Source organism: Papaver somniferum, chromosome 6 (genome assembly GCF_003573695.1).
Source record: "Papaver somniferum cultivar HN1 chromosome 6, ASM357369v1, whole genome shotgun sequence".
NCBI lineage: Eukaryota > Viridiplantae > Streptophyta > Magnoliopsida > Ranunculales > Papaveraceae > Papaver > Papaver somniferum.
The window spans coordinates 126905992-127050170 of NC_039363.1; the positions used below are offsets into that span (position 1 = coordinate 126905992).

At 36.7% G+C, this 144179-nt stretch overlaps 8 protein-coding genes and 1 long non-coding RNA gene across 14 annotated transcripts; 3 read left to right on the forward strand and 6 right to left on the reverse strand.

The window, feature by feature from the left end:
- Window positions 1–47669: 47669 nt before the first annotated feature.
- On the reverse strand, window positions 47670–48480 carry LOC113286154. The gene has a single exon (XM_026534849.1). The coding sequence runs from the start codon at window positions 48310–48312 to the stop codon at window positions 48058–48060; it is 255 nt and encodes an 84-aa protein (XP_026390634.1). The 5' UTR covers window positions 48313–48480; the 3' UTR covers window positions 47670–48057.
- Window positions 48481–49163: 683 nt separating this feature from the next.
- LOC113289209 (suppressor of RPS4-RLD 1-like) lies at window positions 49164–57992 on the reverse strand. The gene is made up of 23 exons (XM_026538407.1): window positions 57828–57992; window positions 57590–57699; window positions 56531–57180; window positions 56000–56044; window positions 55785–55886; window positions 55625–55705; window positions 55248–55314; window positions 54995–55095; window positions 54755–54862; window positions 53781–53851; window positions 53565–53621; window positions 53168–53276; window positions 53008–53088; window positions 52790–52876; window positions 51924–52130; window positions 51503–51834; window positions 51214–51300; window positions 51037–51136; window positions 50708–50799; window positions 50548–50586; window positions 50377–50467; window positions 49869–49966; window positions 49164–49731 (listed from the first exon to the last, which is right to left on the reverse strand). Exons 1-23 carry the CDS (start codon window positions 57950–57952, stop codon window positions 49446–49448), a joined length of 3126 nt encoding a protein of 1041 aa, XP_026394192.1. The 5' UTR covers window positions 57953–57992; the 3' UTR covers window positions 49164–49445.
- A 2653-nt stretch (window positions 57993–60645) lies between these two features.
- Window positions 60646–62527, forward strand: LOC113286155. The gene is made up of 4 exons (XR_003329139.1): window positions 60646–60998; window positions 61173–61259; window positions 61716–61797; window positions 62016–62527. It is a non-coding gene; the product is annotated as an uncharacterized LOC113286155 (long non-coding RNA).
- A 4749-nt stretch (window positions 62528–67276) lies between these two features.
- LOC113286156 lies at window positions 67277–70140 on the reverse strand. 4 transcript variants are annotated; one of them, XM_026534853.1, is made up of 7 exons: window positions 70008–70140; window positions 69105–69320; window positions 68285–68613; window positions 68138–68189; window positions 67941–68026; window positions 67647–67755; window positions 67277–67507 (listed from the first exon to the last, which is right to left on the reverse strand). In XM_026534853.1, the coding sequence occupies exons 3-7, from the start codon at window positions 68414–68416 to the stop codon at window positions 67494–67496; spliced, it is 393 nt and encodes a 130-aa protein (XP_026390638.1). In that variant the 5' UTR covers window positions 68417–68613; window positions 69105–69320; window positions 70008–70140; the 3' UTR covers window positions 67277–67493. The 4 variants fall into 4 exon arrangements, 3 of the variants coding, with proteins under 3 accessions (XP_026390638.1, XP_026390637.1, XP_026390636.1); XM_026534852.1 differs by having other exon boundaries at window positions 69869–70078; XM_026534851.1 differs by having other exon boundaries at window positions 69753–70078.
- A 1656-nt stretch (window positions 70141–71796) lies between these two features.
- On the forward strand, window positions 71797–72387 carry LOC113289212 (protein RESPONSE TO LOW SULFUR 3-like). The gene has a single exon (XM_026538411.1). It carries the CDS (start codon window positions 71899–71901, stop codon window positions 72211–72213), a length of 315 nt encoding a protein of 104 aa, XP_026394196.1. The 5' UTR covers window positions 71797–71898; the 3' UTR covers window positions 72214–72387.
- A 19-nt stretch (window positions 72388–72406) lies between these two features.
- On the reverse strand, window positions 72407–78390 carry LOC113289211 (zinc finger SWIM domain-containing protein 7). 2 transcript variants are annotated; one of them, XM_026538409.1, is made up of 10 exons: window positions 77884–78330; window positions 77678–77788; window positions 77485–77592; window positions 77223–77342; window positions 76468–76616; window positions 75463–75520; window positions 75065–75133; window positions 74893–74988; window positions 72962–73102; window positions 72407–72825 (listed from the first exon to the last, which is right to left on the reverse strand). In XM_026538409.1, exons 5-10 carry the CDS (start codon window positions 76614–76616, stop codon window positions 72736–72738), a joined length of 603 nt encoding a protein of 200 aa, XP_026394194.1. In that variant the 5' UTR covers window positions 77223–77342; window positions 77485–77592; window positions 77678–77788; window positions 77884–78330; the 3' UTR covers window positions 72407–72735. The 2 variants fall into 2 exon arrangements, with proteins under 2 accessions (XP_026394194.1, XP_026394195.1); XM_026538410.1 differs by lacking the exons at window positions 72407–72825; window positions 72962–73102; window positions 74893–74988; window positions 75065–75133; window positions 75463–75520 and having other exon boundaries at window positions 76479–76616; window positions 77678–77783; window positions 77884–78390.
- Window positions 78391–78519: 129 nt separating this feature from the next.
- Window positions 78520–80825, reverse strand: LOC113289210. Its single transcript, XM_026538408.1, has 3 exons — window positions 80047–80825; window positions 79186–79551; window positions 78520–79083 (listed from the first exon to the last, which is right to left on the reverse strand). The coding sequence occupies exons 1-3, from the start codon at window positions 80507–80509 to the stop codon at window positions 78719–78721; spliced, it is 1194 nt and encodes a 397-aa protein (XP_026394193.1). The 5' UTR covers window positions 80510–80825; the 3' UTR covers window positions 78520–78718.
- A 48834-nt stretch (window positions 80826–129659) lies between these two features.
- LOC113289213 (probable esterase D14L) lies at window positions 129660–130721 on the reverse strand. The gene is made up of 2 exons (XM_026538412.1): window positions 130293–130721; window positions 129660–130193 (listed from the first exon to the last, which is right to left on the reverse strand). Exons 1-2 carry the CDS (start codon window positions 130658–130660, stop codon window positions 129749–129751), a joined length of 813 nt encoding a protein of 270 aa, XP_026394197.1. The 5' UTR covers window positions 130661–130721; the 3' UTR covers window positions 129660–129748.
- Window positions 130722–138853: 8132 nt separating this feature from the next.
- On the forward strand, window positions 138854–139624 carry LOC113289214. Of its 2 annotated transcripts, none has more exons than XM_026538413.1 (2): window positions 138854–139205; window positions 139351–139624. In XM_026538413.1, exons 1-2 carry the CDS (start codon window positions 138915–138917, stop codon window positions 139561–139563), a joined length of 504 nt encoding a protein of 167 aa, XP_026394198.1. In that variant the 5' UTR covers window positions 138854–138914; the 3' UTR covers window positions 139564–139624. The 2 variants fall into 2 exon arrangements, with proteins under 2 accessions (XP_026394198.1, XP_026394199.1); XM_026538414.1 differs by having other exon boundaries at window positions 139377–139624.
- The last annotated feature ends 4555 nt before the right edge of the window (window positions 139625–144179 follow it).

The following is a 144179-nucleotide window of genomic DNA, read 5'->3' on the forward strand; positions in this document are numbered from 1 at the left end:
AACCCATGATTGTGATTGAATGCTGGTTTTGTCAATCACATAGTTCTTGAAAGGCAGATGAACCAATTCTGAACTTGTTTGGAAGTGTGGAAAATCGGTTTCAAGGTTGTAAGTGTGAAAGAGAACTTACAAAGTTAATATGTCGACAAACTTTGAACACGTGATGTGAATGTTTATTTCTTTAATTTTTCAAAGATATTCCTTAACGGCTAAGGAAAGAGAATCCCAGGATCGAAACATAAGTAAGTTAAGAATATTTTAATTAAGGTTATTAATTTCATTTTGTAGGGAAATTACAGAATTAGTAATGTGCATTTACTAATTAGATTTTCCGAGAGATTTCGATCATTATTTTTGGACAGAGCATTTCCAGGAATTATGAAAACCGAATTTGTGCTTTAATGAATATCTTGAGAATATTTTCGGTTTTGGAAATTCCTTGGTGTCCAAACTTCCTTGTCTATAAATACACGAAGTTTTCTTTTCTAGCAACTAATCCTTCGTAACAACAAATTTGCTCTTTTGTTGTTGTTACTGGTGTAGCCACCTATTCGGAGAGAAGAGTAACCTAATTAGTCGAAATCTCTTATGGCCGCTCAGTTTAAAGTCTTCTTTGGGATTGAGAATCTCTAGCGCGACCCGTTGGTGGGAAACTAGATAATTGCGGTTTATCTTTTGTTTTCCATTGATTTGATTGACTAACGATGGTTGAAATATGATTGCACCTAGTTTGTTTATTCTTGAGAATCTTCTCTTATGATATAAGATTCACTCAAACTAGTTCAGAGTTTCGACAGGGATGTTTAGACTGTTGTTGGTTCTAAAGACGATTTTGTGATAATCCATTGTTAACAGACTCCGTTTTATGCGTGATTAATCACAAGAGATTCAAGTGATTGTGTGCAGGTTTTTATTAAAGATTTATGAATATTTGAAGACAAAGAAGATATTGAAGATCTGACTTGGGCTTTATAATCTTTGGTGTGCACAATACTTGTTTCGGTAAAATATGATCCAAATAATAATCGGTTTATCCTTGTGGTAGATTGTATTGATTAATTGAGTAGATCGGCATCAACACGGTTCTTCGGATTAAAGGTGTTGTTGGCTTAATCTTAATCGATTACCTTTGGGTGATTGAACATAATATAGATCTAAGGACCTGATGAAGGAGTTTATGTTGAGATAAACGGAAGTGACTTTGTCCGACTCATATCACTTGGTTGAATAGAGTTGATACCAAACATATTTGTTGTTCCTTTACTGTTTAAAATACGAACCAAAGGAATTGTTCCAAGTACGTGACTTATTTATAAGTTGGAGGCGTGGGAATACAGACGGAACTAGGTGAACTATAGGTTTAGTTACTTGGTCTCAACTATACGAAGTTAATGTAATTTTGTGGAGCGGCTTAATCCTGAGAGTATTCAATTCTGGACTAGGTCCCGGGGTTTTTCTGCATTTGCGGTTTCCTCGTTAACAAAATCTTGCTATGTCATTTACTTTTATTTTCCGCATTATAATTGTTTTATTATAATTAAAATAAATTACACAAACGTTAATTCATATTTACTTGATAAGCAATCCTATTGTGTTTGGTTAAGTATGAACCTTTTTATCAATTAAACATACTTCATTGTTGTATTGTCTCGATCTCGTATCCATAGAATATCACACGAAGTGTGAACCGATTAGTTGTATTGTCTCGACTCAGTCTATAGACAATCACTTTCGGAGAAAGGACTTATAGGTAGGAAAAGTTTTAGCTTGAGGTATATTTAGGTACCCTCGCCTTTTCAATTGGTATCAGAGCAGGCAAACACCAAAAGATCTAACAATATGTGTTTGGTGCAATCCAACCTATAAGAATGAATCCAAAGGATGATTCAGTTAACGAAAGACAAGATAATGAGAGTATGATCTCAAGGAAAACCAATGGAAATTGGTCTCGAAAGTCTTTTCGAAAATTAAAGAAAAAGTGTATGACTAATAATTTGATTACGAATCAGGTTCCTGATCAAAAAGGGGTGAGTTCGAAACTCAAGAAACATGGTTTGGACTCATCTCCAATTCATTGTGAGAAATCTTCTGAAAAGAGATTCAATTCACTTGTTATCCCGAGTTCTGAATTTGCTAAAATGATGGAAAGATTTTTCAAACATATTGAAAAAAATTCAGAAAAAGGTAAATCCATTGATAGTCAAGATAATGTCCTAAAACTTATTATTCAAATGAATGTAAGAATATATGAAGGAAAACGATAAACACTTAGTCTTCAAAATAATCTGATAGATTATGAGGAACAAAAAATGGATTTATGCAATGAAGTTCATCAACTGACTATAGAGTGTGAAAATCTTACTCATTCGCTGGAACACTCACAGATAAGGAATAAGGTCCTTATTGAGAAACTTTTTACTGAAACATGTCAAGAGGTATATCTGAACAAGCGTTTAGAAAAACAGTTCCAACAAGGGATGAAAACCTTAAGAGGACATATAGAACGTCTTGAACAAAAGACGTTAACAAACTGTCGACTGACAGATCTAGACAAAACGGGTTCAAGTTCAAGGAACATACCATCCTGGGCACAAGATGTGATTAAGGACATTGTATCTCGTAATTCCCTTAACAAAAAGGATGGGTTCAGAACCCACGAAGAAGAACATGATTGTGTTCAAAATGGAGAAAGATCTCCTCCTGAAGCGTATGATGAGGATTATCCTCATCCCAGTGCTTAACCGCATTGGAGTGTGCATCCTTACCTTGCCCGATCCTCGGATGTAAGGAAGCACACATACCCGGGCAACTGGTATCCAACTAATATCTATTATTCAACATAGAGAGATTACACAATCTACCTTAAGGATTTGTTATTCATCTTTATGTGTAGAAAGGTTGTCTTACAACAACTTGTGTAAAAAGGATAAGCTAGTATCTATTGATACCGATTTTGGAGATAATCTCTTTGAAAAATATTGTGTTGCTGTAACACATTGGATGCGAAAATCTTTTTTCAAATCTTGTCAGAACTATTTATTTAATGCTGATATCTATGTTTGGAATGTATTAAAGGTATTCCTCGTATTAGTACTCAAAGTGTCAGAGAACTTATACAAAAGGATGTAATCTCAAACCAGATCTCAAGCACATCTTCTAAAAGCCTTGAGTGGAATGACTTCTAAGGAAAATTTACATCTTGATAATGCCTTCAAGAAATCTGGTTGTGAAAACATCGATAATGAAAAAGACGATATGACTCATCTTCTTGTCCAAAACAGTTTGGATGCTAAGGTTGATATTATCAATCTTCGACAAGTCCTCCTCAGTACCATCGAAACTCATCATAGACAGACAGCATTACTAAGAACTGTTATCCGTAACCAAAGGAATCTGATTAAACTTGGAATCGGTAATAGGGAGTATGCTAGGAATATTAATCGAAAGGTTAATGTTTTAGCCTGTGAACATAACCAAGGTACTGTGTGCAGAATCCGAGATATCAGTCGAGATGCTGTTGATGAAGATCCTGAAAAATTTGAGGAAATTGAGGATGACCTTTAAAAAAAAAAAAACTCATGTCAGAAGGTCATTACAGATTAAGTGATTTGCTGTAATACGTAATCTAGAATAATAGACATCAATTTTTTATTTCATTCATTGATTGTATTGGTCTATTATGAATAAAACTATTATAAATAAAATTATTTGATTAGTAATTTTTCTTGTGATAGTTTTCGGTTTACATAGGCTGTGCTTAATTGCTTTTATCTTATTGCTATGTATGTTTATGGGATGTTTGATTTCGGTTTTACTACCTTAATATTCGATCTCATATATTGTGAACCCTTATGATTTGGGTGACTTTTTGATTTAGTGGGATTAAGTCTTATCCCTAGTAGGTAGGCTTTATCAAAGGATCACGAGGGGTTCTGTTAGAAACAATATGTGAAAAAGTCACAATATGTTGAATCGGTTTTGGTTTAACATAAAAGCATATGTGTTTCGACGGTTTTCAACTTTTGCTTGCAATTGTTAAAACCGGTTTTCAACCTGTCTCTGGTAAAGGTTGAGGTGTGTTGTTATTCTTTTGTTTATGCATAAGGATGACAACGTGGTGATATTTCGATATCGGTTCTCCCTGGATGAAGATGCTATCATACTGGAGAAGTGGATGCGAAATTTGAGGTAACAATCTTGTTAGTTAATTGTTTTCCTGTTTAAGAAAATCTGAGTTTATATTATATATATTTGTTGCTTTTGCTTAATAAAATTTCGGTTCAATTGATATTTATTCCATGATGTGTGTGTGGATGTGTGTTTCAATTGGTTCCGGTAAAGAAAAACTATTGTTAACTTGCTTTATTGTGTGGTATCAATTGTTCAGGCTTACAAAATTTCGGTACAATTGATGTGTGTGTGATTCAATTGGTTCCGGTTAAGAAAAACCATTGTTATCTTGCTTTTGTATGGTGTCAATTGTTCAGGCTTACAAAATTACGGTGCAATTGCGGTGCCTTTAATGTCCATGTTGTTTCAATTGCTTCCGGTTGAGGTGAATAATTATGCAAGTTGATTTATTTTGGTTTGTATGAATTATTTATGGCTTAACTAAATAATTTATGTACGGGATGAGTTGTTTAGTCCAATTCGATTCCAGATAAGAAACTAAGTTAATTCTGATCTTAGTTTGTCTTATCAAAGTGAGGTTTCGGTTATTCAAGTCTAATCGAATTCTTAAACAAGGAATGCTAGTTAACTAACCTAGTACTTGTCTTGTCTAAAATTGAAAGGTCTAAGTTTACAGATAATTAGAACCTGATGAGAAAAATGGAGTTTATCTTTATTTTGGTCTTATCGAATTAAGCGGTTGTTTTTGAACAATCGGTTTAGCAAAGGGACTAATGTGCTTAGTTGTTTTTGGTTTGCTAAACTAAATTGGAAAAATCATTTCGGAAAATTGTTTCCTTGGTAACATATCAAAATAAGACTACTTGTAGTTTCGGTTTTGATATTGGTTATCAGAACGTGATGTGTGGAACCCTCGTGCCCAACTCTATAGGTTTGCAAGTCTATTTTTTTTAAATTTGTAAGATTCTTTTCGTGTTGTCCTTTATTTATTTTTTCGTTTCTTTGTCATTTTTGTGACAAAAAGGGGGAGAAATATGTGGAGTAAACAGGTGATGCTGGCATTGATTTTATATTGATTGGCATCGCTAGGGAAAAGAACATTGGTGCTTGAATGTTTTACCTAAAGAAAGAGTGAAAGCACAGACTAAGGGGGAGTAACATGTCATATAAATTGGTATAACAAAGACGTGCGGATTGAATATCTATCTATCTTCCTTAGGGGGAGTATTAACTTTGTTATTATAATGCCGTTGTTGCATTTTCAAGGATTGAATGTAAGCAGTTTTACTTTGTTGTTGAATCGGGAATCAAGCGGATTGTAATGAATTATTGTAATTTGTTTATCCATATGATGTAAGAGTTTTGTCACTAAAATTGACAAAGGGGGAGATTGTTAAAGCATTGCTCGGTTGAACCCACCAAGCGTTGGTATGTCAAGTTTGGTTGTCATATTTTAGTGAATCAAAACTCATGTTAAGAGTCGCTTGATTATGTACTAGAGTCAACTTCGTATAGGTTAGATTGAAAGTATTAGGATATGAGACATTACAAGTATTGCGAAGTCTTGAAGATGTGAAGAAGCAAGGAGCTACAACGACAACAATCATCCTTCCACTTGAGGTAGTGATATTTGACTTAAACTGTTTCATTCCCTAACGTATCTTTCAAGTCGTGCATATTGAAAACATAACTACGAAGCATATGAGAAGTCTAGATAGACATAGTATTAAGGAATACAATACGAGGTTTATTGCTTAACCATTAAACTTTGTAGATAAGACATCGCCACAATCATTTGAATGCTATTGTGATTATGTATGGGTATGAGGTGAGGATTTCATCTTAGGGAACAATGTTTACATACGATATAGGAAGTAAGTTCATAAACTTGTTTGTGGACCGAAAAGGAAATTACCAGGTGTTATTGGTTTTGGTATTCATTGCATATCTTATGAACAACCAATATGTGTGATAGAATATAACCTCTCACAAATTGTTGTGTTCTTGGTAGAACTATTCACAAAGGCCTGACTTATGTATTGGTATAACTTTTATTAGTAAAACCGATCTTATGTAATCACCTGTGGTATGATCGGATTTTGTATTTCTGACCAATTAAAAGGAAAGGGGGAACCGATCCTTGTAAGGGGTGCAGTACATCAAAGGGAACCGATCCTTGTATGGGGTGCAACAAGGTTTATAGAAGAAAGGGGAACCAATCATATGGACATGTGCAACACGTTTTTAGGCAAAGGGGAACCGATCCTATGGACATGTGCAACACATATAAGTTAGATACCATATATATGTGGGGAACCGATCCAAGTACCTAGTCAACCGGATTTTTGGAAAGCTAGTGTGACTATGCACAATACTCACATGGAGGTAGAACCGAAACTTGTTTTGGTAGAACCGTAAACCCATGATTGCGATTGACTGCTGGTTTGATCAATCACATATTTCTTGAAAGTCAGATGAACCAATTCTGAACTTGTTTGGAAGTTTGGAAAATCTGTTTCAAGGTTGTAAGTGTGAAAGATAACTTACAAAGTTAAGATGTCGACAAACTTTGAACACGTGTTGTAAACGTTTATTTCTTTAATTGTTCAAAGATATTCCTTAACGGCTAAGGGAAGAGAATCCCAGGATCGAAACATAAGTAAGTTAAGAATCTTTTAATTAAGGTTATTAATTTCATTTTGTAGGGAACTTACAGAATTAGTAATGTGCATTTACTAATTAGATTTTCCGAGAGATTTCGATCGTTATTTTTGGACGGAGCATTTCCAGGAATTATGAAAACCGAATTTGTTCTTTAATAAATATCTTGAGGATATTTTCGGTTTTGTAAATTCCTTGGTTTCCAAACTTCCTTGTCTATATATACACGAAGTTTGCCTTTCTAGCAAACTAATCCTTCGTAACAACAAATTTACTCTTTGGTTGTTGTTACTGGTGTAGCCGCCTATTCGGAGAGGGGAGTAACCTAATTAGGCGAAATCTCTTACGACCTCTCAGTTTAAACTCTTCTTTGGGATTGAGAAGCTCTAGCGCGACCCGTTGGTGGGAAACTAGATAATTGTGGTTTATCTTTTGTTTTCGATTGATTTGATTGACTAACGGTGGTTGAAATCTGATTGCACCTAGTTTGTTTATTCTTGAGAATCTTCTCTTCTTATATAAGATTCATTCAAACTAGTTCAGAGTTTCGACAGGGATCTTTAGACTGTTGTTAGTTCTAAAGACGATCTTGTGATAATCCATTGTTAACAGACTCCATTCTATGCGTGATTGATCACAAGAGATTCAAGTGATTTTGTGCAGGTTTTTATTGAAGATTTAAGAAGATTTGAAGACAAAGAAGATATTGAAGATCCGACTTGGGTTTTATAATCTTTGGTGTGCACAATACTTGTTTCTGTAAAAGAAGATCCAATTAATAATCGGTTTATCCTTGTGGTAGATTGGATTGATTAATTGAGTAGATCGGCATCAACACGGTTCTTCAGATTCAAGGTGTTGTTGGCTTAATCTTAATCGATTACCTTTGGGTGATTGAACATAAGATAGATTTAAGGACCTGACGAAGGAGTTTATGTTGAGATAAACGGAAGAGCCTTTGTCCGACTCATATCACTTGGTTGAATAGAGTTGATACCAAACAGATTTGTTTTCCTTTACTGTTTGGAATACGAACCAAAGAAATTGTTCCAAGTACGTGACTTATTTATAAGTTGGAGGTGTGGGAATACAAAAGGAACTAGGTAGGAAAAGCAATCCAATTTACTTGATAAGCAATCCTATTGTATTTGGTTAAGTCCGAACCTTTGTATCAAGTAAACATACTTCGTTGTTTTATTGTCTCGATCTCGTATCCATAGACGATCACACTAAGTGTGAACCGATTAGTTGTATTGTCTCGACTCAGTCCATAGACAATCACTTTCGGAGAAAGGACTTATAGGTAGGAAAAGTTTTAGCTTGAGGTATATTTGGGTACCCTCTCCTTTTTAATATATATCACTCCCCCTTTGTCAATACTTTATCTCGACATGAAAATCACTTCCCCTTGCATAATGATCCATAAAGCATATGTATTTATAGTATGAAACTACACATTAATTCTCCTTTTTTTTTCAATACAAATTGGCAAAGGTAAAAAAACTAGTGGGATCCTCATGAAGTTTTCATAGATATACTTCTTGACCAAAAGAGAATAACATACCAACTTATTTAGATGCAATCATAAAGCCGAAGCTAAATGCATTCATCAAGGAGTTTATTAACATACAAGATAACTCCTACAATATTCCACAGCCGGACTCCCCACAAAGATATGACGATTAATTACAAGTTCAAAAAGAACTCTCCCCCATAAAATGTCATTCTCAAAAGAACAACAAGAGCGACCTTACATTTACGAGAAAAGAAAGATTTCTTTGGACATAATCAAATCACATGAGGACATTAATTTGTATCCAAAAATCACAACTGAATTAGCCACAAAAATGATCAATTCAATTGGCCATGCTCGACATAAGAAAACTTACAGAACAACACAATATATACACAAAGACGTGGATCAGGAAAGGATCAATACTGCGGAATAAACAAAGATTCATTCTATTTTTCATCACTATTTGCACAATGACATATAATAGACTTAATCTTTGTAAACAAAAGTTCATCCTATCTTTCATCAATATTTGCATAAAGACATAATAGGCTTAACTTTTGTTTGTCAAAAGTTCATTCTATCCTTTATCAATACTTTCATACCGACATATAATAGAGATAACTTTTGAACAAATATGGGATAGTCAAGGTTCACGGACGTAAACAACATATCCCATAAAAATTTGCAATATATGAAACCATAAAGATTAATACTGCAAACATCATCTTCCAAATAACTTAGAATTTAAATAAATAAATCTAAAAACATAGAAGATGAAAACGTTGGCAGTAGCTATGTGTACTCACAATAATGGCTATTCCAAACCCTAGTTATCCTTCATAAAAACAAAAGAATAAAATTCTCATAAGAAGTTTCCTAGACAAAATAAAAAACAACTCTAAAAACCAAAGAATAAATCATAAGCGATAATCAGAGTTCAGGTACGGAGGCTTCACGGGTTCCAAGACCTTCAAGCTTGTAACAGACGGAATTAACCGCATCTTCAGACACAACATTGAGACGATCCTTAAGTCGTGTCTTCATTAGAGTAAGGTCGGAGTTGACCTTTATCAATCCAGTTCTTAACACATCTAGTTCTTTCAGAGTATTAACAAGCAGCAACTTTGCATCATTAAACTGATTGATAAAGTTTTGAACAACTTCATTAGAAATCTCTTCATCACCCTTAATATCTAAGAAGTTATTAGGAGATTGAGAAGACGTGTCATCAACTTCCACGAGAGTTCCTTTCTCCTCCTCTTTGAGTGTGAGCCCAAAACCCTTATCAAGAAAGCCTCTTGGAAAATTACAAGTTCCTGAAGGAGATGCCATTATTGACTGAAAAAGTAGCATGGAGTATGCGTACTTTTCGAAATAAGGGTTTGGTATTTAAATGGTTTCACAGAAACCCAGAGGTTAGGGTTTCGAAAGTCGGTCTGTGACATGTAACAAGGATACCCGTATGAACACAAAGTTGGCTCATTATTCATAAATGACTCAAGAAGGGAAAGACTCAATTAAGAAGACCATTCAACGATAATGTTTGCCTATGTGAAAAATCTCACAGATCTTAGCTCAATAAAATTTGCATTCTTACAGGAGAACAATTTTAGAGCAAGAGTAGCAATTTTGACACAACAAAAGTTTTAAGATTAAGAAAACAACGATTTGTCCAAAGAAAACACAAATACTTATGCAGAAATTTTTGTGAATGATTATCCAACTAAGAAAGATAAGAAAATAACATAGAAAATCAGAAAACATTTTTCCATCAAGTATACCTGAATAAATCTCACTCTGGCAGGATTTTTCTTGAGAGTGAGGTTTCAACCTTGTGATTAATTAGCACAGTATGGGCCTTGAGCTCATCAAATGAACGTTGTTTTCTGTTAAACCTCTTTATCCTGATGTTTGGAGGAAAACCAATATGATGTGAAAAGTTATTATAAAACTTACTATCATCAAAATACGACGCATAGAATGGTTTCTTAACTAAAGGATTTTGTGCAGAGGGAATTGACAGCCTGTTGATGATTTCTTTATAACCTTCTATTATCATTTTTAGGTTGTCTTCTAGATCTCCCTTTTTGCTTCCTTCTTCTGGTACCTTTATCACATCATTATCTTCCTTTTTGATTGAAGAAGATCCATGAGTTCTTCTTGAACGAATTGGTTTAGGGAGACTGTTTCGCGTTTGAACATTTGAGAAACACATCGAACTAATTTTCCTGGTAAGATACACAGGGTGAGTACTAAAACCAATTGGTTCCGACATACGAATGTCAGATACACCTTTGAGAATCAAATCTAAGGTGTGTTGAAGATGAACAAAATAATTGTCATTCAACCTAGAATTCCCCTTCTGTTCAACATGTCCTCTTGAATCACAAAAGAGACATACTTTCTGATCACCGAAGTGATTAGAGGAAACAGTCTCAATACCATCGTTGGGAGACTTTTTCCATCCATGTGATGTGAATATTCCTTGATCATAGGAAGATACAGGTGAAAAGGCGGGGTCTAACAACACCACCCAATATTTCTCTTAGCAATCTGTCTGGACTAACTCCAATATACTTTGCTAGAGAATCAACTAGACAGTCAGACTCAATCTAGATTAAAGTATATCGAGTAGTTAATATCTCTCTCTCTTGATTTGATCTTTACTCAAGCTAATAACAATCAGCGAGTCTTTATCAAATACAAGGAATAACTTGGATGGTACCAAAGACCAATATCCAAGGATCAATCAATTTAAATCAACAACCAAAGGTTGGATATTCTAATTGATGATCTACAACGCACAACCTGTATTATTTCAATTATAAAGATAAACAATATAATGCGGAAATAGAAATAACACAGACACCAGAATTTTGTTAACGTGGAAACGGCAAATGCAGAAAAACCCCGGGACCTAGTCCAGATTGAACACACACTGTATTAAGCCGCTACAGACACTACCCTACTCCAAGCTAACTTCGGACTGGACTGTAGTTAAACCCCAATCAGACTCCCACTGATACAAGGTACAATTGTACTCCCTACGCCTCTGATCCCAGCAGGATACTACGCACTTGATTCCCTTAGCTGATCTCACCCACGACTAAGAGTTGCTACGAAACAAAGTCGAAAACTTGAAAATAAACAAATCTGTCTCACACAGACAAGTCTATCAAAGGATCAATCTGTCTCCCACAAATAAACCCTAAAAGGTTTTGTTTCGTCTTTTGATAATAATCATGGTGAACAGGAACCAATTGATAATCCGGTCTTATATTCCCGAAGAACATCCTAGAGTTATCAAATCACCTCACAACAATCTTAATCGTATGGTAGCGAAACAAGATGTTGCGGAATCATAAACAATGAGAAAAATATGTTTGTGATTACTTTTTATATCTTGCCTATCGGAGATATCAATCTCAAGCCAATCAATCTGATTGTACTCGTACGATAAAAGATGCAAGATCAGATCACACAACTATGATAAAAGTAGTATCGGTCTGGCTTCACAATCCCAATGAAGTCTTTAAGTCGTTAACCTGGTTTCAGAAGAAGAAAACCAAAGGTCAAAGGAGAACCGACTCTAGTATGCAAACTAGTATCACACGTGAGGTGTGGGGATTAGTTTTGCACAGATACTAGAGTTCCCCTTATATAGTCTTTTAAATCAGGGTTTGCAATTAAGTTACCTTGGTAACAAAGCAATCAATATCCACCGTTAGATGAAACCTGATTTAGATTCAAGCTAATATTTCTCAACTGTTAGATCGAAAATTTAGCTTGTTACACACACTTGAAAATGCACGCTTCTAGGTTTGTTAGCCGTACCCAAACGTTTGCACTTGTTGGTTCAACAATAGTTAACCAAATGGTTAGCCATATGAGCATTCCATATCAACCACGTTCTTCTGCACCATAACTAGTTCAAATGATTTCAAATGAACTAGTTAGAGAGTTGTTCAATTGCAAGGAAATCCCATGTACTACACAAGACACAATTGAAGCAAAGATGATTTGATTCACTCGAATCGGTTCATGAAATTTTATAGCCACGGTTTTCAAACTGCATTCCTTAACCTTTTTAAGTTTAAGTTCAGAAATCATCTTCAGATATATAACTTTCTCAAGTTCGACGACTAGGTTCGCGGACTTAAGTTACCGGGCAGAGTTTACAAACTCCAGCAGAAATTCTCGGGTCTGAGAACTTCGCCAGTTCGCGGACTGAGTTCGCAGACTTAGTTTCACGCAAGTAGTTTTTCAACTCCAGCAGAAATTCTCGGGTTTGAGAACTTCGGAAGTTCGCGGACTTGGCTCACGCAATTCTTTCGGTTCTCTTGATCAACAAAGTTCGCAAACTTTGGTTCCAGGAATAGGACTTATACATAAATGTGTTTCCACAATAATGCTTATGTCCACCATTGGTTATGTAATCTAAACTCTCATTTCAATCATTGAAACATTCTTAGAGGACGTTATATAGTTGTTACACCATTTCTCGTCAAAGAAATTTTCAAATGATTGAAACATATCATGACTTTCGTCACATGGTAAAGATAAACTTGGTTAAAGCGAAAAGCATACCAACTCATATTTCGAGATATAGATAGGCGAGGTATACTCGGATCGAAATACCAAATGTGTATAATCAAAGTCTATATATATATAGCATACGACTTCTTGTCTCAAAGAGTAGGAGATAGAGTAGATATACTTTTGAGTGATAGATAAGTTCAAGTCTTCACATACCTTTTTGTCGAGAAGTTCCACCGGTTCCTTGAGTAGTTCTTCTACTTGTATGATGAATCGCCATGAAGTCCTTGAGCTCAACTACACTTTCTATCCTAGTCCGAGACTTAGTTATAATAGACTAGAAATCAAGACTTATAGTTTTTATTACTAACATTGACAAACATGATTGAGATAGCAACGCATGCGAGTTCGACCGAGCAATGCTTTAACAACAGGCACATCTTTTTGCTTCTGGAACAGAAATTTTTATAGTTCTATCAGAAGCAGTTGGTATTGTGGACTCTTTGGAACATTCTTGAATAGAGAGTTTACACAAAATAAGTTCAGTTTCCAAAGCATCCTTTTTGAGTTTCCCCTCATGCAGGATCTTTAGGAGAGAGTCACGCTCATTTACCATACCAACAAGGACATTGACTTTGTGTTTCAACCGATTGGCATCATCATCCTAGATTCTAACAAGTTTTAGAATCACTGCACTCTCCTTGGCTGCATTTCTTTCAACTTCAGAGTCAGACTCGTTGGTAACGTAGTCAGGGTAACACTTATCAATGTCTGTTTGTTTCATTGGAACGCTGGGTTCACCTATATTCTAGATTGACAAATCTTTCTCTTTGATAGATTTCATAGAAACATAGCTTTTATTTCTGGCGATGTGTTATCATAGATAACACTTCTGTCCATATCAGATCCTACAAACACAGACTTCTAAGGTCTTTAATTTATTTGCCTGCTCTGATACCAATTGAAAATGCATGGGTATAACAACCACACCCAATAATTCGTTTGGCAATCTGAGAGGACTTACTCCAAAATATACTTTAAAGAGAATCAACTAGACAGTCAGACTCAATCTTTAGAAAAAGTATATACAAGAGTTTATATCTCTAACTCTCAATTCAATCTGCAATCAACAAATAGAAATTTGCGAGACCGATTGAATATAAGAGGAGTAAGTTTAACGGTACCAAAGACCAATTTTCAAGGATCAATCAATTTCAATCAACAACCAAATGTTGGATTTCCCAATTGATCGATTCAACGCACAACCTGTGATATTTCAATTACATAACAAAATATAATACGGAAAAGAAATAACACAGACACCAGAATTTTGTTAACGAGGAAAACCGCAAATGCAGAAAAACCCCGGGACCTAGTCCAGTTTGAACACCACACTGTATTAAGCCGCTACAGATACTAGCCTACTACCAATGAACTTAGGACTGGATTGTAGTTGAATCCTAATCAATCTCACACTGATTCAAGGTACAGTTGCGTTCCTTACGTCTCTGATCCCAGCAGGATACTACGCACTTGATTCCCTTAGCTGACCTCACCAACAACCAAGAGTTGCTACGACCCAAAGTCGAAGACTTGATAAACAAATCTGTCTCACACAGAAAAGTCTATAGGATTGAATAAATCTGTCTCCCACCGAAATACCCAAGAGTTTTTGTTCCGTTTTTTTGATAAATCAAGGTGAACAAGAACCAATTGATAAACCTGACTTATATTCCCGAAGAACATCCTAGTATTATTAATCACCTCACGATAATCTAAATCGTATGATGGTGAAACTAGATATTGTGGAATCACAAACGATGAGACGAAGATGTTTGTGATCACGTTTTATCTTGCCTATCGGAGAAATTAATCTCGAGCAAATCTTAGAGAAGATAGCACTCAAATGATAGAATCGAGAAAGATCAGAACACACAACTACAAGAAAAATAGTTGGGTCTGGCTTCACAATCCCAATGAAGTCTTTCTAGTCGTTAACCAACAAGGTTTAGGAAAACCTAAGGTTAAAGGAGAACCGACTCTAGCTTATGCAACTAGTAACATACAAAAGTGTGGGGATTAGGTTTCCCAGTTGCTAGTGTTCTCCTTTATATAGTTTCTAAATCAGGGTTTGCAATCTAAGTTACCTGGTAACAAAGCATTCAATATTCACCGTTAGATGAAAAACCTGATTCAACCAAGCTAATATCTTTCAACCGTTAGATCGAACTTAGCTTGTTACACACAAATGAAATGTACCCTCATTTAGGTTTATGAACCGTACCCAAACGTGTATACTCATGTTGGCTCAACAATGGTCAACCGAAGTTAGCCATATGATAAATCTCATATCAACCATATTCAACTTATCCATAACTAGTTGAAATGACTCAAACGAAACTAGTTAAAGAGTTGTTCAATTTTTATATTCTCATAGAAGTATGCAAGAACACAATCGAAACAAAATCAGTTTGATTCACTTGAATCGATCATGAAAATTATAGCCACCGTTTTCAAAGGTTGCATTCCTTATGGTTTAAATGTTTAAGTTCATGAACTGATCGATTTGATAAAGTAACCAGCTTAAGTATGCATACGGGTATGCGTACTTAAGCAACCGGATTTGAGTTTGTTTTAGTTTCCAAACTCAGCAGAAATTTTCGGTTCGAAAACTTCCGCCACTATGCGTACCCGTACGCATACTTAAAGTGACTAGTTAAGAGTTTGTCAAAACCAAACTCAGCAGAAATTTTCGGTTGGAAAACTTCCACCAGTATGCGTACTGGTACGCATACTTAACCTACCTCCTTCACCAATTTCGTATACACACATATGCGTACACTTGGCTCCCGGTTTATGGATTTATACACTAATGTGCGAACACACTATATTTGCTTATATCCAAAGATGGTTACATAATCAACTCTTCATTTCAATCATTGAAACTTTCTTAGAGGACGTTATATAGTTGTTGTTCACAAACTATTTTTCGTCAAAGCAATTTTCAAGTTCTTGAAATTATCATAATGAAACATTCCAAGACAACACCAAATGATTGTATCACACAAACCATGTAAGATGTAACTCGACAATTTTCATATGATCTTATTCGGACTTTCGTCACGAATGTAAGATGAATTCGGCCGAAGCGAAAGCTTGCCAACACATATTCCGAGAAATATATAAGCGAGATAAACTCTGCTCGAAATCTCAAATGTGTATAATAGAAAACTATATCGTAACACGACTTATGTCTCAATATAAGAAATATAGTAGAAATAGACTTTCCAAGTGATAGATAAGTTTCAGTCTCCACATACCTTTTGTCGATAAAGTTCCACAAGATCCGCTTAGTAGTTCTTCGTCTTCAAGAGATGAACGCCGTGAAGTCTAAAGCTCAACTAAACAATCTATGTCCTAGTCTGAGACATCTAAATAGGCTAGAAATCAGGACTCATAGTTTTGATCACTAACATTGACAAACATGCTTGAGATTGCAACGCATGCGAGTTCGACCGAGCAATGCTCTAACAGATAGGAAACTTCTAGATGTCGATATTATTTTAACATGTGCATAACTCTTCTCATTAATTTTCAAAGATATTCCTTGATACTCAAGGTGATCCCAAACCGAAATATTGAAAAGCATATAATTATGATTTTCAATTTTACATGTTTTAATTACCAGCAATTAAAGTATATACTCTAAAAAATTATTATTAGTTAATGTGCTAAACTAATACTAGAAATTTATTAAAGAGAGATTTCGGAAATAGTGTTTGACATTTATTAGAAATAGGAAAAATGAAATTAGGTACTTTAATGTATATCTTGAGAATATTTTCGATTTTGGAATTTCCTTGTTGTCCAAACAACCTTGGTCTATAAATACTTGAGTTTGCATTTCTCGCAAACTATCTTGAGAGCCAGGGAAACTTCATTCGTGTTGTTTCTGGTGGATCCGTCTATCCGAAGAGGAAAGTAACCTAATTAGGTGAAATCTCTTACGACCGCTCGTTTAAAGACTTCTATGGGATCAAGAAGCCCTACGAGTACCGGAGGTGGGAAACTAGATAATTGCATTGTTATTTTTGTTTTTGATTATTGATTTGATTGACTAACGGTTGTTGTAATTTTGACTGCACCTAGTTTGGTTATTCTTGAGAGCCTTCTCTTATAACATAAGGGTCACTCAAACTAGATCAAAGTATCGACGGGATTTTTAGAACTGTTGTTAGATCCAAAATAATCTAGTGATAATACATTGTTAACATATTCCTTTCTGGTGTGTGATTGTTCACAAGAGGATTCAAGTTTTTGTGTGCAGGTACTTTAAAGATAATCGAAGATTTGAAGACGAAAAATATTTATCTAATTAGTTTTCGTATCTGGTGAATTTCGTTCACACATCTTGATCGGCTGTGATCCAACTAGATCTTGTTTATCTTTGATAGACTTGTGATTATCTAGTTGATAAGATCGGCATCACTTTATAGTTTTTATATTGTTTGATTGCAAATCCGGAAATTGAGATTCAGATTGATCTAACCAGATAAACGAGTTTATTAGATTAAACATAAGAGTCTTTGTCGACAACTAAACAAATCATTATTCTTAAAGATTGAATAGACTGGTTACCAAAAAAAATTTGTTCCTTTCTTATTTGTAATACGATCAAAAGGAGTTGAATACATAAAAACTTTACTTGGTAAAGCAACTTGAGATAGTGATTTATGTCTTGAGATTCACATGCGTGACCAAAAGGTCGAAGACGCAGGTATACTGAGGAAACTAAGTAACTAGGGGTAGTTTACTTAGTCTCAACTATACAAAATTGGCTTTTGTTCTTTGTATAGCGTCTTAATTCTAAGAGTATTCAAAACTTGGACTAGGTCCCGAGATTTTTCTGCATTTGCGGTTTCCTCGTTAACAAAATATTGTTGCGTAATTTACTTTACTTTCGCATTATAATTGTCTTATTATAATAATACACTTGTATGTTAATCCTAATTACTTGATATTGATCTTATAGTAAATCGGTTTCGGACTGTAACTATTATCAAGTGAATATCTTGAATTTGTATTGTGTCGACTTTGTCCATAGACGATCATTTGAGATATCAGACTTATAGGTTGAAATGAAGAAAAAAAACGTGGTGTATTTGGGTACCCTCGTCTTTTCATTCCTTAACAATTTATACTCCATTATATTCCCTTTATAAGACTGTTATTTAGGTATGTCATTACATAAGAAAATATTATAGGATATGACTTTAAGATTCTATCTTGGAACCTACATGGTATTAGATCACAACTAAAACAAGACCATCTGAGACATCTGAATAAATCTTATAACCTAGATGTAGTTTTTTTATTTGAAACTAAAGTCGTCTTATCTATGGTTGAAAAAGTGTTTAAAATAATGACATTAAAAGATTGATTTATCATGCCTTCTTTGGGTAGATCAGGAGGATTCGCTATTTCTTGGAATCAGAGAGTCTCAGTTAAACTCATTTCTTTTTAGAATAATGTTTTTCATTTTCAGATTCCTAAAGATAACTTTAATATGTTTGTTTCTTTTATTTATGGTGCCTTAGATAATAACATCAGAAATGATCAATGGGATTTTATAACTAGTGTTAGTGAATTATATGTTCCTTGGTTATTATAGGTGGAAATAAGGTGGAAATAATCCTTCCACTAGTAGTTTTGCTTATATTTTTCACTGCACTCAATCCTTAGGCTTAGTAGATCTAAATTTTACTGGTCTCTCCTTTACTTGGACTAACAGAAGAATAGGGAATCAAAATATTCAAGAGAGAATTAACATAATATTTGTCAATCAATGGTGAGAGCTTTTTCCTAAATCAACAAATAAGCATCTCAATAGAATTGCCTCAGACCATGCTCCGATCCTCTTAGAAATTGTTTCTTTCAAAGATAAGTTCTTTAAACCATATAGATATATGAGATGTTGGATTGAACATAAAAATTATAATGATGTTAAAAATAAGAGCATCTCGCAAAGGAAAAGCAAAAACAAAAATAACAATCTGTTCAAAACTCTTAAAAATGTAGAGTATGAAGTTAGAGCTTGGAATAAATCTGATTTTGGTACCATATTTAAAAATATATCAACAATCTTATCTAACATTGAATAAGAAGAAAAAAACCACACGACTTAGAAACAAAACACAAGATAAGTTAACTACAAAATGAACTTAGTTCTTGGTATGAAATAGAAAAGGCTTGCTGGAGTCAACATGTGAAGAAGAAGTGGATTAATGAATATGATAGTAATATTTAATTCTTCCACCAATACGCCTCTGGGAGGAAAAGATTTAATAGCATTTATGCTCTTAGAGAAAGTACATGTTTATGGATAGAAGGTCAAAAAAGTTCTTTGTTAACTAATTATTTTAAAAACATAGCTCAAACTAGTGGAAAAAGCATTGACCCCATATTTAAGGAAATTCTAAAACCTACAATTAGTGAGAATGATAACATGAAGCTTTGTGAAATATCAGATGAATTGCAAATCAGAGATGCGCTTTTCATGATGAATGCTTGGGGTGCTTCTGGCCCAGATGGGTTCCCTCCAGGCTTCTATCAACAATATTCGGACCCGCTAAAAGATGAAATAGTTTCTTGGGTCCAAAAAGTTTTCAAGGATAAAAGTTTTAACCAGAAAATAAACCATACTTTTATATCTCTGATACCTAAATTTGAAAGTCATAAAAACCCAAGTGACTTTAGACCAATTAGTTTAAGTAATGCGATTTATAAAATAATATCAAAATTATTGCTAATAAAATAAAACCCTTACTTGAAAGCCTAGTCTCTCAAAACCAATCTGCTATTATTCTAAGAGACAAATTACAGATAATATTGTAGTTGCTCATGAAATTTTGCATACTATGAAAACCAGTAAAAAAAAGGTCATATGGCCCTAAAACTAGACCTTTCTAAAGCCTTTGATAGGCTAGAATGAGATTTCATTATATATGTTTTTAAACAATTTGTTTTTTAGGATGATTTTTGTGAGATTATTTTTAGTTGCGTATCTTCGGTTTCTTATTATGTGCTTGTGAATGGTTCCCCGGGGAAAATTTCTTTCCTACTATGGGAATTTGACAGGGTGACCCTCTGTCACCTTACAATTTTATTGCTTATATGGAAGCTTGATCTAAGCTTCTCGTTCATGCTGAGATGAATGGTAAGGTCACATGTATTAAAGTTACTAAAAATTGTCATTTCGTTTCTTATCTTTTCTTTATTGACGATTCTTTTCTGTTTACTTCTGCTAACATAGTTCAAGCTAGAAATTTACTTGATGTGTTAAAGATTTTTAGTGACTCCTCGGGGAAGGTCATTAAGGTGGGTAGAATAACGAAAAATGATACTTATCTAGGAACATCGTTGTTCTTTAATAGGTCTAAGAGCTCTAATTACCAAAATTTGTAGATATAGTCTATAGTAGAGATCAAGGTTGGAAGGCTAAGTTTTTATCTCAAGATGGAAGAACTACTCTTATAAGTTCTTTCACCAGTGCTATGCCTATGTATCAAATGATGTGCTTTTTGATAAGCTAAATGCTCAACAAAGATACTTTTGGTGTCAAAATAATAAATAATAGAAAATAATAATGTAATAGAGGTATTTATCTTAAGGCTTGGGACTCAATGTGCATCAGTAAAGCTGGTGGAGGTATTTACCTTAAGGCTTGGGACTCAATATATCCTTGTTAACTAAGCTTGCTTGGCGCTTAATAGAATACCTGGATAAACTGTGATGTATCATCCTTAAGCATAAGTACTTCCCAAATAATGAACCCGTGTTTTATAAAAAGAAAAATGTGAAGTCTTGGATCTGGAACGGTATCTGTAAAGGTCTAGATATCATAAGAGAAAATCATTGTTGGGAGCTAGAAAATGGTAGAAACATCCATATTTGGACACAAAAATGGTTACCTAATAATAAAACCCCAAAACCTAAGAATAGCAATAATATGCATCTAGTTACTAAGGTGTCTGATATAATTGAGAATATGGACAACTAGAACTTTAATCTAATTAATAATCTAATGATGTTGAAGAAATTAAATTGCTTGAACCTTGTTGTGATGAGAAAAAGGATATTAGAAAATGGATCAAAACCAAAGATAGTACAATTTCTGTTAAGTCTGTTTAATACTACTTGTGTGATAGAAACCATAATAATACTAATGTAGAGTGAAAAGGTATCTGAAATCTAAATATAATGCCCATGGTTAAAATATTTTTTATGGAAAGCTCTAAGTGATTGTCTTCCGGTTAGGGGGAGCCTAGGCAGGTATACCCCTCTCGATATTAACTTCCCATTATTTAACTGCAATGCTAGAGAGAATGTTGATCATCTATTTAGGAGATGTGTCTTCTTTGAAGCTATCTAGAGAGGTCTTTCCTTCTTTAGTAATTATTATGCTGCTGGTAATCTGAACTTTAAAGAATGGTGTTTTTTATGGCTAAAAGGCAGTACTAATAGAGGCCACTTTGCGTATCTATTATGGTACAATTGGAAATTCCATTGTAGGGTAGTTTTTGACAATGTTAAAGCTAACCCTAAGGATCTTATTGAGTTTATTATAAAAGACCTTCCTAACTATACTAAAGATCAAAAAATTTATATCTGTGAATCACATCTGTACTAGTAATTGTGATGTGCCTCACCAAAACTATTCTTATGGAAACAATGATAATCTGCATGATATGTCTTATATCTTCTCTGATGCTGCTTTTCAGAGTAAAACTCAAAAAATTTCTTACGGAGTAGTGAAAATGAATAATTTGGGTCTAATTTTAGATTTCGTAGGAGGAACAGGAAGGTGTTCTAGCCCAGAAGAAGCTAAGTCCAGAGCTTGACGTGAAGCCATTAAATGGATGCATGGATACTGTAATGGGAGAATATTCTTTCTTAATGACAACAAAAATGGCATCAACAGTATGAAGATGAAGAACAATTTTGCGGTCAATTGGAGATCAAAAACTGTTTTGTTTCAAGCTTTAAATCATAATCAATTTCTTGCTAGTTCTTCTTTCGCTTATATTAGGAGAACTTATAATAGTTATGCAGAAAAATTAACTAAGATTTAAATAGATTCTGAAAAGACGAGGGTACCCAAATATACCTCAAACTAAAACTTTTCCACATATAAGTCCTTTCTCCGAAAGTGATTGTCTATGGACTGACTCGAGACAATGCAACTAATCGGTTCACACTTCGTGTAATCGTCTATGGATACGAGATCGAGACAATACAACAACGAAGTATGTTTACATGATAAAAGGTTCGGACTTAACCAAACACAATAGGATTTCTTAACAAGTAAATAGGAATTAATGTTAGTGTAATTTACTTTAAATTATAATAACAACAATTATAATTGCGGAAAATAAAAGTAAATGATACATCAAGATTTTGTTAACGAGGAAACCGCAAATGCAGAAAAACCTCGGAAACTTGTCCAGAATTGAATACTCTCAGGATTAAGCCGCTGTACAAAATCAAACCAACTTCGTATAGTTGAGACCAAGCAACTAAACCTATAGTTCACCTAGTTCCGTATGTATTCCCAGACCTCTGACATGTAATAAGTCACGTACTTGGAAAAATTCCTTTGGTTCATATTCCAAACAGTAAAGGAACAACAAATCTGTTTGGTATCAACTCTTTTCAACAAAGTGATATGAGTTCGACAAAGTCTCTTCTGTTTATCTCAATAAACTCCTTCTTCGGGTTCTTAGATCTATCTTATTATCAACTACCGAAGTAATTGTTAAGATTTTGCAATCAATATTTTTAATCACAAAGAATTGTATTGATGCCGATCTACACAACTAATCAATCTAATCTACCACAAGGATAAACCGATTATACTTGGATCCTATTTTAACGAAACAAGTATTGTGCACACCAAAGATTATAAACCCAAATCAGAAATCTTCAAAGTCTTCTTTGTCTTCAAATCTTCTTAGATCTTCAATAAACACCTGCACACAATCAACTTGAATCTCTTGTGATCAATCACGCATAGAACGGAGTCTGTTAACAATGGATTATCACAAGATGTCTTTAGATTTACAAACAGTCTAAAGATCCCCATCGAAACTTCGATCTAGTTTGAGTGAATCTTATATCAGAAGAGAAGATTCTCAAGCATAAACAAACTAGGTGCAATCAAAGTTCAACCACCGTTAGTCAATAAAATCAATCGAAAACAAAAGATAAACCGAAATTATCTAGTTTCCCACCAACGGTACTAATAGAGCTTCAAAATCCCAAAGGAGACTTTAAACTGAGCGGCCGTAAGAGATTTCTCCTCTCCGAATAGGCGGCTTCACCAGTAGCAGCACAACTGAGATAGTTCTTGCTATACGAGGATTAGTTTTCTCGAAATGCAAACTTTCATATTTATATACCAAGGAAGTTTGGACAACAAGGAATTTCCAAAACCGATCCAGATTTGGTTTCCATAATTCCTGGAAATGCTTTGTCCAAATAATGACCGAATATCTCTTAGAAAATCTCCAACTAGTAAATGCACATTACTAATTTTCATTTTCCTAAAATAAAATTAAAAACCTTAAATAAAAGATTTCAATTTATTTTATTCGATTTGGGATTTTCTTCCTATAGCTATTAAGGAATAACTTTGAACAATTAAAGATAAGCGTTACTGCACATGTTCAAAGTATGTCGACATCCTTACTTTGTAAGTCCTCTTTCATACTTACAATCTTGAAACCGATTTGTCACACTTCCAAACTAGTTTAGAATTGGTTCATATGACTTTCAAGAACTACGTGATTGATCAAGAACACTTAATTACAAATCATGGGTTTAACGGTTCTACCAAAACAAGTCTCGGTTCTACCTCATGTTAGAGCATTTCCAGGAATTATGAAAACTGAATTTGTGCTTTCGATTTTCGAAATTCCTTGGTGTCCAAACTTCCTTGTCTATAAATACTCGAAGTTTGCCTTTCTAGCAAACTAATCCTTCGTAATAACAGATTTACTCTTTTGTTGTTGTTACTGGTGTAGCCGCCTATTCGGAGAGGAGAGTAACCTAATTAGTCAAAATATCTTACGTCCGCTCAGTTTAAAGTCTTCTTTAGTATTGCGAAGCTCTAACGTGTACCGTTGGTGGGAAACTAGATAATTGCGGTTTATCTTTTGTTTTCGATTGACTAACGGTGGTTGAAATCTGATTGCACCTAGTTTGTTTATTCTTGAGAATCTTCTCTTCTGATATAAGATTCACTCAAACTAGTTCAGAGTTTCGACAGGGATCTTTAGACTGTTGTTAGTTCTAAAGACGATCTTATGATAATCCATTGTTAACAGACTCCGTTCTGTGCGTGATTGATCACAAGAGATTCAAGTGATTGTGTGCAGGTTTTTATTGAATATTTAAGAAGATTTGAAGACAAAGAAGATATTGAAGATATGACTTGGGTTTTATAATCTTTGGTGCCCACAATACTTGTTTTTGTAAAAGAGGATCCAATTAATAATCTGTTTATCCTTGTGGTAGATTGGATTGATTAATTGAGTAGATTGGCATCAACACGATTCTTAAGATTAAAGGTGTTGTTCGCTTAATTTTAAACGATTACCTTTGGGTGATTTAATATAAGATAGACCTAAGGACCTGACGAAGGAGTTTATGTTGAGATAAACGAAAGAGCCTTTGTCCGACTCATATCACTTGGTTGAATAGAGTTGATACCAAACAGATTTGTTGTTCTTTTATTGTTTGGAATACGAACCACAGGAATTTTTCCAAGTACGTGACTTATTTATAAGTTGGAGGCGTGGGAATACATAAGGAACTAGGTGAACTATAGGGTTAGTTACTTGGTCCCAACTATACGAAGTTAGTGTAATTTTGTGTAGCGGCTTAATCCTGAGGTCCCGGGGTTTTTCTGCATTTGCGGTTTCCTCGTTAACAAAATCTTGTTGTGTCATTTACTTTTATATTCCGCATTATAATTGTTTTATTATAATTAAACTAAATTACACAAACTCTAATTCCTATTTACTTGATAAGCAATCCTATTGTGTTTGTTTAAGTCCGAACCTTTGTATCAAGTAAACATACTTCGTTATTGTATTGTCTCGATCTCGTATCCATAGACGATCACACGAAGTGTGAACAGATTAGTTTTATCATCTCGACTCAGTCCATAGACAATCACTTTCGGAGAAAGGACTTATAGGTAGGAAAAGCTTTAGCTTGAGGTATATTTGGGTACCCTCGCCTTTTTAATTGGTATCAGAGCAGGCAAACACGAAAAGATCTAACAATCTGTGTTTTGTGCGATCCAACCTATAAGAATTGAATATAATGAATGATTCAGTTAACGTAAATCAAGACATTAAGAGTTCTTAATTAACACTTGATGATGGCATCTACGAATCAATATCTGAAGATATCATCACTAGAGATTCTACTAGACAAGTTAATCTTGTCAATAATGTAGAAACCGATGACGACTGGAAAATAAGTCTACAAGAAAGGCTAGATGAAATTTCCGATGATGATGACTCAGATTTTGAACAAGAAGTAGAAGAGGATATCTCAGAATACTTCTAAACTACTGGAACCTTTGAAAAATGAAAAACTGAGAACTTCGGATTTTCTTGGTTTTATGACTCCTCTTTGTCGTGAGAACAAGAAACTGAAGAAGGTTTTTCAAGGTTATTATATTGGTTTCCAAAACAGTGAATATCTTCTTAAAGATCATACAAACAATATAAATTCTAAGAAATTAGAATGTGAAAATCTTCGAAGAGAACTGTTTTTGTCGGAAAGAAACGTGATGAATCGGAAATGTTTAATTCTCGACAAGTACAAGGTCTTGAATAAAAAGCCAGTGCTAGTCTCTCTCAAACAAAATTGTTAGAGAAAGAGCGTGATGTTGCTCTTGGAAAAATTCATTTATTGGAGGAGAAACTTGTTGAATCTGATGCAAGGATTAACTCTCAACAAAAGAGTTTTAAAGAGAAAGAAGGTGTATATCTCTCATGAGAAAAACACCTTGAGGCTGATTGATAGACGCATTTTTGTGTCTAATTTGTCCTCAATGTTCCGTATTGTTAGTACTCGATTTCGTACTTATTATGGTGTTTTGTGTGTTTGTAGGTATTTTTTTGGAAATAAATATTGTTGGAAAATTCGGCTCGGAAAGTTACTCGGAGTACCCTGGAGGAAATTTTCTATACGGACCCCCACTTTTGCTAAGGAGCACCCACGGCTATGTATAGCCCATTTTTCTATAGCACCCACTGGTTATTTGGCACCCAAGACGTTGGATAAGGGCTACCCATCTTCATCGTTTCAAAACTCTGGTTTTTGCGGGAAACAATGGCAGCAAGAACACATTTCTGGTTCGAGTTTTTGGTGATGATTTAGCCAGACTCAATAGCTGGAATTGCATGGGAAGACTTGACTGAGCCTAACAGGATTGGTATGGGTCATCGATTCGATTAAATTTGGCTAGAACCCGTGTTGAAGTGAAGCCACGAAGATACATGTGAACACGACCTGGATGGAGATATTCACGGGATTTGGAGAGTTTCGTGAGACTACACCATGTTCTGAGTCATGCAGAGACGTGTTGGAACGTGTTTGCAGAGATTTAACGCGTGCAGGAGAAGAAAAGGGAAGAAAATATTCCCGAGAATATTTTCTTTTACTGCCGAGTATTGGAAGGATTTTCGGGAGTAATGAGTGAATATTCTTGTCCCTGTTGAGTATAAATACCCTATTAGGGTATCACTGAAGAGAAAGGGGAGACTTTGGGGAGAGGCGGAGATCAACAACAGAAGAGAAAAAATCGCACCAGAGAACCACCATTTCTGCTGCTGCTGAAGAACACGAAGAACAAAATACCACCAGAGGCAGTCGTTCATGCTACAGTGACAACGACAGTCACATGAGGGTCGCAGAGATACAACAACAACAACAGTTCAATTTTATCGTTCTTTGTAACAGTGTTTTGCAACAATTATAAACGTTGCAAACACCCGATTTTCATTATTTTCTCTCCATTTCATCTTTGTAAACAAATTTTGAGCATGAATCAATATTTTGAGCAAGTTTACATAAAGATGAGCTAAACCCATCCTTTGGGGCGACGGAGGAAGCTATTTCGCCAATGAAATGTGGTAATCTCTATTTTATTTAATTTATGCAATAATTATATGATTATTTGCCTTGATAAATAAATAGATAAAATGGTTTTTGTTAAACAATTGTTATTTCAATTGATGGAGCATGCTAGCCTAGGGTTTTGATGTCCCATACTTTCGATTTACAATTGTTATTTCTAAAAATTAACTTTTGCAATATTAAGAATCAATTTGAATGAAGGATTTGCATAATTATAATTAGAGAATATAAATCACTTTGATATTGGTAATTAGTGGAATCCATACCCCCAGTCTTCTCCATATTTTTCATATCACTTTTATTTAAGTTTCCTATAATTTTTTATTTAAAATTAAGTCTAAAATATGCTTTCACAAGTCTTGAACGAGTCTTATTACTACAACAATCATTGAAAATCACATCAATTTTTGGCGCCGCCGAAGCAGACTTGTCTTTAGGCTAGAGTTTTTATATATTTTTCTTAGGTGTTTATTTTATTTGTTCTTCTTTACGGTTTTGGGGTTTTGTCTTATCCTTTCAGATTTCGGAATTTGGAGTGAAAGAAAATTTTTGCCAAAGCTTTTGGTGAATACTTAAAGACTGGAGTAAAAGGCAAAGCGAAATGAGCGAAAGAAGAAGATTTTTTATTAAAAAAAAAAGAGAGAGATTTTTATTTTTGTAGATTTTTTTTTTTAGACTTTATTTTTCTTTTGCACTTTATATTTTTGGACTTTGGACTTTAAATTTTGGACATTATTTTTAAACCCCACGGAAGGGTAGTTTAAATATAAACTGTTTGCAGAGAAGGACGGTGATTACGATATCACCTCGGCCCCTCGGGTTCGTACATGACATATGAGTCGTGGCCCGAGTCGACTACAAAGGTTCATCCTCCGTCTGGTACGGGAGGTAAGTTTGTCGAAACACTCGCGAATCCCCTGTCATCGAGTTATTGTCTTCCTTCGTATGCATATATGTTGAGGACTTGAAAACGGCTTCTTTAGTTTCCTAGTAAAGGGCAAGTACTGGCCATACAAGATAAGGGTTCGTATTTCATCACCGTTCTTTTCTTTCCCGCCTTAGGAAAACGACACCAAACGCGAACCTAAGCCTAAAATTTTGACTAGAACGAGACCGATAGGGTAACGAGCTTAACAGGAAAGTCATTCGAAAAATATTGGTTACTCTTTTAAGCATACTTCGAAGTTCTTGACAGTTTCTGTAAGTTGAATGCGTGACTGCGCCGCCTTGAATATCGGTGAGGCCTTGGGTATCAAAGATCTACCGAGCTTCCCTCGCCTCTATTCAACTTACTTTAACTCGGATTGATTCCAGAGGGGTTTGCTTAAATTGTAACGAATTCCCGTTCGAAGGATTATAAGTTGGTCTAGAAAAAATCTAAGTGGAGCCATCATGCTTTTTGTTTGCTAGAAATCAGTAGGTTTGCTGTGGTGGAGTCAGCCTTGTTTGTGTTTGCATAGAACATCCCTTCCTTTTTAGGACTTTTCTTTTTAATTTTCTTTTTCTACTGTATGCCCGAAGTTTTTAAACGGGAATGGAAAAGAAACACTCTAGGTCGTTTGATTAGTGACAAACCTAGTAGTTCTTCTTGTGAAGGCGGGGAGATCGAAGACTCTTCTTTTGAGAGCCCCGTTTTTGGAAACTTCAGTTTTGAGAATCTGTCTCTTTGTGAGGAAATTACCCCTAGTACTCCTAGTTCTTTGGTAGTGCCATAAATGGCAACTTTGAAAGCGTTGCTAAACCCAACTAGGACCTCTCGTCCGTCTTGTATCAAGTTAGCTGAAACGGAGGCAAATTATGAACTGAAACCTGGGAATTTACAGATGCTCCCAATGTTTTTAGGGAAGGAGAATGAGAACCCCTATTTTCATGTTAGAGAATTTGAAGAAGTTTGTAGTACTCTGAAAATTAAAAACCTAAGTGATGATGCGTTGAAACTTAGGTTATTCTCCTTTTCCTTAAAAGATAAAGCCAAATCTTGGATGTATAGTTTGGCCTCTGAGTCAATTGAAACCTATGGCCAACTTACTTCTGCCTTTATACATAGGTTTTTCCTAAGGCATAAAACATCGTCTATTAGGACACAAATATGTACTTTTGCCCAACAAGAGGGAGAATCTTTATATAGGTACTTAGAAAGGTTCAATGACTTGATATCTCAATGTCCTCATCATGGTTTGGAGAGGTTAGGTTAGTTCAGATCCTCTACGAGGGTTTAGATTATTCAACAACAACCATGGTTGAGTCCTTATGCACAGGTGGGTTTGAGAATAAAACTGTTGATGAAGCGATGACATTTTTGAATGAAATCGCGATAAGACCCAACAATGGGAAAATAGTAGGGAACCCCAGAAAACAATTCTTCTAAGTAGAGGAAATGTTAATAGGGTAGAAGGATCTTATGAGTCAGATGCCAAAATAGCAGCTATAGCCAAAAGGTTAGAAGCCTTAGAATTAGGTCATTCTAGTGGTAGTAGTGGAAGAAATGAGCCTTTTTGGGAAGGCCATGTGTTGAAGAGCAAGCCAATGCTCTTTATAACAACACTAGGTTTGATAACCGACAGAAGTTTGACCCATATTCAGAAACCTATAACCCTGGATGGAGAAACCATCCAAACCTTTCTTGGTCCAAGGGCCAGAATCAAGGTCAGTCTAGTAATGCTCAGGTTCCCCCAGGTTTTGGCTATACTAAGAATCCTTCAGCTCCGGCACAGTTTCAGAACCCTTCAGATAAGAAGATTATGAGTTTAGAAGAGTCTCTTGCTGTGTTAACTCGTAACACTGTGCAGTTTCAGCAATCTGTTTCAAGGTTTAGAAAAAAATAAGAGAATAGGTCAGGCTAACTCTCAGGCTATTTCCGAGTTGAAAACCCAGGTTAGTCAGATAAATGAGTCTTTAAGAGAAAGAGGTAAGTTTCCTAGTCAGACTCAACCCAACCCTAGAGGAATTAATGAAATAGGTGAAAGACCATCTGATCATGTGAATGCTATTAAAACCCTTAGGAGTGGTAGAGTGATAGACAACAAGGTTTCCATGCCTGATAGTGAACATGCTGTAGTTCACCCTTCTGAACCAGAAACTGAGGAGACTGATAGAGTCTCTAAAGAGACCAATGAGGGTCATATTGAGCCCAGATTTGTCCCTAGAGCCCCATTCCCACAGCTGCTAGTTCCAACTAAGAGGGAGTCCAATTTTAATGATATATTGGAGGTTTTTAAGCAGGTAACTATCAACCTTCCACTACTAGATGCAATTAAGCAGATTCCCTCTTATGCCAAGTTTCTCAAGGATATGTGTACGCGAAAGCGAAAGCTTAATGTCCAGAAGAAAGCCTTTCTAGCTAGTCAGGTGAGTTCTATTATTCAGAATACCACTACTCCTAAGTATAAAGACCCAGGGTCCCCTACCATTTCTTGCACAATAGGTAAATACCGTGTTGAGAAAGCGTTGCTTGACTTAGGAGCTAGTGTGAACTTACTACCATATCATGTGTACCTTAAGCTAGGACTTGGTGAGATGAAACCTACCCAGATGACACTTCAGTTAGCTGATAGGTCCGTTAAAATTCCTCGTGGTGTGATCGAGGATGTTCTCATAGAGGTTGACAAGTTTATTTATCCAGTGGATTTTGTTATCCTAGATACCCAACCTGTCCCTGACCCAGAGAACCAGATACCGGTAATTTTAGGTCGCCCGTTTTTAGCTACATCCAATGCGATCATTAACTGTCGAAATGGTATTATGAAATTGTCTTTTGGTAATATGACTATTGAGCTGAACATTTTTAATATTAGTAAGCTACCCTCTGAACTAGATGACTCGAACATAGAAGAGGTGAACATGATAGGAACATTAGTCGAGGAGTCATTACCAAACACTTTGTTAGAAGATCCATTAGAGAAATGCCTAGCTCACTTTGGGATTGATTTTGATGATGATAATGTGATTAATGAGGTGAATGCTTTGTTAGATTCAACCCCTTTGTTAGACTAGTAATGGATGGAAACCTAAGTCGAACCACTACCAGTTTCTAAGTCTACCCTAGTTCCTTCATTAGAAGAGCCTCCTAAGTTGGACCTAAAACCATTGCCAGATTCCCTGAAATATATTTTTAGGCCCGTCTGAGACTTTACCTGTGATTATTTCTTCCGTCTTGGATAGTGACCAGGAAAGTAGGCTAGTAACCGTCCTTCAAAACAACAAGGAAGCTTTAGGGTGGACCATAGCTGACATTAAGGGTATAAGTCCCACTGTTTGTATGCATCAGATCTATTTAGAGAGTGATACCAAACCTTCTAGGGAGATGCAACGTCGACTAAACCCTAATATGAAAGAGGTAGTTCGAAACGAGGTCCTTAAGTTGTTAGATGCAGGCATTATCTACCCCATTTCAGACAGTAAGTGGGTCAGCCCCGTTCAGGTTGTACCCAAGAAATCCGGTATTACTGTAGTCCAGAATGATAACAATGAGTTAATCCCGACCCGAGTGACCACGGGTTGGCGTGTTTGTATTGACTATAGGAAATTGAACAAGGTCACTAGGAAGGACCACTTTCCCCTTCCCTTCATCGACCAGATGCTAGAGAGATTAGCTGGACATAGTCACTACTGCTTTTTAGATGGCTACTCTGGATATAATCAGATCGTTATTGCCCCAGAAGACCAGGAGAAAACCACTTTTACCTGTCCCTTTGGTACCTTTGCGTATAGACGCATGCCTTTCGGGCTTTGTAATGCCCCTGCGACTTTTCAGCGTTGCATGATGAGCATATTTTCTGACATGGTAGAACGGTTCTTAGAGGTCTTTATGGATGATTTTTCAGTGTTTGGTTCGTCTTTCGATGAGTGCTTGCATCATTTGTCACTAGTGTTGACTAGGTGTAAGGAAAAAATTTAGTGCTTAATTGGGAGAAATGTCACTTCATGGTTCGTTCAGGAATTGTTTTAGGGCATATCGTATCTTCTAAGGGTATAGAGGTAGATAAAGCCAAAGTTGACCTTATTAAGACTTTACAGGTCCCAAAAACCGTAAGAGATATTAGGTCATTCTTAGGGCATGCAGGTTTTTATCGTCGATTCATTAAGGATTTTAGCCTAATTTCTAGACCTCTTTGCAATTTGCTTGCAAAAGATGTTAAGTTTGTCTTTGATGATGCTTGTTTAGAGGCTTTTGAGAAGCTTAAGAATTTACTCACTACCGCCCCCATAGTCCAGGCACCCAACTGGAACCTACCCTTTGAGATCATGTGTGATGCTTCAGATTATGCTATTGGTGTTGTGCTAGGTCAGCGAGAAAACAAATTACTTCATGTGATTTACTATGCTAGCAAAACTCTGAATGATGCCCAGTTGAACTATACCACTACCGAGAAGGAACTGTTAGACATTGTGTTTGCCTTAGACAAGTTTAGACCCTATCTCTTAGGTTCTAAGATCATCATATATACTGATCATGCTGCTTTGAAATATCTTTTGTCTAAGAAGGATACAAAACCTAGATTGATTAGGTGGATCCTTTTGTTGCAAGAGTTTTCTCCAGACATTAGAGACAAAAAGGGTGCCGAAAATGTTGTAGCAGACCACTTGTCTAGGCTAGTTGTTAGTTCCCCTGATGATTCCCTTCCTATAAGGGATAGCTTTCCTGATGAACAATTGTTCTTTGTTACCCAATTACCTTGGTATGCGAATATAGTGAACTATCTTGTTACTGGTCGAATGCCCCAACATTGGGGTAAACAAGATCGTTCTAGGTTTTTAGCTGAGGTTAAGCACTTCTTTTGGGATGATCCTTATTTGTTTAAGTATTGTCCAGACCAGATTATTAGGAGATGTATACCTGAGAGTGACCAGTCCAGTATTATTTCCTTTTGTCATGATCATGCTTGTGGGGGTCACTTTAGTGCTAAGAAAACTGCTGCTAAGATATTGCAGTGTGGATTCTATTGGCCTTCGTTGTTTAAAGACTCCCACAGTTACTGTGTGACTTGTGAACGTTGCCAGAAATTAGGAACCATTTCCCGTAGGAACATGATGCCCTTGAACCCTATTTTAGTTGTGGAGGTCTTTGACGTGTGGGGTATTGACTTTATGGGTCCGTTTCCTAATTCTTTTGGTAACTTATACATCCTTGTCGCTGTAGACTATGTCTCTAAGTGGATTGAGGCGGCTGCGTGTAAAACCAATGACCATAGGGTTGTGATTGAGTTCTTGAAAAATAATATACTTACACGTTTTGGTACACCGCGAGCTATAATTAGTGATGGAGGGTCGCACTTTTGTAATGGACCTTTTAGGCTTTTGATGAAAAATATGGTATTACACATAAGGTAGCTACCCCGTATCATCCACAGACTAGTGGTCAGGTAGAAGTTTCCAATAGGGAGATAAAACGTATATTAGAGAAAACAGTTAATCCTAATCGGAAAGACTGGTCTCTAGGCTTACTGATGCCTTATGGGCTTACCGTACTGCGTTTAAGACCCCATTGGAATGTCGCCTATCATCTGTTATGGCAAGGCATGTCACTTACCTGTTGAGTTAGAACATAGAGCTTATAGGGCTGTTAAGCAGCTAAATTTTTCACTCGACAAGGCAGGAGCCCATAGGAAACTCCAGCTCAATGAGTTGGAAGAGATTCGTAGAGATGCATACGATAGTGCTAAGGAGTATAAGAACAAAATGAAACTTGTGCATGATAGAAATATCTTAAGAAAGTCATTTTCTCCAGGTCAAAAAGTTCTTCTGTATGATACCCGCTTGCATCTTTTCCCTGGGAAGTTACGTTCTCGGTGGACGGGTTTTTATTGTTCGCACTGTCTTTCCTCATGGAGCTGTTGAATCGAGACACCGGATGGTAGTAGTTCTTCGAAGGTTAACAGTCAGAGATTGAAACCCTTTTTAGAGCCCTTTCCTACAGGTGATATTGAGGAGGTCCCTCTGGAGGACCCTGTTTACCCTTGATTGACCATCGAGGCGATTGTATGTTGTATATTAGTTTTTGATTTCTCTCTTCACCCATGTACTATCTTTCCGACTTCTCTCTTTACTAATTCCTCATGTTACTTTACTGTTTGGTATTGCTCTTTCATTAGAAACATTGAGGACAATGTTAGATTTAAGTTTGGGGGTGGGGAAGAAACTTTTTGTTAGCTTTTAGTTGCAATAAATAAACTCCAGAGCCTAGAAATTTATGCTTATTAAGGTTGGCACTAACCAATCTAAGTAGATAGGAACATCTTGGTTGTAGGAGTTGAGGAACCAATCTGATTAGATGGAAACTTCTAAAGAGTCTATTCATAAAAGCACAAAACTCAGGTGTTAGAATTAAAAAAAAAAACATGGTAGTTTCGCCATATCTCGTTGAATCCTAATCCTTCTGTTTTTATTTTTTAAGTGATTTGGTGGGGCAAACGATTCAAGTTGTTACCATTTCTAGGGTGAAATAGAGTGATTGAGATACACAATGAAAAAAAAAATGAAAAAAAAAAAATGAGAAAAAAAAATGAGACCAGACCATTAGACCAACCATAATAAATTCAATAAAATCGACCACTGGTGCCCTTGTATATGCCAGTTGTGTTGACCTAGAGTTAGGTTTATCGACCACTGGTCCCCTTGTATATGCCAGTTGTGTTGATATTAGTCAGACCGATATCTCAGTCTATTAGGATAGGTTCACCTTGGCAGGGGCCTTCAGACAGATATGGGAAACACCGTTCACTTTTAACCATCTCTTTATCCATCTTCTTAATATTTCCATGTGATTGGTTGACTCCGGTTATGATGTACAGAAACTATCTGAGTAGAGATCTGTCACTTATATATGAATTTTAGTATGCTGAGTGCAAACTCGTGTATAACAATTGGAATTTCGCATCAGGGTACTTCCTCCTGTAGTCAATGAGAGTATGCCAACCAAGGAGATTCTTTAGTGCTTTCCAAGGATCTGCGCAAATAGCTAGGGTCTGGAGTAAAGGTTTTGTCGGTACACCTCTGGTAAACCCTCCGGAGACAACACTCCGCCACTAAAGCCACCTAGTGGTTTAACGGCTTGCTGCATGTGCTAAGTGTAGTCATTTTTATTTTCTAGATTAGATTTGCTCGAGGACTAGCAAATAATAAGTTTGGGGGTATTTGATAGACGCATTTTTGTGTTTAATTTGTCCTCAATGTTCTGTATTGTTAGTACTCGATTTCGTACTTATTATGGTGTTTTGTGTGTTTGTAGGTATTTTTTTGGAAATAAATATATTTGGAAAATTCGGCTCGAAAAGTTGCTCGGAGTACCCCTGGAGGACATTTGCTATAGAACCCCCACTTTTGCTAAGGAGCACCCACGGATATGTGTATCCCATTTGTTTATAGCACCCACTGGTTATTTGGCACCCAAGACGTTGGATAAGGGCTACCCATCTTCATCGTTTCAAAACTCTGGTTTTGGCGGGAAACAAAGGCAGCAAGAACACATTTCTGGTTCGAGTTTTTGGTGATGATTTAGCCAGACTCAATAGCTGGAATTGCATGGGAAGACTTGACTGAGCCTAACAGGATTGGTATGGGTCATCGATTCGATTAAATTTGGCTAGAACCCGTGTTGAAGTGAAGCAGCGAAGATACATGCGAACACGACCTGGATGGAGATATTCACGGGATTTGGATAGTTTCGTGAGACTACACCATGTTCTGAGTCATGCAGAGACGTGTTGGAACGTGTTTGCAGAGATTTAACGCGTGCAGGAGAAGAAAAAGGGAAGAAAATATTCCCGAGAATATTTTCTTTTACTGCCGAGTATTGGAAGGATTTTCCGGAGTAATGAGCGAATATTCTTGTCCCTGTTGAGTATAAATAGCCTATTAGGGTATCACTGAGGAGAAAGGGGAGAGTTTGGGGAGAGGCGGAGAGAAACAACAGAAGAGAAAAAATCGCACCAGAGAACCACCATTTGCTGCTGCTGCTGAAGAACACGAAGAACTAAATACCACCAGAGGCAGTCGTTCATGCTAAAGTGATAACGACAGTCACACGAGGGTCGCAGAGATACAACAACAGTTCAATTTTATCGTTCTTTGTAACAGTGTTTTGCAACAATTATAAACGTTGCAAACACCCCGATTTTCATTATTTTCTCTCCATTTCATCTTTGTAAACAAATTTTGAGCATGAATCAATATTTTGAGCAAGTTTACACAAAGATGAGCTAAACCCATCCTCTGGGGCGACGGAGGAAGCTATTTCGCCAATGAAATGTGGTAATCTCTATTTTATTTAATTTATGCAATTATTATATGATTATTTGCCTTGATAAATAAATAGATAAAATGGTTTTTGTTAAACAATTGTTATTTCAATTGATGGAGCATGCTAGCATAGGGTTTTGATGTCCCATACTTTCGATTTACAATTGTTATTTCTAAAAATCAACTTTTGCAATATTAAGAATCAATTTGAATGAAGGATTTGCATAATTATAATTAGAGAATATAAATCACTTTGATATTGGTAATTAATGTAATCCATACCCCCAGTCTTCTCCATATTTTTCATATCACTTTTATTTAAGTTTCCTATATTTTTTATTTAAAATTAAGTCTAAAATATGCTTTCACAAGTCTTGAACGAATCTTATTACTACAACAATCATTGAAAATCACATCAATTTTTGGCGCCGCCGACGCGGACTTGTCTTTAGGCTAGAGTTTTTAGATTTTTTTTAGGTGTTTATTTTATTTGTTCTTCTTTACGTTTTTGGGTTTTTGTCTTTTCCTTTCAGATTACGGAATTTGGAGTGAAAGAAAATTTTTGCCAAAGCTTTTGGTGAATACTTAAAGATTGGAGTAAAAGGCAAAGCGAAAGGAGAGAATTAAGAAGATTTTGTATAAAAAAAGAAAAAAGAAAAAGAGAGACATTTTTATTTTTGTAGATTTTTTTTTTTAGACTTTCTTTTTCTTTTGCACTTTATATTTTTAGAAATAACAATTATAAATCGAAAGTATGGGACATCAAAACCCTAGGCTAGTGATGTGATTTTTAATTATTGTAGTAATATGGTTCGTTCAAGACTTGTGAAAGCTGATTTTTAGATTTATTAATAAATAAAAATAGCTAACTAAATTAAAAATATGTTGTGAAAATTATGGAGAGAATGGGACTAGGATTCCACCATTGGTTGATATTAGTGATTTAATAAAAAAATAATTATGAAACTCAACCTTCAAATTGATTCTAATAGTATTGCCTAGACATGTAGATTTCCAAAAGAATAGATGTTAATCCAAGAATAGAATATCAAAACCCTAAAACAAGCATATTCTATCAAGAGAAAATACACCTAACTAATCAAAATCATATAAACAATTTTTAGTTCAATGCAAAAATCATAATTTTAAATAAAAAATATAGGAAACTTAAATAAAAGTGATATGAAAAATATGGAGAAGACTGGGGGTATGGATTCCACTAATTACCAATATCAAAGTGAGTTATATTCTCTAATTATAATTATGCAAATCCTTCATTCAAATTGATTCTTAACATTGCAAAAGTTGATTTTTAGAAATAACAATTGTAAATCGAAAGTATGGGACATCAAAACCCTATGCTAGCATGCTCCATCAATTGAAATAACAATTGTTTAACAAAAACCATTTTATCTATTTATTTATCAAGGCAAATAATCATATAATAATTGCATAAATTAAATAAAATAGAGATTACCACATTTCATTGGCGAAATAGCTTCCTCCGTCGCCCCAGAGGATGGGTTTAGCTCATCTTTGTGTAAACTTGCTCAAAATATTGATTCATGCTCAAAATTTGTTTACAAAGATGAAATGGAGAGAAATTAATGAAAATCGGGTGTTTGCAACGTTTATAATTGTTGCAAAACACTGTTACAAAGAACGATAAAATTGAACTGTTGTTGTATCTCTGCGACCCTCGTGTGACTGTCGTTGTCACTGTAGCATGAACGACTGCCTCTGGTGGTATTTTGTTCTTCGTGTTCTTCAGCAGCAGCAGAAATGGTGGTTCTCTGGTGCGATTTTTTCTCTTCTGTTGTTGCTCTCCGCCTCTCCCCAAACTCTCCCCTTTCTCTTCAGTGATACCCTAATAGGCTATTTATACTCAACAGGGACAAGAATATTCACTCATTACTCCCGAAAATCCTTCCAATACTCGGCAGTAAAAGAAAATATTCTCGGGAATATTTTCTTCCCTTTTCTTCTCCTGCACGCGTTAAATCTCTGCAAACACGTTCCAACACGTCTCTGCATGACTCAGAACATGGTGTAGTCTCACGAAACTCTCCAAATCCCGTGAATATCTCCATCCAGGTCGTGTTCGCATGTATCTTCGCTGCTTCACTTCAACACGGTTTCTAGCCAAATTTAATCGAACTGATGACCCATACCAATCCTGTTAGGCTCAGTCAAGTCTTCCCATGCAATTCCAGCTATTGAGTCTGGCTAAATCATCACCAAAAACTAGAACCAGAAATGTGTTCTTGCTGCCATTGTTTCCCGCCAAAACCAGAGTTTTGAAACGATGAAGATGGGTAGCCCTTATCCAACGTCTTGGGTACCAAATAACCAGTGGGTGCTATAGACAAATGGGCTACACATAGCCGTGGGTGCTCCTTAGCAAAAGTGGGGTTCCGTATAGCAAATGTCCTCCAGGGTACTCCGAGCAACTTTTCGAGCCGAATTTTCCAAATATATTTATTTCCAAAAAAATACTTACAAACACACAAAACACCATAATAAGTACGAAATCGAGTACTAACAATACGGAACATTGAGGACAAATTAGACACAAAAATGCGTCTATCACTGATCTAGCCGGTGCTCTTGGTAAAATCAAGATGTTGGAAGAAGAAAGTTTGGAACTGAAAAAATCCAATGCTAGCTCAAACAATTTAACCTCAATGTTAGAAGCAAGTAGAAATCATCGTGATACACGAGGATTGGGCTATAAGGGAATAGATGCTTCAAATATTAACAAAGAGGTAAAATTTGTTAAAGGTACAAATTCTTCTCAATCAGAGGCTTCCACTGATGACAAAGATGCTCATATTTCTTGTAAATAGGAGAAGTCTGTCAAGAAGGAAACAACGTTGAACAAGGATAAGAAGAATAAGAAGAAAACTCGTCAAGCTCCAATGCAAGAGGATACACAAAAAGGTAACATTAAAACTCATACTTCGTATATTTATACTAAGCATTGTTATTATTGTGGTAATATAGGACACTTGCAATGGGGATGCAAAGTTCAGAAGATGCAAGATGCACTTTCTTTTGCATCAAATGAATTGGATAAGTTTGCTCCTCATAAGAACTCAGATCGATATTGTCCTAAGTTTAGAAAAAAGAATTATTATGATGATAGTTCAAATTTTGCATATCACTCGACAAGGTCATCTCATAAAATACCCAATTATAGAAAGAGAGATGACGCTTCAAATGCAAAGACAAGATCTGATGTTCTAAATTGGAGAAAGGATGTTTCGCAAAGTATTCAAAAGGACAATGATCCTAATGGTATTGTGAAGGAGAAAGCTGCTCCTGTGAAACCCAACTCTAAATGGGTCCCTAAGTCCTCCATAGCCAAGAAGGGACCAAAAGTTAGTCACAAAAATGACTCTCAGCTGTTAATTGTTGGTGACAATAATTACAAGAGTCTTCTTGAAAGGCTAAAGAATGACATTATGTCTGAAATCTCTTGTTCTAGTAAAGGTTGTGATAATGACACTCTACATCACAAGTCAAAGAAGAAAAACAAGAGACGGAACAAGAGAAAACAAACCAAGCAAGAGTCAAGAATGATGATTCCGTCTTAGTCACTCGTGACGAACAAGACAAGGATCAACTCAACACAACCTAGTTGTGTTAGAATGTGCATGCTCTCCATTAGTGCTCAATATTTTTAAAAGGTGGGGAAGCACATGAAAAACTGAGCACATGATCTCTCAGTTATTATATGACTAATTAACATCTTTAGGAGATTTCTTTTCTTCTATACTCATACTCTCTCTATCTCTATTTGAGGTTTTGATAAAACGGTAATTTTGAGTTTATGATGTTTATATCTACTGATCATATATGTGTATCTCTTATTTTTACAGTTAAAACGAGCCAAAAATCACTGAATTCGGACATCGTATGCAAAAGATATGTCGAAAACAGTTTAGTGTTGTGATCTGTCACAAGTAACACTTGGGAACCGATCCTAGTACCCTGTTATAGTGAGGGAACCGATCCTAGTACCATGTCATGGTGAGGGAACCGATCCTAATGAAAGGTCCCCTTACGAAGAAGTGTAAAAACTGTTTTGCTCATAACTTCTTCGTCCGAACTCGGAATGACCTCATTCTTTTTGCGTTGTTTTTGCAATTCAATTATCTAAAAGATAGAGGTAATTGCAATAGTTGATTCTGTATTGAATATTTATGTTGTATTGCATTTGTGTTTATGGATGTTTGATTTTGGTTTTACTACCTTAATATTCGATCTCATATATTGTGAACACTTATGGTTTGGGTGACTTTTTGATTTAGCGGGATTAAGTTCTAGCCCTAGTAGGTAGGATTTATCAAAGGATCATGAGGGGTTCTGATAGAAACAATATGTGAAAAAGTCATAATATGTTGAATCGGTTTTGGTTTAGCATAAAAGCATATGTTTTTCGACGGTTTTCAACTTTTGCTTGCAATTGTTAAAACCGGTTTTCAACCTTTCTCTGGTAAAGGTTGAGGTGTGTAGTTATTCTTTTGTTTATGCATAAGGATGACAACGTGGTGATATTTCGATATCAATTCTCCCTGGACGAAGATGCTATCATATTGGAGAAGTGGATGCGAAATTTGAGGTAACAATCTTGTTAGTTAATTGTTTTCATGTTTAAGAAAAGCCTGAGTTTATATTATGTATATATTTGTTGCTTTTGCTTAACAAAATTTCGGTTCATTGATATTTATTCCATGATGTGTATGTGGATGTGTGTTTCAATTGGTTCCGGTTAAGAAAAACTAGTGTTATCTTGCTTTATTGTGTGGTATCAATTGTTTAGGCTTACAAAATTTCGGTACAATTGATGTATGTGTGATTCAATTGGTTGCGGTTAAGAAAAACCATTGTTATCTTGCTTTTGTATGGTATCAATTGTTTAGGCTTACAAGATTACGGTGCAATTGCGATGCTTTTAATGTCTATGTTGTTTCAATTGCTTCCGGTTGAGGTGAATAATTATACAAGTTGATTTATTTTGGTTTGTATGAATTATTTATGGCTTAACGAAATAATTTGTGTACGGGATGAGTTGTTTAGTCCAATTCGATTCCGGATAAGAAACTAAGTTAATTCTGATCTTAGTTTGTCTTATCAAAGTGAGGTTTCAGTTATTCAAGTCTAATCGGATGCCTAAACAAGGAATGCTAGTTAACTAACCTAGTACTTATCTTGTTTAAAATTTAAAGGTCTAAGTTTATGGATAATTAGAATCTGACGAGAAAAATGGAGTTTATCTTTATTTTGGTCTTATTGAATTAAGCGGTTGTTTTTGAACAATCGGTTTAGCAAAGGGACTAATGTGCTTAGTTGTTTTTGGTTTGCTAAACTAAATTGGAAAATTTGTTTCGGACAATTGTTTCCTTGGTAACATATCAAAATAAGACTACTTGTAGTTTCGGTTTTGATATTGGTTATCAGAACATGATGTGTGGAACCCTCGTGCCTAACTCTACATGTTTGCAAGTCTATTATGAGATTTATAAGATTCTTTTCGTGTTGTCCTTTCTTTTTTTCGTTTCTTGGTCATTTTTGTGACAAAAAGGGGGAGAAATATATGGAGTAAACAGGTGATGCTGACATTGATTTTATATTGATTGGCATCACTAGGGAAAAGAACATTGGTACTTGAATGTTTTATCTAACGAAAGACTGAAAGCACAGACTAAGGGGGAGTAACATGTCATATTGATTGGTATAAAAAAGACGTGCGGATTGAATATCTACCTATCTTCCTTGGGGGGAGTATTAGCTTTGTTATTATAATGTCAACAACGACATTTTCAAGGATTGAATGTAAGCAGTTTTACTATGCTGTTGAATCGGGAATCAAGCGGATTGTAATGAATTCTTGTAATTTGTTTATCCATATGATGTAAGAGTTTTCTCACTAAAATTGACAAAGGGGGAAATTATTAGAGCATTGCTCGGTTGAACCCACCAAGCATTGGTATGTCAAGTTTGGTTGTCATATTTTAGTGAATCAAAACTCATGTTAAGAGTCGCTTGATTATGTACTAGAGTCAACTTCGTATAGGTTAGCTTTAAAGTATTAGGATATGAGACATTACAAGTATTGCGAAGTTTTGAAGATGTGAAGAAGCAAGGAGCTACAACGACAATAATCATCCTTCCACTTGAGGTTAGTGATATTTTACTTGAACTGTTTCATTCCCTAACGTATCTTTCAAGTCGTGCGTATTGAAAACATAACTGTGAAGCATATTTGAACTCTAGATAGACATAGTATTAAGGAATACAATACGAGGTTTATTGCTTAACCATTAAACTTTGTAGATAAGACATCGCCATAATCATTTGAATGCTATTGTGATTATGTATGGGTATGAGGTGAGGATTTCATCCTAGGGAACAATGTTTACATGTGTTCTAAGGAAGTAAGTTCATAAACTTGTTTGTGGACCGAAAAGGAAATTGACAGGAGTTATTGGTTTTGTTATTCATTGCATGTCTTATGAACAACCAATATGTGTGATAGAGTATAGCCTCTCATAACTTGTTGTGTTCTTGGTAGAACTATTCACAAAGGCCTAACTTATGTATTGGTATAACATTTATTATTAAAACCGATCTTAAGTAATCACCTGTGGTATGATCAGATTTTGTATGTCTGAGCAATTAAAAGGAAAGGGGAACTGATCCTTATAAGGGGTGTAGTACATCAAAGGGAATCCATCCTTGTATTGGGTGCAGCAAGGTTTATAGTAGAAAGGGGAACCGATCATATGGACATGTGCAACACGTTTTTAGGCAACGAGGAACTGATCCTATGGACATGTGCAACACATATAAGTTAGATACCATATATGTGTGGGGAACCGATACTAGTACCTAGTCAACCGAATTTTTGGAAAGCTAGTGTGATTATGCACAATACTCAAATGGAGGTAGAACCGAAACTTGTTTTGGTAGAACCGTAAACCCATGATTGTGATTGAATGTGGTTTGATCAATCACATAGTTCTTGAAAGTCAGATGAACCAATTTTAAACTTGTTTGGAAGTGTGACAAATCAGTTTCAAGGTTGCAAGTGTGAAAGAGAACTTACAAAGTTAAGATGTCGACAAACTTTGAACACGTGTTGTGAATGTTTATTTCTTTAATTGTTCAAAGATATTCCTTAACGGCTAAGGGAAAAGAATCCCAGGATCGAAACATAAGTAAGTTAAGAATCTTTTAATTAAGGTTATTAATTTCATTTTTTAGGGAAATTAAAGAATTAGTAATGTGCATTTACTAATTAGATTTTCCGAGAGATTTCGATCGTTATTTTTGGACAGAGCATTTCCAGGAATTATGAAAACCGAATCTGTGCTTTTATGAATATCTTGAGAATATTTTCGGTTTTGGAAATTCCTTGGTGTTCGAACTTCCTTGTCTATAAATACTCGAAATTTTCCTTTCTAGCAAATTAATCCTTCGTAACAACAAATTTACTCTTTTGTTGTTGTTATTGGTGTAGACGCCTATTCGGAGAGGAGAGTAACCTAATTAGGCGAAATCTCTTACGTCCGCTCAATTTAAAGTCTTCTTTGGGATTGAGAAGCTCTAGCATGTACCGTTGGTGGGAAACTAGATAATTTGTGGTTTATCTTTTGTTTTCTATTGATTTCATTGACTAAAGGTGGTTGAAATCTGACTGCACCTAGGTTGTTTATTCTTGAGAATCTTCTCTTCTGATATAAGATTCACTCAAAATAGTTCAGATTTTCGACAGGGATCTTTAGACTGTTGTTAGTTCTAAAGACGATCATGTGATAATCCATTGTTAACAGACTCCGTTCTACGCGTGATTGATCACAAGAGATTCAAGTGATTGTGTGCAGGTTTTTATTGAATATTTAAGAAGATTTGAAGACAAAGAAGATATTGAAGATTTGACTTGGGTTTTATAATCTTTGGTGTGCACAATACTTGTTTCGGTAAAAGAGGATCCAATTAATAATCAGTTTATCCTTGTGGTAGATTAGATTGATTAATTGAGTAGATCGGCATCAACACGATTCTTCAGATTAAAGGTGTTGTTGGCTTAATCTTAAACGATCATCTTTGGGTGATTGAATATAAGATAGATCTAAGGACATGACGAAGGAGTTTATGTTGAGATAGACGAAAGAGCCTTTGTCCGACTCATATAACTTGGTTGAATAGAGTTGATACCAAACAGATTTGTTGTTCCTTTATTGTTTGGAATACGAACCAAAGGAATTGTTCCAAGTACGTGACTTATTTATAAGTTGGAGGCATGGGAATACAGAAGGAACTAGGTGAACTATAGGGTTAATTATTTGGTCTTTACTATACGAAGTTAGTGTAATTTTATGTAGCGGCTTAATCCTGAGAGTATTCAATTCTGGACTAGGTCCCGGGGTTTTTCTGCATTTGCGGTTTCCTCGTTAACAAAATCTTGCTGTGTCATTTATCTTTATTTTCTGAATTATAATTTTTTTATTATAATTAAATTAAATTACATGATAAACGTTAATTCCTATTTACTTGATAAGCAATCGTATTGTGTTTGGTTAAGTCCGAACCTTTGTATCAAGTAAACATACTTCGTTATTGTATTATCTCGATCTCGTATCCATAGACGATCACACGAAGTGTGAACCGATTAGTTGTACTGTCTCGACTCAGTCCATAGACAATCACTTTTGGATAAAGGACTTATAGGTAGGAAAAGTTTTAGCTTGAGGTATATTTGGGTATCCTCGCCTTTTCACCTCCATGTAAGTATTGTGCATAGTCATTCTATCTTTCCAAAATTCGGTTGACTAGGTACTAGGATCGGTTCCCCACATATATATGGTATCTAACTTGTACTTGTTGCACATGTCCACAGGATCAGTTCCCCTTTGCCTAAAAACGTGTTACACATGTCCATAGGATCGGTTCCCCTTTCTGCTAAAAACTTGTTGCACCTCATACAAGGATCGATTACCCTTTGTGATAGGTTGCACCTCTTAATAGGATCATTTCCCCTTTACCTAGAGTCGGTCAATATCAATAACACAAAATCGATCATACCATCTCAGGTGATTACTTAAGATCAGTTTCACTAATAAAAGTCATACCAATACAAAAGGCATGCCTTTGTGAATAGTTTTACCAAGAACATAAACAAGTCATGAGCGGTTATACTAATCACACATATTGGTAGTTCAAAAGATATGCAGTGAATAACAATACCAATAATGCCTGGCGATTTCTCTTTCGATTCACAAAACAAGTTCATGAATTTACTTCCTTAAAACAAATGTAAAACATTGTTTCCTAGGATGAAATCTTCACCTTATACCCATACATAATCACAATAGTATTCAAACGATTATGTCGATGTCTTATCTACAAAGTTTAATGGTTAAGCAATAAACCTCGTATTGTATTCCTTAATACTATGTCTAACTAGAGTATAATCATTCATGCTTCGCAGTTTTGTTTTCAATATGCACGACTTGAAAGATACGTTTAGGGAATGAAACAGTTCAAGTCAAATATCACTAACCTCAAGTGGAAGGATGATGCTGTCGTTGTAGCTCCTTACGTCTTCACTTCTTCAAGTCTTCGCAACACTTGTAATGGCTCATCTCCTAATACTTTCAAGCTAACCTATACGAAGTTGACTCTAGTACATAATCAAGCGACTCTTAAATGAGTTTTGGCTAACTAAAATATGACAACCAAACTTGACATACCAACGCTTGGTGTGTTCAACCGATCTATGCTCTAACAGATTCACTGATATACATATCGATTCTAGATATTGGGACAATTCTAGAAAATGGATTTGGCTAAATAAGCTTTGTAAGATGAACAATATAATTTCTCTTCCTGAATTTTATGATATTTGTTTCTTATTCAAAAGAAAAAATCAAAATATGGAAAGTCGCTTTTGTGCACCATGGTGCAAATAACATAATTGACAACTTAAAATGTATTATCATCCACAAATTAATATAATAACAAGATTTTATGCAAAACTATGTAGGAGCAGCATTAATAGCCGACTCCTTAACAATGCATTCTTCCAAATGAAAATTTGGTATTTTTTATTAAAAAAAAATGGCATGGATGCCATGAACAGGGAAAGGAAAAAAGAACTTTCTGGCGATTTAAAATCCAAATAACTGAAAACCCCATCTGCTCAGATCTGCTCCTTTGGAGCCGATCTGAGCAAATCCAAATCATCAACAATCTTTCGTTGTTCTTCTATAATCCTCTACATCTTATTTTCTTAAGTTTCCTTCCATTTTTTATTTTCATTTTCCGATCCAGTAATCGTTTCTCTAGGGTTTTGTTTGATTTTAAAATTAGGTGGAGTTTGCTATGAAAATGAAAAAATACAGTTAAGGGTTTAGTTCTTTTCAAAAGGAAAATCTTCAACAACGATTCAACTACATCTACAGAAGATCATCAAGATCATCATCACCTTCATCAAATACAACTATAAGTGATACCAAGACTCCCAAGCCGATTCATACCGAGTCAGACCTATTACAGTTGATTCCGACCGATTCAGAAGACTTCTGCTACCTTTGTTGTTTATGTTACTTTAGATTAGGTTATTGTATTAAGAAAACATGGTTGGATCATTCAAAGATCCCATCACTGCTTTTGGTAGTGATGCGAGTTTGTTTTGTGAAGAAACAGACTTGGCCTCCTGATAGTTTAGGCTACTTTGTTTTACAAAGTGCTTAAAAACACCGGTTGGATCTAGATCTTCTAGAGATCCCATCACTGTTTTGGGCAGTGATGCAAGTTTGTATTATTACGAAACAGATTTGGTCATTAGCTATCACATTAGAAATCTATTTCAATTGTAATGATTGTAAGGGTTGGAGTGAAAATCAAGAATTTGGAGAGAAATTTAAACTACTATGATTGTATGATGATCTGTTTTAATCTCCGTAACGATTCCGATTGCAACTCGGCGGTATTAATGAAAAGGTTTTTTTTTTTTTTTATCAACATTAATGAAAAGTTAGGCATGGCTCTTCTATGAAAAAAAAAAAGGACGGCCTTGCTGTCGTGGGCCTATGGTCCCGAGGTGCTGCCATGTATATGGCAGTTTATTTATATTTAGATTGTATAAGAATTCGGCACTCCTTTTCGGTTATCTAGGGAGATTATTCTCTCTTACCTTTTTTTTTTTTTTGGTAGGCATCTAGGGAGATTGGATTAAGTTTGATCTTCACTTAATCAACAAAAAAGTGTTCCTTGAAGATGATTTTATTCTCAGAAATATACACTAGTATAGTCGACTAGTTTCTATGCGGAAAATTTGAGTTGACAAAATTAAAATGGGGAAAAATTAAGAAATAAATAAATTTGTTTATTATACATAGAAATCCTAAGTCAAGACTAGAGATTGAACTGATTTACCATTAATCCTCTCAAGAACAGTAATTAGACTTAGAGTTCCCATATTTCCATCACCCCTAACAACCATACTTGAACACATTTTCTCGAAAATGCAGTACCAGGTAAGACCACCGCATTTTCCCCTTTCCAAATATTCTCTGACCCAGCAACTCCACCTCAAACTAATGTTACTCCATCACTTAATACAAGTAAATTAGTACCAACTGTAATGTGATTGAAAATTTTACAACTCTCTGTCCACACCCATATCCTCTAAGTAACTCTCCCCAAGACCTTATAAACCGGTGAAAAATCAGAATTCCCAGCGGCAAGGATCTCTAGATGTGACAACCGCAGAAGAGATAGAAGAAACATAGAGCAGAAACAAGAAGAATCGCTTCGAAAACAGATATGATCTTAAACAAAATATCGTCGAGAAATGAAATGTGAATATTAAGATACTTAAATTTAAAACTCGAACTAGAAAATTTAAATTTCCACGAGTCTTGTTTACTTGATGATCCTTCTTCTTCCTCTTCTTGTTGTTGGTGTTGTTGTCTTTGTTTCTTGAAAAACCAACGCTTAATTGCCATTACAAACAAGTAGAAGTTGAAAAATATCTCTCAAGCTGTTGAGCCAATAAGATATGCCTACGAGCACTGTATTCCTATAAAAGAAATCCAAAAACAAGAACAACAACAAGGTTATATTCTCTTTGGTTTCTTCACAGTGACAGTTCTTTTTCTTGCTGGCCGAAGTCTTTTTTGCTTTTTTTGATGTTATTGTGGAACAGTTTGTTGTTTAATCTATATTAATAGTGGTGGTTGATGTTCGAGTGGAAAAGTATAACATTCCCGTTGAAGGTTGATTTGGTGATTTTGATTCACGAAATAGTCAAGGCTGGGTGAAGTCGTAACGGTAGTGAGGAAGAGAGAACGTGGAATTGTTGGTGAAGTTTGTAAAACTTGTACCCTGAAATCGCGTTATTGCCCTTGCTGGTCACACGACTTTGATATGATGATGAAGTCATATAACGCGTATAAAGGAAAGGAAACATCGTTGGAAGATCTTATTTGTTTGATTTCTTACGCATTTATTAATGAAAAGGATAAAAAGAAAGAAGATAACGAGATTTAGAGGCCAGGGAGGCAAAGGGACAGTCTTCATTCCATTGTGGCAGCCAGCCCTTAGAAGGTTCCATGAATCCAAGGAAAAATTTATCATTGAAATGCAAGGAAAGGACAAATTCACAAACAGCAATGGTTACATATGCCAGATTTTATCATTCCATTTCTGTTTTCAGATTTTCAGTTTTCAAACTCTTTTGAATCCTGCAAATGGGGAAAACAAATTGTTGGTAGAAGCCAATATCTCGCGACATTTAAATGAGATAAGCGCAACCAACACTTAGTTTGCTTTTCAATCCTCAGGAAAAAAAAATGGCTATCAAAATAAAATGCAGTGAAAGATATCAACATAGAACGAAATCCATTAGAGTCGTCATTACATGCATTTGCGCTACGAACAACAGTAATAAGTGTAAATATGGGTGATCTTGTTCCAATTTCTGTACTAATTTTCCTCTTCCAAACTCTGCTATTTGACTTCTCTATAAGATTAAGAACACTGTATGTATATTTACTCTATAAGATTAGGCCTTAATTTATACAATGAGAGTTAGTGATCTAGTTCATGCAATTAGTAATGAGATAGTCAGCTCAGTCACTCATTCAGTATACGTACTGAGAGCAGCAATAACTGAGCCAGTCGTACCAAGAGTTGATGCAACATCTGGGATATCTTTCCGAGTATTGATTTTGAGAGATGGGCACAACCATCGCTTCAAGGAATTAACAAAGGTGTTGGGATCAGATGTAAGTATGGCTTCCCAATCCACCTGCACACCATCTGGTATGCTCTCTTTGATCTCCATATTGGCTGCGAGAAACAATCCAAGCAACACAATATAGCCAACCACCGCAGAACCTCTGGACAGCGGCATGAAGTTATACCTGCAAAATAGAACTTATTTTTAACATATTTTATGCCAATCCATATTTCTCATCACGACTAATCCCGATTAATTCGGTTGAGCACTTGCACTTCTTGTAATAAAGTACTTAATTAATGATGTCACGTGTATTGTTACCAATAATATGACATCCGTAGAATTGCATCCTGCACGCTCTCCAGCATACTCAGATCAGTTGAGCCATGCAATTCACCACAATACGCATTGCACAAGGCCTGCAAATCCAAGGATTTAAGAGTGGTCAGATTAGTTTAATGGTCACTATATTTATATGTTCCTGCTGATGCATAGGAGAATAGTTCATTTTCTAAATTTCCTTTTTCAAGGGAGCATAGGAGAATCTTTCACAGCAGGTTCTTAGTTCGAGGTGGTAAAAGACTTCATAAGATAGTCTGAACATGAGAGGTAAATCTCATGATCAACAACACAAGCTGGAATAAAGGGGGGATATGGTATTCTGGATGGGTTCAAATATATTTCAATCTAAAGTTATCCAATATTCTAATCAAACCAGCAGGAGAATATGAGTCGTATGTCAATGCCATTTTAATCAAACTAGCAACAACCATGGTGGAAGCAGAAAATACAAATTTAAGGTTTTAGCTCGAGACATAGCTATACTTACTTCCCATGCCAGCGTCATTTCTGCATCAAAATGCTCCCATCTGGAGGGCATACAAGGTGTTCTTATTGAAAAGTCAAATCCCATATTGCCCCTGTTAAATTATTGGATTTTATGTCTATATTTGGAAAAAAACACACGCAAGTCATATGATTCAAGAGAAGTATAGAGTACATTTTCTGTAAAGTGACCCTTGTTCCCTCGAGGCGTTTCCTGAAACATGCAACATCACTCAAAAGGTTAAAAGACAACAAAATAACTTGCTCTAAGATCTCAACTTTTTAAAAAATGAGAAAAACAGCTGGTAGCTATTTAATCAGTACAATACGATTACCCCTCAAATGCTGTACTATTGCACCAGGTTGCTACCCAAAAGTCCTCACCAGTCACACTGTAAAGATCAGAGCAGGTTTCCGCGTGTAACAACTGTATGTGGTAAATAACATATTAGTATGTTTGACAACGATGCACGAACCCACAATCACATTTCTCTCCAGACGCTAACTAGAGCTACTGACCAGAGAATAGATTCTTTACTTAATGTCTGGTTGTCTTGAACACAATTCCAAAATAAACTCAGTCTTGAACAAAGGAGTAAGAACACTGAGTAGAGCATCACGCATGATTACTACAGGGCATAAGTAATTTATGTGTAATACTCACTTTCTGTAGTCTCCCCTCCTTGGATAGATCAATTATATCATCTGCACTGTTATTCATTTGCATCTTTTCTTTTGCAACAGTTTTTGTGAAATTCAATAACCTACAATGTTCAAGAAATAATGAGAACAGAAAACCTATAAGCTATTCTGATCTATGCTCATGTAGATATTATCATACCTTTGATAGCTTGGATAATACCGCACAACTTTTGCCTGTCCAAGAATTAGGGGTGTATGTGACCCAAATCCAGCGTTAAACTCTTCACTGTGTTGCAGCGAAAAATAAATTAAAGGAGAGATAGATACATTAAGTCAACAAACACCAACTTCTCAAGAAACATAGCGAAAATCAGAATAGCAACAAACAATAGAACGCCCTAGTAAATAGCACACAACATCCCCTTCAGTTTGCCTCAAAAAGTGTTTTGGTGGATAAAAAATCTGTGTTCAAAGCAGAAATAGCATACCTTAGCTTGTTAACCCACACAACTGGGTCACATGGTTCGGAGATCTGTCTCCATTTAACTGCCATTGAATAAACATCTTGCCAGGACATTGTAGAACGACTTGATGATTTCTCTTCGCTAGTATCGTATGGAGTTGATGTTTCCGGCGAACTGGTACTGCAACAAGCACCACCCCTATTCTGACTAGGTACATAATTTCTTTCCTTTCTCCTAGCTTTCTTACTATTTTTTGTTGTGCCTTTACTTGAGAACTTCCACTCTGTATGAACAGAACGCCAAGCCCTTGAAACCTTTTGAGCAATCTCAATAGCAGCCAATCCTGCCATTCGATGCTGGACAACATACCCAAAGACTAAGCATGTAAACAACAAAAAAGTAGAAAACCCAGTAAAATAATGAGAAAATTTGCTTAACTAGTTACCTGACGTCTATTAGGCAAGAAACCTGGGCAATTGTACTGGATCTTCTTTCCAATGGCATCTGCCACTTTCAGAAGAGTAGCCTTAGGTTTTGTAATAACAAGATCCTGCTTCCTGGGCCTACCTCTCTTCAGAGAATCACGCAATGTAGGTTGTCTATAAACCTTTTCACATACATTTTTTGGGTGCAACCTTTTGCACCAGTACTCCTGCAAAAAAATAGGCAACTTTGTTAAAGAAAAACAGATTAAGATTCTTAATGAATTTGGGTACACTAGAAGGGTGTTGGAAGGAAGGAATTAATAATTGCAATAGCCAACAAAATTAAATCACAGGTAAAAAGGTGCCAGCAGTACTTGCCACCGGATATATCTCACACATAATGCGGAAAAAGTTTTTTTTTTTTTTTTTAATTTGGCAAAGGAAAAATTATTAATGAAAAGAAGACAGGGTACAAAAGACTAGCACCATCCTAAACCAGACTAGAAAAAAAAAAGGAAAAGAGCAAAGGTGGTAATAGACTACCACAATGCTTAATGAGGATCAAAATACATAGTTGGCCAAGTAACCATATATATATCTGAGAAACTAACTACCTCAAAGTCCTAGAAAATGAGATACCAAAAAAATAGCTGATACTTGGCTTTAGCCGTAGAAGCTCCATTTTCACTCTATAGTAAAGTCAGAATTAACTAGAGATGGAGAAAGGAGCTGTCCAGAGATTCTTTTAATTACTGTGAAATTAACTCTAAAGTACCAATCCACTGATAAAGTTATCCTAGTGCATCGAAGGATATTCAAACTCCAAGCAGCAACTTATAATAAACTCACCAATAATCTCATAACTTAAGGACCAAATTTAAATTACCTTAAATAGGGGATCAATATCACCATCAATATCAAACCAGCAGAACTCACTAGTGGCTTTTGAAGCAGTGTACAGAGCAAGTTCTTTCTGCATGAAAGGCATAAAAGTGAGTATATTTGTGAACATCCACCATCAATGATCAGAAGCGAATAGAAAACGCCTCAATCAGTGGAAAGACAGGCTCCAAGATAAGGGTACGCTATATCCAAGTTACAAACTTGATAAAATGCCAGGCACTGAAGCAAGAATTTTTCCACAGAATCTAACTCCAATTCCAACACTGCATCATAGTCTTTAACCTGTAAACATATAAATCAAATAAACTATTTTTCATGTGAAATATTAAAACTGATACTGTAACTCGAGACTATTAGTTACCGCATTTCCATATTCTGCAACAGCATGGTAGCAGGAAGCACGTAGGTACAGACACTCAATGTTTGAGCTTTCAATGCTTAAGCCCATAGTCAAGTCCTTGATGGCATTCCTGCAACAATTAAAAGCCATTACAAAAAGTCTGGAAGAAAAATCCATGTACAATTAAAAGCCCATGATTAGATTTAACAAAATAAGGTCTATCCCAGCTTTAATCACTTCCTAATGGTATCTTGGTCAGGTTTCCAATGTAAAGAAGATGATCCAACTGCTAAATAGACCTAAAGCTTTAAGCTCCCCGAATTAGCTTGGCAGGCTGATGCTATTATAACCCCCCCAATACAAACTTGCCGTAGAGCTTATTATCGCATAAAGATTGCTAGGTAGAACTGCAACTTACTTGTGCTCTCCTAGGCCATGGTGGAGTAACCCGCGCAGGTGATATGCTTTGGACGACCTACAAGAAATGGCACCTAACCATCAAAAAAATAATTTAAGAGCATCCTTCCACCACGGCTTTTGTTGCAAACAAGCATGGGCTCATGCTTAGATTTGAGCAAAAAAAATCAGTCTAGTTAAGAAACAAGAAAGAGATGGTATCAAATGGCAAAACAACCTTCCATCAATTTGCAAAACTTGTTCAAGGCATTCAAAAGCCTTTGTTGGGTTCGCCAATTCTTGATATAACTGTCAAACCAAAATCAAGTCAATCAAGTTCGTCAGACAGAAACCAAAACAATAACAAGAAGAGCAATGGACAATGGTTCCTTCTATAAGGAAATTTCTTTGATCTACAGTTCTAAATACGATACATCATACGCTTTCCAAAGCTTGAGTACTGCATTCTTCTAAACGAGCAGAGACTTTGAACCAAAACGGTTTGCCCAACATAAGAAAAATATGATGACAAGATAACAGTATACCAAAAACCTAAAAGGAGTTTAGATCTCTCTTTAAAAGAAAGGAGTTGAGTCATAACACCAACCCTGTGGCACACCATCACAATAAAGCCTTCATTCATCATAACAGTGATGGCACCATTACTTGTTAGGGATGTTTTTTCACATTCTCAATTGTTTTCATGATAATTTTTTAATTAAAAATTTGTGACCATTAGGATACAAAAGATAGGATCTCCATTTCCTACGCATGTTTTTACAAAAGCTGCATAGATCGAGTCCAATTATGTGCACACTACTCTAAAGAGTGTATATTTGACATGTTAATTTGATTGGTTGATAAGTTAACAGATCGCCCCATTACCATCCATGTTTAGAATCCCGACCCTCGTTAAATAACTCCCTAAATTAAATCAGTGATAGAGATTAAAATGTCACGTGCATACTTGTTAGAGAGTGTGCACAAATCGGACTCACATAGTTCCCGTTCATAACAGGTAACGGCAGACAAATATTATCCAGTAGTAAGATCAGTATGGAATCCTTTGTTTTTATTCCTACTATGGTGCCTTGGTCATGGGATAAAGTGGGTATAAAAACTACTGTGACACACTTAATCTCTGAATTTGTACACTTAGAACTAATTTTATTTTATTTTGATTATTAAATGTGATAAGGTGCATATGCATACCTGTGCCAGATGGATCCATCCTTCAAGGTAAAGCTTATCAAATTCAATTGACTTAGCATGTGCCTCTTCAGCTTGGCCATATTCACCAATTGAAGCTAATGCTAAACCCTGTCGGAAGAGGGAAAACTTACAAGGTTATTAATTCTAATGACATTTATTTTTATTAATAAGTGGGTGAATTATATCTATCTAAAGTGCCTCCAATTTGCGACTCAGCATACTTGATATCCACACACTCACTAGATATGTATACGCGGATTTATTATCCTTATCATGCTTCACACACGAAGATAGGTCATGCACAGCTGCCTTGTAATCCTTGAACTTGTAATTGACAATTCCTGCATAGTCAACAGTAATTACGCTTGCACGTCAAGGGGCACAGTTACAGTCAAGTAAGATGATAACGAATACAGTCATTTCATAGCTACTAGTGGCACGAGATCCATACATTTAAAGTCACATATATACCCAAATCAAATAATCGACTTACCTCTTTCATGTAAGATATCTGAGGAGTTTGGTTCAAATTCTAATGCCTTGGTCAAGTCTTCAATGGCCTGCAAATCAAAGCAACGATTACTGAGAGGTAAAGGAACGTTATAGACCTACGGATCCCATATAATGCATCAGATATCAAACATCAACATCAGTAAATCATCATTGTATATAAATAACTAGTGGATTACAGATTTCTTTGTGCGCAGCAGTGATATTTCTGCTAACGAACTTTGAAGTAAGAGGAGCAAAAGGAGTAGCATTTCACACTGAACTTTGTCTAACATAATGCATCAATCTGTAGAATCTCCTAAAATCTTGCAGTGTAACCAGTGAGACAAAAGTTCAAGTAAATTATGGATAAAATCTTGCCTCTATAGAATCTCCTAAAGCTGCTCGAGCCTGTCCCCTTCTTTTCCACGCCTCTCCAGCTGATGGGTTAACTTTTAAGGCCTAACAAAAAAATAGTTGTCATCACATCATAAACGAAACCCTATTTTATCTGCACAAATAGTAGTTAAGAAATACACACCCTAGTAAAGTCAACAATAGCAGCATCAAGTTCCCGCTGAAATGCATATGCTGTTCCCCTACCTACCAATGCCTCCGGATAATTAGGATTTTCTTTCAGTATCTATATGACAGAATACAACTTATGTCAGGACATACAAAGCTGAAGCATGATAATAGCCATACAAATGATAATTATCGACGCCTAATGAAATTTAATCAGACAAGTTCAAAAACCTGGTCAAAGAGAGAAACAGCTTGAGCATACTTCCCTTCATTCACCTGCAAAATTATGAAGGCATTTGTATGTAAGAAACTACAGAAAAACGGCATTTAACGAATCTATATTAACTTAGGATGTCTAATATGGAAAGTGGTTTGAGACCTATACAAAAAAATTCCTTCCCTTGAGAGTATTTGAGCAAAATCAGGCGGAAGAGAGCATGACTGTCATTGATTAAAGGTTGAGGCTATTTGGCATTGTAAAATAGAACACTAATTAAAGTAAAACGTGTGTGTCTAATACCGAGATGTTAACATAAAGGTATCATTCTTGTTTAGTTGTGTGCTTACTCAAAGTGAAAGTTATTACTGTTGTACTTTAGAAAATGAGCTCACTGTTACTAGCAAGTATTGCCACAATGAAAAATGCAAGAGTAACTCATCAACATATAAGATTCTGGCTACACGGTAACACCACTACATAAATGCAAGATTACCTCATCGACATATAAGATTTTGAATGTGGTAATGTAACAAAAACCATACCTGAGTTATTCCTCTTGATAATCTGAAATCCAAACTTATCGATTTGGTCTTTAACATACCAGTAGAAAAAACTTTTACGTTCTTCTTTGTTTCATCTCTTTTTTTGCTAAGTATATCAGACAAATCACTTGATTTCCTGCACACTTTAGATGTTGCACTTGATAGGTTGTGTGTTTCAGGTGTGCCATTAGCTTTGCTACATATTTCAAGTGCACCACTTGACTTGCTGTTTACTTCAGATGAGCTGTTAGATGTGATGAAATTTTCAGAACTAACACTCGATTTGCCATGCATTTCAGATGTGCCATTTGGTTTATTACATAATTCTGATGCATCACTTGATTCCTCAAGTGTTTTAGACATGTCGTTAGGTTTGCTGCATATTTGAGAGCTATCAGCTGACTTGATTTCAGTTTGAGAAGTTTTAATTGATTTGCATTGAATTTCAGACCCTGAACCAAATAAAGTCTCAGTTTGAATACATGTCTCCACAGTAATGTCTTTGGTTTCATTCTCTTTAGAAGAAGCCAATAGTTCTTCTAACTCCAGCAATTGTTTCAAATCTGTTGATTGGCGGACAGCATATCCGTAACCTTGTTCCCAAACTACCAAACCCTCCTCTTTTCTTCCCAGAGCAGTCAATGCGCGACCTGAATGACAAACAGGTACAGTAACTAAATTGGGAGCACACAACTAAATAAAAAAGATGTCCACACAGTGAAAAACAGACTAATCAAGTGAACAAAAACCTTGATGAGCAAACATTCAGGCACACAATAAGAACTACATACATTTTTAAACAAAATAAGTACTACATGCATTTCTGTAGTTTTGTACGTCGTCTTGCAGCAGGACCTCTAGTGTCTCGTTCATTCTACAGATCAGATTGTTTAGTTATATGATAAGTGAGTTTCCACCTAGGGTTTCTATTTACTCTAACTGGTAGATCCTACTGGGGAGACAAATGAAAGGAAAACACGAGAAATTTCTCTAACCTAAATGCCCCAGAAAAAAGTAATCAAAAGAAAAGGCAATGGGAGAGATGAAAAATGGTGAAACCTTTGAGAATGTAAGCTTGGAGAAGGGTAGAATCAAGCTGAAGTGCCTTATCACAGTCTTTGATTACATGTTTATGCAACTCCAACTGGCTGTAACAAAATGCTCTATTGCTGCAAAAACAACAATTCAAAAAAAAAAAAAAAAAAAAAAAAAAAACTACAGTAAACCCTCAAATGAAATTCAAAAAAATATACAGTAAACCCTCAGATTTTAAGGAAATAAATAGTGAAATGTTTACCAGAGGTCTTGGATGACACAAGATTGAGAAAGAAGAGAATCAAGAACACGAATAGCTTTAGACCAGTCGCGAGTGCTGCACAACTTAGCTAACTCCACTCTCTCAGAGATTGATGAACTCCCCATTGAAACACACAAAATGAGATCGGATTTTTGATAACAACTTGTTCTTCCCTTTAATAACTGGTTCCAAGGTCTTCTTTAGAGAAAAGGGATATGAGTTTAAGAGAAGCGTTTTGCTGTTAGACGGTTACATCCATGTTTGAAATCATCGATATAATCGCTAGTTGGAGCGACGACACGTGTCAGGAAATGACGAGATTTTTTGTGTTACGTACACGTGGTGTTATGAGAGAGGTATGATGGTGCTTAGCAAGATTGATTTGAGCTTGTTTGGTAGCGTATATTCTTTTTGTTTTGGAATAAGAGAATGTGATTTGATTTAACAAACGCGTCATATTTGTAAAACTAGTGCCCATTAATGTGGATTAACGGCTCGCAGTTTCATATTTGGATCCGTCATGGTCTCCCTCTATACGCAACCAAGGAAACAAACGGCACAAGTTCCACAAATTTACTGCGTTGAAGAAGAGTGTAGAAAAATAGTCATCAAAGGATATATGGGTTGGCCGAACTTGCAGGTAGACAAACTAGATTCTGCTAGAAAGATAGTGAGTGATTGCCGTTTTCGCATACCAAAAGAATGACGAACCATTGGTTTCATAAGCAAATGTTTGGCAGAGTGAAAATTCAAACTTCTGATCTCAGGTATAAGTCCGGTCTCTTTTTCTTTTTTTTTTAATCATTATTGGCATACTAGCAGATACTTTAAGTTTTATCTTGACATCAGGTGGAGAGGGTACGTTCTTTTCATCAAATGTCACAGCTGGTTGGGCACAGCGGATGGAGTTGGTCAGTGGTCACTTGAAGGTACTCAAAATTGTCAATCAACTTCCGATCACTCATATTTGGGAACTGGGATTTGGTAGTTAATACGGACCTCCTCAGCTGCGCAACTTGATCATCTTTGGTAGATCGTTATTCAAAACTTCATATGGTTTTAGGTGCCTAAACTTGGAGACCAGGGGAGAGTTCTGTGGTGAGTAATTCTTGATTTCATTTTAAGACTTAATGATACAGTATAACTGAAGCCCAATTGTGTTATATGGGCCGAAATGTGCAGGCGTCGGCTAAAGACTAAAGTGTATCACTCTTGATTTCATCATTACTTCAAATTTAAAGATATTTTGTAAAAAGGTTGCATGTTATTGGTCAAATTACGATCTGGGTTAGGGGCGGAACTACAGCCAGACTAGTCCTCGCTTAAGCCACCTCTGAAAGTCCAAAAACTCTTTTCTTTCACTGCCTATTTGTTCTTTAATTGAGCTGATAAAAAATAAGGTCAAGTAATAGGCTTAAGCCACCCCTGCAGCCCAAAAGTCATTCCCAAGCTAAATTTCCAACTCCGCCACTGATCTGGGTTGTAGAACATGTTGTTGATTCGATAGGGTCGTAGATAGGCCTGTCAATGGATGTTAACGTAACGGAAATAGGCTCTACCGCTGCCGTTTCCGTTAAAATTTAGCGGATATCCGTTACCGTTCATTTCCGGCGGAAATAAGAAATTCAAAAACGTTACCGTTACGTTGGACTTACCGGATATTTTTTCGCTGCCATCCGGTAAGTCACAGGACAGCTACAAAACAGGCTAAAAACACAGAACAAGTACACATAACAGCTTTAAAATCCAACAAAACAGGTTCTAAATCCATGCCACACCAAAAAAAGACATACAGATGTTGATGCCATTGCCACACAAGAAAACAAGTTCATAATCTTCATGTTTTTTTTTGCAAAAAAAAAGACATATCCATCTCCATTTGAGTCAAGAACTGCAAATGCATTCCTCCTCCATCTCCATTTGAAATTAAACTCAAAGGAAATTGAAGAAGAGAACCCTAGTTTCTAATCAGTAATCACACAAAGAAGATGATGATTTCTAAGGCAGAGAAGACGATGCTTGATTCAGCATCCGTAGTTTCTCTCTTTTTCTCTCTGAGAACTTCTCTGTTGTGTCGAAGTGAAGAACAGAAGAATGACTGAATGAGATGAGATAAACCAAACAATACATAACGTATAAAAAGGGGAACTTAGGCGCAGGCCCAAAAAAAAAGTGCATAACTACTTATGCAGTACAAAGAAAATGTGCATACCCAGTTATGCAGATGCATAACTTGTTATGTGGCACAAAAAAAAAGTGCATAACCAGTTATGCAGATGCATAAGACATTATGCAGTACAGAACAATGTGCATAACTAGTTATGCAGATGCATCAAAGGTTATGCTTATCATAAATCACTGCAGATGCAAAGAAAATGTGCATAACTAGTTATGCAGTACAAAGAAAATGTGCATAAACAGTTATGCAGTACGCACGTTAGCGGATAACGGAACTAAACCTAACGGAAATACACGGTTCCACTACCGTTACGTTAAGAAGGGATTATCCGTTAGCTTATCGGTATCGATATCCGTTTACCTCTATGTCGGATGGTAGCAGTAATGGCTAACGGATTATCGGTATCGGCTAACGGAAAATCGGTATCCATTGACAGGCCTAGTCGTAGACTGATTTTGACCATCTGATATGTTTACTAAAATACTCATCTTATTAATATAAAGAAAAGAAGTGTTTTCACCAGTTTACAGTGAACTGACTAAACTACCCCTCCGTATTTTTTCTCTTCTCCTTTTCTTTTTCGTAAATTCCGACCAAGCCAAGGGTATTTGGCTATTTGTTTTCTTATCTCCGTCGAAAGAAAAAACCCATCGACACAAAACAGAACTCGAAACCCTCCACTTCTCTATCTCAACTGATGATAATCATAATCATGTCAAAGAATTATGTGATTCTGATGCTAGGTTTTAGAGGATCTAACTCAATCGCAAAATCCCCAAATCCAGTTTTCTGAAAAAATTGAAATCTCGGCTGAAAAATTGAAGTTCCAGATTTGAACTGAAAATCCTAAGAGTTGAATTAGAGGATTGGGTAAAAATTGAAGGCCGAGATTTGAGTTAAAAACCCTAAAAGTTGAATCAGGGGATTGGGTTGTCCATTGGTTGTTGCATATGTAGGAGACAAACCCTAGAACTTGGAATTGCGAATTTCAGGTAAGGATTCTGTTTATCGTCTTTAGTTTACTATCTTAAATCCCCAACTCCCTATATAGAGGGAGGTATACAATATAGGACTTAATTGAACTGAAATTTTGATCAAAATTGTTAAGTTTTTTTTCAGAATTCATATGCATTGAATTTATGAGTTTGCCTGTTTTTGCATATTAGTGTGGTTGTTGGTGGTGGTGATCCTTGGTGATGGTGGTGGTGACCTACGCGGAAATGAAGTAAGAATCAGAGATATAATCGTTGAAGGTAAGAAATATGTTTCAAGTACAGGGTGAGTTTCAAATGTTAATTTTCAATACAACCTTAAATTTTTGAACGGGTTTAGATTTAATGGTTTTCATGAAATGAAGCCTCAATTAAACAGCTACATTGTCAAGTACAAAACTGCATATTACTCATTTTATCTACCTGTAAGTTGGGCTCCCATTTTGTGCAACCTTCTGCTATTGCTTTGTATTTGCCATGCCTCCTGAAAGAATTTTTGATAGCATGCCAGTATTCATTTCTTCTAGCTGTATGACTTATTGGAATCAATTAAATCCAGGAAACTCTCTGTTGTTGTTTTCTTCATCAAGGAAAAACATGAATCTGTGTCTGTACTTTGATCTGCTAGCCTAGATCTATAAGATAACTCCAATTTGTTATTTATCTGGATTTAAAAATGAAAATTGTGAACTTATCTGGATTCAAATTATTAACCAGGTCAAGAATAACTTTTTCCTGGAAGTCAGGCATATGATTGCCTCCAGTGTCCTTATGTTGCCGCACTCCCATTTACTGTCAGGTATCAATGTTCCTTCTTCTTCTCTTATATCATTGTTGTATTGTGTCGAAAAAGTAGTTCTTGGTAGTGTCCTGTGGCATTTTGAGTTCAAATTCCCTGTTGCTTTGGCGATCACTCCCGGTTGCTAAGTTCGACATTTATAAAACTTTTGGTCATTTCAGAAACACGGTGCTATTAGAGCAGTGTGAGGTCACTACTATAATAAGTTTATTATACAGGTACAAACAATTGAAACCATCCAAAGAACATTATTAGACAAAAGAGAACACATAATACAGTTCCTGCAATGGGATCCGCCAACGCCCCGAGGAAGAGATCCCGCCTAAGTCCGGCAAATATTGATGCTTCAGTGGAGCTCAACCCGCCCTCTAGCTCCAGACCCCGCAAAAGTCCAAGACTTCTGTAACAGACTCAACGTCAAGCATTGATGCAAGCACAAAATCAAAAAGATCAGTCGTCTTCCTTTTCATATTTGTAAATCAATCACATGGTTGGGTTCCTTTTTTTGTCTGCGATGGTTGAAACTTTTCATGGCAATTTGAGTTTTTGCTAACTGACGTTGATGCTTTCCTTTCAGTACACCCAAGTATATGTAACGTCAATGTATTGGTGTTCAGATTCTTTACTTTCACTGTTAACATTTGTATTTCGTCTTTGTTTTCACTTTCTGGACCTTTCTATGAACCTCCTCTCAATATCCAATAAGAAGAATATCTTAGTTTTCACTTTAGACACCATAGTTCAATCTCTACCTTTGCTTTCTTCAATGACATCTTATACTTCCATGGTTGAAGAGGTCAGGCACTGCTTATACTTCCGTTGTTTTAGTTAATTTTCTATTTAGATTTTTAGTTTGTTGTTTGGTTAATTGTGGTTAATGCCTTATTTCCATTTTTGGTGTCTAAATATGGTAACTAAGGTTTATAATTAGGGTATATCAGATTCTCACCAACTGGTGGCAGTGTGTTTAGGCTGAATTTTGTGTTCAACAAAGTGCATGAGATACTAAATATGGGTTGTGCAAATCCAATGGACCCCACAGCTACGTTAATGCAGCTGTATTTAGTATTCTAGGACTAACTGCAGTTGTTTTGTGGATTTGTTTTGACTGTAGGATTGGTGTCTGTCTTTCTAAGTGTACATTTGTTGTTGACAGTTGACAGTTCAAATGGTGGTTACTTGAGAAAGCTCCACAAGTTGTATACTTGCATCTACAGTTGAAGAAACAAGCAATTATTAAGATTTCCATGAGACAAGAACAGGTGTGTCTATAGTTTCTTTGATGTTTAATTTTTTCTTGGAACAGAAAGGAAAGTGCATCGCCAATTCCCTAGATAGAGGGAAGTATACAATATAGGGATTTACCTGAATTGAAATTTTGATCAATATTTTCTATGCTAACTCTAGAGGCATGTATGTTACTAACAATGACATCATACACTCCAAAACTTGTCACATACACTTCATGTATGGTGAACTGAATCAGACTCTTATAGATTTTTTCCGGGTTAGCCAAAATAATTTACCTCTTATCCCTAAAGGTGAACCAGCCTTCTTTGTAGATGATTTTAATGCTTTGCTTAGTCATGATGATAAAATGGGTGGCTTAGAAATTGATGATAATAATTTTATATATCTTAAAATTTTCTATTAAAATTTTTGACCTACATGATCCAGGTTTTTCTGGACCTAGATTTACTTGGTTCAACATGCAATGTGGTACTTACTTGATTCTATAAAAACTTGATAAATGCTTAATAAATCACGATGCTGAATTTTTCTTTCCTAAACTCCATGTTAATAATCTCTCTAGAGATTCCTCTGACCACTGCCCCATGCATATAGATTTTAACTTTGAAGGTGATTGTATGCCTAAATCCTTTCATTTCATGGGTATGTGGATCACTGGTCCAATCTGTAGGGACATTATAGCAAATTCTTGGTTTATTCATGTGAAGGGACTCATGCGTTCAAACTTAAAACCAAATTACTTAACTATAAAAAAAGGTCTGAAAGACTGGAATACAAATTCTTTGGCAATGTTCAAACCAATATTTCTACCACCATAAATGAACTTAAAGAAGTTCAAATTTCTTATCCTTCTGATACCATGCATATTTCTAGACTCAAAGCTAGACCAACCTATCTGTGTACTCTTTAGAAGAGCTCTGCTGGCAGGATAAATCCTGAGAGGTCTGGCTCTTGGAAGGAGATAGAAATACTCCATATTTCCATGGAGTCACCTCGTTTAAAAGAAAAATAAATTCCATCAGCTGGATTAAAAACAATTATGGAGACATCCTTATTGATAGAGATAGTATTGGTGCCTCCTTTGTTGACTATTTCAAAAACATTTACTCCTCACATCCTCAATCTTTCTAAGAAGAGGTGTTGCTTGACCTCCCATCCAACTGTCTGAATATTCCTTTATAGCCTGAAGAAATAAAAAATGTTATTTTTCACATGGGGAAAAAAAGTTCCTGGCCCTGATGGTTTCACTGGTTTATTTTTTCAGAAACATTGGGACATTGTTGGTGAGTCTGTTATTAACATGGTGCAAATCTATTTTAAAACTTGACATGTAGCTAAATTTCTCAACCATACCAATATTGCCCTCATTCCCAAGGCCCATACTGTTGAGTTTGTCTCTCATTATTGACCTATAGATTAATGTAATTTTGCTTATAAAATTCTTTCCAAAACTGTGGCTAACAGACTAAAACCCTTTATGGATGGTTTAGTCTCCCAAAACCAAAGGGCCTTTGTTCATAAAAGAAGCATAGCTGACAACATCCTTCTAGTCAATGAGGTGGTTTTTACAGTGAATCACTATCAAGGTAAGGAAGCTCTAGCTGCCACTAAACTTGATATGTCTAAAGCTTATGATAAGCTTGAACAAAACTTTATCGAGAAAGTTCTTAGAAAGTTGGGTTTGTGTGAACACTAGATATCTTTGATAATCCAATGTTTGGGCATTGTCTCTTACTCTGTGTTACTCAGTGAGTCAATGGTGTCCCTACTGGGCTAATCCAACTTGAAAGGATGTCTTAGACAGGGGATCCTTTACGTCCCTATATCCTTTGTTCAGAAGCCTTATCTGCTTATATTGATAAACTCACTTGAATAAATTTGGTCCAAGGTATCAAGGTTTGTAGAAATTCCTCCCCCACATAACTCACTTACTCTTTGTTGATGATTGTTTGTTGTTTTCTGAAGTTATTGTCCATGATTTCAATATCATTAAGTATTATTTGCATGAGAACTGCTCTGCTTCTGGTCAGGAAATCAATTTTGATAAGTCTGGTATTTTATTTAGTAAAGACTTACCTCCCTCTGTCACTCAGTAACTCTATAATATTCTCAACATTAGCTCTCAGGACCTGGGAAAAACGTACTTGGGAACTATCATTAGTTTCGAGAAGTCTAAAATCCGAACTCATATGAGTATCTTACAGTATGTTGATGCTAGAATCACTCCTTGGTATCATAAGATTTTATCCCAAGATGTTAAAACTTCTCTGGTTATACATGTTGGTCAGGCCATCCCCATTTACCAAATGACATCTTTTCTTATTCCTAAAGCCATATGCAGAAAAATGGATTCTCATCTCTGTAAATTTTAGTGGGGGAATACCTAGACCCTAGGATAAAAAAACTTCATTTACTTGGCTAGGACACTCTTTGCTCTCCTAAGAGTGAAGGGGGTTTAGGATTTAAAAAAGATGAATTGAATGACCTATGCTAGATGGGAATGCTTGGAAGTTGGTTGAACAACCTCAATCTCTTATAGGTACTATCCTTAAAGTTAGATACTTCTCTAATACTGATTTTTTGAATGCTAAATGCCCTTTTACTTGCTCTTGGACTTGGAGATGTATTTATGCTATTAAGGAACTCATAAAACTTTTTATATCTTGGATTGTTGGAGATAGTCAGTTTATTGACCCTTGGTGAGATAACTGGATTTCCAATCTAGGTTTTGCTAGGCCTAACCCTCTTGTTCCCCATGCCCCTAATTTGAAGTTTCTTACTTTATTAATTCTGACACTAAATCTTGGATTGTTTCTAGATTGAACACCCATTTTGACAATGCTTATGTCCAGAAGATTGTTATTGTTCCCTTAAACCAGCTATACACTCCTGATGTGAGGACTTGGAAGCTTTCAGAGAATGACAAATTTAGCTATAAATCTTCCTACTTGGGTATCAGAGGTCTTAGACATTCCCCAAGCAATACTCTTAGGAAACTAAAAGTACCCACTGTATCTAGCTTTTTATTTGGAAATCTGCTAGAAATGCTTTGCCTACTAGAACTATTCTGCAAACTAGAATGCCAATTGACACCATCATTTTCTCAAAATGCCTTGCTTGTAATGAGACTGCTAAGCATGCTATGGTCCTTTGCCCCTTTGCTTGTTCTGCTACCTCTCTTGTTTTACCTATTCTGAGTTTTTCCAACTCTACTTTGCTTGAGTGGTTTGATCATCGGCTTGTTAATGTTGTTACTTCCTTCTCCGAGGAGTCTAATTTTTTTTTTTTTTGTTGTCATGTGGTCTATCTGGAATAGTAGAAACAATTTGATTTTCAGTAAAAAAATAAAGAGGAGAACCCTAGTACAGTTATTGCCAGAGCTAAATTCATGATTCCAGTTAAAGGCCCTTTTATACCTCCTATCCCCTATCCCATTGTCATTGGTGGTGCTTCTTGGATGCCTCCTCCTCAAGGATGGTTAAAAGGGAATACTGATGGTGCCTTTGATCTTGAATCTATGGCTAATGGTGCAGGCTACATAATTCGTGATGTTGTTGGGAAATCTTCTTTTTATGCTGCGATCACTCCTTAAGCATACTCTTCGGAAGAAGCGAAAACAAGAACAATTTGGGAAGTGTTGAAGAAAGCAGTTGAGCAGCAAATTACTCATCTCATTGTAGAAAGTGACGCCAAAGCTCTGATTGACCAATTTTCTCAAGAGAACTTCGATGGCAGTCAACAAACGGATACCCTGCTTAAGGATCGATATTTCGTTTTTCAATTCTAGTCACTACACCAAATTTTGGGATTAGCAACAGGAGTTAGCCGTTACTAAAACGGGTTGTAACGGCTTCTGCCAGTTTCAAAATGGGGTGTTACATTTTTTTGTACCGACAATGCGCCCGTTACGAATTTTGGGTTGTAACGGATTTTGTACCAGGTAGGAGCCGTTACTACGTGGCGAGTCGTAACGGGGAGAGCCGTTACAAAATGTTTGTAACTTGACAGTGGTAACATCTGTGAGCCGTTACGAACTTTTTTGTAACAGCAAAAAAATTACTGCCAGTCAACATTGACCTGGTCAAAATCAGTCAAGACGACCAATTTTGACCAGGTCAAATATTAACCGGCAGTTCATATTCAGCCGGAATTATGCCGGAATTCCAATAACCAGCCTACCCTTTTCATTCCATCACATTAATTCAATTCAAATAACTTTCAATCAAAGAAGAACATTCAATTCATATAACTTTCAATCCAAGAAGATCATTCAATTCATATAACTTTCAATCAAAGAAGAAAATAAATTCTTCTAAGTATCAAAATCTAAGTTAAAAAACTCGCTGAGTTCATAGAAACTTCCTACATTGTAACTTACAAAACTTACAATATTGAAAAGCAACAATCAGATGCCAATCAGTTCATAGATAGTTCATAAGCCAAGGCTATCCCACCAAACCTGCAATCAAGATATGTGAATTAGATGAGGCAAAGCAAAGGCTATCAGATAACCTCAATGAAAAGTAAACATGTCAATAGTGTCAATCCACGCCCACAAGAGTATATGGTAAAGTATGATGTAATCATAAAGTACTTACGAGCTGATGTTATCAGTGTCACCATCGATCCCAGCTTTATCCCACACGTCAGATTAGTGTTATGCTTCACTCCATTGATGTGGTAATTCCATGACCCACTATCGGGAATCTGAAAATACAAAGCACCAGTTAGCCTCTAGTTCATCATATACAAAAACACCACAAGGAAAACATCTACCATACAAATCAGTTCAAGACACTTTGCAACCCACCTATCATACTAAAAATCCAATCTCAATAACGGGCATCGGAAGTTCTATAAAAATCTAAAGAGCATGTGCAAAAGATAATTACCATGTCGAATATAAATGACATTCGACCAGGAAGAAACATCTCATTCAACTTGACAGTAGTCTGTGGCTTGACAATCCATTGATACACTGACTACACAACCAGGAAATCAATGTCAGAAACCAAATAAACACAACTCCTTCCCATCCTAAGATACCGTAAATAAAAAGTTCATCACATTCTATGCAGGACAAACACACCTTTGCAGTCGCGGTACGACAAGTCACAGCATGCTCTTCCTTCACAACTTTGCTGGACACCACGAACAACAAACTCAGTAAAACACCCCACCCGATAAAAGCAAACACAACACCCAACAAGACCGAGTAATAGAGTAGTAGACTCACCAATGTCTGCACCGAGACCTTGCATCCCAGAAACAAGGATATTGGAAGCAAAAAGTCTCCGCATAGTTTCTCTTCCATAAACAGCAAGCTGTCTACTATGCAAATCCCTATCAATTTCATGTGAATTTCCATCACCTAAAGACATCGTTGCAGCAGAAACCCTAGTTTGGTCCTCCTCGTCGTTTCTAGATTTCTTAGTAAGACTTGTAATCGAACTGTAATCAGCAGGCATTTCATAAGCTGCAGACAACAATTCATGCAACACTTACCAGGTCAACTACTTTAACAAATGCTTTCTTGTGCTTTGCCTTAATTTCTTCTGCCAATACCTACAACAAACGCAAACTTGAGCCGAGTACAACAAAAAATTCAAGCACCTAGGATCAACGTCAAGCAACTTAAAACCTAAGGGAAAGAAATATGGACTTTTAAGGCATTATAAAGTTTACAGTAAAGTAAGAAAATTAAGTGCAGATTCAACTACATTGGACACCTTTCTCCATGGTTTTCCTAACCTACTGTGGAAGACGTGTTATTATTCTCAAAAACTAAGTTACAGACACAAAAGGTTCATAACTTTAACAAAGTTTATGCAGTTTCCCGTCAATTAACTTTACTGCCTGAAAGATCGAAGTACTTGAGTTCATCATTTTCATTCTCTAAGACTAAGGTGTTGGTTCTGTTAATCCAACAGATTCAAAGAATATTCAAATATTCCTACCAATGAGATGAACACTAAAAAAATTCCCAAATTCGGCAAAATACAGCTAAACCCCAAAAGAAACGAATTGCCTAAAAAAAGAAACTAATTGTACTTTACCTTAGCAAATCCTTCAGCAATACCAGTCTGAGTACCAAAAAATATAGTGAGCTTAGTTTTACCAGACTCTTTCTTCTCTGAATTCTTAGCTCAAGAATCAGCCAAAAACATCACAAATTTGTATCATTCTCAGCCCCATGACATTCTTAATTTCTCAGTTCATCAAAGTTCAACCCAACAGCAACTTCACCTCATTGTTTACTCTAGAGCCCTCATCTGATAGGAGAATGAAATTCAATCATTTATCAAACATAATCACAGATTATCAAGTACAATTGACAGAAAATGAAGCAATAACCAAACCAAGAAAATAAACAATTTAACAGAAATTCAAAACAAAATCATAAACAAAAACCCCAACACTTCTTCTACAAAATCATCATAAAAAACCCAAAATCTATAAAACCAAAAAGCACACATATTATGTATGATGGTTAAATCATTAGGGTTTTGAAGCTTGAATTGATTCATTGACAGGAATCAAAGAAACAAAAACCCCTAAATGAAAACCCTAAATCGCTACATAATCTCAAAAACCCATAAATCAATGACATAGATACAATCGAATCCGAACCATACACAGAGATAATACTCTTGATAAAGAAACCAAAATAAAGAATAAGATCTAGAAAATCGAAGGAAAAAAACCTTATCGGATAAAATAGAACAAGGTAGGCTAATCGATTTTAACAAATTCATTATCAGCAGAACAACCATCTCATAGGATTCTCGACATGCTTCTTACAGTAATCAATCAACCTTACCAACATTTTTCAATCTTCTTAACAAATCTATACAACATCAATCACCCTCAAAAGCATATTAGGTTATGAAGTTCTTAAAGTAGAAAAAAAAGAGGAGGAAGATGTGTATAGAAAATCAGAATTGAAGGAAGTTCCTCACGGTTTTGGTTAGAGAGATTGAGAGAAAGCAACAGAGATGAAGAGGTTGAGAGTCTTGAGACGATGCGGCAGAATGATAGGATAGAAAAGAAATAAAAGATGAAGGGAATATTATCTAGGGTTATATGTTTGAAAGTGCATCTCGAGAAACATATGAAGGGTGAAATATTAGTATAGGTATATACGGTGTAGATGGATTGTTAGAAATGTGGGCCCCAGAAAGAACTCAGGTGTTACGACCCAGGTTTGACCAAGCGTGTGGCTGGCACGCCTATAAAAAATTTCGTAACGGCTCTCCTTTGTTACAAAGTTTTGGAAAACTAGAAACGGTCTCTGCCTGTTCCAACCGTTTCGTAACGGGCAGTTGTAACGGGAATTTTGTAACGGGAATTTTGTAACGGCCACAAAGCCATTACGAATTGCTGTTACTAATCCGGGAATTTTGTGTAGTGAGTCTTGTATCCTGTATTTTACTTTTTAACCTAGAACTTGCAACAATGTAGCTCATACCGCTACTGGGTCAAAGCAACTCTAAAACTTGTTTATGGTCTAGACCTCTAATTTAGCTTTTGCCTACTATTGAGGCAGACCTCTAGCCTCCTTTTTTGATCGTTGATTATAAAACAAAGAAGAAGAAAAACACATGGTCTCCTGTATTATGCCTCTACAAAGAAACCACCATTGGCCGTGGATGGTACAAAATGGCATGTGCTGATGCACATGTCATTTGTCCACCATTGCAAACCATGAACCTCCCTATCCCACTTTGTATAATAATAATTCACATTATAACATGGGACGAAATTGTTTCAGACCACTTGAACTTTGTATAATACTAGTTCCTAAACTTGAGAAATCGAAAGAAAGGAAATATATGCACAAGAAAAGAACTACAAGTATAATCAGATTACGTTAGATTTAAGGTATGAAAACCAAAAAACAGACTACTAGACCCTTCCAACCAAACCACCTTGATTTGCAAATCCTTCCAACCAAGCAGACCCTTGGAGACAGTAAAAGTATTATCAAATGGCAAGAAAAAGTAATGACAAATTGACTCTTGGCTTTTCTATTCGTCTCCTCCCACCACAACCACTCTTTCGTTGTTTACCGCTTGATGGTTGGTTGGCTGATCGTTACCGAGTACTTACTGGATAAATGGTGACAAAATAATATCCATATTATGGAATAAGTCAAGAATATTCTTAGATAATATCCCAACCCAAATATGGTGCGACATTTCACCACCTTCTTGTTCTTTATAGAATTTATAAAGTGAAATTTGTGACATTTCATCACCTTCTTCTTCTGCATAAAATTGATACCGTGTAATTTGGTTTACACCGTCGATTCAAATGATTCCTTGGAAGCCGGGACATGAAATAGTCGGGAATTCAAACATCTGATCTCAAATTGGAACCGGGCTAACCCAAGTTGGTTAACATCGCGTATCACTACTTGAGTGCTTAATGGTTCCATTTCTAGGTCGGTAAAAAGAAAAAGCGCTTAAACAATTATTCCGACAAGCGGTATCAATTTTGAAGTCACAAAAATATCATCATCACTAGCTTGTTTACCTGAAGATTCATTGAACCTAGACATACTATGCTATCGACTTCAAAATATCAGAATCAAAGCAGATAAACAAAAAGAAAAATAATAATGAGAGGCACGTACGTCAGCAAATGCGATAACAGTATTTTCTTTCCATGACAGATACATTGAACCTAGACATCCTATGATATGCCTATAAAAAGGACTCCGAGCCACTGGCATAGTTCGTTAAGGAGAATCAAATCAAACCAGACATACCTAGAAATCTAAATCATTCGTTGCCAATTATTTCTTTCCTTCGCTAATTCTATTTTCACCAGTTTTATCAGAATCCAGTGATGGCTCAAAATATTGCAGATGAGATTCTGAGGCAAAGAAATGAAGAGTTAGAAGTTGAATTAAAGAAGAGTTTGGAACGAGAAGAAAGAATGAGACGAGAGCTTGAAAAAACTACACAAAGACTTTATGTAGTTGAAGAAGCCGAGGAAAGACTTTGTTCTCAACTCGGTGAATTAGAAGCTGAAGCTTTAGACCATGTACGTTTATATCAAGCTCAGATTCGGTCTTTACATGAACAACTTTCTCAGGCTCAAACGCTTCTCCAATCTGTTAATTCTTCTCCCCCCAACCAATTTATCAAAGTCAGTTATTAGATCTAAAGAACATAAAACACCCCGAGAAAATCATGTGGGTGAAATTATAAATATTACTTGAGTTTGTTTCTTGTTTGATTTTGAGATGAGTTTGTGTAAATCTCTTGGATAAGTTGTGAGAAATTGTTGGTTCCAAGTTTTTGAGATAATCAGTCTAATGTGAATTCAAATCTAGTTATCTTTAACAAAATGCTTTGTTCTTGCAAAAACTAAAATTATAACTCCTCACTTCATATAATTAGAGTAAAAAGTACAGAGGTTTTGGATGACACTAGTTTAAGAAAGAAGAGGATCTAGAACAAGAATTGCTTAAGAGCAATGACTTAGCTAACTCACCGCTCTCATAGATAATCGATGAACTCCCATTTTTAACACAACAACCAGATAAAGAGAGATCGGATTTTGCTCTTTAACTGCAGCAAAACCTGATTAAAAAAAGAAACGCGTGTCTTATACCCGAGAGACTTCCGAGTCCGGCCTTGTTTTCAACTATCAAGCAAATTTTACTCTCGCCTTTTTAAGTTAAGTCCCACCACCTACTGATCTCTCTATATCATGGGTGCTAGAAGGATTGTGCAACTGTGAACTTCTGTTCATGAAGTCCAGGTACTCCTGCACCAAAGAAACAGATGAGTATGTTAGATAAAATGCTGAAAGAAATCTCCATAATTTGTTCTATAGTTTGTTTTTAGCCACTCTGAAGTCAATATACTGTAAGACACATGAAAAGAAGTGTTGTTATCCTTACCTGGAGTATAGCAACTGCAGCAAGTTTGTCGACGGCAGTTTTCTCATCAAAACGGCGACGATTTATTGCCTCAGCCTTGTAGTCCACAATTTTGTTATTATTATGGAGATACTTCAGAGGGTTTATGGTATTCAGAACGATCTGATAAAGACAGCAGTAGTTAGAATTACAATCATCCCCCAAGCCAGAAGTCATAACGCACCGATCATATAGAGTTACGCAGAACACATGGCATTTAGATGAAGCAGGAGGAGCGAACGCATACTTCGGCAGCTCATCTTGATTCACAAACATTAGCACACTTGAGTGCTCACCTATGTAATGCATAGCTTCAATTGACTAGTCTGATTATTCCATATTGGAGTGGCTGGTCGCAAGTGCTTTCAGTAAGCCCATAAACCAGCAGTAGATACATGACTATGAGAAACTCCTTTCGTTAACCAAGTGGGAAACAAATGATTTATATCTAAGATTTTAACTTTAATTTTATCTCTAGATATCAGCTTACTTCTGAGGGTTTTATTGTGAAAAGTGGTATTATTGCTCATAGTTAATACCTGAATCAAACATGATAATGAAAATTCACATCAGAATCCTAAGGTTAATCGGTTAGTAATAACATTTGATTTTTCTGGTTTTTATGTCTAAGAAGGCATCCTCATACCCTCTTTTTTTTAGCATCACCTGGAACTGGTTTCAACACGAAGGATGTTGGGGTGAATCCTAAAGCTTCTTAGCAACTGTTGTCATGTACAGCCTATGGGCACCACTTGAAATGCAGCATTAATAAATTCATCCTACTCAATCCCTAGTTGTTCTGGGCTCCTGCGCATAAAAGCCCCATGAAGGAGAGGGTGAGAAATCAATACCCAAGAACACGCACAAATGATGAGAGAGTTATATGAATAGAGCTGCATTCTTTGGCTCAGGGCAGTCACAAGCGAAGTGTCCCTTGCCAAAGTTGTAGCATTTCAGTTTGGACTCTATTGCCTACCACGCTTAAACCCATGTGGTAAGCGCTTCCCATGGGTGCAAAAGCAGCGACGAATCGCTATTTGGCACTCAGCTTCTTGCTCAACATGGCATGACTGAAGAACATTGCCGTCAGATTTTGGTCATGAATCGAGGTGAAGTCACCCAAAGGTGCCAAGCTAGTGTGCTTGGGATCCTAGTTGTACACCTTAAAATTCAACCCTAAACTGCGTAGCCCAGTAGAATATGTTCCATAAGCCAATCCTAGTTGTTCACTGCATACATCCATGGTTGTGTGGGTAAACCTCAAATTCTTCGAAAAAATCACCATGCATACTGCTTAACATTGTAAAGTTTACACTGTAATCTTTGCCAAATCAAGCTAAGAAAGCAATACTAAATCAAATATGGAAGGACATACCTCGGAACTACAAATCCCAAAGGCCATTCTTTATCACACACTTAAATAGAACTTAAACCCCTGAAGCAGATTCAGTGATTGTTTTCGACTAGAAAAATAATACACTGATTCACACTATAAAACCCTTGGAACCAAGGTGAATTAATGGAGATGGGGTTGATGAGAGGAAAAAGACTTTCTGAAACAAGAAAAAAAAAATCTTGCTTTTGGTTTTAACTATTTAGGGATTTTCTTGCATATGAAGTATTGACTTTAGGTGGTTTCTAAGACCACTTATAACTATCACATACAAACAAAAGACATGTCATGAGCTACAGGTTTGGTTCACGGAAAACCTTAAAAACTAAAAGTCTAGACTGATCCAAAACATACCCACGTCCGCCTTAAGAACCAACAAAAATGGTCAGAACAACAGTCACATGAAAGGGTTTCCTTAGCATAATCAACCTCCAGTGTGACTATTAGGTCTTCAGCACATCCTATTCTTTAACGCCTGTTCTATCTGGATGAAAAATCCCTAAAGATATTGAGGACTAACCTTTGAAGTAAAATGCTCCTCCCAATATGTAAATTTTACATCTTCAAGTTCTTCTCGCTTACGGAGATCTTGAACTAGATCTTTTACTTGGAAACTCTAATCCAAAGAAAAACAGATGGTGAGCAATAAGAAATTGAGGGGTTCATGACAGAATCACAAAACAGAGACTCACTTCTACTTGTGAAACATTTCGAGTATAACAGCAGCCGATAACGAGCCCCCCTAAAGAAAGTTCGGAAATCTGCATAAGAACGCCAGCAATCAAACAGACTTGAAAAACACAACACGAAGTTTGGAAGACCAAGCATGACATAATGCTTTCATCCTAATTCACAATGCTAGGTTAGCTGTTACTTAGAAAAGACTACATAAGTTGTGGCTAATTACATTGTCTCATCAAACATGACAGCTGACAGTGGACCAATATAATCAATTAGAGGGGAATATGCATCAGAATTTTTTTTTCCCTGAGTGATGCGGAAATCAAGTTCTAAATGCTTTTCTTACAATGTTCCAAACATGTAAAAGAACTTACAAAGAAAGACAACCAAATGAAAATGATGAACATACCAAAGTTCGGAAATCTTTTGCCATTAGATCAATATTTGTCTGTTTACGGACTAATACGCTGCAGCAACATAATACACACAACTACATTAGTAACACAAAGCGCAACTGAACTAAGATAAAACCAGATAACAGAGAAGCAAATGGTGATCCAAAACATGGCCACATTCAAAAGAACAGATAGCATATACATAGAAGCAAACGTAACTAAATAAAATTCACAAAAGTTGTGGTCCATAGGATGTTCCATTTGTGGGGAAAATTTCCTTGGTTCGAAAATCAGTTCCACAATATGCTCGAGATCAGTGTTTTCTGCATCCACCACACAATTACAAGAGTTGAAGACCTCGTTCAACCGGTCGCTACTTGGTAGAAAAAGCACAACATTCCTCCTGGACCAAGATGAAGGTTTTGGGCTAACCAAGGATGAAACTTAAGTAACTCCCTCTGGAAGGGAACTTGAAATACATGTGTAAAACTAGATTTTCGGCCATACAAAACCCGGAAAACTAGTTTGCTACGGCAAAGTAAGAATGCTGATACCGCATATTTCCATCATTCTTAACAGTTTTTGTTTTTAATAGTTGATATGCTTTAACTCCAACTTACCAGAGGGTGTGAAAGGTATTGACCAGAGGTTGGAAACTGAAAGACACAGTTTTGTGTCCTCAAACCCAAAACCACGTGCAGACAAGTGTTATGTAATTCCCTCTAAGCAGAAAATCGTAGTACTTCAGTGAAGTACTAGAGTGTAATGTGCAATATAGCAGCGATGGTTCTACCTTAAAGGTAAAGCTTCTCGAAGTTTAATAGTTGATTTGCTTTAACTCCAGGTTATCTGAGGGTGTGAGAGGTACTAACCAGAGGTTGGAAACTGAAAACACAGTTTCGTGTCCTCAAATCCCATAAACCACACATAGACAAGTGTTCTGTAATGCCCTCTAAGCAGAAAATTTAATATACTTTAATTTAGAGGTACAATGTGGACTATAGAATTGACGGTTTTACCTTAGAGGTAAAGCTTCTCTATTTTCACGATCTGATATAGCCAACCCAACATATTTGTGTCCCACATCCAAACCTAGCAGCCGTCCTGGCTTCAGTTCATTTGTTTTCATCACAGTACGAAACAAGTGGACCGGACTTAAGCACTTCATCTGTAAATTCACAAAGAGAACATGCTCAATGAATAACGACACAGAATAAGTTTGGAAGCTAACAAAATGTGATGATGACAAAGTCAGAAAACAGCAGTTTAGCCTTCTTTTGGTCCCTAATCTATTTCTCTAAAATAAAATCAGTACAAAAACTACGCTATATTAAGCATATATGAATTGTACAAAATTGCATGGGTTGGTGCACATGTCAACCATTATATACCACAAACCTCATATCCCATTTGGTGTATTTTGAATTTACGTGTAAAAGGTGCATGTCTGAATGTATTATGTGTATATAAAAACCCTCTACAGTCTGTACTTTATGGTGTCATATCGATAAGATTTCAAACTAAACATTAAACGGTATATAAATAGCACAGGAAGAGATTGTCTCGGTCCCCTAGAACATTACACACATTAACCTATTCTCTTCAAACAGATAAGTGACAAAAAATTAATCATGTAACGGAAACCTAAATAATGTTCTCAGGTTGCCAATAAAGGTACCGAAGATCTTAGATTACAGCCTCATTCCTCCAAACAAGTCAAAAGATTTTTCTTTCAGAATCAAAAGCATTAACTTATCACCAAGTCAAGTATTACCTCTTACGCTCTAAGTTATCAGAGTTTGGAAAGAAGAAGCGCTAGCTCCTCATCAGACACCTTGACCTCCACACAAGCTCCTACAGATACAGCAAGTTGTGCAGCTAATTGGTGCTTGCACTGGAAGAAAACAGAAATGAAAAACAAACACTCAGTACCACAGAACCCTCGAATAGGTCGACACCAAATAGCAATGCAAAACGAGGGATTATCTCTATGGCGTAACCATAAAGAGGGTTAAGAAGAAAACATGAAATCTTACACAAATCTGTTCTCCTTTGTTGACAATGTCGTAAAAGAATGAATAACAAGCACAATAATGTTCAGCAAAACAGAAATACTCTTCTTTTCTCCTTGATTCCCCCACAACCTGATATATAAAACAATGAAAATTTCTACAACTAATCCAAATGAATAAAGATGAGAAACAAAAATAAATGAGGAATATTGTTAACCTGAAAAACGCAACGGCCACTAGGTTCTCCAACAATTCTCTTTACACCTCTCTGATCAACTATCTTTGTAGCACGCTCGAGGTTCTTCCCGTACAAGAAATGCAATCTGAACTACAAAAACACCTAGTCTTCAAAACCGCGTTTCTTCCTAAACAATTCTAGTTTCAAAATTGAAAAATTGAAATTAACACAGAAAAAATACTAACATGGAAAGATGATTATCTGTAACTGAACGAGTCGATTTAATCTCACTCCAAACTGCTTCTGCAACCAAATTGCTTGAAGACATTTAACTTTTATAATTCCTACAAGAGAAACATCAAACCGCAGCTAGGGTTTACAATTAAAAATAAATAAATACAGTATGCGTTCTTCAGCGGATTCGGTGAATTGAAACTACTATTCATCAGTCTGAGAAACGTGATAATCAACTAGTAACGCAATTATGCAAAGAATATATTCGCTGAGTACTTGCATCAAATGCAACGCCGCGCGAAAATGTGAGCGTTTGTTTGTTGGTTTGCCTCAAAGGGAAACACGGACCGGGGAAGAAACAGCGGACTACTGGACTGATTTGAGTTTCTGAGTCTCGAATATTTATTTATTTTCCTCTTAATACGCCTTAGCTTTTGAAATAGACGGAAATGACCACCGATATTTATTTATTTTGATCAGACCACCGGATGTACAACAATATATTCTCGACCTACCAAGGCAAATCCTCGTGCGGAGATGTGTTGCTATGAAAATTGGGTGCCAGTTGCGTATGGCTTTCAGAGCACCAGATTGAGATTTAAACCGAGTCAATGCCGATTTGGTACACTTTCAATAAAATGATCAAATATTTACGAAATTTTCTTATATTGATTAAAATAGATACAACCCCTCACACATTATGCTTATAACTAGACACACCAACACACAAAGGAAAATATGTTACAAAAATGAAGTTCATAAACATTATTACAACAAGAAATAACAAAAGCACCCATTAAGGAAATCCAAACCCTATAACATGTAATTTCTCCCTCATTTTGCTCTTCACATCCGTTTGAGTTTATTGGGATCAGCCAATTGTGAGAAGAAATGAGCAAGATAAGTAAATATACCTGCTATGAAACAAATAATCAAGTTAAGAATGTTAGAAAAGTAGTCCTTGTAATTTGTCTTTGGTGAATGAGTTCTGTCAGAGAATATCAAAGCCCTATATATTGCTTCAGTTAAGGCGTATGCAGTAATTGGGTCTGATTCATCAGCTAAAATCCCATGCTCAGTTAAACAAACAATGTCGTATGTTCCACTTGTTTCTGATATCCCCAGGAATTCACATATCTTAATCCGGCCGTCGATCCTTTCTTCTACCGTTAACTTATCACTGTGCGTCATGATCAGGATTGGATTTTCATCTGTAATCACCAAAAAAAAAAGAACACCTTAAATCGCAACCCTTCAAACTAGGAGTCATATGTCTTATGTTTTTGTTATTAGGGGAAGAAATAGAAACTTACTGGATTTTCTCATAGATGGAGAGTAGAAGAGATCTTTGGTAGACTCCAACGGCTTTGAATCGCCCTTCAATAATGCTTTGTAAATCTCTGCAATGTTCACTACCACCATAGCGCAGTTAACTCGCCTCCTTATAAACCTAGACGTAGACGGCATTATAGGCCCCGTCAAATTTTCTTCTACTCCTGGTCTACGACAGAGTTGGTGATGGTGAATTCCAGTCACCATCCAGTTATTTAAACCTTCTAGACTCTCACCTAATTGACTGTAATCTAAACCTCTCGAATCGTAAACACAAAATCCACTTCTCATAGATCTTAAAACATTGTGTTCTTCCATGAACATCGTTGTATACTCTGATGACACCCCTGTACATACACGCAAAATGTCACAAAATGTCTCCATGCAAAAAAAACTAAGTTCTGGTCATCACTTGAAACAAAAAATTACCACCCATTTTAAAAGAAATTAACCCAGACAAAATGTACCAAAACACCCTTAGAACAAGTGTACAACGAGAAAGTACGCATTCCCTCCAAACAAAAAGCGGTTGAAAATTTAAGTTTTAAGCAAGAAAGTTCTGAATATGATCTACTACTGGAGTTTTTCATTAGTGGTGGTGGCTTAAGAAATTTCTGGCCGGTTTTGACCCTTTATTTTGGCATCATGTCCCAATAGTCTCTCGATTTGGCGGCTGCGGCCTGACCAAAAGACTACTTTACCCCTAGATGTCCAGTCATTGAAGTCAAACTACAATGCAAACGGGATCCAATCCGGTAACGAACTCAACTATTCTAGATTCAAAAGAAAAACAGAGACACAATTGGGAACTGAAAATTATGAACTGAATTAAGAATTATTACCTGAAGTTTGAGTGAAAGGAATGAGACCAGATCTACCAAGAACACTATACATGAGATTAATAATTGAGCTCTTGCCAGCACCAGAAAATCCAACTAAGAGAATTGTCATAATTGGAGAAATTTCCATGTCTTCTTTCTTAATTCCACCAGTTGGTAACCAAAAATCACCAGACTTATAACTTAGTAGTTTATGTCTAAGATCATCAAGACCATCAGTAGCAATTAAAGCAAGTCTTTCCATTTCTCTAATAACTTTCAATCTTGGTGTAAGATCTGTAATAAGATTGCTGTAATCAAGTTTCAGATTACCATTTTCATCAAATTCTTTTGCTGATCTCCACCAATTATGGAAAGACGAACGACTCGATGATAGAATATCACTATGGCTGTCATCTTCATCACTTGGAGAAAATTGTTTCCTCATCTTTTTTCTGTTTTCTCCAACTAAAATGAAATCATTCATGAGGTCTTGTACACAGTAAGTACTGTACTGAGATGAAAATTGGGTTGTTTATATAATGGGGAGGAGTTGAATAAAAATAAACTAAGGAAATAAGGCTTCATCTTCGTTATGGGTACAACATGTCAAGTGATGGTCAGAAAACTTAAATTGAAAATACAAGAATATTCTTGTAATTTGCTTAAGGAATGAAGACTTCATTAGTTACATTTATTCACATCAGAACACTATTGTTTGTTTGTTTTTTGATTTGATGTTGTTGCTTGTGTAGTTGAGTTTTGGCTTGCTTTTGTTTGAATGCTCGTGGAGAGGGAGTGGATTATTATTATTATCTGGAATGGGAGGTTGCAAATGGAGAAATCATTAGCATATGGGGGAGGACATCTGTTTCTTTCCAGATCTCAACCACCTTTTTGCCAAGCCCACCACTCTACCACCTAGAGGATGACAACTCTGTAGCTGACCTGCTAGACAAAAAAACAAATAACAGTTTGGACAAGCAAGCATCGCATGGGTCATTCTCTCAAAGAGGAAATCCATAAGATTATAAGATTTTCTTTTTCCAAGTCAACAGTCAAGACACTGTTATGTGGTCTTTCATCTTTGACAATATAAGGCTACTTGTGACAAATTTTATAGTTCTCATTTGGGTATGACCAAAACCCACCAAAAGATTTGGCTAGTTCTATGACGTCCAAGGATCCCCTTACACTTTTATTATCACACTATCTTATATGTTGGGTTAATTTTTGATAATAAAAACCAAACCATAACGGATTTTAAGCTAATATTTTGGAGATATGTTCATCTTACCAAGCTCTACATACCTAGCAAAAATGAGCGCATTCCGAAATATAAAACCTCACAATCTACCGGTAATAATTTCGACGGACAGAAATCTGTTGATTTTCGACTGCTCATTTTCAAAGTAGTAGATGGTAGTGTTATATGTATCGGAAAACGCTCATTTTTGGTAAGTATGTAGAACTTAGTAAGAGGAACATATCCCCAAAATATTAGCTTCAAATTCATTATATTTTGATTTTTATTCGTAAAAATAACGCCTAACGTGTGAGATAGTGTGATAATAAAAGTGTGAGGGGATCCCTCCTCTTCTATGACTTATAAATTGTTGACAAAGGCTTAAATTTTTCATTTGGAAGTGTATTCAACATATTCTGCCTCTTAAGAACTTTTTGTACATGATAGGATGTGTAACTGATGCTAGTTTGCCTTTCTATTATAGAGCAGCTAAACAATGTAATGTATCTATGTATATCATGTTTTGTCCTTTTGCAAGATCAATTTGGTTTAGAGAGCTCTTCAAGTGTCTCAGCGATTTCTTAAGCATGTATAAACCTTGGTTATCTTTAACCTATGCAATACGAATACTTCTATATTGGTTAAGCATCTATAGCGGCTGTGAATCGAATTTCCACTAGGGGTGGGACTTGGGTTGGTTGAGCGTGGGTTAGAAGGCTTGACCGAGGCAGACACGAGCTAGGAATTTTTTGTCCAGATTGCCTATCGAATGCGTGGAACCCATGGAAGTACTTCCCAATCCCGGCCAAGTTATGTTCCTCGGGTTGGCCCAAGTTTCGCTGGACATCATAATAACAAATTTTAGTAGTAATAAGATTTAATTGCTCTATTTATCTCAAATTTCCAAATTACGGAAGATTATTTACAATAATATAAACTTTTATCATATTGAATGATTAATGAGATGAATATAATTTATATTTTCATTATTAGATTTGAATATAATATCCAAAATTACTCTAAATAGATAATAATACGAATTATAAAAATAGTTTTATATAACTATATTATAGTTCTTCGGGTTGGGCGAGTTGCTTGGGTTAGAAATATTTGTGCACATGCTTGTCCAAATTTAACTCGGGTTTATAAAACTTATGCCCAAGCTTTCCCAAAATCTTGAAACACGGTGTCCATGTTCGTCCAATGTTCGGGTTGGACATGGGTTGGGCGGGTTAACCCAACCCAAGTCCCACCCCTAATTTCCACACTTGGGGATATTTCTGGTATCTATATCAGATACCGTTTTTTAAGGCTGCACTATTTGTCACCTACACTTCTCGTATTTGCCACCCACCTTAATTATCACCCTACTTATTCCATTCACCACCTAGTATTTTTATCATATATCCCAAATACCACATTTTATTTTTTTCATTCACACCCAACAATGAAATCACCCCAATAACTATACGGAAAAAAATCGGCACAAAATAATTCTCTTCCACCGACCACATTTTTTTTTCGAAAAATGGGTCATTTGTCCAAATATTTTTAAAATATGGTTCTAATGGACGAGTAAAAATTAGTATGGGCGAAATGGATACCAAAAAAATAGCAAGGATGAAACTGGATTCATCATGGCTTAAACTTAAAAAAGAGCGAGGATGAAACTGGATGCATCCTGATATAAATTAAAAATAAGAAAAAATATTTGAAAATGGGTAGGATGAAACCGTTTACATCCTGGCTATTTTTACATTGTGGTCCATTTAAACGGTATCAAATTTTACATGTCTTTTTCATCAAGAAATTATTGATTTTGGTTTTTTTAACCAATTTTGTTGTTCTTTTAGAACGCGCAATTGGGTGATACTAAAACTAATTGGGGGATAGAGGAAAAAGACAAAAATGGGATTTAAATGGTAAAGCAAGGTCACCCCCTATCCATGAATTTTAACTATTTCCTAATCTGCTCCTCACTAATCATGTTTAATGGTTAATTATGATTAGTTAAGTTAATTGGTTCGTTTGATGATGATTAGTATAAATCATTAACGTTGAATTTGTTGATGCAACAACATTAAATCAAGATATTTATGATCATGAAGCTTTAGGTGAAGAACCAACCCAGGAAAGTAAACAAGCTGAACATACAAGTACTCCAATTACCCATGTATAGGTATTAATGTATTGAAATTTGATTTTTTTTTCATTGAATCCTTCATTGTTACGCCTGAAAAACTCAGTGTCGCATGGTAAAAGTATTATCGAGCATGCCGGTAGTGGTGCCGGCATGGTCGATTTCCAAATGAACCATGCCGGTTTGAGGACAAAAACATACAGAAAAAATTTGTCTGAAATAGCAAGTATCGGCATGGTTTTCATCCTGAATAACCATGTCGGAACTCAGTATCGACATGGTATTCATCCTGAATAACCATGTCGGAACTCAGTATCGGCATGGTCTTCATCCTAAATAACCATGACGGTACTGAGGAACCTAGTACCGGCATGGTCTTCATCCTAAATAACCATGCCGGCACTCAGTACTGGCATGGCCTTCATCCTAAATAACCATGTCCGCACTCAGTACTGGCATGGTCTTCATCACTACCGGCATGGTCTTCATCACTATCGGCATGGTCTTCATCACTACCGGCATGGTCTCCATCCCTACCGAATGTAAAAAAAAAAAGAGTTCAAAGCGAGGAGCCGGCAGAAAAGGAGAAGGGAATTTGAAAGGGAGTGAGAAATGTTTCAAATTTATAAGGGAGTAGGGTATTTTTATGTTTGATTTAACTTTTATTGTTTTAAAAAGTAATTTCGTATTTTCATCCCGAAAAACACCTCTTAACAAACACTATTGATTAAGGGAAATAATTTATATCTCCAATTAATTTTAGTATCCTCGATGGCGCGTTGTTCTTTTACGCCATCCTCGTTCACGAATCACCACCATCTCTCAATTTTCAATTGTTTAATCGTAAAGAAAGCATGAAACGCCGTAGCAAAATCAAAACCCAAGAAAAGCTAAAATATAACCTAATTTTTATATAAAAAATTCAATTTTATACTTTTTTTACTATTATGATGAAGAGTTAGCATTTTAGATAAAATGACTCTGATTTCATTTCTTAAGAAAACAAATTCGAGATAAACGACAAATCGGCCATTAGTGAACATAGTAGGTGACCTAGTCGATCGTTACTGATCGACTGCAGGTGTATCTAGTTGTCCAATTTTGGACGACTTTCAGTTCTATCAACACATGTGATGTGTACATTTCTGGTGATTTTCATTTTTTATTTTTCTAATCTTACAGCTCTATCAACAACGTATTGTTTTTTTTGAAGCATTATCAATAACGTATTGTGTTTTTAACTCAGATACATCGGTGGTGATTTCTTTCTTTAGTCTTCTGGGTTCTGATCTTGTGCAAGATCACTACTGTTTATCTTTGTTATTAATATTTTTTCGTTGTATTATTTTGGACGACCATCTTTTATTCTCTTGATGTACTTCAACAAGATTAAATCAGTTTTACGTAATACTCTCTCCGTTGTATTATTAGTTGATCTATTTACTTTTAGATTTTGTCCCATAATAAATGACCTATATCATTAAATAAGGAGATAGTTTTAAAATTATCATTTTAATTAATTACTGTTAGTATAAGAAGTAAGAAGTATGCATAATTTGATAGGCATGTTTATATTCGTTACGTAGGTGTTTAAAATGCTTTTTAATGGTATGAAGTTTGCGAACATCCACGGTGTAGTTTGAGAAATAAATCATTTCAAATTTCACTAATTATTATCCATAAGGATATAATTATAAAAAATATTTAAAAATAATATTCCCCTTCGCTGCCATAAAAATTGGGCAAAGTAGACATTAATCGAAGTTCTGGATTCTTGTGAAATGTTGTTAGGATACGTTATTTACTCCCTTAATGAGAATTTTTGAGTTTTCTTACGAGAATATTTGAGTTTTCTTATTCAGTCTGTTTTATTTGGTGGGAGTAAATGGAACAACATACTTGGATATCAATTTAATAAAATTTTAACTTAGGATTAGGAGTGGTGATAGTTATAGTTAAATTTAATTTAAGTACTGTAGGTGGTAAATATGAAAAAATATAATTAAATAGTAGAATTATTTTGCAAATTCTAATGAGGGTGGAAAATAGGAAAAGTATGGGTGGCAAATAGGTGAAACCTTTTTTAATTACGACAAGTCTTGAGAATATCTTTGGGATACTCTAGGAAATACTTTTGGGAAACTTTGCTATAAATTCTTCATATATTTTATTGCACAATTTACTTGTAATCCGGAAACTCATCGTACATTTTTGTCATCATTTTATGGTGTTTCAGCTCCCCTAAGTTACAAAACTTAGGTTTAAGGCTTCTTGGATGGTGTTGATGGTGGATTTTTGACGAAGGCTAAATCGTAAAATAATAAATTTATAAAGTTCTGGCCTAGCTTCAGAAGAATATATGAAAGGTTAAGTCAAGATGATCAATGACTGAGTGTGTAGCCTCTTCAGAACATGCATGGGTATGCGATTATCAAAGCCTCTTGTTAGAGCGTTGCTCAGTCGAACTCGCAATCGTTGCTATCTCAAGCTTGTTTGTCAAATTTAGTTGATCAAAACTATACACTTGATTTCTACTCTACTTATAGCTATGTCTCACACTAGGATAGAACTGTGTAGTTGAGCTCCAGACTTCACGACATTCACCAATAGAAGAAAAAGATCTACTGAAGAGCTTTGTGGAGACTAAAACTTATCTATCACTCAGAAGTCTATTTTATTCTATCTTCTAGAGACTAAGTCGTATAGCTATATAGACTTTTATATTATACACAGTTGATATTTTGAGTCGAGTTTATCTCGCTTATCTATTTCTCGAAATATGTGTTGGAAGCTTTTAGCTTTAGCTAAGTTCATCGTATACTTGACGAGTTTAGTTGGAAACAATTTATTTGTTGGAAACTAAATATTATGTCAAAGATGATCATGTGAAAATTACCCTGTACATCTTACATGATTTGTGTGAGACAGTCATTTGATGTTAACTTGGAAAGTTTCGTATTCATCGATTAATCACTTGAAAATTGCTTGAAGCTAGTGGTATGTGTAAGATTACCATTGTCGTCTTCTAAAAAATTTTCAATGATTAAATAAGAGTTTAGAACGACTACCAATACCTGGATATATCACACTATGTATACTTTGTATGTGCACTGTGGAAGTCTAGTTCTTGTCCGGAACTATTGTTTGCGAACTGGTTTACCTGTGAAAAGGTTCAAAATTGTTTTTCGCGTACCCTGATTGGGAACGACTAGGCAAAGGCCAAGTCCGGAACTGTTGTTCGCATAACCTGTTTGCGAACGAATGGACAAAGCCAAACTCCGGAACTGTTGTTCGCGAACACAGTGGTCAGGTTCTAAAATCGATAAAGTGTGATATTCATACTCATGAACTCAGGTTCGTTTGCCAACTCAATTCCTGGAACTTTAATGATTAAGGTATGTGAACCAGTTTTACAAACCGTGGCATTATGTTCATGATTTGGTTCTTGTATAAGTACTTTATACATGATTGATTGATCATCATAATTGATCTAGAAGTGTTAGATGAATATGGCTAAGTTATAAGTGTCAATATAGCTAACTTCGGTTAAACGTTATTGATCCCACAAGGTATACACGTTTGGGTACGGTTCATCCATATCTAAATATAGGTATATTTCATTTGTGTATATCAAGCTATACCATCTAACATTGGAGATTAATTGCTTAGTTTCTAAGCAGACTTATCATGAATCTTAAATCAGGAGTTCATCCAACAATGAATATCAATTGCTTTGTTACTAGGCTTTCTTAGCTTTGATTGTAAGAAACCCTAATTTGAAAGACTATATAATGGAGAACTCTAGCAGCTGGGAAACCCAATCCTGACACGCTCGTGTGTCCTAGTTGTAAACTAGAGTCGGTTCTCCTTTAACCTAGGTTTTTCCAAAACCATTATTAGGTTAACGACTTGAAGACTTCATTTGGCATTCGTGAAACTAGATCCCACTATTTTCTTTGTAGTTGCACATTCTGATCTTACTTGTTCTATCGTATTGATTTTTATCTTCTCTAAGGTTTACTGGAGAATTATCTCCGATAGGTAAGATATAAAAAGTAATCACAACAGTTATTCGTCTCAGACTCTTGTGATTCCCCAATAACTTCTTATGTTAATCAGTTAGGTTATTGTGAGGTGACTAGTATTTAGGTTATTATGAGGTGACTAGTATTTCTAGGCTGCTCTTCGGGAGTATAAGACCGTATTATTAGTTAGTTCCTGTTCACCTTGATATTTGTATCAAAATACGGAACAAAAAGAATAAAAGATAGACATATATGTGGGAGACATATTTGTTTATAAATCTTCGACTTTGGGTCGTACCAACTCTTAGTTGTGGGTGAGATCAGCTAAGGAATCAAGTGCGCAGAGTCATGCTGGAATTCAAGAGGCGTAAGTAACGCGTCTGTACCTTGATCGGTGTGAGACTTGGTTAGGGCTCAGCTACATTCCATCCCAAAGTTAAATTTTGGTAGGCTAGTGTCTGTAGCCGCTTAATACAGTATGGTGTTCAAATCTGTACGCGGTCTCTGGGTTTTTCTTCATTTGTGATTTCCTCGTTAACAAACTTTCTGAATGTCTATGTTATTTCTTTTCCGCATTTTATTTTTTTATATAATTTAAATATCACAGGTTGTGCGTAGTTCAATCAGTTGATAAATCTGACCTTCATTGTTGGGTAGAATTTGATTGACACTCGACCGTTGGTCTTTGGTACCATACGAGTTATTCTCATATCAATTAATCTCATGGATCTCTATCTAGTTGATTTACTGATTGTGTTGAAAAAGAGATAAAGCTCTTTGATATCTTTCTTGATTGAGTCTCACTTTTATGTTGGTGCTCTCGGAATTATATTGGAGTTTAGTCCATACATATTTCCAAACGAAATATTGGGTGCGGTTGTTATACCCTCATGTTTTCAATTGGTGCAAACACGCAAGACCACATAAGTCTGTGTTCGTAGCAATCCGACTTTATGGACAGAAGTGCTATCTCTGACAAACGCATCACCAGGAATAAAAGTTTTGTTTCTATGGAATCTATTAAAGAGAAAGACTTGTCTAACTCGGAAATAGATGAACGTCATGTTATCCAAATAGATGAAACGGGAAAATATTGATAAGTGTTATCCTTTTTATCCTACTGGTGAGTCTGAATCTGAAGTAGAAATGGAAGCATCCAAAAAAAGTGCAGTACTTCTAAGACAAGCTAGAATTCAATCCACTAAAGTTATTAGGATGAAACACAAAGTCAATATGCTTATTGATATAGTTAATGGTCGTGACTCTCAATTAAAGATTCTCCGTGAGGGAAAAGCCGAAATAAGCTTGTCAAGAAATTTACTAGAGGCCAAACTTGAGGAGAATTCTTTAGAGATTAAACGACTATTGAGTAAATCCTTTAATCAATGCAAGGTTTGTTCTGAAGAGTCCAATATACCTATTGTTTCTGACAAAACTGATATGTTAGAAAACGTGACTACTTCTAATCGTGTTTCTCTGACGAAATCAGTTTCAGAAGCTAAGCTACGATCCCTTCGTAGTACTAAAGATGTGTATACAAGTTCCTCTAATCAAGGATTTATTTCATATCATGAAGGAAGAAAACTTCTAACGATTATGTTAAACCTAAATACTCACTCTAATCTCTCCGGTAATCAGAAAGTGTGTTTCTATTGTGACACAAAGGGACATGTTCGATGGATGTGCAAATTAAGGTTGGATGATAATTATATTGGTCAACTTCAACATACCTTAGATTTAATTATCAAAGATGTAATTGATATTCATATGTCTAAACCAATTGGCTTTATAACTCACTCTGTGAAACATTCCAGGAAGATCAGTTCAGTTTTCTCTTCTAATGTTCGAACCTGTAATAGTAGCTTTAACATGAATCGGTCAAGGAATCTTCAAAAGAACCTTTCCCAAACTGGGGTTAGTAATGGTTTTCAAGGTGTGAAAAATGTACTAGAAGAGACCAATCACAGTGGAGCTACGAAAGATATTCTAAATCTTATAATTGAAGGATATAAAAATCTCATCGACAGACTGTCAAACTCCACCAGACAAATCTTTTCAGGTAAGGGTTCTAGCGTAGTCTCATATTTTGATTATAGTAAGTTCTATGATAATTTTTCACGCCAAAGAAGGAATCTTCCAAAAAGAAGAGTTAAAAAAGGGTTTAAACATGTGCATAATTCATTTGATGAGCACAATGCTCATTCTTGTGTTAATTAATCACAAGGCTCAGAATCTTACTCATAAAAAATCTTGTTGAGTAAGATATGTTATGTGACAGTTATGCTTCTGATGGCATTCGATTATATCTCGATGCGCTAACCTTATCTCGTTTCATACTCAATCATATTGAGAATGATTAAGTAGGTGTTCAAAAGTCTTCCTTAATTTGGTACAAATATCTTCTGAGTTAGTCTTGTGCTTTAAATTTTTTTTCTTTTCTGAAGAATGTGAATTTATTGAGATAAGATGTGTGACAATCTTTTTATGGGTAAAAACATATTCTGTTGGTTTTGGTAAATTTGGGTGCACCGCTGAGAAATGAATATGAACCCTAAACAAATACACTGCACGAGAGTACTTTAGATTCGAGAGATCAATCTGTACAATACTGACCTAAACCAAGAAATGGACGTTCCAGTCTTTCTTCGGTCACAAAGTGAAGGAGAAGGGTTGATCTTAGGAAGGGAAGCGAAGAAGGTGTTGAGATCAGAATGGTTAACTCTGAAGGTGTGGCTATTTTATGACTTGTATCAGAATATGGAACTGGCTTGTGGAGTGTAAGCTATCAATTCTTGGTATTTTTCTGGATACTTATGTTGTTAACCAAAAATCTGTTGTTGGTTGTAACAGGTTGAAAACCTATTTATACAAGTCATTGAGCACCCCTGATATCGTAGGAAGTGGAAATAGTTAAGTAGTGGAGAAGTGGGGTTGTGTAGAAGCGGTTTGCCATCACGTTCCCATTGTGAGGGGAAACTGGTCAGCCTTACACCCACTATTCTCTTACTGCTATTTAACTGTCCAATATTTCCTGACACTTTTTTATAATGGGTGTGTTGCACGCCGCACGCTGTAAACTGCCAGACCAATACCCTGATGAATATCCCCCAATTTTGTGACATGTTTGATGTCTCGAGTGTTTCGAGGAAAAATGTGCAACAAGTTACCGAGTGGGTCTAATGTACAAGACCTAATTATTCTGACCAATCGCACGCAAGCTAGGCGACATAATGGCATAGTGGCGCCTGCATAGTGGCACAATGACATACTGGCGCCTGCATAGTGGCTAAGTGGCGAGATGGCATCTGCCAATGGCGTAGTGTAAAGGTGGCAAAGTGGCGCCTTCCAATGGCAAGGTGGCGCCTGCTATATCTTTGCATATTGGTGTTAGATCCAAATATGGCTCAATGATATTAGCTCCAGTTGCCACATCGAACATAATGTCTAGGTCATGTTATTTGGCATGAGGCGGCATAATGGCCCTGGACAAATTAGGGTTTGGCATGTCAAAACCCTAAGTGGTGCGTGCGGCATGTGGCCGCGGCACGGTGACAGTTTTGTGCGGATAATGCCATGGTCGCGTCAAAGAAATTAAGGCAAGGCCATAGTATGGGAACGACCATAGGCACGAGGATAGCCATGGGTGGCCATAGTATGCCGCCATTTTTAGGGTCTTTTAGGTCCCACATGGCTTGTGGCACGTTTTAGGGTCGAAGTAGCACAATTTAGGCCATGACTAGGAATTAAGGTTTCTTCTTGATTCGTCCAATGCCACTAAAACAAGAGTTCAGAATACCCTGGTTAGGGTTTGTTATGGCGTTGGCCATAAAAAAAAGGAGGTAGCACGCGGCTGCACTGTTTAGCATGTTGGCGCGGTTTGGAAAATTGATTAGCTAATTGGCATGGTGGCCATTTGGCCTTTTTAATGCGTGTGGCGGGTTTAGAGCGATCTGATTGGTCGATGGGAAGGAGGGCCGGCCAAATATGTGGCGTGGCCACATCTCTAGTACGCGTGGAGGCTTTAGAGCGACCTGATTGGTCGATAGTAAGGAGGTCCGGCCAAACATGGGGCATGGCCACATCTCTAGTGCGCGTGGCAGCTTTAGAGCGACCTGATTGGTCGATAGGAAGGAGGGACTGCCAAACATGGGGCGTGGCCATATCTCTAGTGCGCGTGGCGGCTTTAAGCGACCTGATTGGTCGATAGGAAAGAGGGGGCGGTCAAGCAGCATGGGGCGTGGCCGTCTACGGGTGGCGCCTAAACTGGACGGCTATGTGACATGGCCACGCCTCCGTTTGTTGTTTCTCCTATTTTCTGCGGCTCTTCTTTTATTTCTTATTTTCTGATAGGACTTTGCTCCTACTAGCTCCATGGCGGATTAGTTTCTTAGCTTACCTAGGTTTGGCCTCGACCAATAGGGCTCGAGATATTTGCATAAGGCGCAAAAGTCCTAATGTTTGCAAATTAATTAGGCCGAAAACTTAAATCTTGCGAGTTATCACAAAATTGAACAAATTTAACAAATTCTATGTGTTGACACAAAATTCTTTTATTCTCAGAGAGCAGTTAGCGTATCTTTTGATTGAGCATTTTCATGCAGACCTTAATTTGATACTTCGGGAAATTCGTGCTACTCAGCTGCGAGTGAACACTAATTGTCATGTCATACCAATACTAAGGGTTCAGCTGGGGAACATAGCATAGGAAAATAGTTAATAAACCATACACTAATGAATAATGTAGGCGAGAGTTTACAGAATGTTTTGGATTGTTGCTACATGCACCATTCTGAATAAATATACTGAATTTCTCAGTACATGTGTGAGGAGAGAGGCTCGGGAGCTCATTACTTTAATATGGCTCTGTCCTTTTGCAGACAGCGCATTTAAAATATATGGTTTTACATTTTACCCCTGAACTAAAAACCACCATCAACATTAAGTCCCCTTCTTAGTACGTAACAGTGACATTGTTGCGAGGTAAGTACTAGATGGTGAAAGACAAAGCTAAAAATTGAAAAGTCAAGACCTGTAGAGGTTACCAGGAAAAGTTCGACCGACCTTTGGCAGCACGTACGAGCGGCTGGTGATCTTTATACTGGCGTGTTGCTAGTGATACAGGAGTATCTTGAGAGTTACGTGAAGATTCTATTCACGATTAGAGAGCCGTATTCAGACTGGGAGAGTGTCTAGAAGGCACTAGAAGTTGGTCGACAATTACTTGACTAACAAGTGTTTGAGGTTCCCTAACTTAGTTAGGATTCCTAGTTTAGATGAGTCCTAGAAACTCATAGTTATTTACTTTTCCAAGAAGTTAAACTCCTATATATAGGAGGAGAATTCTAGTTAAAGAGGGCGGAGAGAATCTCTGAGAGAAGAACCAATTCTACGTTTGTAAAAGAGTATTTTTCTTTCACAGTTAATAGAAGAAGAAGTTAGCAGCAACGAATCGTGTTCTTTATTATTATTATGTTCTTGTGATTCTTTCAATCTTTTTTCAAAGCAGTACTGACTCTAGGTACCACTGATCGATTTCGTATCAAGTGGTATCAGAGCCACGTTCTGACTTCTAGGGTTAGTTTTGGTGCATGGTCTTAACACGTGAACAGTATACGCGATCAGGGAAAACAACTGTTGCTATACCAGATACCAGGAAACCTAGAGGAAGTACTAAAGTTAAGATGGGAAGTCAAGATGAAAAGAATCCTAAGCTATCAAACGAAGATAAAATTACAAAGCTTGAGCTTCAGATACAAACTTTGACAGACACCTTCACAGATTTCATCAAAGCAAGTGCTAGTAAAACTAAGCAGGGGGAAAAGGGTACAAAGGAAGGTGAAAAAGAAAGTTCCTCAGAAGAAGAAGAGGAGGAAGAATAAGAAGACGAAGTCTTAAACAAAAACCCATATGGAGGTTTGAAAGTTGAGTTTAAACTCGAGATATCTGACTATGATGGGGTCATGGAAGCTGAGAAACTTGATGGTTGGTTATACAAGTTGGAAACTTACTTCACAGTACATCAACTTATTGAGTCACAAAAGATTTGTTTTGCAAGTCTGAAGTTATCTAACCATGCCTCAACATGGTGGAAAACTTACAGAAAAAGGAATGATACAGAAAACATGACCTGGCCAAAGTTTAAGAATCTCATGAGGAAGCACTTTTATCCTGTGGGATATTTAGATGAAAGATGGTTCAAGTGGCAGAATCTCCGACAGCGATATCAGCAAAGTGTCCAAGATTATACAACGGAATTCTACAATCAAGCTCTGGCGTTGGATGTGGATATTACTAGTGATGAGACGTTCCGAAAGTATAATGGAGGACTTGTTGATTACATACGAAGAGAATTAAAGCTATTCAGCATACAAGACATTGAAGAGGCCATTAATAAAGTTGTGGTTATAGAGCAGAAGACTATAGGCGCAACGGGATCAGACGACAAAAGAATAGTTATGAAATGAGAAGATAGAATCCAAAGAAAGGGTGAGACAAGTAAAAACAAGTCTCAGTTAGCTGAACGAGAAGAAAGAGTCTGTGAACATTGCAAGGAGAAAGGACACATAAAAGATACTTGCTAGATTCTATATCCACATCTTAAACCAAAGAAGTTGCGTGATTTTGAGAATCAAAGAAGTTTTAAGAAAAATACCTTAATGACAGAATCTAATGAAGCAGAGACAATTTTGGAAATAGATCAGCCAGATCCAAAACTCATGCTAATGATAAGGATGACATACACGGAGCAAGATCTCTATGAAGAATTGTTCCATGTCAAGATTCAGATTAAACAAAGTATCGTCGAAGCCATCATCAATTCTAGTAGTCAAAAGAACTTAATTTCATAGAAATTGGTAGAACAGATGGGATTAAGCACGACTCTCCATATGAAACCCTACCCATTGGGGTGGATACAGAAGGATACTAAGCTTCAGGTAACAATGCAGTGTTGTTTTAAGTTTGCTAGCACTGATAAATTTATCGATGAAGTTGTTTGTGATGTTGTGCCATTAGATGTATCTCAAGTTATTTTTGGAAATCCATATTTGTGGGAACGAGATGTTGTACTACATCACAGAGAGCGTGTTTATTTGTTCAAGAAAGATGGGAAAGAGTTTAGAATTCTAGCTAGTAAAAAGCATTTTCCCATGAAGCTGGTCACTACAAACCAGGTCAAAATATTAATCAATACTGGTGGAACATTCACCTTATTATTGATCAGGCATGTTGTTGCAGATGAAAGGAAGGTAGTACTACATACAATATTATATACCAGACAAGAGAGTGAAGTAAGTTCATTGAAGAAGAAGTTTATGGACCTATTTTAAGACGAAGTTACCATACCACCTAAAATGAGCGTAGAACATGAAATTTCACTAGTGTGGGACGCTTCTTTACCAAATTTAGGATTGTATAGGACTTCGATAATTGAATCAGAAGATATCAAGAAGCAAATACATGAATTGCTTGAACAAAAAGTAATCGTACCCAACTGCTTTCCCTGTGGCTCTCCAGTTCTACTCGTACCAAAGAAGGATGGAGGATGGAGAATGTGTGTAGATTATCGGGCACTAAATAAGATCACCATAAAAAACAGATATTTGTTACCAAGGATCGAGTATCTTCTTGATCATCTAGGAGGATCCATATACTTCACTAAACTGGATTTGAAGTCTGGATATCATCAGGTACGGATCAAAGAAAAAAACACGTGGAAAACAACATTTAAGACGCGACAAGGTTTATTTGAATGGCTCGTTATGCCCTTTGGACTGTGCAATGCACCGACTACTTTTATGCGGCTCATGAATGAGATATTACGAGCTTTTATTAATGATTTTGTCATAGTATATCTAGATGATATCTTAATTTTCAGCAAAACATGGGAGGAGCATGTGGTGCATATATCCAAGGTATTGACTGTGTTGAGGGAGAATTCCTTGAAATTAAATGAGAAAAAATGTGAGTTTGCTAGACAAGAATTAGTTTTTCTTGGTTTTGTGATTGGAAGAGGAGAGATCAAGATCGATCCAGGGAAAGTTGTTGTTATTTCCGCATGGCCAGCACCAAGGAATATTACTGAGGTTCGAAGTTTTCTGGGGGCTTGCCAGTATTTAAGAAAGTTCATACGACATTTTTCTCAAATTGCATCTCCCTTACATGGTTTAACTAAGATCAATGTTGTGTTCAAGTGGGAGCCTAAACATGAATCCACTTTTCAGTTGTTGAAGATTTTTTTCTTCAGAAGCACCAGTTTTAACATTACTTAATCTACAAAAACCTTTTGAGGTAGAGACTGATGCTTCAAACTATGCTTTAGGGGCAGTATTGCTACAAGATGGAAAACCAGTCGCATATCATTCCGAAATGTTCAATAGAGCCATTCAGAACTGTCCTACGTATGACAAAGAATTGTATGTTATGCATCAAGCTATGAAACATTGGAGACCATATTTGCTGGGAAAACAAGTCGTTGTGCATACTGACCATAAACCCTTGCAAGATCTGCAGACTCAAACTAAGTTGCAGAAAGCTCGTCATATGAAATGGGCCTCTTACTTAGGGCAGTTCGGTATTCACGTCAAGTACAAACAAGGGGTAACAAATAAGCTAGCAGACATGCTGTCAAGACCATCCCCTAATATGGCTTTACTTGTAGCATTACAGACTCAACCATTATTACCAAGTGACTACATCCAAGGCTATGAAAAAGATGAAGATTTTCGAGAAGCATATCAGAAACTAAGTCAAGGGCATTCAAATGAGTTCCTCCTAATGGATGGTTTACTGTACAAAGGTACGGCCTTGTGTATACCTCAAGGTGAAGATATAATGCACTAGATAAGAGAAGCACATACTTCTCGTATTGCTGGTCACTTTGGTATGGAGAAGACATTGCTTAACTTGAAACGGTATATGTACTGGCCGAAAATGCATCTTGATGTCTCTAAGTATATTCGAGGATGTGTTTTATGCAATACTTCAAAACCTTCAAATAGGAAGAGAGGATTGTATATACCATTACCAGTTCCTACTCGGCCATGGAAAAGCATTTCCATGGATTTTCTACGAGGTCTACCAGTGACTAAAACAGGGTATGATTACATCTTTGTTGTTGTTGATAAATTCAGCAAGATGATCAACTTAATTCCTTGCAAGAAGACCGTGACAGGGGAAGGTGCAGCCAAATTATTTTTTCACCATGTTTGGAAACATTTTGGATTACCACTTCTATAATCTCTGATAGAGATAGTCGATTTTTAGGTCAATTTTGGACAAGGCTACGGAATCTGATGGACACAAGACTCAAACATAGCACTGCTTTTCATCCTCAGACAGACGGACAAACAGAGGTAGTAAATAGAACTTTAGTTCATCTCTTGCGAGGGTATCATTCTAAACATCCAAAAACTTGGGATGATAGTTTGCCTTATATCCAGTTCTCTTTTAATAGAGCTTTTCATGGGTCTACCCTGAAGTCTCTGTTTGAATTATGTCTAGGTTATTTGCCTCAGAGTCCATTTGATATGGGTTTTTCTACCTCACAAGGTGTAGTATCAGCAGGAGAAGAAGACAATAGAGCTCAAAAAATTATCGAAAGAATAAACAAGATACACACTTTGGTAGAAGCTCAGTTGCAGAAGTCACAAGCTAAATACAAGGCTAAACATGATAAACATCGTGTTCCTTGTAATTTTTCTACAGGATATTTGGTTTGGTTACGTATAGGAAATGAGCGGCTTAAAGGTGAAGAAAAGAAGTTGAAACCCATACGATACAGACCTTTCAAGATACTGAAACAATTTGGAGATAATGCTTTTCAGTTATATTTACCACCTTACATGCAGATATATTCAGTTATTAATGCAGAGTACTTGAAACTCTTTGAACCCCCATTACTTAATGAAGAGGAAGATGATCAAGAGTTTAAGTTGCCACCAGTGAAAGATTTATGGATGGACCGAGAAGAAATTCTCAAACAGGATTGTATTGTTGAGACGAAAATAACACCTACCAGGAGAGGTAATCGTGCTATGTTTCATGTGGGACGAAAAGGACAAGTACCAAGCAAAGCTAAGTAGTTCAACAAGGAACAAGGAGAGACTGAATTCCCTCATATTCAGTTCAAAGCTTACACAGGAGTTCCAACTTCCTAAAAATGGGGAGCCATGATACAGGAGTATCTTGAGAGTTACGTGAAGATTGTCTTCACGACTAGAGAGTCGTATTCAGGCTAGGAGAGTGTCTAGAAGGCACTAGAAGTTGGTCGACAATTACTTGATTAACAAGTGTTTGAGGTTTCGTAACTTAGTTAGGATTCCTAGTTTAGATGAGTCATAGAAATTATAGTTATTTACTTTTCCAAGAAGTTAAACTCCTATATATAGGAAGAGAATTCTAGTTAAAGAGGGCGGAGAGAATCTCTGAGAGAAGAACCAATTCTACGTTTGTAAAAGAGTATTTTTCTTTCACAGTTAATAGAAGAAGAAGTTAGCAGCAACGAATCGTGTTCTTTATTATTATTATGTTCTTGTGATTCTTTCAATCTTTTTTCAAAGCAGTACTGACTCTAGGTACCACTGATCGATTTCGTATCAAGTGGTATCAGAGCCACGTTCTGACTTCTAGGGTTAGTTGTGGTGCATGGTCTTAACACGTGAACAGTATACGCGATCAGGGAAAACAACTGTTGTTATACCAGATACCAGGAAACCTAGAGGAAGTACTAAAGTTAAGATGGGAAGTCAAGATGAAAAGAATCCTAAGCTATCAAACGAAGATAAAATTATAAAGCTTGAGCTTCAGATACAAACTTTGACAGACACCTTCACAGATTTCATCAAAGCAAGTGCTAGTAAAACTAAGCAGGGGGAAAAGGGTACAAAGGAAGGTGAAAAAGAAAGTTCCTCAGAAGAAGAAGAGGAGGAAGAATAAGAAGACGAAGTCTTAAACAAAAACCCATATGGAGGTTTGAAAGTTGAGTTTAAACTCGAGATATCTGACTATGATGGGGTCATGGAAGCTGAGAAACTTGATGGTTGGTTATACAAGTTGGAAACTTACTTCACAGTACATCAACTTATTGAGTCACAAAAGATTTTTTTTGCAAGTCTGAAGTTATCTAACCATGCCTCAACATGGTGGAAAACTTACAGAAAAAGGAATGATACAGAAAACATGACCTGGCCAAAGTTTAAGAGTATTTTTCTTTCACAGTTAATAGAAGAAGAAGTTAGCAGCAACGAATCGTGTTCTTTATTATTATTATTATTCTGTTCTTGTGATTCTTTCAATCTTTTTTCAAAGCAGTACTGACTCTAGGTACCACTGATCGATTTCGTATCAGCTAGCTTGGCCACGGAGCATTGAAGGTTGATCGTATGGCTTGGATACAAAGAATTGCAGGTTGAGCGGCTGGTGTTCCTCTTACTGGCGCGCTGCTGGTTCGGTTATGGAGGTTGGTGCGATGGAGCGTTGGCGCCACGGGCCCAGCTGCCTTCTTCCGTGCATGGTCCAAAAGGAAAAACCTCCTCTACTCGAATTCCAAAAGTGCTATGCATTTAAAAGGACGTGCTAACTTCCTCCCCTTTTATTATTCGCTTGTCTGGTTCTTTTGTTCGTTTGCAGCAGCTCGATCATAGGCGTGCCAATCGTCAACGGCAAGGTAAGTTCATCTTGTCTTCGTATTTTAGCTGTGAGTGTAATATCCATGAGCAGTTGATCAAACTTGGACATTTAGCTCGGTGTGAATGACTTTCTTTTTTAGAGGCGTCAACGGAAAAAAAAAAGCAATCTCCAATAGTTATAATTAGCATCAAGGCGAGCCAAGAGAACTCAAGGTAGGTGCTCTTTTCTATTTTGCGCATGTAGCCACCCAACAGTACCATCGATTTTCTCCAGAATTGGTAATAAGGTTATGAATCCATAAGAATGAGCATCTAACCTCTCCAATGGATTTCAACATTTACCAAACTCCATTGCACTCCTGGGATGGATGGATGATATATATGCTCGGCAGTGATCACGTCAGGGATAATCTTGGAGAGTGTAGTTGTGTTGTTGATCCGTCCTTGACTTTAAGTTATTTGGTGTATGGATTGCTGAGACGGTGTCTGGAAGGTTTATTCTTGCCTTTATGATTGTGATGATGATATGTTGTGTATGCTTGTATGGTCGAAATCTTCCGGAGTCGTTGGGTGAAGTAGATGAGCTGAGAGGCGTTCCGTTGCTGACGTGCTGCTATCAAGTCTTCAAGACTTCATCCCAAGCGACATCCTTTGAACCATCTTCTGAATCTTGGACTATTGTATCAAATGGGATGGGATGAGTAGTCCCCAGTTACACTTATGGATGGTCATAGATCCGATGGCGTGGCCGGATATGTGAATATCTCTGCGGCGTGCTTTTGGAGTCTTTGATGCACGTGTATGGCTTCATGTTGAGAAATTCCTGCGGTTCGTAAATCTTCGACAGTGACGATGTTTACATTAGAAATAACCTGGTTGAGGGAAGTGAAGGAATCCCATGCTATTAGTCCCAATATGTAATTATCCTGAGCCTATTTTCTCGTGGAAGATGTGTTTCTACTGCATTCGCTGTTACGGTGGTGATTGCGTTTAAACTTCTAAATCTGAAGGAGGCTTCAGTCCCCAAGTGTAGCCTACTTTGATTGTATCACCTTGAATCCACGCCTATGGGATTTGGTACAAGCTTATTGTATTATCCTGGATGATATGCTGGGATGCTTGGAACATCACATGGACGAAATATTCTGGATAATGAAGAGGTAGAAGTGAGAGAGTTATGTTGTTAATCGTGGATCCCCCTGTTTCTTCAAGAAAAATGTTTCAGCCGCGTCTATGGAGTTATCTCATGAATCTTTGATTGTTATCGGGGATGGACTGCGATGAGAAGCCCCCGGTCGCACTTCTCTTTAGTTTCTGAAGTTGTTTTCTCTGAGTAGGCTTGGGATCCGTCACGGCCTCGTAAATTATTGCGTGCGCCTTCCAGACAGAGAGGTGATGATATCCTTACGCTACACCTTTAAAGAGTAGACGACCTTGTCGTGGCTATGACTTTTTGGTTGACCGTGTCTTCTGAGCTTTGACAATGAAGGGATTCCGTGTAGAACCTCAGTCCCCAAGTGTGGTTTACATGTTTCTATATTGTATGGTCGGTGGGTTGACCATGATAAAGATATCACCATCTTGCATCCGTATTGTTGACTCTATTACTTCTTCCATGTGAAACTAAAATATGGAGAAGTACGAATTACCTTTGTAGTGGTTGTTTCTATGATGAAGCTCTGGCTGGTATCAACAAACGAGCAGCAAAGGTTCTTGGCAACAGCTGTGATCAGAAGAGACTACATTGTCGTGGAAACAAAATAGGTTGGATGGAATTGCATGGGCGTCCATGGAAGCAAAGGGATTGGCTGGACGTGTAAGTAAAACTGTCCACGACCACGAGCTTTGGCGGGATGGGACAAAAGGTGGCCACAACTACGAACCTTGGATGACTGCGATCACGATCCTTAACGGAGAGGAGTGTGGCGGCTACGACACGATCCTTGTAAGGAATAAGTGGAGGCTACGACACGATCCTTGGCAGGAAGGAGCGGCGGATACGGGTACGAACCATGGCAGGAAGGAGGGTCAACTAAGGGCACGCACCTTGGCAGGAAGGAGTGGCGGCTACGGCATGATCCTTGGCAGGAAGGATAGGAGGCTACGGGCATGAACCTTGGCAGGAAGGAGTGGCGTCTACGGGAAAGAATATTGGCAGGAAGGAGTGGCGGCTAAGGAACGATCCTTGGCAGGAAGGAGTGGCGGCTTCAGCACGATCCTTGGCAGGAAGGAGTGGAGGATATGGTCACGGACCTTGGAAGGAAGGAGGCGTGATGGATACGGACACGATCCTCCGCAGGAAGGAGTGGCTTGGCGGCCACGGGCACGAACTCTGGTAACACGCAAGGATTTGCTCGGACATTATGGCCCAAAAGAAGGATTCCTCCTTTTAATATAACTCATGTCCGTGAGGTTATTTCTTCTTATCCTTATTCTTTATTATTTTGGCGAAGTAGCTCTTCCATGATTCTCTACGTGCGGCATCTTGCCTATTGTTGCTTTCCTGCGATCTTAGTGTATTGACTTGATGAAAATTTCAGGTTCGTGTCTCTTTGCCAAAACGGCCGCAAAATCTTCGTTCGATATCGGAATGAGGTGATTGACCTCTCATTCTTTTGCTAAGAGGAAAATCTAACTTTTGAAAAAATAATTTATTCATTTGTAGTCCGTTTGGTGGGTGAAAAGTACCTGACACCGAGAATTCAGAACTTTCCATGAAGAATTATGTAGGTTTTCAGCTGTCACGTAGTCGAGAGTTTCGGATTCTATTTATAGCTCACTCATAGGATTGATGTGCCCTTTAGCATGTTGTATAAGACTTCCATACGAATCATTCGGTATATGTATCACTCCCAGATTCTTCACCAATTAGCATCAGTTTCAATTCATCCGGAGGGCAGTGTAAAAACGTTTCTGACGGAGTTCTTGCAAAACGACCCGTAACCTTTCTAAACCACATGACATGTCCGTGGGTGACGCTGCTTGTGAGGTGTCTCTCTGAGTTATCTTTTGATGTGTTAGCACCAACAGTATACTTGGAAATCGATGGCTTCAATTCTGGATCTCCTGACGTAGTCATCGAGATGCCTGTTATTTTGCCGGAACATCCCGGTGTAGGTTCTTCCGGTAGGACATTTGGAGAACTCTTTAGCATTACCCGCTTCCCTGGGCAAAGGAAATATGGGAAACACGGATCCTTTTGGTGCAGCAACTTCTCGAATCTTCCTTCGTGTGAAGTTACCTCGCCTGCGGATTCTTTCCCGACATGATGGTGCGGGCACCGTTATCTTTTTGAGGCTTCTCTCTTGACGTGTCGGCTCCAGTTGATCTGAAGATGTCCCGGTCTTGCTCTTGCGTGAGTCGGCATAATAGGCGAACCCCTATGAATGATTTGAAGATGTGTCAAGCCTCCTTTGTTATTGTAGATGTACGAATTCCCAGAATTGCGCCATGGTCTGGATCTACACATTTTGTTGATGAAGTGGTGGCGGATACTCCTGGCCATAAAATGGTAGTAGTGGTGGAATGGAGATAGACCTTCGCTTTCGTGATCTCTACAGGTGCCTTTCTAGGACTCGACTGGTGTTGAGATTTGTTGTTGACTATATCCATACTGGAACAATGGCTATGCGAATCTTCCTTTTATCTCCCTGAGTGAGGACCCTGGAGACATTAATATCGGAAATAACTTTGAGGTGTTTCCGGCTTGCTCCATATAACACTTATGGCGTTGCAGATGTAGCTGCTCCATTCGGACTTCGACAGAAGCCATTGTTCCCTCCTAAGTAGTATTCACGTCTTCATGTGTCTTCACGCGGCTTTATGGTCCTTTCATCTGGGATATTTACTGGTGCTCATCTATCCAAGGAATTTCCAGTAGCATTGCTTGAAATAACATTTTTGTGAAGCTTCTTAGCGAATCGGAACACCGGAATTGAAATTGGCTGTTGAACCTAAATTGTGTTTACTGATTGAATTTGATCTAGAATCCACCCTTTTGAAATTGAGAAAAATGGAATGAATCCTGAGAAACTGATTTTGCAATCGAGAGATTAATCTCCCACTGTGGTCGCCAGTTGTTTATGGGTAAAAGCTGATTCTGCTGGTTTTGGTACATTTGAGTGTGCCGCCGAGAAAAGAATCTGAACCCTAAACAAATGCATTGCACGGGAGTACTTTAGATTCGAGAGATCAATCTGTAGAATCCTGGCCTAAACCAAAAATGGTCGTTCCAGTCTTGCTTCGGTCACAAAGTGAAGGAGAAGGGTTGATCTTAGGGAGGGAAACGAAGAAGGTGTTGAGATCAGAATGTTAACTCTGAAGGTGTGGCTATTTTATGACTTGTATCATAATATGGAATTGTCTTGTGGAATGTAAGCTATCAGTTCTTGGTATTTTTCTGGATACTTATGTTGTTAACCAAAACTCTGTTGTTGGTCGAAATAGGTTGAAAACCTATTTATACGTCATTGAGCACCCCTGATCTCGTAGGAAGTGGAGATAGTTAAGTAGTGGAGAACTGGGGTTGTGTAGAAGCGGTTTTCCACCATGTTCCCATTATGAGGGGAAACTGGTCAGCCTTACACCCACTATTCTCTTACTACTATTTAACTGTCCGCTCTTTCCTGACACTTTCTTGTAATGGGCGCGTTGCACGCCGCACGCTGTAAATCGCCAGACCAATACCCTGATGAGTATCCCCCATTTTTGTGACATGTTTGATGTCTCAAGCGTTTCGTGGAAAATTGTGCAACAAGTTGCCGAGTGGGTCTAATTACAATACCTAGTTATTCTGACCAATCGCACGCGAGCTAGGCGGCATAATGGCATAGTGGCGCCTGCATAGTGGCTAAGTTGCGAGATGGCATCTGCCAATGGCGTAGTGGCAAGGTAGAAAAGTGGCGTCTGCCAATGTTATAACGGCAAGTGGCGCCTATTATATCTTGGCATATTAGTGTTAGATCCAAATATGGCTCAATGATATTAGCTCTAGTTGCCACATCGAACTTAATGTCTAGGTGATGTTATTTGGCATGGGGCGTCATAATGTCCCTGGCCAAATTAGGGTTTGGAATGTAAAAACCCTAAGTGGCGTGTGCGACATGTGGCCGCGACACGGTGACATTTTTGTGCGGATAGTGTCATGGCCGCGTCAAACAAATTATGGCAAATCCATACTGTGGGAACGACCATAGGCGCGAGGATAACCATGGGTGGACATAATATGGTGCCATTTTTAGGGTCTTCTGGATCCCACATGGCTTGTGGCACGTTGTAGAGTCGAAGTAGCACAATTTATGCCATAACTAGTAATTAGGGTTTCCTCTTGATTCGACCAATGCCACTAAAACAAGAGTTCAGAATACCCTGGTTAGGGTTTGTTATGGCGTTGGCCATAAACAGAATGGAGGTAGCACGCGGCTGCGCTGTTATGGCACGTTGGCATGTTGCTGTCGCGGAATAGCATGACCTGCCAATTAGCATGTTGGCGTGGTTTGGAAAATTGATTAGCTAATTGGCATGGCGGCCATTTGGCGCATTTTGGCCTTTTTAATACGTGTGGCGGGTTTAAAGCGACCCGATTGGTCGATAGGAAGGAGCGCCACCCAAACATGGGGAGTAGCCACATCTCTAGTGCGCGTGGCGGCTTTAGAGCGACCTGATTGGTCGATAGGAAGGAGGTCCGGCCAAATATGGGACATGGAAACATCTCTAGTGCGCGTGGCGGCTTAATTTGGAGCGACCTGATTGGTCGATAGGAAGGAGGGCCGGCCAAACATGGGGCATGACCACATCTCTAGTGCGCGTGGCGGCTTTAGAGCGACCTGATTGGTCGATAGGAAGGAGGGCCGACCAAACATGAGGCATGGAAACATATCTAGTGCGCGTGGCGACTTCAGAGCGACCTGATTGGTCGGTAGGAAATAGGGGGGTCGGTCAACTAGCATGGAGCGTGGCCGTTTGCGGGTGGCGCCTAAACTGGCCGTCCATGTGACATGGCCATGCCTCCTTTTGTTGTTGCTCCTATTTTCTGCGGCTCCTCTTTTATTTCTTGTTTTCTGGTAGGACTTTTCTCCTACTAGCTCCATGGCAGATTAGTTTCCTAGCTTACCTAGGTTTGGCCTCGACCAATAGGGTTCGAGATATTTGCACGAGGCAAAAGACCTAATGTTTTCAAATTAATTAGGCCGAAAACTTGAATCTTGTGAGTTATCACAAAATTGAACAAATTTAACAAATTTTGTGTGTTGACACAAAATTCTTTTATTCTCAGAGAGCAGTTAGCGCGTCTTCTGATTGAGCATTTTCATGCAGACCTTAATTTTGATACTTCGGGAAATTCGTGCTACTCAGCTGCGAGTGAACACTAATTTTCATGTCATACCAATACTAAGGGTTCAACTGGGGAACATAGCATAGGAAAATACTTAATAAACCATACACTAATGAATAACGTAGGCGAGAGTTACAGAATGTTTGGGATTGTTGTTACATGCACCATTCTGAATAAATATACTGAATTGCTTAGTACATGTGTGAGTAGAGAGGCCCGGGAACTCATTAATTTAATATGGCTCAGTCCTTTTGCAGACGGCGCATTAAATATTGGGTTTTACATTTTTAGCCCTGAACTAAAAACCACCATCAACACAATCATATCGATTTTTTTTTGTGAATCTTTTACACCAGAAAAAAAAAGGTCACTAGATTTTTGGTGCTCACTAAAGCCATCTATAACCATTTAAAAATTGTATGGGTTAAGTTGATGTTCGTATGGGTACCCGTTTTTTACATGTCACGAACCAACTTTAAAAACCTTAAAAATGTATTCCCTGTGAATTCGTTTATATACCTATCCTATTGAGTAGAGATATCTCACCTAGGTTATTTTTTGTTTATCAAGAATGTCTTCTCCTTCTCGCACTTGTGATTTTACGAAAGGATTTCTTGATAAGGGTATGAATTACGGATCCAAAGGGAATAAAAAAGAACACTAGTAGAAGACGACATTGTCAAATCTCAAAAATCTGAAGACTATCCTGATGTCTCATGTTATTATGCATATACTCATCAAGATCAGTGGCGTAACCAGAAAATGAATGTTGGGTTGGCTTGAAAACAAATTGGCTTGACTTGGGCTGGCTTAAACCTATTGTTTAGGCTTGATTTTTTGTAACCAAACACAATTGTATTACAAAATATGATTTTTCTTTGGACTTTGGGATGGCTTAAACCAACCCAAGTCACTACATAGATCCTCCCTTGATCAAGATGGAGAGCATGATGAGATGGTTTCTGCTGAAGTTGTTCATGATTTTCTTAAATACTTCGAGGAAGCAAAACTGCAACTCGTTGATACTATGAAAGGTCTCAATGTGTTACGAACTGAGTTAGAAAAGGTAATTTCTGACCTTGTTCTCACAAATACACATGTTAAAGATCTTATTAATGAGGATATCTTCTCCGAAGAAGCAGTGGATGTTGCCAATCACAAGTTCAAAGGCCTCAAAACCCGTGAGGGTTCCGGAAGTGTACTTTGACCTTAGTATGTTTTTGGTTTTATTAATATCTAGGAAACTTCTTATGAGAATTTATTCTTATGTTAAAAAAGATAACTAGGGTTTGATATAGCAAATATTGTGATTACACATAGCTATTTCCAACACTTTCATCTTGCAGTGTTTTTATATTTATTTATTTAAATTCTAAGTTATTTGGAAGATGATCTTGCAGTATGTAATCTTATTAGTTTTATATATTGCAAATGATTATGAGATATATATGTGTGTACGTTCGTGAACTTTGCTTATCTCTTATATGCTCAAAAGTTAAGTCTATTATATCTTTATGCAAATATTGATAAAAGATATAATGAAGTTTTTGAGAAAATTCCACGGTATTGATCTGTCCCTGATCCACTCTTATGTGAAAGTACTGTATTGACTCCGTAAGTTTCTTATGTTGAGTGATTTCTGGTTAAATTATTAATAAAGGTTCTCTTGTGATTAGTTTAATCGATGATATTTTGGACATTAACAAATCGTGTCCAAAGAAATCTTTTTTTTCTCGTAAAAGTAAGGTCGCTCATGTTGTTCTACTGGGAATAACATATAATGGTGGAGATTTATTAAATAAACTTGTGCTTAATTGGCCATATCTTTGTGGGGAGAGCGGTTGTGGAATTTTGTAGGAATTTACATGTATCTTAATAAACTCCTTGATGAATACACTAAGTTTTAACTGTGTGAAATCATCGAAACAATTTTAATCATGAGTTATATTTTAGTGACGAATACGCTAAGTTTCGACTCCTTGATATGTTCTCTTTTAGTCATGAATTATATTTTGAGAATTTCATTATGATCCAATAATTTTCGTACCTTTGCCAATTTATATTGACAAAAAGAGGGATAATTATTTAGTATTTCACACTACATACATATGGTTAACAGATCATTATGTAAGGGGGAGTGGTTTTCATTATAAGATGGAAGTATTGACTAGGGGGAGTGATACATATCACCATAGTATTATTTCAAAGTTGTGATACAATCGGACTTTGATTCTATATAATAATACTATGACATTGTATAACAACGTTTGAGAACTTTCGTTTTCATGTTGTTATGGCTACGGATCTTCAACAACAATGATGCCGAGTTGAACACAATCAGAATCGATGGAGAACTTGAAGTAACGAAGAATTCAAGGAAGTTGAAGAGCCAAGGAAATCAAGCATGATGGATCAAAAGCTAAAGAGTTTATTTATTTTGTAATCCATATGTATTGATAGTTTTGTCACTAAAATTGAAAAGGGGGAGATTGTTAGAGCATTGCTCGGTCGAACTCGCAGACGTTGTTATCTCAAGCTTGTTTGTCAAGTTTAGTTGATCAAAACTAAATACTTGATTTCTAGTCTACTTATAGCTATGTCTCGGACTAGGAAAGAAGTGTGTAGTAGAGCTTTGGACTTCACGGCATTCACCAATTGAAAAAGAAGATCTACTAAAGATCTTGGAGGAACTTCATCAACAAAAGGTATGTGGAGACTAAAACTTATCTATCACTCAGAAGTTTATTCGATTATATCTTCAAAAGAGACTAAGTCGTATAACTATATAAACTTTTACATTATACACATTTGATATTTTGAGTCGAGTTTATATCGCTTATCTATTTCTCTAAATATGTGTTGGAAGCTTTTAGATTTAGTTAAGTTCATCGTATACTTGACGAGTTTAGTTGGAAACAATTTATTTGTTGGAAACTAAATATTAAGTCAAAGATGATCATGTGAAAATTACCTTGAATATCTTACATGATTTGTGTGAGACATTCATTTGATGTTAGCTTGGGAAGTTTCATATTCATCAATTAATCACTTGAAAATTGATTGAAGCTAGTGGTATGTGTAAGATTACCATTGTCGTCTTCTAAGAATGTTTCAATGATTAAATAAGAGTTTAGAACGACCACCAATACCTGGATATATCACAGTATGTATGCTTTGTATGTGTACTGTGGAAGTCTAGTTCTTTTCGGGAACTATTATTTGCGAACTGGTTTACCTGTGAAAAGGTCTGGAACTGTTGTTCGCGTACCTTGTTTGCGAACGGCTAGACAAACGCCAAGTCCGGAACTGTTGTTCGCGTATCCTGTTTGCGAATGGATGGACAAACCAAAGTCCGTAATTTTTATTCGCGTAGTCGGTTCGCGACACAGTGGTAAGGTTCTAGAAACGGTAAAGTATAATATTCATACTCATGAACTCAGGTTCGTTTGCCAACTCAAGTCCCTGGAACTTTAATGATTAAGGTATGTGAACTAGTTTTACAAACCATGGTATTATGTTCATGATTTGGTTCTTGTATAAGTACTTTATACAATTACTAACCAAACAAACATTTGAACAACTTTATTGAAACACATTTGGATTCAATTAATTATCTATCATGATTGATTGATCATCATATTTGATCTAGAAGTGTTAGATGAATATGGCTAATTTATAAGTGTTAATATGGCTAACTTCGGTTAAATGTTATTGAGCCAACAAGGTGTACACGTTTGGGTGCGGTTCATCCATATCTAAATATATGTATATTTCATTTTTGCATATCAAGATAATACCATCTAACAGTGGAGATTGATTGCTTAGTTTCTAAGCAGACTTAGCTTGAATCTTAAATCATGAGTTTATCTAACAGTGAATATCAATTTCTTTGTTACTAAGCTTTCTTAGTTTTGATTGTAAGCAACCCTGATTTGAAAGACTATATAAGGGAGAACTCTAGCAGCTGGGAAACCTAATCCCGACACGCTCGTGTGTCCTAGTTGTAAACTAGAGTCGATTATCCTTTAATCTAGTTTTTTCCAAAATCATTATTAGGTTAACGACTTGAAGACTTCATTTGGGGTTCGGTGAAGCCAAATCCAACAATTTTCTATGTAGTTGTGTACTCTGATCTTACTTGTTCTATCGTATTGAGTTTTATCTTCTCTAAGATTTACTTGAGAATTATCTCCGATAGGTAAGATATAAAAAGTAATCACAATAGTTCTTCGTCTCATACTCTTGTGATTCCGCAATAACTTCTTCTGCTAATCAGTTAGGTTACTGTGAGGTGACTAATATTTCTAGGCTGCTCTTCGGGAGTATAAGACCGGATTATTAGTTATTTCCTGTTCACCTTGATATTTGTATCAAAATACGGAATAAAAATAATAAGAGATAGACATATCTGTGGGAGACAGAGTTGTTTATAAATCTTCGACTTTGGGTCGTAACAACTCTTAGTTGTGGGTGAGATCAGCTAAGTGAATCAAGTGCGCAGAGTCCTACTGGGATTCAAGAGGCGTAAGGAACGCGACAGTACCTTAATCATTGTGAGAATTGGTTAGGGCTCAAATACATTCCAGTCAAAATTTAACTTGTAGTAGGCTAGTGTCTGTAGCGGCTTAATACATTGTGGTGTTCATATGGACTAGGTCCTGCGGTTCTTCTGCATTTGCGGTTTCCTCGTTAACAAATTTTTTGTTGTCTGTGTTATTTCTTTTCTCATTATATTTGTTTATATAATTGAAATATCACAGTTTGTGCGTAGTTCAATCAGTTGATAAATCCGACCTTGATTGTTGGATATAACTTGATTGACACTCGGCCATCGGTCTTTGTTACCATCCGAGTTATTCTCATATCAATCAGTCTCATGGATTTCTATCTAGTTGATTTATTGATTGTATTGACAAAGAGATAATGCTCGTTAATATCTTTCTTGGTTGAGTCTCACTTTTAAGTTAGTGCTCTCGGAATTATATTGGAGTTTTGTCCATATAGATTGTCGTACTAAATATTGGATGTGGTTGTTATATCCCCGCGTTTTCACCTCTCAACTGATCTTTCAATATTTCGCATATTTTATCATTTATACTGAGCAATTCCAGTACTCACTTCTGTATAGAATCGAGAATGATTGGACGGCTCCTAGATGGAATGACCACTAGTATAGAGCAATAACGTCTTCAGGATGTCGCAAATGTTTCCTGACTAAGCAGAATAAACATTCAGAACGAGTACGATGCTTCTATTATCTCATACCTCGCCTCTCAAATAAATATAATGCTCCTAGACAGATTGTTTGCTACTATAGAGCCATCAATTAGTTAATTCTAGTGCAATATTCATCAATTGAATTCCTAGAAAAAATTATATTTTAATCATAATATTTTATTACTTCAATTCCTGGCTTTTCCCAGCATAATTCCATGGATTAGTAATAAATATTCACCTTTCGGGAATATGGCCACCACCGAGTAAGCACCAAGAAAATGGTACGAGTGCACTTAGCAATAATGCACGAATGAGCACCCAAAAATATGAACGAATGAGGATATATGGAGACCTATGCAAAATAGGAAAGGAAAATAAAATAAAATACAATAAGAAGAAAAAAAAGAGGTGCACGGGACCAGACCACCAGCTGGCCATGCCACGGCCGTGGCTGGCAACACGCCTCTCCACTTCTTTTATTGTATTATTATTTTTATTCCACAACTCTTAACTCCCACATTCATGCAAACTCTTGGTTTTCCATATTTCTTCAAATATTGCTCAATTCTCCGAAAATCCTAGTCTCACAACTATTAGGTCTTTTTCACCAATAAATATTGAAATATCATTATTTTAATAATTCTAAAATATTGGGCGCATGAGCAAAAAACCCTAATTGCTCATTCATGCAAAATTAAGAGATTCGGTCAAGAACAAACTCTTATGAAAATGCAAAATATTGCACAAACGTCCAACAAAGATACCAAAAATTCCCAGGAACGGATGCAAGTCAACATGGTGGTACGTGCACCCCACCATGGTCGGACCTGGCCGATCCACTTGGCCATTATGGCCGGTCGGTCCACACTCCTTAATTATTTTGGACAATCCTCCACTTTGGATAATCATCCATATCTTGAATATTTCTCCATATTTTGGCGAATCATTTTCCATCAGTTGGAAAATTCTCCATACCACTCAGTCAGTGTATCCACCACCGATGTCGGTTCTCATACTCATTGGTTGATCGATATCTCTCCACCCACATTGGACGGTTCTCCATCTCCTAGATCCATGGTTCTCCAAAATTAGGGTTTCAGATTTATGATAATTCTGATAAACATCAATAATTTTCATATTAATCAAACTATCAATATTTTATTTAATATTTAATGTTTTTTCCTGCTACCAACATTTTGTTGCTCGACTGTGCGAGAAACAACATAACATTGGACGGACATCTACTTGGTCGACCATCCAATATTTCCTTGAACAGTCATCGATCATCCAATATTTATTAATACTTTACTTCTTACTTTGTCATTAGACAATTCATGACATAGTAGATCAATGAGTACTCTACGTAACTTAGAAATACCTAATTTCCGGTCAAATACTCAAACATAGAATAGGCACATGGTCGATCAATCTCATTAGACCGACGTTCGTTGATCCAAATCATCAAGCATGCCTCAGCCGGCAGAATGATTTATCATCATTCATCAGACTCGACATCTCTGCATTACTACTGTCCCTGCAGACACGTCTAGGTTTATCGACTCATCAAGGCTAAGACTCATGGTCTAGCCAAGTCAACAATTGACGAATAAATAAACGTCTTCCATGAGGACTCCATATTCACGAGACATCAATTATGTCACATGGGGGTATTGTTAGAGCACTGCTCGGTCGAACTTGCATGCGTTTCTATCTCAAGCATGTTTTTCAATGTTAGTGATCAAAACTATAAGTCTTGATTTCTAGTCTACTTATAGCTAAGTCTCGAACTAGGATAGTGTAGTTGAGATCAAGACTTCATGGCGATCATCATACAAAGACGAAGAAATACTCAAGGAACTGGTGGAACTTCATCGACTAAAAGGTATGTGGAGACTTAAACTTATATATGACTCAAAAGTCTATCTACTTTATCTCCTATCTTGAGACAAAAGTCGTTTTGTTATATAGACTTTGATTATACACATTTGCTATTTCGAGCCAAGTTTATCTCGCTTATATTTTTCTCGAAATATGTGTCGCTAAGCTTTCGCTTTGGCCAAGTTCATCTTTACTAGTGACAAAATTCATATTAAGTTTCAATTACTTGAAAATTGCTTTGACGAAAAATAGTGTGTGAACAACAATTATATAACGTCCTCTAAGAATGTTTCAATGATTGAAATAAGAGTTTAGATTACATAAACATGGTTGGATATAAACACTGTGTGGTAACTCATACGTGTATAAGTCCTTATTCCTTGAACCAAAGTATGCGTACTTTGTTGCTCAGGAAAACCAGAACTAGAGTCCGCGTACCAAGTTTGCGTACTGTCGGAGGTTTTCATCCCGAGAATTTCTGCCGGAGTTTGTGAATTGAAACCGAACTTATTCCGGGTACTTAAGTTCGCATACCTAGCCCGCGTACTTAAGTTGGTTATTTTCTAAAAATGATTATTTGTGAACTTAAACTTATATAAACTAAGGAATGCAAGTTTGCAAACCGGGGCTATAAATTTCATGAATCGATTCGAGTGAATCAAATCATTTTTGCTTCGATTGTATCTTCTATACTTCTATAAGATATAAGCAATTGAACAACTCTCTAACTAGTTCATTTGAGTCATTTGAACTAGTTATGGTAACGAAGAATATGGTTGATATGAAAGTGCTCATTTGGCTAACCATTTGGTTAATTACTGTTGAACCAACTAGATGTACATGTTTGGGTACGGTTACACAAACCTAAATAAATGAGCATTTCATTTGTGTGTAACAAGCTAAGTTTCGATCTAACGGTTGAAAGATATTAGCTTGAATCTAATCAGGTTTTTCATCTAACGATAAATATTGAATTCTTTGTTAATAAGCTAACATTGATTGCAAACCCTGATTTCAAAGACTATGTAGGGGAAAACTCTAGCAACTGGAAACCTAATCCCCATACTTCCTGTGTGATACTAGTTCTATTAGCTAGAGTCGATTATCCTTTAACCTTAGGTTTCTATCGAGACCCCGTAGGTTAACGACTTGAAGACTTCACTGGGATTGTGAATCCAGACCGATACTACTTTTCTTGTAGTTGTGTGATCTGATCTTGCTGTTTCCATCGTACTAAGTACAATCGTAAAATTGGCTTGAGATTGATTTTTCCGACAGGCAAGATATAAAAGAAGTCACAAAAATCTTCGTCTCATCGTTTGTGATTCCGCAATATCTTCTTTCGCTAGTTGATTAAGATTATTGTGATGTGATTGATAATATTGGGTTGTTCTTCGGGAATATAAGTCTGGTTTATCAGTTGGTTCCTGTTCACCTTCATTTATCAAAAGACGGAACAAAAAATCTTAGGTATTTCTGTGGGAGACAGATTTATCTATTATCGTATACTTTTCTATGTGATATAGATTTGTTTATTAAATTCATCAACTGCGGGTCGTAGAAACTCTTAGTTGTGGGTGAGATCAGCTAAGGGAATCAAGTGCTTAGTATCCTGCTAGGACCAGAGATGTAAGAAGCGTAACTGTACCTTGGATCAGCGTGAGATTGATTGGGGTTCAACTACAATCAAGACCGAAGTTAGTTTGTAGTAGGCTAGTGTCTGTAGCGGCTTAATACAGTGTGTGTTCAATCTGGACTAGGTCCCGGGGGTTTTCTGCATTTGCGGTTTCCTCGTTAAAAAAACTTCTGGTGTTTGTGTTTTTTCTTTTCCGCATTATATTTTGTTATATAATTGAAATATCACAGGTTATGCGTTGAATCAATCAATTGGAAAATCCAACCTTTTGTTGTTGATTGAAATTGATTGATCCTTGAACATTGGTCTTTGGTACTGTTCAAGTGATTTCTCTTGTATTCAATTAGACTCGCAGATTTGTATTTGCTTGAGTAAGTATTGAATCGAGAAATGGAGATATAACTCCTTGATATACTTTTATTAAGATTGAGTCTGACTGTCTAGTTGATTCTCTTAAAAGTATATTGGAGTTAGTCCATACAGATTGTTAATCGAAATGATTGGGTGTGGTTGTTAGACCCCCGCCTTTTCAATTGGTATCAGAGCAGGCAAACACATTTAAAGACCTTATTAGCCAGTGTTTGTAGCAATCTGAGACTGTGGACAAAATCTCATCTCTGATATATACGCATCCAAGATGCCTCTAAAGTTTTTAACTATGTCAAATGTCTTGGGGTCACCTCAAAGGATTACTCCTTAGCTGATTCTTCCGAATCCCGAGGTAGAAATAGAGATCTATCAAATGTTGATATCAGTCCCTCTAAAGAGACAGTTGACACTATCGCAAAAGCTGAAAAAGAGCTCACCAGAATCTCAAAAATTACTACCGAGACTATTGATTTTCAGAATCATGCTCAGCTCATTAATGAATTTGAAAAATCTCTTGGTCGAGAACGTGAACTCTATAATATCATTGAGTCCTTCTCTAACAATATCGAAAAATTTATTCAAGAAACTTCTCTACAGCGTGAAAAGATTAGTGTTCTTGAGGATATTGTCAAGGAAGATTCAATTAGAGAAAAACGTTTGATCGAGACGCATTCATCAGAAATAAATAACTATCGTGTTGAAAAAGAGAAACTTGTTGCATCTCTGCAACTTGCCCGAGAACAGTGTAACGTCTTGAAAAAGGAAAACTCTGTTTTGGTGATTAAGTCATCCTCTACACCTTCTCCTGATACTCACAAGGTTTTACCTCGTGTAAAGAAAAATTCCTACAAGGAAGTACCTAATGAGAATCACTTGCAAAATGTGCATGTGAAGGATGAAGGTTTGGATCAAGGCAATCATGTCTCAATTCCACGATATTGTTTCTTCTGTGGGAAAAAGAATCATTATGCTTTTAATTGTTTCATCAGAAGGAAACAAATTTATAATCTCCATAATTTGCTTATTTCTACTGTCAATGGAGTAAATTGTCTTACAACTTCTAAAGTGAATCTCATGCCCACGGAAATCCAGAAATCTTATAAAAATGATCTCTCTTCAAGAAATCATCACAGGTTGCATATTCCTCATTACGGTATAAAATCTTGTGCCACTAATGAAGACTTTCCTTACGTTTATAAGAACAATTCTGGTAAGTCTGGATCAAGAAAATGGAAATTCTCCAAATTCCCTTTTCTGGAACCTATTTCTAGAGGTCCTAGACTCAGTCCTCAGAAAAATCCTTCGGATGGACCTTTAAAGGGGTTTATGACTAATTCCTCTGGAATACGTTATAATCAATGGAAGGAAGATAACACACAAGTGAAACACTCAAAAAACTTGTACAATCCTTCTCCCATGTTTCGTAGTGAGATCAATTCTCACTCCTTTACCTAACTCTAGGTAACCCCATCCTTGAATCTATCTTGAGAAAGTACAAGGATGATGATTACGGGAGTCTCAAGAATTGTTATACATATTGTGCTCTTTTTCTTTTGTCAATCAATCTAAGATATGTAACTGACATAACTCAGGCTCTAATTTAAAGATTATTGAGCTATATTGACAAACATTGTGTTATTTTCTTATTGGATTTCTTTTTCCATCTTTCTCTTGTGAACGGTGCGTGAACGTCATGTCCTACTCCTGTGAGTTCATAGGGTTTCCATAACAAGAGTTTCCTTCTCCTGTTTTACAAACACATATATACTCTCTATTGTGTTATTCCATCCCTATCAAAAATATATAGAGAACTTTGCAAAATCTCAAGAGATAGTGCATCTTGATATGGAGGAAGATACTCAAGTACGTGTGTCAATTCAAGAGCTGGTTCTAAAAAAGATGATTGAAAGAAAGGATTACAACTCCTGGATTGATGATTATGTTAAGGATTTAACTCGTTTTCAGAATGATTCAAAGGTCGAGTTTGCAAATCTTCAACGGCAGATAAACCAACTCTTAGATGGTTAGGCCAGAATCCTTGCTAATCAGAATATTCTGATACGGAATCAAAAGAAGCTCATCATGGACTGTGTCAAGTGATGAGTCCTAAAAAGTGCATATTTCTATATATTTTTCTTGGCATTTAACTCATCTTTTGTGCATTAATTCTACATTTTATCCCATATTCTGTATTTTCTTTGTTTTCAAGAATAAATATTTTTATTAATTAATTTTGCATTTTTAGGTAATAAATAAAGTTAGATGAATTGCGGAGCGGAAAAGAGCAGAAAAGTAGTGAAAAGCCGGGAGAAATTACGCAAGGAAGCCGCGAAGAATGTTGTGCACAAGACCAAAAGGTTAGAACTGGGCTTGAATAGGAAGAATTGTTCTTAAAGAAGATATGGGATTGGCATATCCAAGGCCCAAAACCCTCACCCAGATCCATTTCCTATATCCATACCCGTTTCCCTTTCTAGCCCTCAGATTGGACACATCTGAATCCAATGGTCGCAACATCGCCAGTACATCAAAGTCTGAAGCTCCTGTCTAACACTACAGCACCTAACTCCATCTTGTGCCGTTAATTTCGTTGTATTATACAATCCAACGGTCGCTACAAGCTGTTCACGTATAGCCGTTAGATCGATCTATCATTTATACATCCCACGGCTCAGCATCGCAGATCATCAAACTTTGCTATCTCCGCCTCACACCATAGTACCTAATACCTATACCCATCAACCAAACACACCCCAACCTTATTCTCCATCGACTTTACCTCCCCCATCCCTCTGCAGAGAAACAACCACCACCTTCTCCTGCTCCGCCACCAACTCTTTCTCAACCACCACAACCACCACCATCTCTTCTCAAATCATCATACACACTCGACCCATCACCTATATCACGTTCTAATCTCTCTCAAACAACTAATTTCGCCTATTCTCTCACCTCTGAACCCTAGGAGTGAGTTGGTGAAATTAGTTGATGATATAGATCAATTGGAGGCGTGGGAAGCATCAGAAGACCGTAAGGAAGCATGGGTGAGAGCTATCAAGAGTTTGCAGTGATTAGGTAAACCTAATTTCTATTTCTTATAAACCCTAATTTCATAATTTGGGGATAATTGGGGGAACATGATTGTACGTCTAATTGAAGCATGGGTTGGTTGATTGGGTTGTTATCAGTAGGTTAGGTGAACCAATTTTTGGTTTAATTGTATTTTTTTACAAACCCTAATTTTGCTGTTAATTGGGGATTTTTTGGGATTTCCATTGTATGTATAAATAGGGGTCTTTGGGTGTTGTAATGGGATATGCCTGGATTAGCCAGAGCATCAGTAGAATAGTTTAGTTTTGTTATTTCCATGAACTGTTAGCTTTGAGGGTTTATCAATCTTGTCAATTCCATGATTCTCAATTCAAATGCATTGTTAATATCAGTTGTTCAAAACTCCAACATGTATTGAATTTGAGTGTGTGATTGTTACAATTTACATCAAGCTCATGTTCATGTTTATGTTATGTTCTTATGTTAGCATCAGTAGGATAGTTTTATACATTGTTGTCTTACAAACAACATGTTTAAGAACTTCATCATGTTTTAATTCTACTACTAAGGCAGAGATGAAACTCTAGATAAATATAACCCTATTGTATGAGCACTTCTTTTCCATGACAGTTTGATGACAAGCATGTTTTAATTTCCGAAAAGGCTATATGAACTGAATGTAGTATAATCTTAGATTGCTTGTACCTTAGAAAGACAAGTAATGCTAGGGGATTGACATATGATAGCTGAGATTAAGGCATCGCTGTGATAGGAGAAGACTAGTATATCATCTTAGAGAATTATATGCAGCTAGGGGTGGAATTGAAGCTTTAGTTCTCACCTTATCCCTTAGCTTCCATCACTGCCCTTTAGGTTTTTAGCTTTGGCTCACTGCCACTGAATTTCACATTCTTGTTTACTGTCACTGCTTAGTATAATCTTAGCTTAGGAATCTTCAACTTTACACACCCTAGTCCCTGTGGAAATGACCCGTTCTTGCACAAGCTACAATCGACACCGTGCACTTGCGGTTAACAATTAGGCTTCCTCTTACTCTTATTTCTTACATCCTTAAAAGCCTACCATCAAGGCTATACAACTTGCTCGGGTTGTTGATCGTAAAGTTAGTGTTCTAACTCATGAACATGTTGTGTCTACGGTCAAGAGAGTAAAGGAAATCAGTGATACCTTCTTTGACGGATTCGTTGAAAGGTATGAGGTTCTCAATAAACTTTGAGTTAGTCTAATAAATCTTCTTATGAGAATTTTATTTTCTTGTTTTGAGTAGAAAAATAACCAGAGTTTGGGATAGCCATTATTGTGATTACACATAGCTATGTCCAACATTTTCATCTTCATGTTTTTAGGTTTATTTATTTAAATCCTAAAAAGTTGTTTGGAAGATGATTTTTGCAGTATTAATCTTTATGGTTTTATATATTGCAATTTATTATGGGATATGCGTGTTTGCGTCTGTGAACTATGATGGTCCCATATCTTGTCAAAAGTTAAGTCTTTCGTATGTCGATAAGCATGTACCGATAAAAGAATAAATGAACTTTTGACATTACAAAAGTTTCAAGCCTATTATATGTCATATGAAAATATTGATGGAAAATAAGATGAACTTTTGTTTACAAGGATTATGTCTATCGTATGTCATTGTGCAAATAGTGACGGGAAATAGAATGAATCCTTGTCTATTCCGCAGTATTGATCTTCCCTGATCCATTTTTATGTATATATTTTGCGGCTCTGTAAGTTCTCTAATGTTGAGCATTTTCGATTGAATTAATCATGGGTTCTCTTGTGGTTAATTTAGTTGAGTATTTTTGGATTCAAATTCATATTCGTATGTGATTTGTTAAGTCCAAAGAAATCCTTATTTTCTTGTGAAAGTAAGGTCGCTCTTGTTGTTCTTTCGGGAATGACATTTTATGGGGGAGAGTTCTTAATTGAACTTGCGCTTAATTGAAAAATCTTTGTGGGGAGTGCGGCTGTGGAATATTATCGGGGTTATCTTGTATCTTTATAAACTCCTTGATGAAAGCATTTAGCTTCGGCTATATGATTGCATCTAAAAGTTTGATATGTGCTTTCTTTTGGTCATGAAATTTCTCTATGGAAATTTCATTAGGATCCCATTAGTTTTCGTACCTTTACCAATTTTATTGACGAAAAAGGGGAGAATTAATGTGTACTTCACACTGCAAATACATATGGTTTTCGAATCGTTATGTAAGGGGGAGTTGTTTCCATGTGAGATGGAGTATTGACTAAGGGGGAGTGATACATATCACCATAGTATTGTTGTCGAAGTTGTGATACAATTGAAATTTGATTCTGTGTAATAATATTATGACACTGTATAACAATGATTGAGAATTCTTATTTTCTCATTGTTATGGCTATGGATTTTCAACAACGGTGATACTAAACTTACAACCTTTGGGATCATTGGAGTACTTGGAAGTGACAAAGATTTCGAGTAATGTTGAAGAACCAAGAAGATTAGGCATGTGGAAGAGAAGCTACAAAAGTTTATTTATCTATTTTTGTATTCCATATGTATTGATAGTTTTGTCACTAAAATTGAAAAAGGGGGAGATTGTTGGAGCACTGCTCAGTCGAACTCTCATGCGTTGCTATCTCAAGCATGTTTGTCAATGTTAGTGATCAAAACTATAAGTCTTGATTTCTAGTATACTTATAGCTAAGTCTCGGACTAGGATAGAAAGTGTAGTTGAGCTCAAGACTCCATGGCGATCATCATACAAAGACGAAGAACTACTCAAGGAACTGGTGGAACTTCATCGACTAAAAGGTATGTTGAGACTTGAACTTATCCATCATTAAAATGTCTATCTACTCTATCTCCTATCTTGAGACAAAAGTCGTTTTGCTATATAGACTTTGATTACACACATTTGCTATTTCGAGCCAAGTTTATCTCGCTTATTTGTTTCTCAAAATATGTGTTGGTAAGCTTTCGCTTTGGCCAAGTTCATCTTTACTAGTGATGAAATTCATATTAAGTTTCAATTACTTGAAAATTGCTTTGACGAAAAATAGTGTGTGAACAACAACTATATAACGTCCTCTGAGAATGTTTCAATGATTGAAATAAGAGTTTAGATTACATAACCATGGTTGGATATAAACATTGTGTGGTAAATCATACGTGTATAAGTCCTTATTCCTTGAACCAAAGTATGCGTACTTTTTTGCTCAGTAAAACCGGAACTAGACTCCGCGTACTGTCGGAGGTTCTCATCCCGAGAATTTCTGCTGAAGTTTGTGAATTGAAAACAAACTTATTCCGGTTACTTAAGTTCGCGTACCAAGTCCGCGTACTTAAGTTGGTTAATTTCTAAAAATAATTATTTGTGAACTTAAACTTATATAAACTAAGGAATGCAAGTTTGCAAACCGTGGCTATAAAGTTCATGAATCGATTCGAGTGAATCAAATCGTTTTTGCTTCGATGGTGTCTTGTATACTTCTACAAGATCTAAGCAATTGAACAACTCTCTAACTAGTTCGTTTGGGTCATTTGAACTAGTTATGGTAAAGAAGAATATGGTTGATATGAAAGTGCTCATATGGCTAACCATTTGGTTAACTACTGTTGAACCAACTAGATGTACATGTTTGGGTATGGTTACACAAAGCTAAATAAACGTGCATTTCATTTGTGTGTAACAAGCTAAGTTTCGATCTAATGGTTGAAAGATATTATCTTAATCTAAGCAAGTTTTCATCTAACGGTGAATATTGAATGTTTTGTTACTAAGCTAACATTGATTGCAAACCCTGACTTGAAAGACTATATAAGCGAGAACTCTAGCAACTGAGAAGACTAATCCCCACACCTCCTGTGTGATAATACTTGTATTAGATAGAGTAGATTCTCCTTTAACCTTAGGTTTCTATCGAGACCCTGTAGGTTAACGACTTGAAGACTTCATTGGGATTGTGAAGCCAGACTGATACTACTTTTCTTGTAGTTGTGTGATTTGATCTTGTTTTTTCTATCGTACTAAGTACAATCGTAAGATTGGCTTGAGATTTATTTCTCCGATAGGCAAGATATAAAAGAAGTCTCAAATATCTTCGTCTCATCATTTGTGATTCCGCAATATCTTCTTTCGCTAGTCGATTAAGATTATTGTGAGGTGATTGATAATACTGAGTCGTTCTTCGGGAATATAAGTCTGGTTTATTAATTGGTTCATGTTCACCTTGATTTATCAAAAGACGGAACAACAACTCGTAGGTATTTTTGTGGAAGACAGATTTATCTATTATCGTATACTTTTCTATGTGATATAGATTTGTTTATTAAATTCATCGACTGTGGGTCGTAGCAACTCTTAGTTGTGGGTGAGATCAGCTAAGGGAATCAAGTGCTTAGTATCCTTCTAGGACAAGAGATGTAAGAAGCGCAACTGTACCTTGGATCAGCGTGAGATTGATTGGGGTTCAACTACAGTCCAGACCGAAGTTAGTTTGTAGTAGTCTTGTGTCTGTAGCGGTTTAATACAATGTGTGTTCAATCTGGACTAGGTCCCGGGGTTTTCCTGCATTTTCGGTTTCCTCGTTAACAAAACTTCTGGTGTCTGTGTTATTTCTTTTCCACATTATATTTCGTTATATAATTGAAATATCACAGGTTGTGCGTGAATCAATCAGTTGGGAAATCCAACCTTTGGTTGCTGATTGAAATTTATTGATCCTTGAACATTGGTCTTTGGTACCGTTCAAGTGATTTCTCTTGTATTCAATTAGACTCGCAGATTTCTATTTGCTTGAGTAAGTATTGAATCGAGAAAGAGAGATACAACTCCTTGATATACTTTTAGTAAGATTGAGTCTGACTGTCTAGTTGATTCTCTTAAAAGTATATTGGAGTTAGTCCATACAGATTGCTAAACGAAATGTTTGGGTGTGGTTGTTAGACCTCCGCTTTTTCAGGGATATTCATTAGGGTTTTTATCTGGAGATCTACAACACGTGGGATGTAAGAATACATCCACGATGATAAATGTGATTAAGTCGTGCAAAGTAGTAGAGGGACAATCAACCAAGTCTCCCGCGCAATGTGAAACATGTCCAACCACGATTTCCCACTACCACACTCTTCCAATCCTCTGCAACCGTCACACTTACTGGAGATCAATGTGTTAACTACTTCTGCAATATAAATAGGTTCATTAATCTATGATTGGACATCTTAAATTTTTTAAACTTAACTCAATTCAACGGATTTCAGTCGAACATTACTGAACATAACTCAATCAATCTGATCTGATTCAATGACAGTTCATCAAACTTGCAGAAGTCTCCAACACATCCACAATCCTTTAATCATCACCGATCTCACACAATTCTCATCTTTCCTCCTACAAATCGACCCTCATCCCTCTTTGTGACCGAATTAATTTTGGAATGGCCATTTTCTTGGTTTAGGCCAGATTCATACAGATTGATTTCTCGAACTCAAAGCACCCTTGTGCAGTGCATCTGTTAAAGGTTTAGGTAATTTGCCCAATTGAGCATGATCCGCCTGTTGCACATCTCTCCACTTTTCCTCAAAAAAATAGAAAATTGTTTTCACTCATCAACATATTGGCGACCACAGTGGGATATTAATCTCTCTGTTGTAATTCCAATTAGTCAAAAATGGTTGATCTTAGGTCAGGCTAAGTTACAAATCCTAACCTTAACCCAAACAATGCTAGCACTAAAAATAGTGGTGGTACTTCGGTCATTTTTTCCGTTCCAACAACGGCGCTACTGATACTACCCTCAAACCAATAATACTGGTGTCCATGCTGAAACTAATATCGGTACAGGCAACAATTCTCTCTCTGGGAAGATTCCTGAAGAAGTAAGGAATAGTCCACCTACCATAGATGATCTTTTGGAGACACAAGATACCTTGGAGAATACTCAGAGAGATATGGATGCAGCACATAAAGAACTTCTCACTTATTTGAATAATTAGATGGAGCAATTATCGTCTGACAAATGTTGACAAGAGAACGGAAAATCTTAGGAAGTTTCCTCATCCCCTGATCCTAAAATCACCCTATTCCATGTTTTGGGAGAAGATGAAATTTGCAACACTACAGATAATCCACCAGTGAAGGATCAACCAAGCTTCATCACTCGTGAAGGCTTGGAACGCTTTTTGGAGGATCGTGGGAAGGATAAGACATCCTCAGTCCATCGTCAATGGCCTCCATATCCTTCTGAAGTGCAGAGAGTTCCTCTTACCAAAGGTTACACTTTTCCAACATTCACATTTTATGATGGAACATGTAATGCTGGGGAGCACTTTTCATGATTATTAGAAACACTGGGAGAGCATGAGTACAACCACGTAGTCTGTATGAAGAAGTTTTCAAAGTCTTTGATAGGCAGAGCATACACATGGTACAACAATATCGCACCAGGAAGCATCGCCAGTTGGAAAAGAAATGATTAATTCATTCTACAGAAAATACTTCTTCATTATAGAAAAAGTCACCCTATCTGATCCGAGAAAGATGTTTCAGAGGAACAATGAACATCCCAATGATTATGTGAAGAGGTTCAGAGTCCAAGCTTTGGATTCTTGTGATTCAAATGTCACTGTGCATTAACTTGTAGACTTATGCATCAATAAAATGACTTAGGTCTACAGAGCCTTATTAGAAAATCTCCAATTCTAGACCTTCTCGGAACTTCATGAAGCACCTAAGCGATCAGCAACTACTGCACCTGTTTCACCACCTTCATTTTTCCCGTTTTATTGCTCAGACTTTCTTCAGAACTTCCACCACCTTCGATTCTTTTCTTCATTTTTTTTTTCTTATAATTATTGATCTTGTAGCAAAAGATGCCTCCGGAAAACCAAGCGCTTGTTCAAGCAAAATGAAAACTCAAAAAGAGGTAGAAATCAAACCGAATATTTTTAATTTTGTGAATATGTGATTGTATAAAGAAATTGATGTTAAAATTTGATTTTATTTTTTGTATTATAATGAAGAACTAGTCATTTACTTTGAGTTGACTAGTTTGATATTCTGTTGTTTGATTTTGGATGAATGCAAATTTTTTTGTTTATTTTATATTAATTGGTTGTTCCTTTTGAGCGGTTGTATCCGGTTTCAGGTAATCTATTTTGAATGATTGGAATCCATTTTAGTCGTTCAGAATTAAGCGACTCTAAAATTGTAAGTGCAGAATTCTCTAGGCTATAAGTTGTCAATTTTGGCCAACTAATACACGGTGTAGTTATCCATACTTGTACGACTGGTGTTTGATAAAGGAAGTTAGCTTTGAACGACTGGTACGGTATTTCAGACAATTGTTTGAGTTATGGTGTTCATTCTAAGGTATTTTGATTGTATTGGTAAAATGTATAATTATGTCTCTTCCTCCGCTTAAAAAAAATTACATATGCTTCTACTCCATTTAATTCACCTTCATCACCAAAAGATGTAGTTCAAATGTTTATGGAGCTCCTCGAAATATTATTTATTGGTTCACTTATAAAAGACCATATTGTAGCAAGCATCTGGAGCATAAAGGTAACAATTTGTAACTATACAGAGTATAATGATTTTCATTGAATTTATTTAGTTATTAATACTTGTGAAACATGATATACTTTTTATGCCATTTGTCACTGTTCCCTGGTTCCCTTAATCTGCTTGTAATACCATCTTCACTTATCAATCTCATGTTCAATAAATAAAATTGTTTCCCGGGTTCACGAGCAATAGGTTATCCTGGTTTTCAAGTGTAGATCTACGATTCATTGCATTGAATGTAAGTCTAATGATTCCTAAAGCCAATATCTGACACTTCAATTAAGATATTAATTATATATTTAAGACTAATGATTGTTTCGGCGGATCCAACAAAATCACATGAGAAAGTATCTAATGCTAAAGATTATTTTCCCTAAAAGTACTATCTTGTAGAATGAAAATCTTTGATGTATAGTTTCCAAAAACGGAAAGTAACACTGATACCTTACTAGTAATCCAAAAATTATATAGGTGTCCCTCCATATGCTTAAAACTTCAAAGCCAAGTTCAAACTCTAATTTTTGGAAATCCAAAAGATAAATCTATATTCAAATCTCTGCTTCTCTAAAGACCTGCTCTTAGAAACTAATATCTGTGACTTTTTTTTCAAAGAAAACCAGGAAACCAACTAACTTTCGAACGAATAAACAATAAAGAACGCTCAAGATCCGCACTTCTCTTTTGAAAACAAAGAAGTTGGGTAAGATAAATCCTTTACTGTGTCCATATTTTTAGCGCAAACATGTATCTGCAATAAAAACCCGCAGTACACTTAAAGAAAAATCCTAAAGCTACTATCAAGATTATCAATCGAGTATGAGGTTAAGATTCATGAGTAAAAAAGCAAGGTAATATGACGCCAATTTACGTGGTTCGGTGTTAAAACCTTCGTCCACAGAGGTGATTTCACGATGGGTGGATGAAGATTACAAACTATCAGTCAAGTACAAGGCATCTCTCCGTCTTACTCTCTCAGTATGCCATGAACCCTTAAAAATCTCAAACCTTCTTACACTGTTTACAATTCTTTTTCTAGGCAAATTTCGATAATGGGTGACAACTCATATTGCTCACTCACTTTTCTTGTAGAGACTCTTTACTATAGTTTTGTTGTTGAAGGTTTCATCTTCATTGGTAGATGTAGTTGCTAGTCAATTAGCCTTGCAGTCCGCGTTGTTATTATCATTCTGCACCTCGTTGTATTATATCTCTCCACCTGTTTTGTCAGACGGAAGCATGTTGAGATGATCATTATGTTCGCTCATTAAATATGCAACTACCTAATTCAAACTTGACAGTATATCCCCTTGTAGTGCTTTCCAAGTGTCTTAATCTCATGGAATGGGTGGATATCTCGAAAGCTGGAAAAGTGCGGCTAGAGTATATATCCAGTGTTCACCACGAAGTTGGCTTTCTTGTATTTGTACCTGGCGATGCTTACACGCGGCGATGTAATTTTCAGTCCACACTCCACACATATATATAAACATCGATGAATATATGTAAGTTGTGTTCATTAAAAAAAATGGTGTCGTTTGATTTATTACATCAAAAATCTTGATTACTATCGTCTTATATCAATCTTAAAAAGTTTATTTCAAGTTTCGGTCAACTCACGGGAAAAGAAAAGGATTTGTGAAAATCCTAACCCAAGATCTTAATAATCTACTAAACCAATCGAAATAAAATCCCTAAAAAAAATTTCGATTAAGCTAAACACAAATTGAAGTCTGCCAAACTGCCAAATAAACAATGATATAAACCATTAGATATACAGTCAAACACATGATAGAGTTTGTTCAAAAAAAAAAAAGATTTGTTGAAATGTTTTGTCCCAGGGTCTTGAGCCTATATCAAAAAGAGAAAAATGTAATCAAATTGCCACTTACAAGTTGGGAATAAAGCCCATGAGATTCACTCCAAAGAACTAGTCTACTAGGGTGCACCATTTTTCCAAGATAAACAAGAACTCATAAACTTTGAACCTCTAACTCGACATCTGAAAATTACGAAAATAAGCTGGATGGTAGGAATTAGTCTAGGGAAGGAAATACTAGTACTAATCAAACAGGTTGGGCAGTTCAAATTCATGTTGTCCTAAATGCAATTTCAATGTACCAATTAAAAATAGGCAATAAACCCAAACCTACGAACTTTTTTCACTCTCCTCTCTCATTTTATCTTCAACAGAAAAAAAAAAGAAACTTTCACTGGCCACTTTCCTACTCAAATTTGGTCCTCTTTGGGTCGGATATGAGCGGAATTTTCATCTCTTTTACTTGTTTTTAGATAGATCTTTGATTTAGCTAGGTTTATTTATGTTTGTCCTTTACTGTTTGGTAAGTTCTGTACACTCTTATGGTATTTTTATCTCCTCTACTAGAGAGGTTTATCTCGGCTTTAATGGTCGTTCTTTGTTACTATGGGTTTTAAAATCACTTGAGATGCACTCCATTACTATGGGGTTTAAGATCACTTGAGATGCATTTGAACGACGAGATTTTCATCATTTTTTTCTCCGGCAACGTAATCTTCATCATTGGATTATCTGGTGACGGAACCTTCATCGGAATCTTCATCAATGATATTCTTGACGACGAGATCTTCAGTTTTAAGCGACTTGAGCAAATCACTCCAACTTTAAGAGCATTTCTCTACGAAGAAGAATAACAAACAAAATGGTTGGAATTTAATTTCGAGAAAAACCATTATTCCACCAATTTGATCCGATTCTTATTCATGATTCTCTTTCTCTTGTCGGATTTTTCTGTGTTGTATTTGTATGGCATGTTTTTTTTGTTTTTTTTTTGTATACTCCAATTTTTCATTTTAAGCCCAGTGTAATCTTGAATTTCATTTCCTTTGTTTCAAATAAAAAAATAAAAATATGTACAAAATAACTCGTTTCCCATCACCTGCATCAACTTCGCAACAATTAGAAAGTATTTGAAGAAGATATCGGCTGGATCGAGGTAGGTATAAAGGCTTGAATGCCAAGTCCTGTATCTTTTTGCTTCAACCCTGTTATAGGGGCGGCAAGTGTGATAGCAATGTCCCTCTTATTGGTTAGGGTGTGTCCTATATGGGGTGTAAATTGACTAGATTACCCTCTCCAATTTTTAACCAAATGGAATCAGAAAAATCAAAATTTTTTTTTGATTTTTTCATCTTCTCTTCTTTTCTCCTCCTCCATTAAAATTGAAATTTCATCATCCCCGATTTGAAAAATTGATAATCGTTGATTGAAAACTATATTTCGAAAAGACCCAGTTAGGGTTTAGTTTATTGTGTTTGATTTAAGTTAGTTTTGTATCAAAAATTAGGGTTTTGGATCAAAATTGAAATTTTTGTGTTGCATGTGAGTTACGGTTGGTAATAACTCCAATTGGAACCGTAACTGTAGATTTGGTTGATGTTACGGTTCATTTAACTCAAATACCAACCGTAAGTTCTTGATTTTGAGATAAAGTGTTCAGTTACGATTTTTTTTTGCAACCGTAAATTACTTACGGTTGGTCTCGTTACTTAAGTTACGAACCGTAAGTTGTCCTGGATGTTTCATTTTCTTTTTACGATTTGTAATTGCATCACTGTTATCAACCGTATTTGAGTTACGACGTGTAACTCAAATAACCTTACCATCCGTAAGTTAGTTACGGTTGATCTCGATTCATTAGTTACCAACTTACCAACCGTAATTTGTTACGGTTGCTATATGTTGTCATTCTACCAACCGTAACTGGTATTACTATTGGGTTTTCCCCAAATTGAACCAGTTACGGTTGGTATTCGATACTTTTGGAACCGTAACTGAGAGTTACGGTTGGTAACGAGCTAAATTCCAACCATAAGTTCTTCTGAAATTTTACAAGTTTCAATTTTTTTACGTAGTTTAGATAATTTTGAGCGACAAAAAGCTAATGGGAACTAATTTAGAGATTCACCCATCTCAAATTTGTCACTGGAATCACTCATTTTGGTTGAGTGAATCAAAATCTAGAGTTTCACAAATATCTCAAAAAAATTTCTTTTCTTCTCCTCTAAACTTCTTTTATTAAACTCTTAAAATCTGATTTTGATTTGTTTTAGAGTTAACATAAGTGAAATTTGATTATCAACACTATACTAGTTTATCAACACTAAACTATGTAAGGGTTAATTAGTCATTTTCAGTTTTTTTTATAAGGGACACTTCGAATTACCATGTAATGACCTTTTTTTGTCATATTCACTGCCGTCCTTCTAATTAAATCCGCCACCCCTTTAACATGATTGTTTTGCTTACCTAGTAAGAGACAAAGAGGGTTTGGGTTTAACTAAAAAAATTCAACCAAGTATTTAATCTAAGTGTGGCCTCTTAGAACTATCCCAGAGTTTTATGGTGCCTATTTCGCAACAACCATAGAGATGATCGGGCGCCCAGACCCTAGAGCACCTGCCCGAATTTGAGTTGTTTCTAACAATTCCATGTGAAGAATGAACTTCACTCTTGTTTTATGGAAGATACAATCCCACAGCAACACAAAACCACATATGCACAACAAGACACCATCATAGACACCAAATCAAGTTATTATTACAGGACAGTTTTCATAACAACCAAACACCACAAACAGTGAAATATCAAGCAACAATATCATGACTGATATGTCGAAGAAGTACCGGAATCACAATATCCGGTGAACTTAATTGAGGAAGATGACCATCCGACGGCATAACTTCAACAATCGTGTCACTAGTAATATTCCTGTGTAGATATTCAGGTACAACAACAGGAACAGCCAAGTCTTTACTACTCTGTAATATGTGACAGGGAACACTAACAAGCCCTAATACATCTCTGAAATCACTCTGAAATATAGTTTGAGCTACACTTAGAGCTATATCAGGCCTCATATTGAACAAAGTTCTACTGAATTCTTGAACTGCAATTGAATCCATATCTCCTCCTACAGCTAATGGCGCAAATCCTGAACACCATGCTTTGTAATTCGATTTCATTGCATCAAATAGTTGATCTAGTTCATCTTGTTCAAATCCTCCATAGTAGTCCACATCATTCAAGTACCTATAAAAAATCGTCAATCAGTACAGTAAAAGAGCAAAAACCATGAAATACAAACAGAAATTACTGAGAATTTCTTAAGTGACGGATTGTAGACTTTACCTAGGAGAAGCAGCGAGGAGAACGAGTTTAGAGAAGAGATCAGGACGAGAGATTGAAGCAAGAACACCAATAATACCAGAAACAGAATGACCAACATAGATACAAGATTGAACTTGAAGTTCTTCTAAAATAGCTAGAAGATCATAAGCATAACCTTCAAGAGTAGTATAACGATCAAAATCGAAGTAATCGGGATTAGTAGGACCAGATCCCATGTTATCAAACAAGATTACACGATAATCATTCAATAAGTGAGGAACAAGATGTTTCCAAACGGATTGATCTGTTCCAAATCCATGAGCAAGAACTATCGTTTTTCCACCTGTTCCCAAAACCCTAACATTGTGAGCTTCTTCCACTATTCCCATTTTGAAAAAACTGTATGAAAGGAAAAGACTACTGATGAGATGGGAATATAGCAGGAGGATGTGGTAACCGCTTATCCACCAATATATATTGATGGAGCTATCTGATCGAATATTCGGGACAAAGAAAATGATGATGAAATCATAGCCATTGACTTGATAATTAATCGGGAAATAATAATTATAGATTGAATGAATTGGGATATGTATTAGTCATTTCATTTTAAGACGTGGGTGAGTGTCATTTGGGCTAATCTTGTGAAAACAATCTACTAATTTTCTAGATTTTACTCAACGCTAATTATCTTCTAACGAAAATAATCACATTCACCTTTGGCTCACCAGAATCTCAAGGGTGGATTTGGCCCATTTGGGTAGTCATAAAAAGGATTAACCAAGTTGCACTTATCGATTGAATAAGTGACCTGCTTTAGGGGTACACGTTAGGAAAGGAACTGCCACATGGTGGGGCTCTGAGTCTCATAGTACAGGACATTGTGCAGTCAGTTCTGGTAAGTTTATTTTTTTTTGTCCCAACCCACTGTCTAAGTTAATAAAAAGTCGTTCAGCTCCAGCTCCAGCCCCAGAATACTTGGGTTAATGACATGTGATGGTATGTGGAGGCAGGCTGTTTCCCAAGTCACCCTAAAACTACTTGGGTTTGATGACATGTGAAAGTGTGCGGTACATCAGGTGAACACGTTTACCAATTATAAATGGGATCAGAAATAGATAAGAGCAGAGAGCTACTTCGGTAGCTGAGGAGATTGGCTGCGTAATTTGAGCAGACACTTGTTTCCTTTCGAAGCAAACATATAGAGCAAGTAGTACAAGTACGGTGGGGAAACTCTTCTCGGAAGCCCCATGTTGTACAGTAGTACTGCCTCAGTAGGCCGAGGAGGACAATTCTCTTATATTAAGAAATTTGCTTTGGATCCATAACATTTTATATCTTTTTTTATTTTTATCCTTTGTTCTATTTCCATTACAATTTTTCATGCATAATAAATAAAGATATTTAGGAGAAAAATCATCTTGAAAATAGGACTCCGCCTATCTAGTGGGATAAATAAAAATCAAAATTCCGCCTATATAAATAGATACAGAGGGAGTAATTTTTTGGACGTAAAAAATAACAATTACGGTAGCAGCTCTGCTTTGGTCGATATCTCGAGTTTTTTTTTTTAAAAAAAGACACCGAAATACTCCCGAAATAAACCTCGATAAAATTAGATGTGTGGGACTATTTTTTAATTTTGCAGTCATAATGGTAGTAAATCTCGACGAAACCCGATAAGTGGGATCTTTTTAAATCTTTGCCGTCATAATGGTAGAAGAGATGTTTAAACTTTGGTGGATCTCTTTTTTTAAAAATGTCTCTGAGATATTTTTCGGTGAATTAGCATTATTGTAAAAAAAGAAAAGATTGATGAATAACTCTTTGAGTACTGAAGATTTTGCTGCTAGGGAACTGGCAAGAATCAACCATAAGAAGGCTTCTCTGAATCTTTGTGGGAAATGGTTTTCTAGAGCTAAAGGTCAATGGTTAGCAGACGGTGAAAGAAACTCAAAGTTTTTCATAAGAATGCTTCTTATAAACAGAAAATTAATTCAATAAACTCATTATTGATTGATGGTGTAATGTGTCATGACAAGCAAAAGATTAATGAAGAAGCAAAGAATTTTTATGAGAATCTTTTTAATGAAGATGTGAATGTTAGGCCTTCTTTTGATGAGCTTATTCTTCCTAGTCTTACTGTTCAACAAAGTATTGATTTAGAAAAGCCAATTAAGGAAGAAGAGGTGAAGCAGGTAATTTGGAGTTTTGGCAAGAACAAGTCCCCTGGCCATGATGGATATACTATGGAGTTCTTTAAGGCTGTATGGGAAATAATCAAAGTGGACTTAATGGCAGTTATGAAAGAGTTTGGACAAACATGAAAGATAGACTGGAGGTTGAATTGTACAAATATCATTTTAATACCAAAGTGTGATGGTGCTTCTTCAATGCATTTCTTTAGACCAATTAGTCTAATTGGTGGGATTTACAAAATCATTTCAAAGTTATTAGCTGACAGATTAAAGCTGGTACTTGTTGCAGTATTATAATTGTGCGGTAAATAGGGGATTCGTTACTCGGACTTGAAAAGATTTAAAAAAAATATGTACAAAAATTATCACAGGATCAAGAGACACTAGGACTCAGGATTCCACCATAATCATTCATATAATTAATATATTTATTCCCAAAACAATTATAGCTCACATAAAAATAGGGACTCTAATTCTTTCCAAGGTAGATTTTTAGAAGATTAACTGTAAATCGAAAGCATGGCATATCAAAAGTACTAAGACCAAGCATAAACCATCAAAAGAAATGACAATCAATTAAGAAAAAATCATAAAACTATTTATAAAAAGTGCAAGAAGTCATGAAAGAATTAAATAAATTATTATATGCGTGAAATATGGCTTCCTCCATCATCCCAGTGTTGGGGGTTTAGCCTCTCATATTATTCATGTTCTCAAAATACAATTTTACAGCTCAAAAAGTTGATTAAATGATGAGAAAATATTAAACAGAGATTTCGCAACAGTTATAAGCGTTACAATTGCGCTGTTAACTGTTGCGCTGCATAAACAAAACTTAAGTGCAGTAAAGAGCGACACAACCCGAGCGATGTAAACAACGACACTTTCTGTCTGCTACTGGAACTGTTGAAGAACGACGGTCTTTGGACAGTCTGTTCTTCGTCTTCTTCTTCCTCGGCAGCAGCAGGAAGCTCTCCTGCAATGGCTGCTGGTGCTCCTTCCTTGCTCCTCTGACTCTCTTTCGACCCCCAAACTCTTGATAAAGCTTCTCTGAACTACCACAAGACTTTTTATACTCGACAGGCCCAAAAATCTCTTGGTTTAATCCCGAATATCTTCTATTATTCTTCACGGCCTCATCCGTTATTTCTTTCCCCGTGGACTCTGATTTCTCGTTAATAGCAGATATTTGGTTTTTAATAACTTTCCAAACTTTGTTAAGATAGGATAGAAGCAAATCTTATGATATCTTCTGCTGATTAATCACCATATCTTCGAAATATGTTCACGCTCCTGCTGTTGACGCTGTCTTCCTCCAACAGATTATCCAGCCCATTTTGATTAGTTAAACTGCCCAAACTAACTTTGTTTGATCAATACAAGTCCAACCCAATCATTTACAGCGATTGAATCTCGTTAAAACATCCCGAGAATTCAACTCCAAAATCTGCAGCCTTTACATGCAATATTCCCGCCAGAATCGTTTCAATTGGGGAAGAAACTGGTAGCCCCCTATCCAGAGTAGGGGTGCGATAGCAGCTGCCTTGGGGGTGACCCTTAGTAATTAGGTTACCCCTTATCCAAAAGCGAGAGTCCGAATAACACTTGTCCTCCGGGTGCCAAAATCAACTTTTCGAGCCGAATTTTCCAAAAATGTTTATTTCCTAAAAATACATAAAAACACAATATTAGTACAAAAATAGAGTTCCAACAATACGGACATTGAGGACAAATTAGACACAAAAATGTGTCTATCAGTACTTCCTTCAATCATCTCAGAGCTTCAAGGGGATTTTGTTTATAGCAGGCAGATCACATATGGTATTTTGATAGCTTCTGAGTTGATTGATTCAAGGGAAAGAGATGACATTCCTGGTTTGGTGGTTAAAGTGGACTTAGCAAAAGCTTTTGACAATGTAAATTGGAGCTGTTTGGATTACACATTTATTAGATTTGGTTTTGGTAATGCGTGAAAAAACTGGATAAGATGTTGCTTATCAAATACCATATTCTCTATCGTTGTAAATGGGACTGCATCTAACCTATTTAGAAGCAACAAAGGAATCAAGCAGGGTGACCCTTTGTCCCCATTATTATTCATTCTGGTGGTTGAGGTTTTATCACTTTTGATCAAGAAAGAAGCTTCTTTGAACTTAATTTATGGATTCAAACCTTCTTCTAATTCATTTGAGATCAATCGTTTGCAGTTTTCTTATGATCTAATTATGTTTCTAGATGACAGTTGTGAGCAGGTTACAAATCTAAAGAATATACTTCTTGGTTTTGAATTGATTTCTGGATTGAAGGTTAATTTCAAGAAGAGTGCTCTTGTACCTGCTGGGAATGCAGTTAATGTTGTTCAAAGTGCTATAAGTTTTGGTTGTCCACTGATTTCATTTCCTATGAAATATCTAGGGATACCTATGGGTAGTAAATCTAAGTCTGTTAGAGTTTGGGAAGTGATTATTCAAAAAATTTAAAAGACGCTTTCTTTGTGGCAAAGAAAGTATCTGTCAAAGGGTGGAAGATTAATGTTAATTCAAAATTTTCTCTCAAATTTGCATGTTTACTATCTTTCTCTCTTTCAGATTCCTGCATCTGTGGAGAAGCAGATGGAAACCATCATGAGGCAATTCTTATGGGGACTGTGAACAACAAAGCAAAGAAATAATGGTTTGGTTTTAAAAAATTAAAATTACTAAAAGAAGGAGGTGGAGTGGGGATCAAAAGGTTGAGATTAATGAATAAATCTCTTCATGCCAAATGAATTTGTAGGTATGGCAATGAGGAAAATGCACTATGGAGGAAGGTTGTTAACCACAAATTTGGTGGAAATGAAAAAGCTTTCTTTCCTAATAAAACAACTAAACCCATTGACAAGAGTCTTTGGGATGGTATTTTGAAGTGCAGAGATCAAGTTGAGATGAATACTACTTTTTATGTGAGCAAGGGAGATAGATGTTTGTTCTGGAAGGATTAATGGTTTAATGTCCTGTAAGGACCCTCAAGCTCGTCAATGCTATTAGACTAGTCAAGTGAAGAATTACCCGTTAATAACTCAATTAGTCTAATACGAACGTTAATTAATAGAAATTAATCTAATAACAATCTAGATACGAAATTAGCACCGTTGAATAGATCTCGAAAAATTGCGCAGAATGGACTACTCGAACGTGTCATTCGGATATCAAACGAAGAATATATCATCAGCTTTATTTGAATGACAAAATGGTCTTTTCGAAGATAGGCCTACATACACTTCCCTTATCGAAGAGAGTATGTGCAATAGTATTTTTTTGGTCTTATCTCTTCATCCATCGAGCAGATAAGCTCATTATTTCTTCTTCTTTCTCTTTCTTATTCCTCTTCTTCTTTCTTCTTCTTCGTTCTTCTTTCTCTGTTATTTTTTTCTTCTTCTCTGTCGACTTGATATTCCAAAGAATTTAGTTGAAGTTTCATGATTAAGTCATAAAAAGTCTGTTACTTGATAAATCAAAGATGAAGTGATGGTTCTAGGAGTTGATTTAGTTCTGGAGAGGAAGAAAAGATGATTATGATCTGAATTAGGGTTTGATAGGAGATTGAGAAGTGAATCGAGACGTTGAGGGATGAAGAAGAGATGGGTTATTGTTAAACCGGTGAAGTGAATCTTTTGTAACGATGAATCAAAGAAGTTAGGGTTTATAAAAGAAAATTCAAAGAAGAATTTGAAGATGAGATTGAGAGTTTAATTGAAGGTTTTGAGGATTAATTGGAGATGGGTGTTCGGTTGATTGATGTTGTGAAGCTGTTTCAGAAAGAAATTTATGAGGTGACTGGGGTGTTGAGTAATCCACGAATTAGGGTTCTATAATAAAGTTCAAGGGAGATTTAGAAGATAATATTGATGTTTAGGAAAGGAAAAGAAGATTTGATTTCAATTGCTTGAGTAACACAAATTGGAGGTAATTATTGTTTTAAGTTAACTTGGTGAAGCTGTTCATTTTGATTATTGTGTGTATGATGTTAATGAAGATAAGATTGAAATGGATATGTAAGTGTGTGATGGAATTGCAGATTTAGTTTAGGTATATCTAATGAATTACATGCGAGGATTATTTGTTTGATATGTAGAAGTTGATGATCTGTGTTGGGTTAGCTGTGTAGATATTGTTAGGTCAATATGCTCATTTCAGTGAAGTATTTCGAGAACTATGAAAGGTTGCAGGTGAAGTGTGTGAATGAACTGTTGGTGTTCAATGTGTATAAATGGAACTAGGTTGGTGTTGTAAATGATAATGAAGTTGTTTTTGTTGGCAGAGATGTAAGAAATGGATTGTAGTTGAGGATGAACCTGGTGACAAAGATGTAATGGTGAATTGAGGTTTGTTCTGATTCACAGGGAGTTGTAAAGAATTTGGTGGATATGTGTAGCTGATTTGAGAATTGAGCAGATGATGAGTGGCGGGGAAGAACCTTTAGTGTTTGAAATGAAGAACTTGTTTGTGTTGCTGGCATCTTTGCACGTCAGTGGAGCTGTTAATGTTGGGATTCACAGCCGCATAGGTCATTGCAGTGACAGTTCAGTGGTGTTGGTGGTTTGAGGTGATGGTTGTATGTGTATTGAAATAAGAGGATAGTATAGATGAGGTTTTGTTGCTGGTAAGATGATAGTGTAGGAGAAAGCTTTGGTTTGGATTTGATCTGTAATTGAGAAGAGAAGAAGTAACATGCTTAGAAGAAGAATTGAAATGATATGAAGTCAGGGTGTGTGCAATTGGAACTGTGTTGGAGATAGTAATGAAATTGTGATTGAATCAGTTGTGCGTGTATGGTGTTAGTCGAGATGATTTGGATGTTGCTTAAAGTTGCAAGTGCAGGTAGGCATAGTTTTGTTTGTAAATCAATTTTGAATTATAAATTTGAATGCAATGAATTGATTGAAATTGAACTTGAGATGGAGTTGTAGAGTTAGAGTTGTAGCTGTATGAGAAGAACCTTTAGCCTGTTTGACTGAGCTTATTCAGTCTGACTCAGTTATGTTATTATCTGACTTAGTCTATCTGACTCAGTGTTTGACTGAGTTAACTCATTGATCTTCTAGAGTTGGACTGAGTTAAACTTGACCGATTATTGGACTTTGACCTTGACATGTTGACTGTTAGTTGACCCTTGACCTGTTGACTGTTAGTTGACCCTTGACCGTTAGTTCGACCATTAGTGACTGTTAGTTGACTTTGGTGGACTTGGGCTTAGGGCAGCCTTCTTAATTTGATGTTTTGGACCTCTTGTGGTCCGATTTGACCTTTGGTTTCTTCTACAAAGTTGTGGATATTCATAAGACTTAGCTTATAGACTATAGAACCAACCTAATTGAATTAGTAAACTATAGACATACTAAAGTAAGAGAATGAAAAAGTGTAGAAACATAATGGGCTTAGAACCATTAGTTCACTAAACTTATAACTAGAGTATTGTATGAGATTATGTTATGAGCCTTGTATGAGCCTTTTGGCTAAACTCTTAGACTTCTTGTATGATTAACAGTTAGTCTGTATTAACAACGATCGATTCAAAGGACGAACCAGTGGATCGTGGATCTCGAGGTAGGCATGGCTTGTCATCAAAAGAGGTGGGAATACTTTTGACTCTTTTGAAACCATTGTTTGTTTCTTTTACAAAATTTTATGCTCAACAAACTCATGCATTGTCTGTTCGTGCATTTCATATATTGTTTAATTTGTGTTATGATTGTTCTGTTGATTCTTTGAATCTTTCCATGAATTGGAAAGGGCTTGTAATGTTTGTCGTCATTATGAATTGTTGTGGGAAATACGAAATTCCACTTGTGGTATATAGGACACGCTCCTTCACATTTATATCTACATGAATTCGGCTTTTATTGCTTAGAGTGAGTCATCATGGTCTTGGTGATATCAATAGCTAATGAGTGTGGTTAGCACGAATGTTATACATTATTTGACGAAGGATTTTGTCCATATACATGTTTGTGCATTTCCAGTGACTTAGTCACTTTGATGTTTGGGAAAACATGAATTGTTTTCTAAATCTTGCTCATGATTTCTTTAAAGTTAAATGTTATTCCTGCTGGGCACCCCTTTTAGGGATGATGTGCTCACCCATTCTCGCTTTCAGTTTCAAAGACAGACCAGAGTTGCGCAGCGAAAGCTTCGAGGAATTGACTCCGTTAATTTGTTAAATATTGCTATGTTTGTTATGTTGTATATTCTACTTGTAAACCAAATGACTATTGTATATGTATCATTTGGGAGGACTTTCTTCTATATATATGTTTCAGAGCGGGTTAGTTTTTGGGTTAAGTTTTGTAGCAAATTTATTAATTGAATGTTTAAGTAAATGATTTAGATTCTTAGGGCCTCTTTATTTAGTTATGTCTTGGATTAGTCAGCTGCTAGCTTAGGGGGCGCTACATGGCCAGTCTTTGATGATTTTGAGTACAATGCAGGAGGCTACTATTCAAGAGATGCTTGAGTACAATCAAGAAAACAGCTGGAATTTTGTTTTTTCCAGGAACTTAAAGGATGAGGAAATAGAGGATGTTGCTCATTCTCTGGATTTGATTTCAATCTTTAGAAGGGGTGATGCTGAGGACTATAAAGTTTGGCAGAATGGTAACAAGTCTTTTTCCGTGAAAGAGTGTTACAAGGATTTGGAGGTACAAGGACTGATTTACTTTCCATACAAATGTGTGTGGAACCCCAAAATACCACAGAAGGTAGTCTTTTTTGTATGGAATCTTTGCTTTGTGGCTGCTCCAACTATGTATACTTACAAGAACTCAATCATGGTCAATGGCTGCCTTTTATACAAGAAAGAGCAGAGACTAATCATCATATTTTTTTGCACTGTGATACTACCAGAGAGCTTTGGTTCTTTTTGTTGTCAGGTTACAATCTCCAATGGGTGTTTCAAGAGTCAGTCAGAGACACAAGTTGGGAGTGGAAAAGAAAGAAAGGTTCAAAGTGCAGTTTGAAGCAAAAGGTTTGGGACATTATTCCATTTGCTATATGATGGGCAGTATGGTTGGAAAGAAATGCCAGGGTATTCAATGGGAAGTACAAAACTTTAGATGAATTGAAGGATAGTGTCAAGGTTTTGATCTACAACTGGTGCACATGAACTAATATTTTTGAGGGAATCACTCTCAATACTGTTTTTAAAAATTGGGGGTGGGGTGGGGTGGGGGGTAATGCACTAGTTTTTAAGCTTTGTTTTTCTTTGCAGCTCTTCTATAATTGAGCTGTTGTTTTCTTTTGTTTTCTCTCGGTTTCTCGTCTCCTTGGTGACTAACTGATTTTTAATACGATCTTGCCCTTTCTGAGTCAAAAAAAAAAAGATTGATGGACCCAGAAGATGTCTTGAAGTTATTAATTATTCACCAGGAATTTTTTTCGTATCTCTTCCACATAATTACAGAAAATGATAGAAAAATATCATTTCAAAAAATTTCACATATTTTTGACCCAATATACACAAAATCAACTACCTTGGCAATGAAAAAAGTTAGATGTTTTAACGTTACATTATTGAGATTCAAACCTTATCATCTGATTCAAAAATTATCATATAGGTGATTCAGATTGATAAGTTTTCCTCTTGACTCAATATATTAACCTCAAATCAAAAATTAGCACAATGTGACTTGAAATATTTCATTGTGAATTTGTGATCAAACCTTTGTTATGTTCCTTAAAACCTACCATTGTGACTTAAGATATATTATATAATCAAACTCTACCTTAGGATATAAATTGTGAACACGTAAATCACGAAGGCATCTATATGTTCACAAACAATGTTCGCATTCTATACACATGCTCGCACTGATGAGACGATTATATTGATTCCTTATCTCAAAATCTTCGGGTTTATCATTGCCTCGTCTAATATCATCACCAGAGGCGTTCACATAGAGGAAGATAAAGAAAACGAAGTGTAAAAGTAATACTCGTGGAGTATGAAATGGATGTAAAGTGCTGAAATGTAAATAAGACTGGGATTTACGTGGTTCAGCACTAAGGCCTACATCCACGGGGTTGTCGTTTTCACTATGCATTTGATGATTACAGAGGTAGTGGAATGACTTTGGAGTTTACATAGGTCTGCGAATTTTAAAAGGTAAACTTACACTAACAATTCTTCTCTCTCGACTTCTCTCTAAACCTCTCTCCTTTTCCATCCCCCCTCTCTTGGTGGAGAGGGGGTATTTATAGGGTTAGAGTGTTGGACCCGTTTCTGAGAGCCGTTGGAACCTTATTTTCATCACGCATAGGTCTTCGTTCATTGCTTGATCACGCAGAGTCATCCTCGTTCGTTCCACGGGTTGATCGACACGTACACTGCTCAGAGTGTTTAATGCGGGTAGTTGAGACGCATGCTCGTGTCAGACAAGTGTTTTCTGCCCCTGTCACGTCCATGTCAGTCAACCTTCTCTTCACCGTTGATCTTGGCTTCTTTTGGGGATGAGATAAAGCAACTCTTCGGGAGTTATTTGGTGCTCCGCAGTACACCGTGATTTTGGTACATCCTTTAACTTCTGCCCTTGGATTTGTTCGGGCGAAGATTCGACGTCGACGGGATGGGCTTCTTGGTTGTGGGCGTGTGTCATCATGTTTTGATGACTTGGTCTGCATGCTCTCCACGTGTCTTCTCACATACACGTGTTTGATGATGAAATATGTACACACAATTTTCCCTTTTCTTCGGGCTTGAGTGTTTAGTGGGAGCATTGAAGAAAATATACATTACATATTCCTCCTCTCTCCTAATAACTTCTCCTAGATACTTGGGTACGTTTCTCACTCGTGCATTAACTGCTCATTTAATGGGCACGTTTCCCATTCCTCCATTAACTTCCTTCTCTTTCTTTCGAGTATATAAAGGAGAGGAGAAAAAATTAATTTCATTCTCCTTGAAAATTAGTTTCATTCTCCCTGTCAGACTTCATCCTTTGTTCTTCAACCATTAAATTCTCTCTTCCCTAGCATTAATCACGCTCGTTTCTTCTTTGTTTCTGGTTTGTTCTCTCATTTGTCTTCTTTTGGGATTTTGTTTGTGGTGGTAAGGTTTCTTTTCTTCGTTTCTGTTGTTTTAAATTTTGTGTTGATTGTAAATTTCCTGCTGCTTTTGTACCTTGTTTGTGATGAAGAACATCTTTCGATGCATGTATGCTAGTTTGCCTCCGTTCTCCTTCTCAAGTCGAGGAGGCAAGTGTTTCAATTGTATTGATTGATTTTTTTTTTTTTTAGGGTTTCTGGGCTATGCTGAGATGAACTGTTAATTTTGTGGTTTTTTGATCTTTGGTGATGCCCTCGTGTTTGCTTCTAACTTGTTTTTTGTACCTCCTCGCAGCCATGTCTGACCGTCCGCGGCTTCCTTATCAAACTCCGCCTTACAGTCTGCCGAGATCCCCTCCGCGTAGAGAGTATGATACATCTCCACATGAAGGAGATCTCTCTAAATTGTCGCAGATGGATCCCCGCGGTAATAGAGTTTCGTCTTCTTCTGGGACGAACGCTTCACCTCCTAGGAAGGGGGATCCATAGAAGGGCCCTTCCGGGTCTCGATACGCTGCCAGCCGTGCTCCTTCTCGTCCTCGTGATGACTCCAGGTGTACGCAGACACCTCCTCGCGGTGACACCTTTGATATTCCCCCTCTTCGTTCTGTAGTGCCCGTGCAGAACCCTCTGTCGCCGCCTCCAGTACTTTCTTTCAAAGGGAAGAACTCCAAAGGTGCTGTGCCGAGAGCTGAATCATCTAAAAATCCTCCTTTCAAAAGAAAAGCTTCCGAAGCTTTTGTTGGTTCGTCCGATCCCGCGAAAGAAGAGGAGGTTGTCCCGGTGATACGCAGCGTTTCGGTTAGCAAGAAGAAAGTCACGTTTAAGCACATTGACCTTGAAGTTTTCAAGGAAAAGCATGAGCTCCAAGCCTTCGAGGTTCGTTTTTATGCCCCTGAGGATGATATTACTTACGAGCTCATCTCTAAGTATCAGTTTGATGAGTTTTATCTATTGACTACGGTTGGAGCCTTCGAGGCGGGTCTTATGCTGCCGTTGTATAAGTCTGGTGATTTCTTTTATTATGATGTGCTGGCTGGTCGCGAAGGCTCTTCCACCAATACTCATAGTCGTTCTGTGTCGCAATTATCAGGGAACTATCTCCGTGCACTGAGGGAATGTTATCTGCGGAGTAAGGGGGAGACGACGATGACATGTTACGTTCCAAATCCCGCTGAGAGGGAGTGGTATACTCCTGAAAACTTCAACAGCTCCTTTGGGGATTATGTCAATAGTAGGAACCGTAAACCGTGGAGTGTTAGTCTTCGTAACCTCGCTGCTCCTCGGGGCGAAATTCGTCTCTTAAGTGAGGTGAGCGATGCCAAACTGAAATACGTTCCAGGCACCGAGGGGTCGGCTCAAACTTTTTCCTGCTCGTGAAAGGATCAAGCGTGACCATGATTATGAGTGGCATGCCACTGTTATTGAAATTGTTGGTCCTTGGGCGTATGGTTGGATTCCCGGTCCGCGCGTTTGGCGTCCTTCTGAGAGTAGCATGCCTCATGAATCTCCTCCTGCTCGTTATGGAGATTTCTGTCCCTGACGTTTAAATTTCGAGGGCATGAACTTTCCTTATGCTCTAGACGTTGTTGATGGAGACGAGGAAGAGGGTTCTGGTGCTATACTTCCACCGAAGAGTGCCGCTACTACCAAGGTATGGTTATTGCAGATTCTGGCCGCGCCCCTCCTTTTTTGAAAATCAAACTTTGTGTATGAGGAAATAACTCTTTTTGTGGAACGTGTATTGGTTTACAGGTGTAGGAAAAGAAAAAGATTGGGCCCAAGCAGTCTTCTACCATTGTGACGGGTGAGGCTGAGGTTCATGAAGAAATTACCAGTCCCGTGAACGAAGAGTTTGCCGAGGATGAGGAAATGTCTGATGGGGAAGAACGCACTGATACTTCCCCTCCTGATGTCGAGGAAGAGGTTGGTGCGGGTTGTGATGGTGTTGATGGGGGAAATAATACCGCGGTGGCCGAGGGAACCTGTCCTTTGGACATGCCTTGTTGAGGTTAGAAAAATCGATGCATATCCTAACCCCTCCATTTTTCTTAGGAACGACGACCATGTTTGAGATCCATGTAGGGTACTTGACTTCCTTGATGAACCCTGCTTCTAATAGTTTCCGAAGTTCTTTTTCCACTGCCTTATGATACTCCGGTGCAACTTTTCTTATTTTCTGCCTGAAAGGTGGCGTGCCTGGTTTGATGCGCAGCTCGTGTTGGATTATTTTCGGGTCAATCCCCGGCATATCTCCTAGCTTCCAGGCGAATACATCCGCGTATTCTTTAAGTAATTTGGTTAAGGAATCTTCTCTTCTTTCGTCCATTATGGTCCCTACTTTGATCATCTTCGGGTTTTCTTCCGTTCCTATGTTGATTTCTTTTACGGGCTCTACTGGTGTGAACACCGGCATCGGATCTCCGAGGACTGGGACGTTCTTTGATTGCTATTTGGTATGTTTCTGTCCTTCGTTGGCTGCTGAAGTACCTGTTTCTGTGTTTAGGACATTATCATCTTTTGTCAAACCCCTCCATGTGGTTTCCTTGAGGAACAGGTCTATGGACTTTTCTTTCGCGGCTTCTTTATTTTTAATTCTTTGGGTTTTTCGCTGCTCTTCTTGTTCGTTGTTG

Excerpts from the sequence above, each read along its gene's own strand:
- LOC113289214 (XM_026538413.1), top strand. The coding sequence starts at position 138,915 with ATGATTTTGAGTACAATGCAGGAGGCTACTATTCAAGAGATGCTTGAG. Across the intron at positions 139,206-139,350 it reads ACCCCAAAATACCACAGAAG|AGAGCTTTGGTTCTTTTTGT; the intron begins GTAGTCTTTTTT and ends TGATACTACCAG.
- LOC113289210 (XM_026538408.1), bottom strand. The coding sequence starts at position 80,509 with ATGAATGATTTCATTTTAGTTGGAGAAAACAGAAAAAAGATGAGGAAA. Across the intron at positions 79,552-80,046 it reads TCCTTTCACTCAAACTTCAG|GGGTGTCATCAGAGTATACA; the intron begins GTAATAATTCTT and ends GTGTATGTACAG. Across the intron at positions 79,084-79,185 it reads TCCATCTATGAGAAAATCCA|ATGAAAATCCAATCCTGATC; the intron begins GTAAGTTTCTAT and ends TGGTGATTACAG.
- LOC113289211 (XM_026538409.1), bottom strand. The coding sequence starts at position 76,616 with ATGAAGTGCTTAAGTCCGGTCCACTTGTTTCGTACTGTGATGAAAACA. Across the intron at positions 74,989-75,064 it reads GAAATGTTTCACAAGTAGAA|AGTTTCCAAGTAAAAGATCT; the intron begins GTGAGTCTCTGT and ends TCTTTGGATTAG. Across the intron at positions 73,103-74,892 it reads AGGAGCATTTTACTTCAAAG|ATCGTTCTGAATACCATAAA; the intron begins GTTAGTCCTCAA and ends TGTCTTTATCAG.
- LOC113289213 (XM_026538412.1), bottom strand. The coding sequence starts at position 130,660 with ATGGGAATAGTGGAAGAAGCTCACAATGTTAGGGTTTTGGGAACAGGT. Across the intron at positions 130,194-130,292 it reads CTCCTCGCTGCTTCTCCTAG|GTACTTGAATGATGTGGACT; the intron begins GTAAAGTCTACA and ends GATTTTTTATAG.
- LOC113289212 (XM_026538411.1), top strand. The coding sequence starts at position 71,899 with ATGGCTCAAAATATTGCAGATGAGATTCTGAGGCAAAGAAATGAAGAG.
- LOC113286154 (XM_026534849.1), bottom strand. The coding sequence starts at position 48,312 with ATGGCAATTAAGCGTTGGTTTTTCAAGAAACAAAGACAACAACACCAA.
- LOC113286156 (XM_026534853.1), bottom strand. The coding sequence starts at position 68,416 with ATGGAAATTCACATGAAATTGATAGGGATTTGCATAGTAGACAGCTTG. Across the intron at positions 68,190-68,284 it reads AGGTCTCGGTGCAGACATTG|CAAAGTTGTGAAGGAAGAGC; the intron begins GTGAGTCTACTA and ends CGTGGTGTCCAG. Across the intron at positions 67,756-67,940 it reads TGTCATTTATATTCGACATG|ATTCCCGATAGTGGGTCATG; the intron begins GTAATTATCTTT and ends TTGTATTTTCAG.
- LOC113289209 (XM_026538407.1), bottom strand. The coding sequence starts at position 57,952 with ATGGGGAGTTCATCAATCTCTGAGAGAGTGGAGTTAGCTAAGTTGTGC. Across the intron at positions 55,706-55,784 it reads CTATTGTTGACTTTACTAGG|GCCTTAAAAGTTAACCCATC; the intron begins GTGTGTATTTCT and ends TTTTTTTGTTAG. Across the intron at positions 50,587-50,707 it reads AATAGTACAGCATTTGAGGG|GAAACGCCTCGAGGGAACAA; the intron begins GTAATCGTATTG and ends TGCATGTTTCAG.